Source organism: Varanus komodoensis, unplaced genomic scaffold (genome assembly GCF_004798865.1).
Source record: "Varanus komodoensis strain SLA01 unplaced genomic scaffold, ASM479886v1 scaffold36, whole genome shotgun sequence".
Classification (NCBI taxonomy): domain Eukaryota; kingdom Metazoa; phylum Chordata; class Lepidosauria; order Squamata; family Varanidae; genus Varanus; species Varanus komodoensis.
Genome location: NW_025335873.1, coordinates 7,376,192 through 7,516,332, shown reverse-complemented (window position 1 = coordinate 7,516,332; position 140,141 = coordinate 7,376,192). Strand labels below are relative to the sequence as shown.

Genomic DNA, 140,141 nt, shown 5'->3' with positions numbered 1-140,141 from the left:
GCGCTTGGCTTTGTGAATAGGTGGTAAATTGGCAAGGCCTTTCCTGGTTTATAAAACTCCGGCTGAATAAGCCTTTTTGTCAAAGCCTCGATGCGCAACTATGCCTCTCCCTGCCAGAGTGTGATTTAAACTGTCGCTGGTGAATTCATGTAGGCCGCGGAGATGAACCGCTGTGATTTCTCATCCGCATCATCTTTTTCAGGGCTTACTGCTTTAGAGCTGACTTGTTTCACTGACAGGAGAGAGAGATTTATGCTATATCCTTGGTTGTGCATGTTCCAGATCTTTCCTGAAAGACATCACAGTTCCCCTCTGCCGCTTCTCCACAACCTGGGGTGGCATGGCACACCGCAATGGCCCCCCAGCCTCTTTCAACGCCCTCCAATTTGAGTATCAGTCCACCGGTCTCTGCAGCAAAGAAACAGATTCAGGAGAGAGTTTTGTGGCTGAGCAGGGACTTGAACCCAGATCGCCTGAGTCCCAGATTGACGCTCTCAACCATGACACCACACTGGGCTCTGGGGAAACCCAGAGAGGATTACATATTCCACCTCCACAACAACAACCCTGTGAGGGAGGCCAGGCTGAGAGCGAGTGACTCCTCAGAGTTCCTCAGTGAACGTCCCGGCCGAATGGGGGCTCAAACCTGGACATCCCTGGTTCCCTGTTCCAACAGCTCCGGCACTACATCGCTCTGGCTCTCCGGTTAGCTTGTACCTTCTGCTGTTGAAGCAAAACAGACTCCCCTCTGATTGATGTATTTATTTATTTTTATAAGTTTCAAGAAGGCCAGGCCATAAAAGAAGCAGAGCTGTGTGTCTACAAACATTTGGATGCACCAGACTCCAGAAAAAGCAAACTGAAGATCTGTGTGTACTTCCAACAGCAGCGTTACGTCACCGATTCAGATGCTGAAACTCCGTAACAGAGCAGCTTTTCTCCTTTCCATGTTGCCGCATCAGTCTTGAGGCGGGGAAGATCCATTTAGGTTGACTGTGTGTTAACTTCCAGTAAGCAGGTTTAAAAGATCACGTGCACCAGGGAATATTAACCAGCATTCCGGGATCGTGTGTTCCAATAAACGATCTTAGAGCAACAGGATGGGAGTCGCTGGTTCTAGCCCTGGCAGCCCTTCGGTGAGACTCGCTCCCCGGCATCCCGCCCTGGGCACCTGCCCAGGTGTGCCTCTCCTTGATTCCAGTCCGGGAGGATCACGCGTTTTCCATCCACATCCAACAGGATGTTTGGCCTGGTGCCCGTATCCAAGCAGAAGGTGGATCCCAGACCGCCATGTGCTCGGGGCGTGTGCGGATTCATTTGTTTGTTTCATGCCTACGCTGCCTAATTGCCGAAGTACCCTGAGCAGGTTGCAGCCACGCATCAAAATACAGTATAAAATATGGAGAGCGTCAAAAAGCAGAAATAGAAAACCTGCTTTGAAAGCCGTGTTCAAACTTGGAAGAGCTCAAGACCTGCTCAAGCAACTCGCAGAACCTCAGTAAGTTAATTAGGTGCCCTGCAGTGCAGGACTCTCTCAACCTGGTACCAGGAGAATATTGAGGCTGGTGGCAGCTGGGTCTCGGCTGGGTCTATAACAAGGGGCCCCCACGGAGAAGGCCCCTCGGAGCAGCCCTCGCAAGTGCTGGTTGGAGGCAGGCCGCGGGGCTTGACTGCGCTGTCTGGGTACGTGGCGGTTCGGAGAGGGAATTCGTCACGTTTTGTGGTCCGAAGCCGTGTCTCAATCTTCGGCCGTGTGTTTGGCCAGATCTTTTCTGTCCAGCTGAGTCTCTCTCCCCAAATCGGCCGATGCCAAGAGGCCCTCCTGCACCGACGTACGCAGAGCAAGTCTACTGAGCACCAGCATGTGATGCACAAGGCGTTAGCTCAGACCTTGCTCCACTGGTTTGCAAAGGGTGGAGAGCTCACCCAGGAAGCACAGAGGGCACCTGTAGCCTGCCGTATACCACAGGCACAGCAAGAGTCGGCAAGACTCCCTGGCGAAGTCCATCGCACCAGGCAAAGATGAAGGCGGGTGGAGGAGAGGAAGGCCAAATAAGAGACGGCTCAGTTCCGTAAAGGAAGGCATACCCTGGGCTTGCAAGAGCTGAGCGGGGCCGTCGAGCGCAGAACTTGTGGAGGCCCCGCATCCCTCAGCAAGGAGACCTGACGGCACCTGGCAAAGACCACGTGTGCAGTGCCAAAAGAGCGGACGGCGATTTGCATTTAGACTATGCACATGCTGATAGACGGAGTGATAGACAGATGCAACTTTAGGCACAGTTACCTTAATTTATCTTGCAATCCATTTCTCCTCGCAGCCGCCTTCCTGTTTCCCCACTTCCGCCCCATCTTCCCCCATAGATGTGCTGTATTCACTTCAGTGCAGGTTAAATTCACTTAGTTTGCCTTTCCCCCCCGAGTGTTTTCTCCAAAGCGGCGTTTGGCCCAGTTAAGGGCAGGCTTCTAACGACACGGTTTCCCAAACAAGCGTTCGAACCTGAGTGAGGACAAGCCTCGCCTCGGAGTGGCCCATGGCTGTTTATCCCATGCTCAAGCACGCGGACCGAGTCCAATATTAATTTCAGGGTTCTGCACCCCAGCGCGTCTCTATTAGTTTGTGTTTGCTTGTTTGTTTTTATAAAAATAAGCTTGACCGAAACCAACCAAGCCGCATAATTTATCCAGGCTGCCAAAATCAGGCATCTCTTGGCACAGAGTGAGGCTGGCCAGCGCGGGAGAAAACTAGTGCCTCTCCACGCAGGATCCTGGCCACATGGGCAAGAGGGTATGGGAAACCTCTAGAGTCGCTCTGCAGAGCGTCCAGCGACGACCAGCGCCGTCCCCGGGCTCTGCCGCTTGCCTCCTGCAAGCTTTGCACGAACACTGGGGGCGGAAGGAGGTCTGGCCCGAAGCATTTTCTCCTCCCATCTGCCAAGCGCTCACTTGACTGCACTGAGCAGCCCTGGCATTTTCGGGGTAGCGGTGTTTGCTCAGGCAGTGACGCAGCAAAAAGCCGGCGAGGGAAGTGCAGCGAAGGGCGTGGAGCGCCGCCTGTCCTCAGGCAAACCTCTGATGCTGAAAGGGCAGTGCTGATCCGATTTGCTGTGGATGCCCAGGAAAATGCCATGCAGGATTCTCAGGGGTCGAGCGGGCGATCAAAGGCGCTCGTTTGGGTTAGCGCGGCTCGCCAGAATTAAAGCGACCCGACGGCTTTTTCCGCAGCTTGGCTTCGTATTTGTTTACTGTTTCAGAGTCACAGAAGTGTCTTTGAAAGGTGCAGACTATTCTGGATTAATTGCTGAGGGAACCGCACTACAGCAAAGGGGCGGAGAGGCTGGTGAAATGGGGAAGCTAAGAAACAACGCTCTGGTTTATGTGTGGCTCTCAAAGAGAGGAGAGGGGTAGAAAGGTGCCCCCCCCAGCCCAGCTTTTAGACAGACCGGGTTCAGACATCACAGCTGAGTACGGGTTCACTGTGAGTACTCATTGAAACATGTTGTCTGAACCCAGCTGTGCCAAAATGCCATGACCGCCATGGTTGATTGCCGGGTGGTGTGCAGTGCGTCAGCCACCATGGTTTGTTAACTTGGCCGGATCCAGACAACACAAAAGCCCGTATGTCTATAGAAGCCTCTTTCTTTTACCCTTGTCCTTCAAGCCACTTCCAGTCCAAGGGCTTCCACTTTTTCAGTCTGTTCCCGAGTCTGTACCCCCCTTTCAGCTTCCGTTTGCCTGGGACAGCTTCTCTGGCAACCTCACCCAAAACCTAGTTGCCCGGGGCCTTACGGGAGCGTTGATGCCATTTGCCCTTCTCGCCGAGAAACCGGCTCACACACATTCTGTGCGTTGCTCATCCCGCGCGTGGACTGTTTGTGAGCATTCCATGGGGCCGCACTGCCTCTGACTGCCTGTGTCAGACGCTGGTTTCCTTGGAGTCGCTCACCGTACAAAACAGATTTGTCATGTTTGCTTTCAACGGCTATTACTTCTCTGCACCAGCTTCAGATTTTCAGCGCTGAGCAGGGTAAAGGAGCACATGATGTCACATGAATTGTTCAATGCCTGTACCAGTTTTGGTGACTCATGTTCCTTGTCACTCGGCGGCAGAATGTTTTGCGTTGGAAAATCCTTCGGAGTAACACAATGAAAAGGCTTGTGAGGTTGAGTGTGAAGAGCTTCTCAAAAGTAGGATTTTATCAGTTGGAGAACAGAGGAAGCATTCTCTTGATTTCCTTTCTCTGTGCAGGAAAAGAGGATTTCAGAAGCAGTGCCTGTTGCTTGTTTTTATTTTTTTAAGGCACTAAATATAATCTAGGTTTAAAATGTTGCATTGGGGGATGTATAAATCATTCTGGGATTCGGAGCTTTGGGCACTGCAAAACCAAAGTTAGGAAGGGGTTCGTTGCTCAGGCAAAACAGGGAAGGTTATACGGGCCGTCTTGTCCAGAACACAACGAAGAAGCGCCTCTTGCTGCATCGGCTCTGCCTCGAGTGCTGAGGGTTGCCGGTTCTAGCCCAGGAACCTCCTGCAACCTGCCCATTGCTCTCCCCGCTGCTGTCCAGGCGAGGGCCAGCCCTCTGACTTCCCCCAGTCTTCACCGCGGACCAGCTGGGGATGGAAGTGGATCGCTGCAAGCTGAAATGGTCGCAGAGTCCTGCCCGACCCATCACACCCCATGGACAGCATTCCTCCAGGCCCTCCCGCCCGCCACCATCCCCCGGAGTCCCCCCAAGCCCACACCCTCTGCCCCAGTGACCCCATCCAGCCGCCTCGTCCCCTGCCGTCCCCTTCTCCTTTGGCCCTCGATTGTTCCCAGCATCAAGGCTAAATGGCGAACGAGGCGTGTTTCATTCCAGTTCCACCGGCATGGATTGGCTTCAGCTGCCAGACAAATTCATGCTGGGGCAAATGGCTGAGCGTCTGCCCCAGCATGCATCCGTCCTGGGTGGCTCAGGTGATCTGGAGAGTGCCAAGGTTGCCGTGCGGGCGGATTTCGGCTTGGCCCCAGGTCAGCCCGGAACATGTCAGATGCTTCCGGAGGGCGCCGGTCCAGGCCCGTGCCTCGGCAGGTTCGTTTCCTGCTGCAATCAGCACATGGCCAGTCTGGAAAATATATTCTCGTTGAGTCATAACTCTTCAGGCTGCAATAGTGATCTTTATATAATCTTTAAAAGAAGTTTCAATGCCTCTTTCAGTGCAAAGCCATCCTGAAGTGGGTTATATTGAAAGCATAATATCCAGCAATGGAAGGTTAAAATATTGCAAACAGCAATGGAAGGGAAAAAAGAACACATTGGAGCATATCTTAGAAAATACTGTGGCATTTAAAAAATTATCTTCGGGGGCTGTTGAAAAGAATAGGTTAAGGGAGAGAATTACCCAAGGATGAGGCCAATACCAAAAAGTCCGTTTCCTGTGCCCACGACTGACTCACGAGATTCCTTTACCCGATCCCCTAACCACCCAGACTGGCGCATGTCTCCTCGGGAGTTTAGTGCTCTGCATTTATTTCCTGGCAAGCAGAATACAGCTGTGACACAAAAGCCATCTCGTTGTTATTGATTCTGCATCTGCCTGTTTTATGGAGGGATTGCGTGTGTCGATAAACGGATGGATACATGCAAAGACAGAGTTGCATGGAAGCATACGAAAACTCAAGCACGGCTTTCCTCTCGAATTAAATCCCAAATTAAACCAGGCAGCTCTTTAAGCCATTTTGTGCAAATCTGCTGGCTTTGCAGATGTGCTGGCACTTTGAACGCTTTGTGCTGAACTCGCAGCTTGAGTTGAATGTTTAGATTATTTTATTTTTGGCTTTTTGGGAGGGAAGGAAGAGGAAGTAGGTTACCGATCTGGTAGCCTTTGCACAGCCTGCTCATGTGCAGAATCCCAGATTGGTGGCTGCCGCCTCACGGGTCTCTCCGTGTGTTGAATTTCCCAGAATTCTGGTCTGCACATGGCTGGCATTTTGGCAGCAGCCGCATTAAGGCCATGCCCGTGTTTCTAAGCATATTTCTTCTCCAGGGGTTGTGGAGCACTCCTTCTGCAGGCAGCAGGCTGGCTGGCCGAGTTCAGCATTGCCCAGAAAAGCTGGGGAAGATTCTGGACCGATGTTGCTGGGCACCAGATGGGACTGGATGGCTCTCTTGTTTGATTTGGTGAAAGGCGGCATCCTATGTCATTCAGCCCTGTATGAAGGCGAGAACAGTGAGGACTAGAATCTTACTTTGTTTTTAGGGGTGAGACCCTAGCCAGGCAAGACTCCTAGCGATGTATGGGTTTTGTTCAGCTCGTTTCTCCAGGCCTGTCTGGTGTCTTTTGTTCGGTTACTTGCTCCCTGACAGAATCGGGTTTGTAAGGAAGGTAGGAAAAATGGTTGGAAACATCTCAGCAAGAGGATGGCTGTGCACAATGGCAAGCCATAACTGGCTTGGGGTTGTTTGTTTGTTTGTTTGTTTGTTTGTTTGTTCATTGTTGGTCTGTTGTATCCTCTGCACCCTGCCGTGCTCTTTCAGAGTGGAGCATCTCGTCTTTGGAGACCACGAACAGAGACGACTGTCTTTTCCGCGGCGGCTTGGTGTGTCATCCGACCCCCGGCACGAGCTCCTTGTGGGGCGGGAGCCAGAGCCAGAGAGCTGCTGGGCAAGAGCAGCCCGTTGCCACGCTTGCCAAATGGCTGGTGCCACGGGCAGCCGCTGCTTGGCAGGGCTCTATCCTCAAGATTATCTTGGGGCAGCAGGAGGGCGGGATCAGCCGAGCATCGCTGCAGGAAGCAGCAGCACCGCTCCGCCGATTCTCCTGCTGCTCTCCGCACATGTGCTGAAGGGGAGCCGCTCACACATGCGCACCAAAGGGCCAGAATCGCCTGGCCCAACTGGGGCAGCACCTCTCGGCTGATTCCCCCCTCGCCCCCACTTAACAGAGGGGCACCCCCAGCCCCCTGCAGAACTGGGCACCGTCTCCATTTTCTGGCCCCCATCCCTAGGAAATTGCTCCCCCACATCGGCCAGTGTCTTATTAACCTGCGTGTTTGTCCGTGTGCCCTGCCACGGCGGTCCTTCTTTGGGGCTCTCCCGAAGTACATGGTAAGCCTGTGTGAATCTCGAGCAGATAAGAAACAGATGTGGGAAACGTCTGGTCCTTGACAGAAGAAAGGGCTCTTTCTCCAGCACGGGAGGGGTGCCTATGTTGAGGTATCGATGCATTAGATGTGTAGTAGGTGACCTGATTGGTTACCTAGGGTATAAAATGCACATACTGGGGTGCAACTTTGGAGGCACTGCTTTGGGCTGAATGTCCCCTTTTGTCTCCCTTTATTCTACAGTACACTAGAATAAAGCTGCTTTTGGCTCTGAGTCTCGTCTCAGGCTCTGTGTGGCTTCGGGTCTGGGGTCCTCCCGGGTTTGCCCCAGCTGCTGACTGGCTGAGTCCAGTAACAGTTTTCTCCAGGGCAGTCAGACTTCGGTGTGGTGGCATTTTTCCTCTTGTGCAGGAAAAGAGGTCATTGCAGGCGTGCCCGGGAGTAGGACGGCCCGGTGCGGCACAGAGCCGGGTGTTTCTCGCCACTTGGCTGCTGATAACAGCTTGCTGGACAGCGTGTTTACATATTTTCCAGTGTATCATGGATGAAAGGAACCAGCACCCCCCTGGCATTTAATCTGGTACAGGGTAGATGAAAGGAGCACCTTTCCCAAGATGTTAATGAGTGTGGAGATGCTGTGGGGAGGGGGGGGCGCTTAGGCCGGAGGACGGTGTGGCGGACGCATTCCTCTCCATGCACTTTTATCTGTGAAATGGGCTAGCTTGTGCAAGGAGCCTCTGGAGACCTGGGCCCGTAGCAGGCTCGGGTGCAAATCCCTCGGAGGCCTTGCAATCTTTTCTTGAGGTCGCTGAAGGATTCTGTCGCTGGATCAAACACTCCAGCCGGAATGAGCCTTTCCCACTGACAGCTCTCTGTTCCCTGAGTGACGCCTCTTCATCTTCCGTGTTTCACGGTGCACCGGACCCCGTATTAACCGCAGCCGCCTCTCCTTCTTGTCTTCCTCCTGCAGGCGTCTTCTGCAACTGCAGTTCCACCGGGAGCACGGGCCGCAGCGACTGCAACATCACGACAGGCCAGTGCGAGTGCCGCCCGGGCTTCGCGGGCCTGCGGTGCGAGCGGTGCGAGGAAGGCTTCTCCTTGGAGCCCCGCAGCGGGCGCTGCCTCGCTTGCGGCTGCCACGCCGAGAACGCCGTCTCCCCGTCCTGCGACGCGTAAGGAACGAGGCGCCCGGATCGTTGCCCGCCGTCCCCTTTGTCCTTTGTCCGTACTTGGTCATCCCAGAGAAAGCTTGTTTACTAGAAAATACAAGACACTTTTGTAAGACTCTCGTCTTTAGAAAAGAGAGAGAGAGAGAGAGAGGGAGAGAAAAGAAAAGAAAAGAAAAGAAACGAAACGAAACGAAACGAAACGACAGAAGGGAGGGGTATTCTGATAAGGAATATTCTGTATTCCTTTCTGTCAGATTTCAGTGTGAGATTGTGGGAAAGATGTGGCAAGTTGGTGGGTTAATTAACTCTAATGTAGAAAATGGATTTGCGTTTCTTGGCAAACGGGGATCGGTCCCCAGCAAAAGGGGATTCAGGATGCAGAGGAGGTGACTTAAACCTTTGGAGGCCCAGTGCACATAGGACTGTACCAGGGTCCAGAATCAGCAGGGAGCATGGTTGGGGTGTTGCTGGGGCTGTACCACCTCCCGCCAGGCTGGCTGCCTGCCCCTGCCGCCTCCCCGTGAGCAGCCTCGGTGCTGGCGCTCCAGCGGGTTGGCTAGGAGAGCCGCCATTTTGGCTTTGCCACAGTCTTCTGAGCAGCGCGGTGTTGGGGCGGGTGGGGAGCTGGCAAGGGTGGGGGCTCACTTTGCTGAGCTTCCTCTGGAACCCGGAGCCAAGATGTGTGTCTAGAGGGGTTCATCTCCAGCATGACCCAGAAGCCCTTCCAAGCCCTGTTCCTTCCGGCTTTCTGGCTGAAGGCTGGACCTGGGAACTCCACCTCGGTCCATCGCCAGCCGCCCCGACAGACTGAAGCTCTTCTTTTGTTCTTGCATATGGTGAATGACGGTCTTTCCGTAGCTCGGAGATGGAGCGATCCCACGAAGGGCAGCCAGAGCCACCTCAAGCTTCCAGGCAGAGCCAGAGCAGGGCTGCCAGGACCGGGCGCTCCAAGACTGCGCCTTCCCAGGGTGGGGACGCTTGACGGCTGCCCCGTAACGACTGTTTGCTAGGCGGCCTACTTTTCGAGTGTTCTTTCCAATATGGCTGTGACCCCGGGGGCACTGTGGGGTCTGCGGGGGGGTGGGCTCAGGCGCACCCCGCTCACCAATCCAGTCCGCCAGATCTTGTCCTTGGGCCTCTCGCTGCTTCTCGCCACATCTCTTCCTCCCAACGGTCCGCGACCCGCATTGGCCCGGTGGGCTAATGATCGCTGCAGTCGCCGTGGCCGGGGAAGCGTCCGATTGAGCGCCGAGATGCACATTGACCTGACAAGCGGCCGCGGCAAGCGTGTGAGATGGGCGCCCGCGTTTAACCGGCGGCCTTTTCCGCAGACGAATCGTTGCAGGAGCACGACGGGTGGGCGTGTGTGTCTCTCTCTGGGGAAGCGGCTTGTGTCCCGGACAGGTTTATCACCCCGACTGCTCTTGGTCGGTTTCTTCATTTCTTTTCTTTGCTCTTGGGCATCGTAGCTGCAGTTGGACGACTTAGAATGAGGCGTGTTCGTGTTGGCCCAGTCTTGTCTCTCTCTCGTTCTCCCTTACATGATTAAGGGAGCATCTTAAGTGATTTTAAAAATGTCTTTATTTTATTTCTATCCTGCCTTTTTCTCTTCAGGGCACCTTGGGCAGCTCACACAGTTCTTCTCTTCCTCCTCCTGTCCATTTTATCCCCACAGCAACCCTGCGAGGTAGGCTAGGGCTGAGAATCAGTGCTTGGTCCAGTTATCTGATGAACTTTAGGGCCCGTGAACACTTGAACCCAGCTCTGCCGAGTCTCAGTCTGGCTTGCCAGCCCCTGTGCCACACTGGCTTTCTTCCTCGTTAAATATGGGATTTCTTCCTAACCCCACTTCTCTTTATTCATTCGTGGTCAGACGTGGGCATTAAAGGGTTCTGCCGTTGAAATAATTGACTTCAGTGGAGTGTTCTGTTTTATAGTCCATGCATTTCCTGAGAAAGAGAAGGTTTCTGTTGGTCGCCATATAGCAATGTATTCATGTGGTGCCTTGTGTAGAATTTCTGTGAGGCATCATCCAAAACCTTTGATCATGCTGTATACACCAAGAAGCATCAATGAGGCCGGAGAGAAAAGCTGAACTCTGGTACCCTTTGCTCCCCGTTCCCAAGTATTAGGAGGTGTGGACCATGCCCTGGACTTTTGAACAGACCCCTTTCACACAACTAGATTCAAACTTTTAAAATTTATTTCCGTGTGCATTGTATAAACATAATCTAAGGACTAGAGCATGACAGTTTTGGAGGTAAGATTTAAAACGATCTATAGCACTGGTTCCATTAATATAGTCTATCCCTGCCTGTTAGGATGTAACAGGACATGTTATTGCAAAGAATTATATATCATGTTCCACAAAAGCATTCCAAATATCCACGTAACCCTCTGAGTTTCAGGGCTGTGGATCACTGGATTGCTTTAAGCACTTGCTCCCAGTTAGATGGACAGCATTGCTGCGGCTGTTATAAAATATAAGAGATCATCCAAAGTGTGGAGCGACGTCTTCGGAAGAGGCTTTCTCTCCTAGGCCGGAATGCCTCTTCTTGTCATCCCGAAAGCGGCTTCTCAAGAAGACTCGTTTGCTTTCTGCTCAGAGATGCTCTTTGGCCAACATGCGGGCAATGGTTGGTTGGTTGCTCTGCCGCTCTTCGGTGGAGCCGAGTCTACGTTTGTGGCATGTGGTGGTGGGTCTATGCGAGATGCATCTTCTCGCATCCATCACACCTGATGCTCAGGAAACGTGTGGCAGGGTCTTCTCTTCCAAAACTCCTCCCCAGAAAAGGTCACACCTGGCAATATGCACCCGCTGTTAAAGGATCGCCGACCCGCTGGCCTAACAGCCTGGGGTCCGGGTGTCCTCGGTCCAGAACTCGGAGGATCGTTTTGCGGAGGCGCTGCGATGTTGACCAGATGCAATTGGCATTTTGACATTTCGCAAGACGCCTCTTCAGAGCTCTTGAGCTTTTCGGCCCCTTCGGTCACTTTCAGGCAGACGGATTCCATCCACTGGCAGAAAGCGAGGAATGTGGCTTGTACAATGACCCAGTGTTTTCCCGGAATAAAGCTGCTCTTTTTCCTACCGGACAGAAGGGGCTTTGCCGGGATTGCATAACGTCGGCTGGCTGGCTGCAGTGATCCGTGAATGCCGGGCGGAGGGGCTTCCTCGGTGCCATTAAATTTGCTGACGTGCATTTCCGCCTTGGTTTTCCCATCTCCAGATTAATGGGTTAACTGATGGGTTGATTAATGGATTAATCACCGCAGGCAGCAGAGTTAATGGACCGGGGAAGGCCTGGGTGGAGAGGCAGGGCTTCAGTGGGTGCCCAAAACAGCCCCCATGCCATGGTGGAGAGGGTGCCAGGCTGGGGACCCCTAAAGAGACCCACACGTGAGTCCCCCCTCGGCCAGGAAACCCACTGGGTGCCTGGGCCAGTCACAGACTCTCCTCCTCCTCTACCTCACAGGCCGTGGCTTCCTGCACGGACCCGATCCATCTCCCAGCTGGTTGTCCCCTCCTTTTTCTGCCTTGGACTCTCCCCAGCATAATTGCCACATCTCCAGTGATGGGAGTCGGAGCCTCCCAAATACGGAGAAGGGGAGGAATTTGTGCACCCGGGCCTGGCACCTTACCCGGGACGGGGAACAGCATTTCAGGGCAGTTGTCAGCACATGGGTAGTCCTGAACCGTACAACCACACATAGTTGGAGCAAGAAGGGGCTGGAAAAGGAACCCATCCCTCGAATTTGCGTTCAGTGCTCCGTGTTAGAAGAGAGAAGCGCTGGCCTTCCTGCGTCGTTTTTCTTTTTCAAAGCAACCTGGTTCTCCGTTTAACATCACGTGTGAGTGCGGGTGGGGTTGGTTTTGTGCATTTTACTTGTTGACCTTTTCTTGGAAAAGCATTCAGGAAGTCTTCCTGTGCAGCGAGCTCTGAAAGAGGATGTTGTAATCAGCGTTATTCTATAGCTCTATTGATGAAAGGCAGAACTTCTTGCGTTCGCTGAAAGATTTAATTCTTGTGCCGCCCAGGCCATGGTGTCGAGCTGTTTGAATCCAGGGACGTCTTGCCAAAGAGGCATTAAAGCCACATTTCCAGCAGCCGATTTCCTTTTAAAATGTTTAATAACTTCCTTTCCTGCTCTACATCACTTGAGAAGCGTAAAATCAAGGCATTCGTAGAACTGGAGTTTGCCTACAAATGGGAAACAGATTCCCAAATCCCAATTTCTAAAGCTCAGTGGAAAGGTGCCAAATGAGAAGCATGTGAAACTGTGCCCACTTACATGGGAGTAACCCCATTAGATTCAGTGGGACTTCTTTCAGAGATGACATGCCTAGGTTTGGAGTGGCATCCTCATGATTTAGTGGGAATTTGCTGGAATTGAACATCTTTCTCAGAAGCCCATCTGTGGCATTTTGTGTAAAACGGAGATGCAAGACAATTCTGTTATTTCGCGCATTAAAGTTCTTCAAGTGAGGGGTGCCAGCTGGAGCCGGAGGTCAGACTAGATGGCCCGGGAGGCCACTTCTGGCTCGCTCTGTTTCTATGTTTCTAAGTATCCCTGTGACTGGAGAAAATGTGCTGCGATTTGAACATTAGAAGCAGGATCCCACGAAGTTGTCGGACTTTTTTCTGGCTGGCTGGGGAAAGCTGGGAGATGGGAGGGCATTTTTTGGCCCAGAAATACTTGGAAAAGACTAGGCTCTAACACGAGCCTTTTGCAACGTGCTCAACTACGCTCTCCAGCCCACATGGTCACACGGAGTAAAAAGTTCACTCCCAGCCCCCCTTTCCCTTCCTCACTCCCCACTTCACTTATTTTACTCTGATTCCTTCTTGACCCCTTTGGGGTCTGTTTCCAAACAGCTCCGGAAGGTGCGAGTGCAAAGCTGGAGCGACGGGGTTGAAATGCGGAGAGTGCCGGGAAGGGTACTCCAAGTTCAACGGAACCAGCTGCGAACTGTGCCAGTGCGGCAACCATTCTGCGAGATGCAACCGCTTGACGGGTAAGACTGCCGTGCCGCGGGCTCGCGTCTTGCGTAAGGCCGGTGGAACACAAGCGCAGGCGGCAGCGACGTACAGCTGGAACAACCCCGCAGCAAATGTCTCAGCCTCTCAGAGAGGAGGAAAAAGGCACTCCTGCAAACCTAGAATGCAGATGCATTTGTGTTTTACATCTGAGGCCTGAGAAACTGTATTTCCCAGAGGTGTTTTTCAGGTTTTTTGCTATAAGGGATGCAGGTGGCGCAGTGGTTGAAACTGCTGTGCTGCTGGGCTGGTTGATCAAAAGGTCGCCGGTTCGAATCTGCACAACGGGGTGAGTTCCCGTTGCTCCGTCCCAGCTCCTGCCAACTTTGCGGTTCGAAAGCCTGCAAATGCGAGTAGGTAAATAGGTGCCACTTAGGTGGGCAGGTAACAGCGTTCATGCCCCTTGGTGTTTAGTCATGCCAGCCACACGACCACGGAGACTGTCTGCGGACAAGCGCTGGCTCCCTCGGCCGGGAAACGGAGATGAGCAGCGCCCCCTAGAGTCAGGAATGACTGGACTTAATGTCAAGGGGAAACCTTGACCTTTACCTTTTACCATTTGCGGGGGCAGGAAGGGCTGCATTTTTTCAGTGTTCCAAAAGCCCCCTCTCCAGATCTTCTACATGGCAATTAAACAGCGTGGCAGGGAATGGGAGAGAACTTTAATTGGGGGTAGTTATGCATGTTCGTCGAAGGATTTAATTTCTCAGTGATAATTTGGATGGAAAATTAACAGGCTGGCTTTGCTTTTGTGGAAATGTAAGTCAGTCCTAATAACTGTTTCCAAATTTGCTTAATGGGTATCAAGACATGCAGATTTGTCACCTGCTTGGCCGATCTGTTTCCAGGATTTGTTTCATGGTCCCTCTTTGAAATCAGAGGGCAGTTCCTCAGCGAAGGGCCTTTTCAGTGGTAGCACCGCAACTCTGGAATTCATTCTCCCGGGAAGTTCACCTGGCGCTGTCCCTCTATTCCTTTCGGCGCCAGGAGAAGACGTTTTTATTTTCCCAGTATTTTAATAATTCATCTGGGTTCATTCTTGTTTTTATTACTGTTTTAGATGCAGTGTTTTTTGTCGTCGTGATGGGTCCAGTTTTTTTGGTTCACTTTCTGTAAGCCGCCCAGAGACTTTTGTAGTAATTGGGACGGCACACCAAAACCTTAAATAAATTGGAATTTTGCACGAAGATGTGGGGAGAAGAAGCACAGTATTCCACCACGGCTACCTCAGCCACATTTTGTACTCCAAGGGGGGGCAAAACGGCAGAGTGGTAGCGAGAGCACTGGAAGGGGGACCCAGGAGATCTGGGTTCCAGTCCCCATTCAGCTGTGAAGCTCCCTGGGTATATTTGAGTCAGTCACTCCCTCTTGGCGGAACCTTCCTCACAGGTTGTGGGGCTCTCACATGTGGAAAAATAAGTGTAATAATAAGAATAATAGGTTGTTAGGCGATAGATCCCTCCATCGCAGAGCATGGGCCTTCCTGGAAGGAAGCTGAGTTACTTGTGCTCCGTTCCAGATTCTCCCCAGCCACGTCCTGCCGAAAGGCCTTGTTACCATTCGCTGGCTTCCTTCATTGTTTAACGACGCAGAGTTGTCAGGAAGCTTACGTGGGCTAGAAGGCTGGTGTCTTGACCACAGTGGTTCAGTGCCAGTCCACACACAATCCATACACAATCCTGATGTGTGGGTTATTGTGTTGCTTTACTTAGAAGAACATCTCAGATGTGGTTGATGCGCTGGCCGGTTTGGGCTTTGAGCTGGGATCTCCCAGGGTTTCCCAGATACACCGGAACAAGGAAAACTTGCACAGGGCTTCCCAGACGTGGCCGGTCCTTTCAAGCTTTATCGAGGGCACCTGGGCTAGACATCCAGAAGTTTAAAACTGGGATCGTAAGAATGGCACAGAACGCACCACTGACGAGGGCTCACACCTGATCCTTGGGACGGGAAGGGGCGTTTTCGGCACAGGAGCTTTGCAGAAATGGGGGCTCCGTGGCACAGCCGGTTTCTTTTGTGGCCTCGGCTCCAGAGATGTGGGTTGAGTGCCCTCTGGTGGCCAACACCGAGACACAGACCGTGCTGAATGCCTTTCCTCCTCTCTGCACGCCGGCCTTGGGAATCTCTCTGATGGTTCAAATCGCCAGGCACCTCCTTGAAGCCAACACTCAGGCGGTTTGGACTACAACTCCCCTCATCCCTGGCCATTGTCTGTGCTGAATGAGGCTTCTGGGAATGGTAGTTGAGAATCTCTGGAGAACAGTATGTTGGGGCTGGCTGGTCGGTCCAAGGTTTGGAAAAGAACATGCGGATGGTCCCCATGGCCCCAGGGTCAGTTGAGCGGTGTATCTGCTCTGCGTTTCCCTCAGGGACTATCTATCCATAATGTTGGACCCATTCCCAAAACCAGTTCAGCACCACGGGCAGCTCCCATAGAGTTCAGACTGAAACCTGGAGTGGATACCCCACCCCATCAGCACTGGTGCCATTCGCTGCTGCCGGTCCCAGCTTTTGTCTCTGGGCTCACTTGCTTTATTGACCAAAGCGATTTCCTCCTCCTCTTCTTCTATTGTATTTCTGCCCATCTTCCTTCCTCTTGCAAAGACCTCAAGGCAGCTTGGAAGGTTCTGCTCCTCCCCTTTTATCCTCACCGCAACAACCCTGTGAGGTCGGTCAGGCTGAGAGTCCACAGCTGGCCCAGAGTCACCCAATGAGCTTCCCGGCTGAGTGGGGACTAGAACCCGGATCCCCCAGGTCCCCAGACCAACATTCCCACCGCTTTGGCTGTCACTGCATCCGAATCGATGCCCTTCACTACCGCCTCACATCTCCGCTCGCCCCTTCTGCTGAAACGGTCCCTGGAGGAACTTGCGTGGTGTTGGTAGAGATGGCAAGCTTGCCTGCCAACTCGCAGGCTACGGGAACCCCAAAGGAATGTGAGCTAGAGGGGGAAGCCCCCCAAGTTCAGTCCTCGGCACCGTTCCACTTTTGGAGAACCCCAGGCAACACACCTGGGACTCCCCAAGCTGTGCCTGGATGCAGGTGTGCTTAGCCTAACCAAGGAAGCCCCCCATCTGCCTTCGCGTCCGTAGTGGGGGCTCCTCTCCTGGTTCCAAAACTTTTGGGGGAAACGAGCTGGACCAGGGATCGCCTTCCACAGCAGTCGGCTTCACGCAGCCGGGTGCCTCACTGGGAAACACCGCCCCGACAAGGCAAGCCCCGTCCACGGAGCAGAGGCCCGTGGCGAGCCCACGACTTCCAGCACTGCCCGTTGCAAGGCCTGGCCTGGCCACAGCCGATGCTGCCGTCACGTGCCGCCGCAATTTTTGGGCACTTCTTTTCACAGGCGTGTGCCAGGACTGCCGGGGGAACACCGAGGGCCCCCGCTGTGAGAAGTGCAAGGAGCAGTTCTACTGGAACAGCTCTCTCGAGTGTCTGCTGTGCCCTTGCTCCACCGTGACATCTACCGGGACGTGCCACATCGGTAAGCGTCCGAGAGCCTTTGCAGCCGTGTGTGTCCCTGCAAGGGTTTTGACGAGCTTTCCTAACGGGAGAGGTGCTGTCGCAACCGAGTGCCGGGAAGCGCATGAGCGCAGCAAGAGGGCATGCTGTGCCCCGGACGGGCGCAGGCTTGTTTGGAGGGTTGGTGCATTGCTCCATTCCGCCCTCTGTTTGACCCTCCAGGAATTAGTCCCTGGCCTCGAAAACTGGTATCTGGAGGAGAAGAGATACAGGTTTACCTGTCTGCCTGGCATGCTGGTTTTCTACTTGCAGGGCATGTTGCTGGTTGGAGGAATGGGCTGTGGGGGGAGCGTCCCCTTCCCGACTCATTGCATGTTAGACTTCAGGACTGGCGCTTCTCTGGAAAATAATGTCTTGCTTGCCTGTGATGCCCCTTCCCTTTTTTCCAGCCGACCCACCAGCCGAAAGCAGATAAACTTGCTCTTTTCCCTCCTGTTCTTACACCCTTTCCCTTCTCCTCTTCCAGCCTGGACACCATGGTACCATTTGCTCCCCGGACGGGTGCTCAGCTCTGGATGCATATGCACACTCTCTTCCTCCCTCCCCCCTGCTTTTTCTGGTGCTCTTCCTGTCTCAGTGGTGGCCCCATGTGGCGCCTCTGGGACACGGCCCCCCAGAATATCAGAGAGCCCGCAGAGCTGTGTGGGTCGGCTCCCGGACACCCGGAGCAGCGTTTGGAGGGGTGTGGTGCGCAGGTGGCGCTCCTCCGGGCGTCTGGGGCTCGAGGGCCACGGCAGCGTTCTGGCCGTGGTCGTGACCGATGCCGTGCTTTCTCTCCCCTCCCCAGAGCCCGGCCAGCGCACGCCGACCTGCGACAAGTGCCGGCCCGGTTACACCGGAGCCCTGTGCAGCCAGTGCGCCAGCGGCTACTACCACCTGGACAGCATCTGCGTGCCGTGCCAGTGCGGCGGGAACGTCGACCCGGCGCGGTCCCCACAGGTCTGCGAGCCGGACACGGGGGAGTGCCTCGGGTGCCTCTACCACACGGCCGGGCGTCACTGCGAGGCGTGCCAGGAGGGGTACGGCAGGCCTTTGGAAGGAGGCAATTGCACCAGGAAAGGTAACCGTGCGTGTTTGAGACCGGAGCCTGGCTCGCCCTTTCTCGCCCGAGGCTCCAAGATGCAGCGCAGGTCTTTCCTGGCGCTTGGGCTGGTTTGCTGCTGCTGTTTCGTCGCAGAGTCGTGCCCGACCCATCAACACCCCGTGGACAGCACTCCTCCAGGCCCTCCTGTCCCCCACCTTCCCTCGGAGTCCCTCCAAGCCCACACCCTCCACCCCAGTGACCCCGTCCAGCCACCTCGTCCCCTTCTCCTTTGGCCCTCAGTCGTTCCCAGCATCAGGGGCTTCTCCAGGGAGTCCTTCCTCCTCATTAGGTGGCCGAAGTATTTGAGCTTCATCTTCAGCATCTGGCCTTCTAAAGAACGGTCAGGGTTGATCTCCTTTAAAATGGACTGCTTTGATCTCTTTCTGGCCATTAGCAGTCCTGAAAGCCCTCCAGCAAACTGAAAGGTGGCCTCTGCTCATGCACAGAGGGTATGAGCGTTGAACCCAAACAGGGAAGTACTCCTAGCCCTCTCCTCTCGTTCAGAATGTGTGCTCCGTGCTCGGGGGGCCTCCCGCTGGTGGAGGGCTGGCCGGTGAGAGCCACGTGAGCCCTCTGACTGGGCAGCTCCTCTCCCCTGATGTTTCTATGCTGTGGCACGGGGTCAAGGCCAGGCCAGGCGATGGCCCTCCCTCCTCCCTGGGGTCCTTCCCATCTCTTCCAAAATGTGTCTACTCTCGCAGTCAGCCTGGGAAACTGCAAGCAGTGACTTGGTGGGGCTCCACAGGCTGCCTCCCCCGCACCAATAGAAACAGAGCGAGTCAGAAGGGGTCTCCCGGGCCATCTAGTCTGACCCCCGGCTCCAGCTGGCTCTGCTCACGACATGCTCACCTTGTGCATGTCCAGCCTATCCTAGATGGGGCCTCAACTGCCTTCCGTGGAAGCCCATGCCATTCCCCAGGGGTCCCGACTGTCAGGAAGTGCTTCCTGGCATCGAAATTCCACTTTAGCTCCCTGAGCTTGGCTCCGTTGCAGCGTGTCCTGCCCTCCTCTGCAGGGAGAACTGGTCTCTGCCACATATCTCTCCCTTGGGGCCCCCCCACTTCAGGTTCCACCAACGCAGGCCCTGGAAAGTCAGTCAGGCCACCCCCTGCCTGCATTTGCTCTGCTGCACGCACAGCTTCCCTTTCCTGCATATCCCCGCCATCTCATCCTCACAACCATCTTGCAGTAGGTCAGGCTGAGATGGGACTCGAACCCAGACCTCCGGAACCCCCTCGGTTCCCAGCTGTGCAGCTCCAAATCAGCCCGACTCTGCCACACCAGGCCTTCTAGCTGCCCCGTAACGACTCCCCAATTCCTCGCGGGCTGCGATCGAATTAGGATTCTCCTGGGGACCAGAACTCGGGTCCTTCGTATCTTTATAGCGCTTCTCTCCAGTGGGCATTGGCTTAAATATTCTGCTGAAATGGAAGAGCTTCTGCTAATTAGCATCAGTGCTCACACAAGGCCACGTGAAAAGGTGGAGGGCTGGTCCTTCCCGTGCTGTGGTTGTTACCCAGACTGGAATCTGTGCTTGGGGGTTGGCCCGCGATTGAGCTTAGCAACCGAATTATTTGTTTACGCCTCTGTCTCCTTAGCCAAACATCAAATAATGTGCAGAAACACACCAATAGGTGCGCTTGAATAGGTGAGTCAAAGAATCAGAGAAACAGAGCGAGACAGAAGGGGCCAATAGTATTGTGTTACTGGCTTAACTGGTGAAAGTTTCTGGGATTAATGGCTGGAAATACACCATGGGTAACTTTTCATTGATGATCAGAACACAGACCTTTTATCCGTACACCCCGAAGACATATCCGATAGGCCGAACTTGGAGTGGCTGTATTTTGTGCTTTGTCGTAATCACCGAAGAGTTACCACTCTGCCGTCTCACATCCGCTTTTCTTTTTAAACCGAAACGAAACTTGCAGACCTCAGTCCCAGCCCAGCAAGCCGAGGGCTCATCCCTCCAACGCCGAACATCAGCACGCCCGCTCCTACGGCGGCCGCCAACGGCACGTCAGCGCAGACGACGGCGCAGACGCTTCTCCCGGCGGGGCCGTCGGACAACAGCACTTCCGCTTTAGCCGATGTCTCATGGACTCAGTTCAACATCATCATCCTCACGGTCATCATCATCCTGGTGGTCCTGCTGATGGGCTTTGTGGGCGCCGTCTACACGTACCGTGAGTATCAGAGCAGGAAACTGAATGCTCCCTTTTGGACCATCGAGCTCAAGGAAGACAACATCAGTTTCAGTAGTTACCACAACAGCATCCCCAACGCCGACATCTCGGGCCTGCTGGAGGACGATGGGACCGAGGTGGCGCCCAACGGCCAGCTGAGCTTGGCGACACCCATGCATAACTACAAAGCATAATGACCGGCGAGAAGGATGGACCGCAAGGTCTAGGAAGTCCCGCAAACGATTTAGGCTGCATGCTGAGAAGGTCCCCATCCATGGCACCCGTGTCCCACGCGAAGGAAAGGCCTTCTGGTACGTTGAGTGTGGCCAGCGACAAAAAATTGGACATTGGGTGTTGTGATAGAGCAGCTTTCGCTAAGGTGCAGACTGAATTCGATTCAGTGTTCCCCATCATCCCCTCTGGATAGGAATTTGTATTTAAAAAGAGAAGAAAATGGAGCAGCTTGGAAATATATTTTTGTACGAAATGATGGAGGCATACTAGGAAGTCATCTCATCTCTTAACTAAAAGTCACGTCGACACCAGAACCTACTTTTTAAGCTTCTGGTTTGAAAAGTATTCAGTGAACGTACAGGGAGTGGATCTTTATTTTGGAGAGAGGAAACGAAACCTGAGCGTTGTTTCATGCCCTGAAAGAGTTTTGCTATTTAAAAAAGACAATAATTTAAAGAAAATGTTAATGGAATGTCTAAAGATGTGGCGATACAAACTGATAGCAATCCAAGTTTTCTTTTCTCCTCTGACTCTGAGATTACAGGGAAAAAAATCTCATTCCATTTTGGGAGGAAGGGAGAAACGGGGACAGGCGCCACTCCGTCTTCTTTTTTTCAAAACCTTCCTCTCCTGGGTGATCATGCTATTGAAAATATAGGAAGCAGTACTATTTTCTTAGCTTTACTTGAATTCTCCCAAGGTACACTAGAGAGATGAAAGGGGCACCTTTCATAAGTCTCCTGCCTGAAGTGGAAAAGGTGTGGATGCAGAACATAACAAAAGATTTCTTGGCATTGTATTTGTAACTATTTGTACAAAAATATGTCTTATTTTATCCTTTAAATTTTATCTGTACAGCAGTTCATGGCACTGTAAAAACAAAAACCAAATCAACACTGAAAAAAAGCAAGTATTGTATTAAAGTGCTGTAAATTTAGATGGTGATATCGCTGGAGCTGGGTCTCCGACAGAGGTTTATTGCTAACTTTTTCCTCTTCTGATAAAACAAATGACTGGTGACTCAAACTGAACATTTATCTTCCTTATTTTATGGGCATCTCGCCCAACCCGATGCCCTTCAGGTGTTTGCAACTACACCACCCATCTCCCCATGCTGACTGGGACTGATGGGAGTTGTTGTCCAAACATCTGGGGGGCTCTAGGTTGGGGAACCATTTCTGGCAGCCTTTTCTTCCACTTTCTTGAATGAAATCAGTCTTTGAAGACGTTGCAATGTCTGGCAACTGGTTGTAAATTTAGAATGACGTTTGGTTAACACTCGTGTAAAATATAGGACTGCATCTGTGAATTTTGAAAAGCAAGGCTAGGAAGTATATTAGGGTCAGAATATAATATCCTCTCGTCGTCATTGTCAGTGGCTTTCTCAAGCTGAATTTCTTAAGCGCTTGGCTTGCTTCTGGTGCCCCATCTGCCAGACTTGGCAAACCCATGTTGGAAATTTGAGTTTTTTTCACAAGTAAGGGAGAATAACTCCAGCATGGAGAGTACTAGGTATTGTCACTTGGTTTGCACCTACTAGACACCATGTACAGGACCGAATTACCAAATGGTTGTTTTCCTGAGTTTTTCCTCGCGCCGTTTCTGTTTCTCTAGAGAGTTCACATAATCCCGTTTTTGTTTCGCAAGGATGAATCAGCAGTGCAGACTTTGCTGGGGAAAAGCCGCAGGGAGTTGATTGTCCACATTTTGAAAGGAGTCGCTTTTGAGATGCACCATGATGTTTGGACAAATGGACCATACCCCCTCACCTCTTTCGTTCAATGCACCTTTTCCAGTTGTTTTCTCAGTCGGTGCCATTGTAGAAGCATGTTTAATTGTTTAAAAAGATCTGTCCTTTTTCCTAATTTGCACTGTCGTTAACTAGAATGAACCGTTAAAGCACAATGTAAAGACTTGGCTTTCAGACCCCTTGGACGCGCTTCTCTGGTGCTTCTCTGGACGGAAGCATTGTCCCTTGCGTGGCTCCATCTCACAGACGGGTGTGGATGGAACGCCGCAAGTCTTAAGGACCCAAAAGGCGATAAAGGAATGGAAACTCCAAGTTGCATGGAGAAGCAGCTCCTGTGGAGAGCTAACAGTCTTCTGTTCAGAAGCACCCAAGAGCTGCCGCTAGTCCGGAAACCATCTGCAGAGTTGGAGATGTTAGATTCCAAGAATGAGCTTTCTGTGTCACATCATACCTATATTGGAGGCATACCAGTGCTTGTGTTTTGGAGACTTGCCTGACGGACTCAGTGGAGAACACCCTTCCCCCAGCTTGGATCTCTAGATGTGTTGGCCTCATTGATGAACGCCATTTGGACAACTTGGTTACGGTGGATGGAACACAGTGGGAGAGGACCAGCTTCTGGAAGGCTGATGGAGACGGTTCGATCGTCGCTTGCGCATGGGCATGCTGACCCCATCTGAGCTTGCACACCTGTGGGGTGGTCAGGCTTGTCACCTGCCTTGGGTGGTGGCTCACCCTGCTTCTCGGCTCTACTAAATGGACGTCGGTGTTTCCGCCTCACGTTCGGCACCAGCTCAAGGAAGGCTGGTCTGGATCGAGGCATTAAGAGGCGCATACTCTGTGGACAGGATTCGATCAAGGCCCTTCTGTCCCCAAACAACCCTGAAATGCATTCTGCCCATAGGACCACACGCTGTAGAGTCCCGTGCTTCTGGATGCAGGCAGGGGTGGGTGGGCGACTGGCTATATTCATGGTTTCATTTCTTTTAGTTCTGTCTTGGAAACGCAGTGATCCTAGTTCCAGATGCGGCTCCACATCACTGTCCCTCACTGGGTTCTCACACTGTGTGGAAGGTGCATGTACCCATCTGGTCCGTAGCAGGGAGCTGTGTTCTTCCTGGTCAGAATTTCAAGGATGGAAGTTCCTTCTACCAAAATGGAGCCTGCAGGGGTATATTGGGTCGTCTCTTGAAATTTGGCGGTGCTCAAGACCAGGAAGCTTGCGTTGCTCTGCTGCCGTCAGAGAAGGAACGTGCAGGTGTGGTTGTCAAAAACAAAATTCTGGCTAAGTCTGCCCGGCCCCATTTCTCAGCAGCTTGGCCATCCTCACAGGCATGGGGGAGCCACAGTCCCTCCCCCTGAAACCTCTTAAACACTAGCCTGCCCCCAGCCTAGTGCTGTTCCAATGTTTTGGACTGCAACTCCCATCAGCCCCACCAGTGCGGACAATGGTTTACAGTGTAGTCCAGTGTAGTCCACTGGGAAGGCTGCCAGTTGAGAAGGCCATTCAACTCTCTCGTTCTTCCTCCCCATTTGTGAGTGTTTCGTAGCTCCAGCTTTTTGGTTCCAAAGCAAATTCCTGAACTTGGTTCTAGGCACCCGGAATAGTTTCATTTTGCCCTGAAGTATTATCAGTTGGCAGTAATTATATGACAGATGGGCAAATGCCCAGACTGACTTCCTTTGACCAGAGCAGTTAGGTTGGGATGTGGAAATGCAGAACTAATCAATTTAAGAACACCCGTTAGGATGTGTCCAAAAGGATATGTCCAAGTGCAGAGCTTCGTGTAAGAATAGTCACACTTTTATCCAGTGATAAAAGTGTGCCAGATTAATCTGAACCCCAGTTTCTAGCATGTTCTCTCCCCCATTTTTTCTTCTTGGAGTCAGATAATATTTCTCACACCATACTAGTTTGCCATTTTTAAGGCGGCCTTGTCATTTCTCAAAGTGGAAAGTTGACTTAATCCAGAAAGTGAAGGACTTGGCCAACTGGATGGAGTCAGGCACTGGCAGGAAAATGACACTGGTAGGAAAACGGTTGTAAATAAAGTGTTTTCAAGCAAAGTGTCCCGGCAGAGCAATCCAAAGCGCAAAAGAGCAGAGCAGAGCAGACCAGGCTTGTAACAACAGGAAGCCCAACAGACTTGTCTTTTTAAACACAAGAAACTGAGACGGAAAGGAAGGTTGTTCTCGGGGTTGCTAGGCATTATTCCCTACCCATTGTGACCCATGTTCGCATTCATGCATTTTGAGCTGCTAAATCTTAGTGCCCTAAACGACTGGCAGATTCCAGAATGGCTTTTAAACCTCCAGGAACAAATTAAATCTTCAGCTGCAGCTGGACACTCCTTGCTGGTGCTTCCCACGCTCCTGGGATGATGTGACGGCTAAAGCCAAGATGGCTCTCCGCCAGCGTGTGGTGTTATTGCAAACATAAAGGAGCTTGACCGTCATGGCTTCCCTGCAAAGGATTCTGGGAAAAGGTAATAAGCTACAGCTACCTCCAGGCTTGGCTTGTGCGCTCTTTTTGGTGAAATGGTGCAGTACTCATTAGCGTGCGCGTTGGGAATCGTGTTTTTCTTCCTTCTGCTTGGAAATATTGTCTCCTGGGTTCTGCGAGGAGAGTTTCCTGCGAGAGAATTCAGGGGCTGCATTTTGGGCTAGGATGGCTGGCTGAGGTACCGGGTTCTGGAGGTCAGCCCTGCCAGGGTGCCTGGTCTTACCTTTAAAACAGGGGTGTCCAACCTTTTGGCTTCTGTGGGCCACATTGGAAGAAGACAAATTGTCTTGGGCCACACGTGAAAATACACAAACACTTAATGAAAACTGTTGAGCGGAAAAAAGGTCAGTGCATAATTTTCATGCTATCCATCACCACAGCTAAGCAAAACAGCCCTCACATCATAATCCCAAGAGAGCATACATACGTTTCTTTTGTGACATTGTGACACAGTGTTGTCGTCTACAAAGTTCATGCTTGAGAACCACACAATTGAGTTACCAAAAAAATCTCATAAGTTTATGATTTCGCATTGGGCCACATGCATACCATGCTGGGCCGCATGTGGTCCACAGGCCGCAGGTTGGGCACCTCTGCTTTAAACCTGGCTGGCTTATGCATCCAGCGCAGGTGTGATAGGGGCCATGGCGAGTTGTTCTGGATCGCATCTCCTGTAGCCCCTTCTGGCAGCAGACGGAGGGAAAGGCACAGCTTTTCCATTTCAAATGTCCAAAGAGAGAATAGGAGAGCTCTCTTCTTTCCACAGCAATGTCCTTTGCCACTGTGGCACCTGTCCCTCTCCCTAGTCCCTCTTTGTACCAGTAACCGGAGAAAGTCCTGCTTTGTCTGGGCTGGGCCCCCATATGTGTGGGGAGCTATCCCAGTGTGGTGTTTATCTTCGCTGGTTTTCCTGTCCCCTGAATGGGCTCAGCCTGGCCACTGGCCCCTTGTCACGGCAAGAGGTTCCCCAGCTGCTTTTGCAGGGTGGTCCCACGTGGCTTGCTTTGCAAAAGTTCGTTAGCCACTTCTCAGGGTTTTGGGGGATTGAGGGTAGGGGGAGGAAGCCCCCAGGGGGCTTAGCCTGTACTTCTGGGCCCAATCCACACTACTCAAGAGGAGGCGGGACAGCTCAGTGGTTTGCCAAAACGCAATCCTGCAATGGCTGCCGTGCTCAACAGTTTTATCCTGAAATATTGGAATTTAACTTTGGAATATCTGAATATTTTAACTGGAACATTAAATATTTGAATTTGGTCAGGCTGTGAACCCTTTCAGATTCCCCCCCCCCCACCACTTCCAATGGACCAAGAAAAGTATTCTCTTCTGACTTTTAGCAGAACATTCCTAAAGGACCTGACAGACATGTTTAATCTTTCTGGTTCTTTTAAGGAGTGTTCAAGTACATTTTACAGGCACCTTCCTCAACTGGACACTCTCCAGAGAGGACTGAATTACAGTCCCCATCATTCCCACCAAGGGGTTTAGGCCCGCAGGACAAAAGACTGCATCATAATTGACCTGTGCTCTAAAGTCTCTCTCTCTGTGTGTGTCTTGAAACATTTCTCTGACTTCGGAGCTGGGAAGCGGAGTGACCCAGTTGCTCGTCATACACAGCCCGGGGGGGTACAGGGTTCTTCTGCTGAACCCTTTTGCGATGGCCTCCCCAGGGATGCTACGAGGCAGAGGCGCAAGGCAGCAATAGGGTCGCTCTGTGTGCGTGGAGAAGGTGGGTGCGGGCGATGGATTAATGGGGTCTGGCGATGGCCGTCCATCCCATTTCATGGCAGGTGTCTTTTCAGCCTTGCCGTGGAGCGATCCACCTAATGGCCAGTTTTCCCTCCCCAGAAGTCATTTTCGAAGGGCGACGGTTTGTTTTAATGATCGTGAGAAATGGGCCAGCATATGGTGAAAAGGGCTATTGCACAGGCAAACGGGGAGATCGCTCAAGCCCGCCCATAAGCACAGAAGGGCAGCGATTTGAAAGGAGATAGATGTTGAATCGCTAGGAAGAGCCACATGAAATGTAACTGTGCAGAGACAACTTGGGTTCAATTGGGCAGAGCTGTAAAGTGTCTTTCTGGAGCAGGGATGGTCGTTTTACTCTCCTGGTAGCGTGGCTTGCCACTTCCTTTTTATCCCGTATCGCTAGCCTAACTTTTACACCTAGGATATACGATGCAACCCCCCTGAATCAGACAGACAGACAGACAGACAGACAGACAGACAGACAGACAGACAGACGGATTGAGGCCTGAAGTCAGTACCTGTTTAATGCAGCATTCTAAACTTCCGACAAACCTAAAATTGTGTCTCCGATTCTTATAAGCTAGATTAGGGCTTACGACTTGGAAGAAAAAAAGAAAAGTTGTAATTCTGCCCGGTACAACCTGGCAGCTCCTTTACACCCCTTGTCCTAAGCATACGTAGAATGAATAAAATGCATCTGTTTGGAAAATTGTGGGGTGAGGTGTGTGAATGAGCAGACTATATGTTGGGATTTATACTGAAGAATGTTATTTAAAATGAATTAAAATAAAATGTATATAATTTGTATCTACTTCAGCTTGCCCTTTGCATTTGTTAATGAAGGACGTGAATGGGGGCATCCAGCCACCATAAACATTAAAAGCTGGATCCAGTCCATTCGTGTTTCTACCATGTAATTTATTCCTTTAAATGATCTGGTGATGGTTTGTTTTCTAGGAAATTTTACCCTGCTGGAGAGAGAATTCTAGGAATTTGTGTCAAGGTCTTTACCTGCAAATCATCAACTGCAGACAAGTCCTCATTTTTAACCATCTTCCCAAACTTAAAGGGAAAAGGGAGTCCTTAGCAGACACAAGGCGAGGAGAAACTAAACTTCCAGGAAGAAAACAGAATTCGGAGGCTTCCAACGGACATGGAAATGTAAGAAGAGGCCTTCTGGGTTGACCAAAGGCTCTTGTTACCTTCGGTAGTCAGATGTTTGCCTTCAGGAGACTCAGAAGCAGTGCCCCCTTGGGTTCCCCAGCAGTGGTACTCAAGGAGCATACAGAAAAGGCAAAGCTAGAGGTTACATTTCACGTTCTCAGGTTTTGAGAACATGACACCTCTGAACCAGCTGTGTGTGCAAGCAGACAAGCAAGCGGGAGAGAGAGAGCGAGCGAGCGAGCGAGAGAGCAGCCTGAATATACACAGACAGAAAGAACTCTGTTTCTAGCAGAGGTTCTCTGACTCGCTTGCACGTTCAAGCTGGCAGAGCTGTTCCTGGGGGATTTTCTGCCAGCTGAAAAGTTGCCCCGTTGCTTCCACTCGTATCCCGTCGGTACATTTCCAGATAGTGCAGACGCCGCAAAGGCATGGATAGTCTTCTGAGCGGGATGGTGGAAGCGGGTGTCCTGCGACGGGTGTCCTTTTTGGCTCCTTCCCCTCCACTATTCTATGATTTTATAAGCCTGTGCCCCCCCCCCCCCCAAAAAAAGGACCTAGCGGCTTGGAGTGCTGTTTGCTTCTAAGTGGGAAGGGCGCAGCACTGATTCCACAGGCTGGACCCCCCAAAGGTGTTTGGCCACGACTTCAGTCGTGGTGAGAGGCATGACTTGGCTGCAGTAGAGAAGCAGGATCCCCGTGAGACTGGCCGTGCCCCTCCTCCCGAAACCTGGTTGCTCCGGAACATTTGAAGAGGCTGTGCCTACACCCGTTTGCATGCTCACACCTGGATGCACCAAGAGGCCAGTGCTAACTCTGTTTCTGAGATCGTGCCCTCGTAGCTCCTTGTTGGGGTGTAATGTTGTGGCCTCCAGGCATTGTCTGGCAAAAGGGGGCAGGGGCGTGCGTGCAGGGACTGGGCCCGCTTCTCCCAAAATAGAGCATTCCACCGAGTCTGAATGTGAACTAGAAAAAGAAACCAGGTCAGCCTTCCCAGCTGAAATACCAGGGCCAGCAAACTTTACGATAAGCCAAGTGGCTAATAAGAACCTCTGTTTCGGGGAGGGATGAATTAAATAAGTCCCATTCTTTGAGGCCAGGTCGAGAGAACTCTCAAATTCCCAGAGCAGTCCGCTTGCCACTGACTCTGTTTTCTTTTCGGCACCAGGCTAAAACCTTTTTATTCGCCCATTATTTTAAGGTTGAATAGGTTTTACCGTGGGGTTTGTTTTATTGGACTTACTGGACGCTGTGCTTCATTTTATTGTTTTTATCGTAGACCATCCCGAGACTGTAGTAGTCGGACGGTATATAAAAGCTTTAAATTAAAAATAAGTAAAGCTAATTGAATAACGCTTGGCATTCCAGCTATCTGGCCACAAGCAGCTGGAACCTCCCTTAGGGTGGAGCTAACTGTGTGGTGGGGAAGGGTGGAAGTGGTTCCCCTTTGGAATTAAGGTTTCAGCCTGAACAGTTCTCTCTCTCTCTGATTAGCTGGCTCATTAACTTGACGGATGGCTCAGGCCCAGAGGCATTGGTGTGAGAACCAGCTTTCCCCTGCTTCTGTGGGAAACCCCTGAACGAGAGGAGCTCAAAGGGGCAGGCGTCTCATGATCAGTCCAATCATACGGCATCAGATCAGATGGGCAGATGGACTGAGTTTCGCCAGAAGTTCCCACGAGCCACCCCGAAGGTGGACCAGCATCTTTAAGGCAGGCAGGTAGGCGAGGCATAGAAACTGGGAGCACCTTCTCAGCACGAAGCCACGTTTCCTTAATCACCAGTATTCTCACCTTGCTTGTGTCTTTGGTTATGGACCTGAGCAACACTCTTCTTCTGGATCACAAAGCCAGGCTAGCTGGCTAGCTTCGATATAAGGCTTTATTTAGAAAGCTTTTGTCCTGATCTGCTTGGAAGGAGAGGGACGAAGACCGGCCCGCGACTGTGGACACAGAGTCCGATCGGAGCTCTGGGTTTATTCCCTCCCTTTCCCCAGCACTAAATGTAGATGGCAGAATATAATCTTCTAGAGAAAATAGAGGCACAGGTTGTCCCAGGTGTACAAGTCTCCGTCTGCAGCGGGAGCAAAAGGGTTGTTCCTGCATTTTATCCCACCAAGCGATCCCGGGCTGGGCTTCTGGCTAGAACACCCTGCCCTGGTGTCCCCGAGCCCTTTTTGCAGACTTGGGAAACCGCCAACTAGTTCAAGGGTTTAAGAGTCGCTTAATCCCCTGAAAAGCAGGGCTAATGGCGAGAAGGCCAAACAAAGACTTGCTTAATCAGATCAGCATTAATAGTTTCAAAATGATACCGTCTGTCCCATCCCCTCACCTCTTTCCCAGTCTGGCGAAGCCGCCTGCAGCAGGAATGGAAACATAGGGTGTATCGCATAGGTTTGGAGCAGAATCTGCCTCAGCGACTAGGTGGGGCCACCCATCCTGAGCGCCCCTTTCGAGCTTTGCAAGCCTAGATTGCAGTGGCGCCCCTTCTGCAGAAACCATAAGGAAATAAGCTTGAAAAAGCCGCTGTTGCACATATGAATAAAAGTGACGGAAACATAGAAGAGCCTATAAGAGCTTCATAGCCTCTTTCCCTGTATCCATAATATGAGGGTCCCAAAGCACTCTGAACATGCCTAGAGACACGGTGTAAGTTACCAGAGGAAAATAAAAATCTTTAGGCTAAACCTGCCTCACAAGGGCAGTTCCCCAAACAGCCCAATTCAGACTGAGCATCGTGGGGGCGACGGCGGGCTGGAAAATGTCCAGCAATGGCCCATTCGTCCCAAGGCATGGCCAGTTTTTGGCTTTCCCCAAGGAAGGGGCCAGACAAACGCCAGACCCCCTGGTCTGGAAAAGCAGGGCTGGCTTCCAAATAGATGCCAGCACTGCAAGCGTTCTTGTGGCTTTGTTATTATGCCAGCCTTTATCTTCTGAGAAAATAGTACTTTATTGAGATGCTTTGGGCGTGTTTTCACTGGCTGGAGGGAGAACATTGGAGGTTGCTTTGGCAATGTGGATTATTTTAATTTCAGCCAAGGAGGGGTGAGGAAATGGTGCTGTGGTAAGCACAGCTGGGCACAGTCCTCAGTGGAGGGACTGAACTATATACCTATGCTGCATCAATTACGGGAAGAGTGCCTCTGAGCATGTTAGGAATGCTTTAGGATCCTCAAACTAGAAGTACAGAGGGAGAAGCTTCCAAGTTGAGAAGATGGAAAAACGGGGTGGGGGGGTAATGTGCTATTTGGGGGGAGTCAGTGCCATGGACTTGACGTTTTGTGTGTAGAATTTATTTATTTATTAAAAGCGTTTGCACTGTAAGTCCTTTCAAGACTGAGTAGGAAGTAGACCTCATTGAAACTTTACTTCTAAACAAACATGCCTAGGATTACACTGGGGGAATTTATCTCTAATTAATCCCAGCAGGGTGGAACATTTGGTAACACAGTATATCAATGAACACTGTAATTGGGCTACATTGTATATGAAGCAATCCATACATTGGTTGTTTACAGAAATTGTATACATTGGTGAATACAAAGGAACACAAGCGTCCTCCTTGCGTAGAATGGAAATAATAAACATTGCCAAACAAAATACCGGTGCAAGGCATTAGGACATAGCAAGAAATGTCTAAACGTTTTAAAATGCAATAACAAAGCACCATTTTCTCATAACATTCAGTAGAAATGCCAAATAAAAGCAAAATCAAGCTGTTGAGCAAGAGAGTTGCACATAAGGCGTGCTATACATTTAAAACGGGAAACAATTTTTGCAGAAGACGGCACAAAAATTCTTCTACCGGTTCTTCCACCCCAGTCTCTCCCCGCCCTTTGTATCCCGTTTCCGTGCCCCGAGTAAAAATGGCGCCTTCCAGCGCCGAGCCCCGCCGCACGCCTTCCCTCGCGCCAACTGCGCAGGCGCGCCCGGCCTAACTAGGGCGGCCTTGCCGGCCGAGCCTGCCACATCTTTCCCTCACGCAACATGGCGCCCGCCTCGGCTTCCGGGGGCGGTTCCCTGGCGGAAGATGGCGGCGCGGCCGTAAGAGCTGGGCGGGCGGCTGCTCCTGCCCTTCTCTGGGCGGTGTCGGTGGCTTCGCGCGGAGGGCGGCGGCCGCGGCCGTTTGAATTCCGAGCCAGCCGCCGAGCTCACACAACCGCAGGCCGGGCCGCCGCCGGAGGGGCCGCCGCGGACGACCTTCCTCCTCCTCCTCTTCCTCCCGCTCCATCCCGCGGACCCGCCATGGACTCGCTGCCGGGGGAGGACCTCACGCTGCCCTTGGGGTTCAGCGGCAGGTAGGCGCGGGGGGCGGGCGCCGCGGAAGCCGGGGGCGGGGGGCGCGGTGGGGGTTAACCCCTTCCCGCTCGGGACGCTAACAAAGAGCGGCGGAGGGGCTCCCCCTCGCTGGGTGGCGGTGCGAAGTGGGGGGCTCTCCGGGCAGCCTTGCAAGGGGGTGGCGACAGGCGAGCCCCTCTGAGCCTTGGGGAGCCCTGCTGGGTCGGGTGGAGACGCTCCGAGCGCAGGCTCCTGCCCCACTGGGGGACTCGCCCAGCGGGGCAGGGCTGTCCGGCCCATGTGCCCCAGCAGGTGGTGTTCATGGGCATGCTGCCCTTGAGAGCTTTTAGAACCATGAGGACTAGTAGCCCGGGGAAGCCTTTGCTTCTCCTTTGCGTTTGCCCGGCCCGCTTTGAAAGGCATCCGCGCGTGGCTGCTGGGAGCTGGATCCCAAAGCTGGATCGCTCGGTGGGGGAAGGAGTCGGTCTCCTCGTTTGTGCTCATCTCCCACCGCCCAAGGGAGGACCCCTCTCGGGTCTCGCCTTGCAAAGTGGGAGAAGGCGGGCTCTCCGCGTTGGATTTAGGTTTTGGGCTCAGACACTGTAAAGCAAGTCTCTAGCTTAGGGTGGTCGTCAAAACGAGTGTTTTGCAGAAGTCCTAATACTTGGCTTTTCGTTCTCTCTCCTCCTGCCTCGGTTTTCCTTGCACGGTTGCCTTGATGCGCCCCACATGCGACCTCGGCTTCGGCGGTTTTGCTTGCGGGGCGAATTCTGGCTTGATTGGCTCTGGGCCCCCACCTGTTGGCCCGGGGCATGCACAAAGCTCTCCTCCGGCGCCCTTCTGCACGTGCAACCGTTTTCTTCCGGCCGGCTTTCCCTCCCGAACAGAGCGACTTTGGGGTGAATGCTCCTGGCCTTGGTCTCCAGTGAAAAACGACCTTAAGACTTGCTTCCCCCCCCCCCCCTTCGCTACTGCTTTTCTAAGTTCCTCTAATTGCTTGGCTGCAGGCGAATGCTCTCTTCATAAGCCTTCCTGGCTCATTCTGCAGACAAAGAAACGGGTGGGCTACCTTCATTGTCCTAAAATGCCTCTTTGGGTCCAGCTGCCTGGACCTGACCCCTGTTGTCTGTTGGGTGAAGAGAAAAAAGGGGATTGGGGGGGGGGTGTCAGAGGAAGAAGGAAAGGGCAGAGGCCCTGTTTTGTTGGGGGGGGGGAGGTCTGGCATGCGGCCCAACTGGACATCCTTGGGGGATGTGACCCACCCCTCCGAAAACACTTCCCCTCGTATGAATTGTACTAGAAAGAGATGCTTCTTCTCAGGTGAGCATCATTAATTTTCATGGCGGATGCCTGGCTGCTTCTTAAAGTCACACTTTGCCCGCTTGAGCGGCTTGGGCACTGCTTTCCTTTGACAGGACTGTTGCTGCTTTTCGTATTCTTGCTACAAGTTTTGTTGTTGTTTTTGTCTGTATTTTGTTTATTATGTCTGCTGGTGGTTGTTTCAACTCTAGGGCAACTCTTTCCTTGGAGTTGCTGGAGATGGAAAGCCTGCCCTATGCTTGGATTTTTTTAAGAACTTGTGTTTGTGTGTGCGCGCGCGCATTCCCAGAAGGAATTCTTAGTATTCTGTTCCTGACTGTGGGCAGCCAGATAACTGGGGGAAGCCCACAAGCTCTTCCTTGCTGGTTGACCCTCCCCACCCAAATAGTGTCTGACCCCCCCCCCCCCCAAGTTTATTTCCGCTCTCATGGCTCATAGCTTTCCGTGGGCCTCCAAGAAAAAGCAACACGTTTGTGCTGGAATTGGGGTAATCTGAACATGTGTATTTGCATTCCTCGAGCAAGCAGGAGAGAGAGAGGGGCTTTAGGGGCTAGTTTTTCCTTCCTTCTTTTGGGGAAATCAAATTTGAAGAAGTGTCATAATGACTGCTTTCCCTTTAGGCCTTGTTTGGGGTATGGGGTGGCCAGAGGCAAAAGAAGCCAGACCAGCTGTAGTTTTAATTGGCGACACCTGCTGAAAGGGCGTCTCTGAGCCACCAATTAACTGATTAACTGGTCCTCCTCTGGAACTGGTCCGCCCTTTGCTTTGCATGCATAAAGGTCGTCCCCGCTCTCCCCATTTAGAAGTGGGTGGTATCACCATTATTCTTAAAAGTTTAAGATAGACAAAGCCCAGCATCCACAGCGTGGGTGATGGGAAAGACCTCTCTCTGAAACGGAGGAGAGCTACTGCCGACCAGTGTAGTCGAGAGAGGTGGGTGGACCAGTGCCCTGACTGGGGTGAAGGCCGATTCCCATGTTCCTCTTTCATGCATGATTTCCAAGCTGAGCAAAGGTCTTGGGGAACCATGTATATGCAGGAAGCGCAGGGAGCGTGTGCAGGGATTCGCGAGTTGGAAAAGCTGTCCGTGAACGAACGTTTGGTCTTGCTTCTTCCTAGTGTCAACATTTCGCAATTTCCTGATGTCTCGGGAGATGAAATTCGCATTCAACTCGGAGGTGGAGGAGGTAATGGCTCTTGGCTTGTCTTTTAAGTCATTGTCACGTTGGGTGTGGAACATGGGAGGGTATAAATTCAGATCCCAAGCTTTGGCTGCAAGGCACTCAAATCCCTACTCGGTCGCAAGCACTAATCCCCACTGGGAGGAGAGGGGAGCCCCTGGCGGCGCGTGCATTTGGGTTAATGCCATGCAGTATGTCACCGTAACACCGGATCACGCAGCGCTCTGTGCAAGAGTCGGGGCTTATTCAAAGAACCGTGGAAGAGCGGAGGTGGAAGGAGGATGGAAAGCCATCAGCTCCAGCCCTCTGTGATTGCGATATTCTCCGTACAGCCCACCACGAAACTTGGCGCGGGGAGAAGCTTCCTGTAGCCTGGTTTCATGCATCCGGCGTTGCTGGGGTGGGAAGGAGCACGGGACGGTGTCCAGGGGGTGGCCCTGCAGGGGCACGAGCACCGCCCACTTTCGACTTTGGCCCCGCCCTTGCTGAGCGCCCTCATCGCCCATTGCTGCACAGCAGGCGGTGGATGTTGTCCCCGTTCTCAAAGGGCGGGCTGCCTGATCATCACGGGATGAGAATTACTAATTTTAATACTAATGTTTAGCTGTGTTGTGGGGTGAGGGGGCTCAGGAACAGCTTGTGACCTGCCGCAAAGCTGCGTCATAAAGAGAAAGATCGATGCAATTTTAACTGGGAGGGCCTGTGCTTTTGGATGCACGTAAACTATTACCGTTGCTGCTATTTTGCACGTAGAGCCCACCTTCTCTCCTCTTGTGAGGAACTCAAAAGGCTTCCCTAGCTCTGCTTTATCCTCACAACAACAGCCCTGTGAGGTAGGTTGAACGCAGAGTGGGCGACTGGCCCAAAGCCACCAAGTGAGCTTCATGGCTGAGTGAGGGCTAGAACCTTGATCTCCTGGGTCCCCAGCCCAATGCTCCCACGACCAAACCACCCTGCCCCTCCGTAGAGGCATTTTTGAGATCCTGGCCAATGTGTGAAGAGAATCAAGCCCTTTCCCACAATGCATTTGGCCCTGCCTAGCTTCCCTCCTTGCATTCGTGGAAGAGGAGAGTTGGAAGGGGCCATGGGGCCCAGCGTCCTGCCCAGAGCAGGATTCCCCTCACCTGCATCTTGAGTGCCTCTAGTGTGGGAGAGCCCACAACCTAAGCCACCGGTTCCATTGTTGTGTTGCTTGAAGTTCTTCCGGATGAATTCTGGGTTCCTGTAACTTGAGTCTCTTTCCATATCCTGCATTCTGGGATCAGGACAAGATCCCAGCCCTTCTATGGGACAACCTTTCAGGTACGGAAAGAGTGCTGACAGATGTTCCCTCAGCCTTCTTTTCTCAACAAAACCTTGTCCCCGAGTCGTCTTGCCCTCCTCTGAACCCCGTTCAGCTTGTCTGCCTCTTTCTTCAACTGTGGTGCCCAGAACTGGATGCAGGGACTCCAGAGGAGGCCCAACCAGTGCTGACTGAATTCACTGAAGCGCAGCTTAAAACCACCATTAACTTGCTTAGCGGCTCACCTGCTTTTACTGTGGTCTTAAATTTGTAGTACTCCCCGATGTGGCTGAAGAAACCATTTCACCAAGCAGGGTGCGGACCATGAAGGATTTTGAAACTGTGAGTAAATGTGTGAGTCCAGCCGTTTGTGCATGGAGTAACCAGGCCAAGTTGCCTTGTGATGTGCTGGAGAAACAGCATCACAAACGTGTAGCTAAAAGAACAAAGTGAGGACCTGGGCTTGCGTTCTCCTACACACACACACACACACACAGACACACGCACACACAGACACACACAGAGTCCCCACTTGACCATGGAGCCAACTGGGTGACTCTGGGCCAGGCACAGACTCTCAGCCCAGCCTACCTCACAGGGTTGTTGTTGTGGGGATAAAATGGAGGAGGAGAATGAGGTAAGCTGCCTTGAGCCCTTTGTAGGAAAAAGGCAGGATACAAACAAACAGACAGGCACAGACAGACACAGACAGAGACACAGAGAGAGAGAGAGAGAGAGAGAGAGAGAGGTGGTGTTGGAGCATTCCCCCCGCGTTCAAAATAACCCACGAAATGCAGTCCTAGACATGTCCATTCAGGAGTAAGTCCCATTGAGTTCAGTGGCGCTGACTCCCAGGCGAATGGCCAGGGATTGCAGCCCTCAGTCTAGCGGGGTTGCTGGCGTTTTCCTACTTGCTTCCAACCCTTTCATTATGCAGAGGTTCGGGCATCAATATTTTATTAGCCACGTATTAGATTTCTCCATTTGGAAAGCATCTGGCAAGCTGAGGGGAGACGGGGCACTTGCTTTATTGGGATGAATGTTTCATACTAGTGCTCTTAAAAAATTTAACAGCCCTCTCTCTTCCCACTTACGCCGTTCTTTACTCTTTCACCTTCTTCGTGGGGGAAGGTTAAGTTGCGCACAGCAAAAGAGACCTGGGCTGGGAGTCATCCTGCTTTGAATTCATCCTGAGATTTCTGATGCGGCAATAGGGTGGGATGCCATTTCCAGGGGAAGAACTTAAGTTAGTGTGCATTGAAGAAGGGGCGCGTACTCTGAGAAATGATCCGATACGCTCATGTTTTCAGTGCATTTTTATGTAATTAGTGGTGAACACTTCATGCCTAGCTGAATAAAATGTAAAGTCTTTTTCCATGAACTGCATTGCTTACCATATGTCAGCTAAATTATACTATATATAATAAAAGTTGTCAGAGACTTTCAGTCAATACTGCGCTTTTAGTCTCCCCCCAGGCTTAATTTTCCTTCCTTCAAACTGTCCAGCTTCGGATGCAAAGGCGTCTTGCAAAAATTTAAGTAGATGCTTCTTTGGTGCATAAACTGAGCCCGTGGTCCGTTTCCCATATTGAAAATAAACCCACCGCAGGGGTCTGATAATGTGTGTGTTTAACTAGGAAGTTCAAAGTTTTCTCCTGTGCTGTTGATACTTCCTTGGCTTGAAATGGGTTCTCAGAACCAGGAAAGAAGGTGATTTTCTGCGACTTATCCTTAGCTGTCTAGGTCTTCCATAAAAACATTTTAATCCTCTTAAAACGAATTCTCATTTTAATGGGAGTCCCCAGACCCCGTACTTTAGAAGAAATCATTTTTCTGTCAAACTTGTTCTTCCTTTCCTTCATTTACAAAGTAAAATTCTGAACAAGCTGCAACTGCCTGTCTGTCTCATTAATATTGCTACTTTTAAAGTCATTGCGATGTTTGCTTTGTGTTTGGAAAAGGATAAGAAAAAGTTACATTTGTCTGGTCTCTAGCAGAGCAGTGAAAAAATGCTAGCTAAAGCGGCCATTATCCTCAAATGGCTGCCCCTTGCCAGATGTGTGACCCAAGAGGAGGGTCAAGTGAGACCAGAAATGCTAGGAGACTTAAGTGGGATTTTGCTGCAACCCCCCCCCACCCCATGCAAGTATTTAATGCATTTAAGTTAGCACTAAATAACTAACTTAAATACTCAAATACTCAGTATTTGAGACTTGCAAAATGTGTAGCAGACAGACATAAATTTGGCTTCACCCTCGATAGAATGTAGGCCATAGATAAGGATCAAAGATTTCCCCCGAGTTTAATTGTGTATCCCTCACCTGTAGCTTTCAGAACTTTTCAACAGAAAATCTTGCCTTGCTTTAGCTCTGGCGTGCAAAAGCTGCGCCGCGAGGCTTGCTTCCCACCGTGTGAGCGTGGCGTTAGGTCCACCTCCTAAGCAGGTCGTGTGCTCCTTTCTCTTCCGCCCCAGCAAATCACGGAGCTGCGCAAGGAGAACTTCAACCTGAAGCTGCGGATCTATTTCCTGGAGGAGCACATGCAGCAGAAATTCGACGGTCCCAACGAAGACATCTGTCGCGTTGTAGGTATTTTGAAAGAGCCGCAGACCTGCTGGCACAGTTTCGTGGGTGTTGGGCGTGTCGTGGGATGCCGTGCTTCCTGTAGCCTGGGCACCCCGTTCTTTTCGGAGCTTGATGTGCTAATGCCACGAGCATCGCTTGCCCCGGTCTGGATGTCACGGTGCCCCTAAAGGTGCGAGAGGAAACTGGGGTGCACAAGCGGAAGGGGAACAGGCAGGAAGAAGAAAAGGCTTCCTGGGTACCTCTTGAGGTTCCTCTTTCCAGTAGTAGCCAGCCAGGCGCCTTTTGGGGTGGTGGGGGCACCAGTCTGGCATGAATGTGGCCGCTTTCTCTACTGCTTGCCTCCTTCCCCTGAGCAATTTTGTCCAGCTACTCAGCCTCCAGGAGACGGGGCCGATCGCACTTGGAGGAAGTGCCAGATTTTCCTTCAGTCTGCCTACTCCTGTGCTGAAATCACACGGGTGCGAGTCTGTCGCTGCATCTTGTGGCTGTGAATTCTGCCTGCTAGGAATGGGCACAGCAAGTTTGTCCGGGGTCTGCTGACCCCAGGGCATTGCTGCCCACTCGGTATTTTCAAGTTGCTTTCTGGGGCCGGGTCCTGACAAAGCCACATGCAAAGACTTGCTGCACGGCACCATGTTAAATTGGTACAGATGCACCGGAAAGAGAACGGTTGTTCCCAGGCTGCAGGGGAAGGGAGTTTTAAGCACTTTTAAAGAGTTTTAAGTTTGAAGCAAGGCTGCACCGAAGGGCAGTCTAACCCCACTGGAGGTCCTTTTTCTGAGCTATGGAATTGTTCTACACTGCAAAATTTTATTCCTGTAGTCATTAAAAAACTCTCAGACGTTTCAGTCCAGCTTTTTCCAGCCTCATGGCCTCCAAGATGGGTTGGACTACACCTCCCTTCTGCTGCTCTGCTGGATGGGGATGATGGGAGCCGCAGAGTGGTCCAATAGAAAGAGCATCACTCTTCAGTCCAGTCCAGTCCATTCCATCGATCATCTTTTTTTGGAGATGAGCCGTGCACTTGAATTGAAGGGCCGCACCAGCCATCTTTTCTTCAATCCCTTTTCCAAATCTCAGTGTGGTTTTGGGTGTGCAGTTGTGGATGCTGACGGGGGCAGGAGGAGTGTTGAGCCCTTAGTGTCTCTGCAGGCGGTGTTGTATGTTTGCTCCTGGGATGGGACCACCATAGCTGTGATCCTCAAGATGCTTCTGTGGGGGTGAAGCCAGGGGGGACTTCCAGAATTTTATTTATTTATTTATTATTTAAAACATTTCTATGCCGCCCCATTTGCTGAAGCCTCAGGGCGGCTCACAACATAAATTAAAATATAATACATTAAAAATATAAAACAAATTAACAACATAAAATAAGTTAATTTATAGAATGGCACCCTGTGATCCTTTGCACACAATTTCTCCTCCTTCTGAGTCCTTGGAGGGCTTGAATGTAGTCTCTGAATGCTGGACACTTCAGTGATGGTGCGGACTGTACAGTAATGCGTAACTTGGTATGAGGGGTAGGATTACTCCTTAAATTCTACCATTTCAGGACTTAAAATAACACCATTGCACCAGAGAGAGGCCCAATCAAAGGCCTTCCTTCCGACTTAATCTCAGTGGCTTGTTCAGTTTGACTCTTATCAGAGAAACAAAGGCATTCAGAAATTACATTATAATCCTCTCACATCAAGCTAACTGTGTCAGGAAGACGATTCATGTTAATGTGAGCCGTGCTTGTCTTTTCTGTGTGCCGCTTTCGCTGTTTTGTTTTGTACCAGTGATACAGAGAAGATCAATTGAAACTTGGAGATAATATCTTTTTTTTTTTTAAGTCTACTTGTTGATTCCCCTGGGGAGAGTCCCATTTATGTGGCTGTTGATGCCTAGATTAAACCAACCGTATTTTCTGTTCTGGTGGAAACGTTAACTCACTGCAGGCATTGCACTGAGCCATGGTTTGTCCCACCCGTGATTTATTGATTATTTACATTTATTTATAGGCTGCCTATAATTGCCGAGGCCTTCCTAGGCCGCTTTAGCACCTATAACAGAGTGTGCCTTGCTAGCGACGCCGTGGGAAGACTTTGCTTTCAAGCACCTTGTCTGCTTTTGTTTTCCCTTGTTCTGAGACACCCCCTGCCCCCGCCATTCATAAATTTTCTTGCAAGCCGGTGCAGCAGCGTCTGATTAAGGAGTGCAAGCTGGGTTGCCCAAACTCGCTTCCTCAAACCATGGTTTTCCTATCCTGGCTTGCTGCCTAGTTGCAAACTGTGGCTTGTCAGTTTGGGCAGGATACTGAAGTGCAGTTACAAGTTTTTGAGCGTGGTTTTTTGTGTGGTCTGGACTGAACCTTTGAGACAAATGAATGTCCTTACTTCAGCTGAAAGGTTCGTACAAGGCTGACACAGATTTAATGGGAACCGTTGCCACTTGGAAGTACTCAAGATGCTCAACACTGTGAAGGTGTAACTGTTTTGTTTTTATTGTGATACACAAGTTGGGGAAACGCAAACTGGCACTTGGTTGGTTGGTTGGTTGCTCTGAGTCAATAGTCGGTAGAAGCAGTTTTGGCAGCCATTAAAGCTGCCGATCTTCTGGGGAAAGTCTGTCTGCTTTGCCCATCTGGATTCCTGCCCAACTTGCGTCAGTTCTATCAGGTTGGCTGGCAACTTGCAAGTCTTTGCATGGATGCTCAGTTGGTTTGTAGTCTGTGCTTGGGGCCGTTCTGTGACATTCTGGTTCTTGTTTGGAAGCCAGTCCAGTGTTACGCTGGTCGTGCTCTTCGGGCCCTTGTCCTGCCCAATCCTGGGTCCTTGCACACCGACACACATCTTCTCCCTGCCTTGGGCTCCATCCATCTTCCCCGAGTCCCAACCACTTTCCTAGTTGGGGTTGGTAAAAGTCTGATACCTTTCTTGGGTTTGGGAGCTGCCATGAGTCAGAAGTCCCTCTTACGGCTGGTTATGCAAATCTTCATGTGGTTTTGAGGATAAAACAAGGTTACCCACCTATAGTCTAGCAAAAATTTCAATGCTATTGCAGTTATGTAAGTAAAAAAAGCCTTAATATTTTAAAAACTGAAGATTAGGAGATAATAAGGATTGGTTTGTCACCTTGGCTGGAAACTCAGTTTGATTTTGGTGGATTCATGCGATTAAGACCACGGGTTGCTTCTAGTGAGCAAAGGATCCTAACGGTATTCCGACAGTTAAGGGCCGAGTGTGAGTTGTTGTTGAAACTTGGGTTGTTGTGAAACAGTGGTTACTGTGTTGTCTAAACCCAGCTGAGTTGGCAGACCATGGTGAACAAGCCATAGTTCAAAAGTTAGCAACAAACAGTGACTTTTTTTTATGGGTTGTGCATGGTGAACTAGCTGGGTTCAGGCAACACGCCAACCTGCATTTCCACAACAATCCCTGATTCAACAATAATCCACCCCCAACATTGTGTTGTCCGAACTCTGTCATTGTCTCAGTCAACAAGGGTATAAAACAGCATTGGAGCCTGGTCTTCCAGTGGCTCCATCCCCATCAGAGGATGGCAGTCGAGAATGGCTGCCAGTCAGAGCAGGCAGCACTGAAGTCAGTGGGCCAGCAATTCATTAGAAGGAAGCTGGCTCGTCTTCCAGCCACCTATCCCATTGCGTGGGGCTCGGGGCAGCACGGGAGCCTCGCCGAGCTCTGAGGCCTCTCCGTTTTGTCTTCCTTGGTGCCATCAGAACATCGAGCTCAAAGTTGAACTGGAAAGCCTGAAGCGAGAACTGCAGGAACGGGAGCGGCTGCTCGTCAAGGCTTCGTAAGTCTCGCCTCGTCGTGATGCATTTCCCCTTCAAGTTCTCTGGTTCATGGCTTCCCCTGCCTCCCGTTCCAGAGGATGCCTCTTAGTTCGGCTTCTGTCTCTGCGGTTCGCTAGAGCAATGCACTCTTTTTTTAGAAGAGGCCTCCTTTCCCCCTCTTCCAAGTGCAGCGGCACCGTGGAAGGGCAGCAGTGAGGCCTGGCATGGGGCTTGCCTTCTTCACAGCGGCTGGGCACTGGGCTGACCTTTGCAGTGTGTCATCCGTCAGCACCCCCGGATCCCGCTCTTGGCCGGTCCCCGCTAGCTCAGATCCCATCAGCCTGCACTCGAAGCGGAGACTTAACTGCCCCAACTTGCATCGCTCTACACTGGCTTAAACCGAACGGCATTTGCTAGTTTGCTGCCCGTTCGCCCAGCCTGGAGAGATCTTTTAAATGCCCTTCGCCGTCCCTTTTGGTTTTAAGCACCCCAAATAGCTTGGTGCCATCAGCACATTTAGCCAGTGCACTGTGCACTCCTTATTCCAGATCATTTATGAATAGGTTGCAAACTATTTCTCCTCGTTCTGATTCCTGTGGCTCCCCACGGGGAATCGGTTCGATTTGACTTGATTGTATTTATAGCTTTTATAGGCCGTCCCATTACTAGCGTCTCGGGACGGCTGAGAACAAATGCAGATAAAAACGGCACAGCATCCCGCGATTCGCAGTAAGATCACAATTAAAACCAATTAAACGGCAGACTCTTCTCCCTGCCCTGTTGCTTCCCTGGCCTGGTGCTGAGGTTCTGCCCGCTCAGCTCTGTGTTCTCCGAGCGGGGTAGGCAAGCTTTCGAGAGAGAGCACAGTCTCTGCGGCAGGTTGAAAGCGAGCCGTCGGCAGCTCGGTCGCTCACGTCCGCCGTGGAATCAACGCGGCGGATCCGCGCTCTTGTCCCTGCAGCAAAGCCGTGGAGAGCCTGGCGCAGGGGGGCGACGCCGAGGTGCAGGCGCTGAAGGAGGAGATGCAGAAGAAAGCCCAGCAGGTGGAGTGCCTGGCCAGCAGGATGAAGATTCTGGAGGAGGCGAGTTCAGCGCTGCTTTCTTCCTGCTTGCGCTGTGCCTCCCGCAGCGCTCATCGCCTTATGGGAGGCGTGTCCCCCGAAAACTGACATGTGCCGCTTCCTTGCCCTGGAGGCGGTCTGGCGGGCGGGTTCTGGGGCGCGGACGTGGTCCTGAGAGGCTGCGGCAGGCAGGATCGGGGTCCCGGGGCATGCTGGGGCCCAAGAAGCAGCTGAGGCTCCCCGGCCCGTTGCTGCCGGCCGCAGTGGCGACTGCGCAGCCCGAGCAGCTGTTTTCGTCCCCACTAAATATTTGTTGCCAACGGCTAATTAAAAACTGTCTGCATGATCCTCCCCACCTCCCTTGCCCTGTGTTTTGGGCAGTCCCTGTAGAACTTCTTGGCCGGCTGCGGGCCTCGCTCTTGAAGCCCTCTGTGAGCCAGTCACTTCCAGCCTTGTTGGGTGCCCTCTCCTTTCCGGGTCCCTGTTTTGAAGAAGGGGAAGGATCCTGCAAACTACATCTCCGCAGTGATGACCCTCTGCACAGTGTGGCGTCGTGGGCGAGGGTGCTTGACTGCCCGTGGGGAGGGGAGAGGCTGCTTGGGGAAGCGCCGTGTGTACTCCCGGCCGTGACAGCCTTTTCCTTCTGCTCCTGCCTCCGGAGAACAGGATCTCCGGGTGGCCCAGGAAGAAACAGGGAAGGCACTTGCAGTGACGGAGCAGGAGAGGGTTCTGAGACTAGCAGCTGAGCGGCAGCTGTCTCTGAGGGCCAGCGTGCCGCCGAAGGAAGCCGAAGTATTGACTGCACTGGAAGAGAAAGACAGGTGAGGCACTGGATTGTTTCTGAGTGGAGTTTCGTTTTCCTCTCTCCTGCTTATTTTTCAGTCTGTGCTCTGGTTCAGATGTAACGGGAGACCATGGCTTTCAGCATTAAGAGCAAGTCATGCCAAACCCTCGGCTTGTGTGTTCCTTCCTTCTCTTTTCTGTGCCAGAGTTGGTGATCAGAAGCCTCTGCTTCCAGTTGTAAACAAACTTCAGTGACTTCAAAACTTGGAATTGTGGTTTGTTTAACCTAGGAGAGAAAAAAACATGCCAGGGTCACAAGTGATGGTTTGATCCTGGCTTGTTTTCTCTGATTAGTTTAAACAAACCACAGTTTCCTGAGTTCAGAGGTCATGGGGAGCTGTGGTTAGGTTAAACTCTAAAGCTTCCAGTTGCCTCCTCCTGGAGTTTCCGATCCCATGGTTTGCTTTGGTTTGTTCACATCAGGAAATGTTGGTGTTCCATAACATTTAATATCTAACACCTTACCCAATACCTAACATTTAATCTCCTAATGCTGTTTTAAGTATTGGTTAAAGGAAGTTGTTTTGCATAGTAAAGCAGCTAGTTCTGACGGATGCTGCAGCGGCGTCTGCTATTTTGCAGATGTGACCAACAAAATGCTTTTCTCTCTGCTTTATAAAAATCTTCCGCTGGGGAAGAGGGGCTGCTGGTTAGGTCTGTATTTCAAGATAGTTCTAACATCAGTTGTTTTGTTCTGTATTACTACAGAGCTTTAGGGCTAATGGGGCAGGATACGCATCCCATACTGATATTAATATAATTAATAAATATTAATATGTCTCCTATATGCAGTGCCTGAGAGAAGGAGCTGGCTTTGCCACGTTCTTGTCCGGTTTCTCCTCTCGTTTTGTCTTCGTCCCCGCAGCCAGGCTTCCTGCGGGGTCGCAATAAGGCAAGAAGCACCATCAAATGGGTGTTTCAGGCTGCACCTCAGCCCGTTCTCTCCGCCAGTGTCACAACCTTTCCACGGTGTCATTTTAGACGCATCGAACAACTGAATCTGTCGCTGACGAGCAAGGAGGCTGTTATCCAGCGCTTGGAAGAGGCCGCATCCCAGAGAAGGTCTGTGGAGGAGACTCTGGTGGCAGAAAAAATCCAAGAGCACACAGCCGCTTTGATGCGCGAGAAAGAGAAGGAACTGGAGGTATGTGGAGGGGCTTCCGCGGAGCCCCCTGCTTGTCAGCTTTGCGCCTTTCCTTTTGGTGCGGGATATTCTAGTAGAAATCCAGGCACCTCAGGCTGGATTTGCCAAGTGGCTCTTCCTCTTAAAATCCCCTTTTAATGGGAGGCTGCTCAGGAATTGCCGCGAGCGGCAGGAAGAGAGATGCAGTGCGAAACAGGCTGGTTAGCACAAATCGGCCGTCTCTGTGGGCCTTGCATGCAGTTGGCTGCTGCCAGGGTTTGGCCCCATCACACAGGCAGTGCGGTGCAATGGTTAGAGCGTTGGGCTTGGACAACCAGGCCCCACACAGCCACGGACGTGCTAGATAAGGCGGGGCAGTCATCCTGTTTCACTCTGACCTACCTTACTGGGTTGTTGTGAGAACAAATGGGAGAGGGGCACCTTGCGTATCATTTTGAACTCCCGTGAGGAAGGGAGGCTAAAAATAGAAATCTCCAGAAGCTTGAAAGAAGTGTGTGTCCACAGTCCTTGATTAGGGGGGGCTTCTGGCATTGTGATCCGGCACTTCATTTATCGTATTCTTTTTCACCTACCCTCCTGTTGAGGGATGTGCAAAGCACATTCCAGAGACTCTAAAAGCGCCAAAGCAAATTAACACACAAGCATCTTAAGAAAAAAGCACGCCTCTCCCGTCTCCAAACCTTTCCAGCGATCCATGTCAGAGCGTGCCCAGAACACGAAGCGGCATTGCTTGAGTTGGACGCTGGTCCATCTAGCCTGGTAAAATTGGAGGGGGCTGGCATCACTCTCACAGTTTCGTTCGATGACGGTAGCACCCAAGAACTTCTGGATGGAAAGCCCGGGCCTCTTGCGCTGAGTCTCTCTCCTAGTCCACGTCCCCTTTCCCACGCCGTTTAGGTTCTCGAGAATCCCTGCATGTGGATAACCTGCTTTATCAATGTGGGAATCGCATGAGCAGGCACAGCTCCCCTTGCCTTTGATTCCTGAGACTGGCATTTTGAAAGTTCTAGTCCTCATGATGTCTCTTGCCGAGCGTTTCTTATGCTGTTGCCTGGGAATGCAGAAATCCCATGTGTGTCTGTCTGCAGTTCACGGTTTGTGTCCGAGTGGTAACGTGGGCTCTTGGGTTCTTGCAGGTGCTCAGAGCAGAATTTGGCAGTGAGAGGAACGACTTTGAAAAGAGAGTTCAGGTACGCTTTGAATCCTGCCTCCCCGTCTTTATTTGCTCTTCCTTGTCAGGGGGCTTCCGAAGCTCCTGCTTATAATTTTGGGACCACGTCGTAATGGAAGCACACTTTCCCTTTTGCTGTGTTGTGAGCAGAAGGCAGAGCTGAGTATTTATTAGATTTATATTCTGCTTTTTTCCCTAACAACTCAAAGTCCCTTTCCTCCTCCTCCTCTCAAACTTATCCCCACAACAACCACCCTGTGAGGTAGGCTGGGCTTGAGAGTCTGTGACCCAGCTGGCTCCGTGGTTGGATCATGGGCTGAGGGTATTGGCTGAATGTTGCTCACTACCAAATTCCCTGCACTTAGAAAGCTGGTAGGTAGGGGAGCAGCATTTCTCGGCTACCTTTCTCCCTCAAAGGCTAGCTTTCTATATTCAGGGATCCCCATGCCCCATGGGGGAAACATTACCTGTGAACCGGTTTCCCCCTCGCAGTGTGTGGCACATTCACCCACTCAGCATTCCCCTCTCCAATATTCAGTCACTCCAGGAGGAACTGCACCAACAGCAGCTGGAGTTTTCCGTCGAAAAGAGAAACGCACTGAAGCGCGACAAAACGATCCAAGGCTTGACGCTTGCCTTAAAAACCAAGGAGAAGGAGGTACCTGGATTCTGCAGGCAGGGGGTGCGACGAGGTCTTGGGAATCCGAGCTGCCGTGGGGGGCTGGAGTTGGAGGTTCGGGGCGCTCCTTTAATGATGCCCAAATACCCTACCAGGGTGGGAGCCGTAGCTTATACAGGCTGGCCTTTCTAGCTCTCCCTGGCGCACCCCAGCCGGGATGGTATTGGCCAATACATCTGGGGCTTACGAACACTGCGGGTTGTTGAGAAAGTGGATTGCTGGCCTCCGGATCCACCCAGGTGGCCGCTCAGAGCAGCCTTCTCAACATGGTGCACTCCAGAAGTTTTGGGGAGCTGCTCTCCGAGTCCCCGGGAGAGGGCAGCTTGCTCCGTGACACTCTCTTCCCGGTGGCGCTCCTTTTCGTGCCTCGCCACTGTCCCGTGTTGCTGGCATTCCTGTATCCGTGTTTTTTCTTTCTGTGTTCAGAACGAAGAGCTTAGTTCTGAAATCGAAGGCTTAAATGCATCCCTGATCAAGTGCAGAGAGGCCGTCCATACAGCACAGATGCAGAAATTCAGGGTAAGGCGCCTCCCGAACTATTCCCAGGCAGGAATTAAATCTGCTCCTGGCTGGCTTATGGGATGTATGATGCGAGTTGATAACTGCTGAATCCTGTCGCATGGCAGAGCCATGTTTGGAGGCAGTGTTATTCGCTCTGGAGGAGTGGTGAATTGCAAACCTTTTTGGAATCCTGCCATGTTTGGGGCTTGCCTCTTCCGCCGGTTTGCCTAGGGCAATTCTCGTGGCTTGACTCTTCCACGAGCCATAATTCGACCAAGTGGGGCTGACCTGCGCTCGCCCCACACAAGCTGCGTGTCATTGAAGAATTGGGAGAGGCAGAAAAAGCAAGCACACGGGAAATGTTTTTAATAAATAAGACGTGATTCGCACTCGTGCCATCCAAGCTCATTGCTTTTTCTTCCAGGGTGTTGAGGATTCCCAGGCCCTGCTGAGGGAAAAAGAGAGCATTCTGGCGGACTTGCATTCCGAAAACTTGAACAAAGATACGGAGAACCTTCGGCTCCAGAAGAAAATTAAGAGTGCTGAGCAAGAGCTCCATGATCTGCGTCTGGAGAGAGAGAAGTTGATGAAGGAGTTGGAGGAAGCCCAGTTGCAGAATAACAGGAGCGACAAAACTATTAATGTCAGTATTCCATTTTCTTCGATATTTAAGCGGCAGAGTTGCAAAGAGTGTGTGTGGTCTCGAACTTTCCAGAAATGAATATGAGTTTCCTCCTCCTCTACGTCTTATTTCCTACCAGATGCAGAGCCTGAGGGTGATCCGGGAGGAGGTGGGTAGCAGCCCCTTGATTGTGGTGTGGGGCCCAGAGCAGGGATGACAGGAAACGCGTTCCCACTGGATAGCCAAGCTCGGTTTTAGCTCCCTCTGGGGGACCAGGTGTGACGGGACCCCTGCATGTGTATCTCAGCGGGTGCCCGTGGCCTGCAAGGCAACACGGACGCCGCCTCCAAATCAAAGATGTGATTGGAGAAGGAGGGAAGTACGGATTTGAGGACTGCGGTGAGCGCCAGGGCTTTGGTCGCCTCCCTTGGCGGGGGGGAATGGAAAAGCAGGTTGCCGAACCGTTCCACTGACCCGCGGGACCCCCAAAGAGTATCTGCTGCTCCTCCCCTGTGTGAGGCTGTTCTCACTGTGTTCGGAACCTGTTCCGATACCGTCACGTTCTTGGGTTCCATCAGGCGTGAAACCGGCCCTCAGGTTTTGTGCGTCTTTTCCTGCTCCCCCATCTTAACACGGAAAGCCGCTCCTGAGCCAGATCCCGCATTTATTCTCTCCGGGCTTATGAAGTCCCCGCCTTCCATGCTGAGGGGAACAGGGGAACCGGGTGCAGAGCTGTGGCTGACTCCCTGACTGTTTCCAGGTTAGGACGCTAGAGGAAAATTGGGCTGGAATAGGAGGGATGCGGACCGTGTGGCCCTGCAGGTGCGTTTGAACTGTGTTTCCTATCAGCCCCAGCCAGCATAGCCCATGATGGGTGTTGCACTCCAGCGGCACCCGAAGGCCCACAGGTTTTCATCCCTGGATTTTGGCCATCGCGCAAAGCCCGTCGTGGTGATCGTTGAACTGGCCTCGCATGTAGCGATCCATGATGGGTTTGGGCCTTTCCTTCTCGCTGGGTTGCTTGCTCCTCTGGCAAACCTGGCAGACCGTGCTGGGATTCTTGTGCCTTCTCGCAAGAGCCATGCGGTCGTGTGTTGGGTGGAATCCATGCCAGCAGCCAAGCGGGGATGGGATTTCGGTTTCGAGGTGGCGGTGCGTGATGGGAACTGGACCCCCTCTCCCTTCCCTCTGCTCTGAGGGTCCTTTCCTTCCAGCCTCCCATAGCAAACGGCATCGTAGCTGTACAAGCGTTGGGCAGCAGACGATCGAGAAGTGTGGCTGGAGGGGGCTGGGCCCCCCGCTTTTCACAGTAAAATTAGCCACGTTGCCAGTCCTCTTTCCCAGGGCTGGAATGCGCTGTCGGCATCCCTCTGCTTGTTCCTCCTCCTCCTCCTCAAAGCGCCTTGCAATATTCCAGGGAGCCAGGAGGGGGACGTCTCCGTCTGCAGTTGAGCTGGTGGGAACCCTTGCCCTCCCCTGCGCATAATCCACTTAGGTCTGGCTGAATCAGATGCAGCGTCTTGTCCCTGCTGCTTGGCTGCATTTTTTCCCTGCGGGGCGAGCCTCGCAGGAACCGTGCAGACGGCCTCCGCTGTTAAGGCAGGTGTGGGTGACCGAGAAGAGCTTTTCATGGCCTGGAGCCTGTTTCCGTGTCTGTAATTACCGTAGTCCGCTTGTATGTTTTGTCTGCATAGCAGGCTGCGGACTACGGCTGGCTGGCTGGCTGGCTGGCTGGCTGGGTTGTGCAGAATCCATCTTTATTCTAACGCCGTTCCTCTTCAGCATGCAAAAGCTGTGGGCTCCCCCTTGGCTTGTGAACTAATGCGAGGAACTTTGAGCTGCCAGCTCTGCCTCGTCCTCTTTTTCTGAGGAACTTAGGCGCTGGTGACCTTCCCGCAGCAAACATGAGAGCTCCTGGAGCGTCTGGCCTGGAGTTGGCAAGCAAGGGCCGCCCGATCGTGCTTGCTCGGCTCTCCCTGCTCTCCTGCCCCTTCTCTGTCACTGGCACGCACGTGCTGGCATGTTGTGGGTGGAGCTGGGGGGGTCAGACTAGATGGCCCGGGAGGCCCCTTCTGACGTGCTCTGTTTCTCGAAGCTCAGCTCCAGGCTGGTTCATTAGCTAAACGGTCTGGTGCCCCTTAGTTTAGCCGCTCCTGCTCGCAGGGGGAACCAGGTTGCAACGATCGGACGAACGAGCGTTGCCTGTGCCTGGGTGAAAGCCAAGCTGCTGAGGAATTCTGGCCGAGCACGTCAAGGGCAGCCCATTTCTGCTAGGAGAGGCCCACGTCCTCGGCCCGTTGGTTTAGCTTTCCGGTTGCAGCCTCCTGAACAGAGATGCAGGGCTATGGAGAACAAGGAAGGGGATCTCGGAACTGTCGAGCTGTCGGGATGTCCCTGGGCATGCGGTGACGGCCGCTTTCCTCCGCACGCGTGCCTTCGGAGCCTTGGCCGATGGCAGTGGAGATGGAGGCCTCCTTCGGTGGATCCAAGATGCTCTTTGGTGCGTGGGTGGCGTCGCAGGCCAAACGGGGCTGCCTAGGTTGCAACAGCCGTTTGTGCTGTACTCCAGTCCTTGCTCATGGATGGCGGAAATAAGTAGCTTGAGTGGAGGAGTGAGCAGACAGACCCTCTGGGCGCAGGAGGCCAGAATTCCAGCTTTGCAGCGGCGGTCTTGGCAAATAAGGCAGTCTGTAAATGCTCAGAAAATAAATGGCAGGGCAGAGTAATGGCTCTTTCGTCCATGAATGGAACAGAGCATGCATAGGATTTTCGAGACGAAGCGGCCTCCCCTAGTCCGTCTCCCGCCAGGGATGCACATCACAGCGTCCTCCTCTGCTGGTGGCCGTCCATCCCCACCCGGGACGAACCAAGGAGCACGGGGCGGGTGAAGCCATCTCTCCTGCGCGGATCAGGCCACGGCACGTCGGGAAGGATCCCACCAGCTACTCAAAGGGCAGCTTTATTGAGCTGAGTTGATGAGGTCATCGCTAAGCTTGGACGCTCCCCTAAAATAGCAGCCCCCGATCAATTTTCGGCCGTCTTTTTACACGAGTGCCCTTTGTCGCAATTGGCATTTTGTGCGTTTCGGTGGCTTCACGTCTTGGTGCAGGGAAGAGGGTAGGAGGGGTGCCGGGAGCGAAGCTTAAAGAGCACTCCTGTTGGGGCTTGCGTCCTGCCTCTGCACTCTGGATGTCTAATTCAGTTCTATACTTTTCCGGGTGCCTATTTTTACAGCATTAAAGCAAGAGAGAGGCTCCAGTCCAATTTAAAAATAGCTTAAATGCTATAGCTGGGCATTCAGATTTAGCTCCCCTAAAGATTGCTTCATGGCATTAAGCATCTAAATCTACGGAAGGGTCTGACAACGCATCTTCAGGCATTTTCGCTAGAACCAGAGGCAGTGGCCAGTCTGGAGGGTCGTGGTGGGAAAGAAGAATTCCCGTACCCTATAGACTAGAGACACGGCCTCTTTGATGGTTGTGGGGGACGCTCCCTGTGCTGTGGTGCCCCATGGAAATGGCCTGCCCTTCTGAATATTTTGGAGAAAGGTCAGAGGAAAGGGCCATTGGTAACTCAGCCAGTGATGGGCTTTTCCTCCTGAGCGATGACAGGAGGACGGCTTGCGATGCCCTTGACACCAAGCGAGCACCAAAGCATGGTCTTCACGGTTGATCTGCATCCACATGTGACGGTGCATAATCTGGCTTGAAGCTGCAGTTCACGGATTTCACCTCTCCGGCATTTCAGTATTTTGTCGTGGCTCCGGATAGCCTTCACCAAGCTCCCAGGTATGAAATGCCCTAGGAGTCCAACCGCTGGCCGCACTGGCTGGGCCTGACAAGAGGTGAAGTCTAAATCAACTGGAGGACACCAGATTAGGAGTTGCCGACTTAGGTTGTCTGAGAAATAAATCTATCTTATTGTGATGGATGTGGGCTAGGGAGAAGGGAGAAGTCTCTCTTCCCTGCATTGTCTTAGTCATTGCAAGGATTTCCTGCAAGAGGTTGAGGCATTCTGGGGAGTATCCGAGTTCACAGGCAATGCCTCCCATAGTAAAAGATGGATGTTGGATTTTTAGCATGTGCAAGAAATAATCAGGGTTGATTTAGGTGGCAGGGTGATGGAGGTCTTTGCTTCTGGGGCTGGTGGGCAGGCCTATTTGCATACTTCCTGCGTGGAGCAATCAGGGTTGGACCTCTTCTGGTCCTGCAGGTGTTTTGGCCTACAGCAGAGCAAGTAGTGAAGACCAGAGAAGTTGTAGACGATTGCCTCCGATGGATCGTGTTTTAGAACAATGGCCTGAAGGCTGGCTGGCTTGTCCGTCAGTAGTCGCAGTCCAGAAGCATATCTGGAGGTCGCCAGGTTGGGGAGGCCTGGCCTCGCGAAGGACAGTGAGAGGGGCTTCATGGATTCCCACCCCTTAATCACTTGGGAAAGGGCCAAAGCTTAGATGGAGGAGTAGATGCATTGCATGAAGAAGGTCTCAGTTCTGCTCCTTGCGGCTTCAGTTGAGGGATCTCCAGCGGGAACACCAGGAAGGTCTCCTGCTTTCCGACATGCTTTCAGTCAAGAGTCCATGGCCCGATCCACGCGCACGTCTTTCCCGCTTCTCCCAAGGGTGACGGCACAAGAGAGCGGGGAGTTTCACAGGGTGGCCTTTGTCCCTTTGCCATTAGTTGGGCTCCTGGCTTCTCCCAGAGAGGTTTGCCCTCAAAGGGTGAGGGGCAGAATTCAGTCCAGAGCATCTCTTGCCAGTTGGAGTCACTCCTGGTCTTGCAGAGATGGGTCCACCGCCCCACGAGCCCTGGGTGGGGCATCGTTGCCCTTCGCACAGGCAGGGCGGGGGAAGCGCCTTGCAATGCTTTCTGCCTTGGGTACAGAGTGGGGCTGTGCTGTAGAATTGTCGTAAGCATGGTCAGCCGTCCCTCCACCCCAGGCACAGGGGTTTTCTTCACGGGAGCTGCGGGGCGGCCGCTCCACCAGGCTTCAGTCCATAAGTGGACACAATGAGCTGTCCATCCCGATTTTGCTTCTTTGCATCTGTTTCCAGAAATAGGGAGAGAGATAATCTGAGCTGCTGGCTGGGAAATTAAATGATCGTGAAAACAGAACTGGTGTCAGTGCGCAGCCGTTGCAGGAAGGTGGAGAGAGGACTGGCTTGAGGGGCTAGAACAGATGCAGAATCCTCCGGTTGCCTTTCCTGGGCAAACTGCTGAGAACAGGATGTCCCCTCCCCTCCCCTCCCCTCCATTCCCCCTTCTTATACCTTTGGTATGGCAGGTTCATAAGTGGCCAAGTTGAGCTCCGCAGATCCGAACCTGGGTTCCCCCTTTTCAAACCCAGAGGCATAATTAAAGCACCGCAGTGGCTTATTGGCTTTGCGGTATCTGCTTTCTTTCTTTCTCAGGGCAGGTTGGGAGACTGATCTGATGTCTCTCTGGGAAACTGAGCCAAAACAACCCTACACTGGATTCTAAAAACCAGCGGCTGGCATTCGGCCAGATGGAAATGCGTGTTTGGTGCCCAGGTCAGCCCGTTTGGTCGTGGCTACAGGGTTCCTCAGCTGCGTTCTGTGGACTCGACCTGGGGCTGAGCCTCCCCATTTCTCGGTCTGAACAGTGTATTTGAAGTTCTGTATATTTTTGATGGAGATTTAACAGCTGAGGGCTTTGGCTGGATTTATGAAATCCCGAGGGATTTTGGCCTCATGGATGCGACAGAGCTCACTGTCAAAAGGACCGAGTAAGAAACACGAGGGGGCCTTTTGTGTGGTTGGAGAGCTTTAGCTCCCCCGGTTCGAGAATTCTTCGAAGCTTCTTGAGTCTAACACCATTTCCAGCTATTTTACCTTGACCTAAATGCAGCCGATTTAATAAGGTGCATCTACCAGGAACCGTCATCTTTGATCAATTGTTGGGGAATAGAAGACAGTAAGTAATTGGGCTGGATCTATTTCGTGGGGGTTGTCCCACACCCCCACCCTGTCCCCAAATGGAAATGGAAATGGAAAGTAAGGGCTTGGAGCTTTATCTTTTAATTATTCATCCTTCCCTGCCCATTTCCATCTGGCCAGTGCGAAGGGCACCTGCTCTGACCTTCAGCTTGCATTTGTTTCCCATTCATTTTCTAAGTTCAATAGTTATTAATCACAGTGCAGTCCCTGGAGACCGTGGGGAGGGGCTCGGTGAGACGCTTCTCAGTTGCGTTGCGCAGGAGTGACAGAAGCTGGAGTGTGTTGTTTTCACCACTGTGTGGAGACCAATTGACTTTCTCACAAGTGCTCTTGTGATAGTTGTTGGTGCTCTGCAAGGAACTGGTCCGTGAAAAGCACGCCATGTTCAGCTAAAGTCTTGGTCAGAGGACAGACTCTGTAACCTCTCAGCTTGTGCAACCAAACACCGCCATTGATTAAGATTATTTCTCACATTCGTGTCTCACCTCTTTTCCATCATGGAGTTGCAGCGTGATGGGGAATCTTCAGACCCAGCACATCACAATTTCTCCATGGCTGGATGAACTTGCCTGTGGGTGAGGTAGGGGGAAGTCCAGATGAATTGAGTACAGCAGCCACAGCAAACTGAAGTCCCCTTGCGTAAAGGGCGGCTGCAACAGGACCATGGATATCTCCGAGTGAGCTTTGCTGGCTGGAGCGCCCTCCTGCTCAAAGCACAGGAGGACGTTTTCTCAGTACCAGACAGAAGCCCACTAAGCTTTAACGTCTGCATCCACTTCTGGGGGAGCTGGATACCTCAAAGGACCCCCACTTGCTTTTGTCACCCTGGCCCTTCCCAAGGCGGGGAAGCTGGAGGTTCTTCCCAGGGTACCTTTCCTGAGCCACAGGCTGAGTTTTACGGCTGATTTGAAGTGGGGCTGCTCATGGAACTGGCTGTCGTTTCCTTGGGAGAGCAGCTTGATGCCTGTCTTGCCCAGAATCTTCTCCTGTATCCAGAAAAGCCAGAAGATGACCGCTGGAGGCAGAGGTTCCTTCCCAGTTGTGAACCGGCTGGGCTTGGCTAGTGTAGAGACAAGACTTGTCGTACTTCTAGTAAGCCGACGATGTAGATGGGGGAGGGGGTACTGGCGATGAGGTTTTCCTTGCGTGGAAGCACCCAAAACTCAATTACTCCAAAACGTTGAGTTTGCTGAAGAAGAGTCCTCATATCATGTGCGAGACTGATTTTATTGGCCGCCCTGCTCCTTCCGGTGAAAGGAGAAGATGGTCCTCTGTGAACCAAAGAATGAACATTCAGCGAGAAGGCAAGGGGAAGCTGTTTGGGGTTCCCTTCCCGCCCCCTCTCAGTGGAACCCGGGGGCATCATGCCATGAATGGGCAATGCAAAGCAGAAGAAAGCAGGAAGGTCTTCCCACAGCACAGAGCCGGACGGTGGGATTCCTGCTTGCATTTTCCTCCCCGCAGTTGCTCCTCTTTTGACCCCGAGGCTCTTTTAGGGATCTGGCTTGCGGAAGCAAAGCAGTTGGAGCACGTTGGTTGTGAAGCTGCCTTCCAAACACGAGGTCCCTAAGATGCTCTTTTGGGGCACATTCCCCCTTCTGGTATCCTCCAGGTGTTTTGGATTTTAACTCCCATCAGCCCCAGCTAGCATGGCCAAAGGCCTGCTGGGTGGTATAGTTCAAAACATTCAGTGGACACCAAATTGGACAGAACGCTGCCCGACAGCTATAGGAATGTAAGCCTTAATCTTTACTTATGCCAGCAGCTGTTCGAAAAGAGATTCACCATTTTTCTTTGCATAGAATCATAGAGCAGCAGAGTTGGAAGGGGCCAGAGGGTCACCCGGTCCAGCGCCCTGCAGGGACGCTTAGTTAAACCGCCCCTCTCAGGTGGCCGCCCGTCGTCTTTTGCTTGGCTCACGTGCGTCACTCCCCGTTCTCATCCTCTTCTCTTCCCTTGGTTTAGGACCTTCGAAACCAGCTCGAGAAAACCCACGATGGGATGGCTGAGAAAGAGAAGGCGACGGAGCATCATTACGGCCTCCTCTTGAGCGAAAGCAATCAGAAATTGCAGAGCCAAGAATTAGTCATCACACGCCTAATGGACAATGTTGCTCAGAAGGATGAGTTGCTCCAGGTGGGCAGGCTTGAGCTGAAGTGAAGGGGAAAAATGCGGTGCGTGGGTGTCAACAGCATGTGTCCCCCCCCCCAACTCTGATTATGAGTCCAACACAGTGGAACTTTACTGGAGTTTTGGAAGGGGGGCGGTTGCCGGAAATATGAGAGGCATGAAGGCTCATTTCAAGTTCTGACTTCGGCAGGCTCCAAGAAGGTGACTCCTCGGAAGCCTGCTTGGAAGAACAGCTACATGTATTTATTTTTTTTGGTTTATAGCCTGCCTTTTTGCTATGAAGGGCTCAAGGCAGCTTACATCATTCTCCTCCTCTGTCTTATCCCCACAACAACAACCCTGTGAGGTGGGTTGCGCTGAGAGTCTGCGACTGGCCCAAAGTCACCCAGTTGGCTCCATGGCTGAGCGGGGACCAGAACCCGGATCGCCTGAGTCCCAGTTCTATGCTCTTCACCCCCACACCACACTGCCTCCCACTGTAAAAGGGCAGCTGTGGTGGGGGTGGGAACGGCGAGTTTTTGCCCCTCTCGGCCGTGGCTCTGGTTTGATCGCCCGGGTTCCTTCTTGGTGCTTTGCACGGCTCGGAAGTTCGGTTCTGTGCTTTGGGGAGACGGGGCACCCCAGAAGTGGGGAATGGGTGGACCGGTGCTGATCCGCAGATTTCCTGCCGGCCCGTGGGGGGCTGCAGGATTCCCAGTTGGCATTGCATTTGTGGGGAGGGGTGCAGGTGCCTTGGGGGGGGCAGGGAGGGGAGCCGGCTGGGAGACTCGCTGTGCCGATTCCGGTATTTTGTCTCTTGTTGGCACGTTTTGTTGCTCGGTTTCTGGTTGTTTTGGAGAATTTGCTTTGTGGTTGTGATATTGTTCTTGGAAACTAATGCACAGAAGACTGTACGGAGCTTTTTGTTTCTGCCGTGGCGGTGCCCGAGGTGGCTTTCCTGGTTTTGCTGGCCCCCAGCGGTGGCGAGGTTGAAACCCACTACTCTAGATGATGCTGGTCTGCAACTCCCATCGTCCCTCACCATTGGCTAGGCTGCCCAGGTCTCATGGGAATTGCAGTCCATCAATAGAAGTTACCCATCCCTGAAGCAGAGCATAAGATTTTCTTTATTTATTTAAAGTTTTTATATGCCTTCCAATACTAAAAGTCTCTGTGCAGCTTACAAAAAACAAAGCAACCATATACAACAAACCCACAGATTTGTGTACAGAAGATCCTTTGCTCAGTCCCCCCAGCATTTCCAGATTAGTTTTGACTTCCTGTAAGACAGCTTTTTATGTGTCATTGAGCTCTTTATTCCAGAACCATGAGGACTAGAATCTTACTTTTTTATTTTTTTTGTTTTGGTCAAGAGCGAGACTTCTGCAGATAGAGGGTCCCAGGAGGGCTGGGAAGGACCCCTGCCTGAAACTCTGGGAGAGCCAAATCGAAGAGGCTCCTTTTGGGTTATTGACTTTGAACTGGTTGCCACACCTGCACACAGTTCCAGGTGTTGGCCTCAACCTCGAAAGCCTTTCCTGGCTTGTGACTAGGATGCCTGAAGGACCACTGGCCTGCCCATGTGCTTGTCTGTCTGTCCCCGGAAAAAGCGGCAGCACTCCGAATTGCGATGGTCTCCTGAGACGTCACTTTGGCATCAGGGAAAGACAGTTCTCAATCCCCCAAGGTGTTCATTGTTTAACTAGGTCCACTTCCACCCCTCCTGAAGGCTGTACTCCCCCCCCCCCTTTTTAAAGTGCCATTTCTATTGTGTTGTTTCATGTAAGTATTTTTTAAAATGCTTGGACGATTTGGGAGCCTCTCCGGGGTCTTGCTTGACGGGCTGGGCGAAGTCTCTCTCTCTCTCTCTGATACGTGTTTTAGGTTTCCTTTTTTCCTTTCACTCAGAACCTTGATGGGGTGGTGAGAAGAAAGGATGTGGAGCTTCAGGAATGGTGTGCCAAATTCCACAGCCTTTTAAAAAATCAAGAGCTGCTTCAGCAGCAGAATGAAGATTTGCTCCAGGAGAAGCGAGTGGACCATTCACAGCAGCTGGTGGCCGAGACAGTCCAGGAATTACAGGTAGGTTTATTTATTTTTCCATTTATATCCTGCCTTTTCCTTATAAAAGGGCTCACGGCAGCTTACATCATTCTCCTCCTCCATCTTCTCCCCGCAACAACAACCCTGTGAGGTAGGCTGGGCTGAGAGTCTGTGACTGGCCCCAAGTCACCCAGTGGGCTCCATGGCTGAGCGGGGACCAGAACCCGGATCACCTGAGTCCCAGTCCCACGCTCTTCACCACCACACCCCACTGGCGCGCTCTCAAAAGGTTGGGTACTTTTTCTTAAATGCAGCAAATAAACACCCTAAAGTTGCATTTACCTTCTCTGCTGTAGGACGAGTCGAAGGCTAGCCTTCTCCAACCTGCAACCGCAAGACGTTTTGGGCCACAATTCCCACCTTCCTGACCATTGGCCATGCTGGCTGGGGCTGATGGGAACTGAAGCCCAAAACCTCTGTCCTGCACATGTTTGGCGAAGGCTGACTGGGGACTTGCAGGGGCTGTGCAGCTGTGTCCCCGTGTGCCAGCTGGCCCGGGAGTGCGGAAGCAGACTTTCCTCTTCTAAAAACGCTTTCTGCACGCTCCTTTTTGCACTAACGCACCGTGCAAAAGAGTGCAGGCAGCCGCCGCAGGGTTTCCGTCCCTTGGGAGGCGTGCGGACCCCGCGGGTGCGTTTGTGGACTTGCTTGGAGCCGTCGATGGACAACCCTGGAAGTGCATGCACAGAGGCAGGCAGGGTGCGAAATCGGCAAGGGCTGGTTTGCAAGGTTGCCCTTGGTGGGATCGAGGCAATGAGCGATGTGGAATGTCGGAGCCTGTTGGGCTGGATGCGGGAGTGGGAATCGGGGTGGCGAGGCTGGCGTCTCGGCCTCGGGGACATGATGCGGGGGGGGGGGGAACCCATCCGCAGCTTGCATTTCCCGTGCATCTTCAGCATTGCAGCTCTGAGGACCAAGGTTTCAACCTGTAGCCCGAGCCGGAGTGGCCACACTCCGCAACGCCGGGCGTCCTGGAGGCTGTGTGGGAGGGGGCGGCTGCTCTGCCTGGGCTGGATTTGCTGGCGTTTGATCTCGCGAGCGCCCGCCAGAGAAGCAGGTGCTGCGTTCTGGTCTTTGTGGTTGTGGTCCGGGATGCGCCTGGACCGAGGAGCAGCTGGCTCACCTCATGGGGGCAGCCGCACACAGGTCCGGCAGCCCCGGACAGGAATCTTTTGTAGGATTCCTTCAGATGTCCTTAAAACCTCTCCCTGAGTGGAGAAAGAGGCCAGAAGAATCTAGTGCAGTGGTTCTCGCTTTTTCGAAATTATACTGGCAATTCCGTCTTTTGCGAGGCAAGTTACCTGCATCTCCCTTTGACTCCCAAGAGTCTGAGAGTCATCGGAACTCCAGTGAGGGAGGGTTTGGGTCCTACAGTGCCCAGAAACCACTGTGCCACCGTCCACCCTCCCTGCTTGTGAGGGGCATTCTGAGGGCAAGGGCCTGGCCCTGGGAGCACCTCCGCCTTGCCGAATCTAGCGAGGAAAGGGGTCTCTACCCCGCAAATCAACCTTTCCCCAGATGAGCTCTCCCTGCCGGCTCCCCATTGCCCCCCCAGGGCTGAGGAGGTCATCCTGCATCTGTAGGCCTGCTGCGGTCTTCCAGCAGTTTTGCAAATGGGTGCCGCCGTTTGCATGGCACAGAAATCCTCTATTTGCCACTGGGGGAACGTGGCCGGGCCAAGCAAAAGCACGCACATGCATGCAGGATTTTGGGCTGGGAAGAGGGAAGACCATCTATTCCCATGCTGGTGTTGTGGGGGTTTCCCAGGGGTGACTCCGGGAGTGTCCCTTGGGTGATCCGAAGGGATGAGCATCCGTCCTGGGCCTGCCTAGCTGCAGTAGGAGCGTCGTCGTCAGTGCAGTGACGTTTATGGATGTGATGAGACCCTTGCTGCTGTGCCCCGCTCGCTCACAGATGTTCTGCCGCCGCCGCCGCTGCTGTGGTGGCGCTTCTGGCAAAGTTGCTGATCGGCCTCCCTGTGTGGGTGAAGCGCCGCCCCCCCACCTTCCAAGCACACCTTGCATTTTTTAAAATCGCCATCAGCACATATGCTGAAGATACGAATATCTGTAGAGGCATCTGTGGAGATGGGCTGTCCTTCCCGTATCTTGGCTGTGGGAGTGGAAGGGCTTTACGGGTTAGGACCAGCACTTTGAAGCTGGTATGGCTAACGAGGTGATCAAGTCCAAATGACAGTAGCCAAAGAGGAACTTAGGAGAACCAGCCCAGGGATCGACGGAGCAAAGAAGAGTGAGCAGCGAATAAAGAGTGCCATAAGCCCGGAGCCTTGGAAAGCATCGGCAGCTTGCCATTTCCAATGCTGCGAGTGGTTAAGGAATGAATCAAGTCACCTGTGATGGGGATGGACCCGTAGCTGCAAATCCAGCTGGCTTCCCAGTGGGAGCCCTTTGGCTGTGTGTGCAGCACCGCGGAAACGATCCCCACCACAGGGCCTGTTTGGAAAGATGCGACATTTGCTATTAATAACCCCAAAGCTGGCAAAGAGACCGCGGCATCATTTTTCCTCCTCCTGGACACGAGGATGAGCGATGGGGACGTCTCACGTCGCGTTATCTCAGAAGTAAATGATGGGGGGTGGCCTCCAGGAGTTCTCGATTTAATGGAGACATCCAACCTGTGCTTTACTGCCATTGGCAGCTCTCTCTGTGTGTGTCGTCTTGGGGTCTCATGTAAGAACGGATTCTCAGAAGCCTTGAGGGAGAACATAATTGTGTGTTTGTTTATTATCTTGTGCATTTAAAGCACTTGTGTCACACTTTGGCAGTCTCCAGGCCCCACCAGTTGGCTTAACAAGAGGAAAACCAAACCGTGAAGAACCTAGCGCAATAGATCTAAGAAGCAGGAGTCCAGGAATTGTGTCAGACCCAAGAAGATTTGTCATCTCAAGCGCCTTCTGATAGAGGGAGGCTATAACTTGCTGTCTGAGGAACCCAACTTCTGACCATTTCTTCAGCCTGAGAACATAGGAAGGGACTTTGCTGGATCGAAGCTCAGGGGCCTCCCTTGTCTCGCAGGCGGTTTCCCACAGTGAGACTAGGAAGCCCACAAAACAGTGTAAGGGAGAAGCCGCCTCCTGCGGCTCTTCTCCAGTAATTGTCCACCTTCCACCAAACTTACAGTAGATGCCGTAGATAGTTGCCACCACCAAGGCAGGTTTGGGAAGACAATGCCAGCCTGGCTTGGTTAGCGGATCTTCTGCTTTTCAGTTCGGGTCCCCAGCCTGGCGTAGAATATTTAAGCTTGAACAGTCACAATAAGAACCGCATCTTCAAATACCAAAGCCACGCCACGCAACCAGCCACGCTGCAGCAGAGCTTGGCTGCTGCTGTCAAGCGGCACATGGGAAGGACCATCACTCGGCCCCGTGGAGGCCCCGGGGAGCTCAGCTGGAGCCAGTTCGGGGGTTTCACTGCCGTTCTGCCTGCCCCGCCTCCTTTGCGTCAAAGAGCTGTCTTATTTGGGCAAAGCTGGGGGTCTCCGTTTGGGCTCAGGTCTGCCCTGTCGGATTCTCAGTCCTGCATTGCCACTCGGACGAGGAGATGGACTTGCCGTAGCCTTCACGTGACGGCAGGACCGTGGTTGAGGGCTCTGGAGTTGGGGGGTTTACAGCAAGTGGGCAGAGCGCTTTATGGCCGCTGAGCGTGCCGCTTGACGGCAGGGGGTGGGGGGGCAGGAGTGAGCATGGATTACCCTATTTTTGTGGGAAGGAGTTTTCCAGCCAGTCTTCTCCCGTTTCCCCCAGACATTCTTTCATTTTTTCTTAGAGAAAAAGATGGGCAAAGTCACCTTATAAGTGGCTGTCTTTTTTGCAAATGAGCCATTTTTCTAGGTATGCTTCTCAGAGATAATCAGTACGCTTATTTTTTTTTTCTTTTCAAGAAAAAAAGGGAATCTGAATACAGAGATCTGATTGAAGCCCTGAAACAACAGCACAACATGTTTTCAGCCCTAATCAAGTCCCTGAAAGACGCCGATGGGTGAGTGTCAAATTTTTGACTTTGAATGCAGAGGGAAGATGTCTTGGGGCGGGTGGCATCATGAATCTTCTGCTGACCTGAAATGGTGAGCCAGGACCGTAAAATACCTCGGGGCCAAACAGCCGTTGTGGCATTTGGTAGGCATTGGACCCGAAGTATATTAATCTTTAACAAAGGTGGGGAAGCGTCGAACAAGAACTGGAAAGGCTAACTTAGCGAGCTGGCTCAACCGTAATGCTAGCCCTTGATGGAATTGGGCTCATCCGTCCCCTCCTCTAGCAAAGAAGATTTCAAACGCTTTGGCTTCCATTTGAGACGAAGTACAGCTTTGCCCGGTTTGAACCTTACCACGGGGGATCCAGCTTAATCCTGATCCGTTGAAAGAAGCCGACTTCAACGCCTGTTTTAACAGGTTGGCTTCTTTCAACTGAGCGTATTTAAGGCGAACCTCTCTTCAGGGTTCCGGCATAATGCATGATCCGGAACAGAAGCTGGAGTGTTGCGACCTCTCCTTGTGGCCGTGTTGGTGGAGGAGCGCATGCCCCGGCGTGCGTGGCCCTCTTTGAATCCTGGCACCATGGCTGGGCATCCCACCCGACGCACTTCCTCAGTCAGAAATAAATCCCAGGTAGCAGATGCGCAGGGTGTGCTTTCAGTTTGCTCGGCTTGATCGGATGTTGGGGTTGGGTTTTAACCCAGGAGCTGGCACTGATCCCAGGAAGCAGGGGCCGCTTCCTCTTCTCGAAGGTGAAGAGGGGGGTCCCGTGGAGAAAGGTTCCTTTTATTAATCAATGCAGCAGCATCGCATTTCAAAAGAATTGCAAAGCATCGTTAGGGAAGGCTCTCCGCAGCTCTGCCAAATGGGCGCTGGACCCAGCGGATCCCGTATTTGTCATCTTCTCCCTGTTTGACTGCGGTTTACTTAGCTTTTCGGACTACCCGTTTCGTAGCCCTGTTTGCACGGAACGACAACCCCTGGATTGTTCAAACCATGGGCTCTCGGGGCTGAGCGTGTGCTGACACACGAGCGTCTGCAGTTGTGTGAACAAGACCATTTTGAGTGAGTCTTTTCTCATTTGCAGTTTGATTATCCTTTTCCTGGGTGGAGAGGATGCTCTTAAAATGTAGCCGCCAAGGGCAGCTGCTTGCTTTTTGTTTTGCCTGATTAAAGCTGGGCAGACCTCCGTGTCCCCAGGCCAACAACCCTTCCCCTTCCCCCTGCGCACTGCCCTGTTAGTCCTGCAAGTGCCAATAGCCACGGTGGCCATCGCAGTTTTATGTAGCGGCGCCATCTTGGAAGGCTTTGCAAATGGCGCCCTGAATTTCATTTGTAGTCAGGTGCCCGCCCACCTCGTTCCTCTGTAAGCAAGGAGATGGATTGTTAGCAGTGCAGAAGTTGTACTTTGGATAATTTACTCTTAGAGTAATGGATTTCTGCCCCAGTGTCACTGAAAACCCCCTGAGGTTGTATTTTAAGCAGCTCAAAACAACATTGGATATTCTTGTAACCGATTTGCATCCATCTGCTTTCTGTGTGTGTGAGAGGAATCTGAAGGTAGCCTGTTAAATATGTGGTGAAGGTTCCATGAGATGCTAGAATGAGGGCATACGAGTTTTCTTTTCTTCCTTTTTTTCCCGACTTCTGTAAAGATTTGTTTATGCTATGCGTCGAAGATGAGAGAACTGTATGATTTAAAGAGAGTTTAGTGCTTTCTGCCTTGCAGTGAATTCTTTTATAGAAGCCTTGATGTATAAAAGATGCCAGAGGTCCACAGCAAAATGTTTTCAAGTGTTTGATGAGCCCTGAGCTATGTCTTCTTACGAACCTCATCTATTTCTTTACCCCAAAAAATTAGCAAACACAGCTTGCAAGAAGAATTGAACCACATTTTCCTGTTGCGTAAGCAACTTGAAGATGACATCTTGGCCAACTGGAATTTGCGGAAAGTGCTGGAAGATCAGATCAAGGCTAACAGAAGGGAAGGTAAGGGAAACGGAGACCGGCAGGAGTGCGGTCTGCTGCGGCAGCAAAGGGGGACTTGAGCACTGGGTTCCGACACCGGCAATTTTAGGCTAGGCTGGGCGATGCGTAGGGCTGGGGCCGCAGCCCGTCGTTCAGGCCTGGCAGCACCGTCAAATTTAGTGACAGCAATTAGGGGAAAAATGGGGGAAGCAACATAGCGCTAGAAGGGTGAAACTGAGCTTGCTTGCAAACCGGGGTGGGGCCCGTTATCTCTGGATTTTGTTAGCCAATTGCAGTTATTTAAATCTGAACACAGATGTAAAGAACCGCAGGTGTAGTAACCCTTTGGGTGCCCAGCACATCGCCCTGTCCCTGCAGAAGTGAGAGTGAGTGAGTCCCGTGGGGGTGGTACCGGTCTCCCAGAGTAGCCCCCTCTTGGAGAGGCCCCTTATCAAGCGTTTTGGTCTCAGCCTCTGCCGTACTACAAATGGAACTCGGGTTCCGACAGCCCTGGGGATGAGATGCCAGAAATCGGGCATTTCCTGTTGGGCAAAGCCTTTCACGAGGTGGTGTTCTCCAGATGTTTGGGATGGCAACTCCTCAGGCTCCTGACTATAGGCCATGCTGGTTGGGGCTGATGGGAGTGGGTGTTCCAAGCATCTGGAGCATGCCGGGCTAGCTGGACAGTCCCTGCGTACTGGGGAGGCAATCAGGTGTGCGCTGCAGGAATCTACCGACGCGTGCAAGTCGGGTTGCTGGTTTCTCCCGCCCTTGGCTGGTGCTTGTATTAGCCTTGTGCTCCTTTAACCTGGGGCAGTTGTCTCCAAGTGGAACATCCTGCCAGATACAGGAAGTCCGGGGGATTCGGTAACTCCTGGGAGTTGGGCTAGGTAACTTGTCCCTCCACTCAGATGCCCATCATGCTGCTGAGTTTGGGAGCAGTGATGGCGATGACTTTTTGGTTTCCCTCAGAACCTACACACACACACACACACACACACACACACACACACACACACACACACACTTTGCCTCCAGAATGTGATAAGTTATACAATTAAACCACATAAGCAGCTCTGTTCTATTCCATTGCACCAACAGCTCAGATAAAAATTCTGCACTGCTATCTAGCCCCGCATTTCCTCCCCTGGGCACCCTGGACTCGTTTGCACAAACTCTCTGCAGTTCCTCTCTCTCCCCCTCACCTTCCTTTGCACCTGCCTGAAATTCTTTCAAAATTCAGTGCTGAATATGCAAATTATAATTCCGCATGAGATTCACAAAGCGTGCTGGTAGCTCGTGAAAAATCTAATATGTCTGTCGAAAAGGTACAAAAGAGTCTGAGGGTAGAAGTCCTTTTAATTAAAGAGAATGCTTTGTGTGGGATGGAAATAGCGTGGCAATTTCTTCCAGGTTTCACTGTCTGGTACATCGTTATAAATGTATCTCACATGTCGATGATGATCATCAGTATTAATGATCCGAACGCCATGCTAAGCATTCCGCCAAAGATCAAAGCAACATCCCCGCGGCCCCGGAGGGACCGTGCAGTGGCCAGAGTCAGGCAAAGGTTCCTTTCACCCGCCCGGTGCCTTCCTGATGCTCCGGGCTCTTGCCCGAGCCCGTCCAAGGCAGCCCTCTTTGCCAGGTTGGCCACTCCCAGCGGGCCACTTAACCCAAACCATGGGAAGACCCCAGTGGGTCCAGCAAGACTCGACACAAGCACAGGCTGCCGGCTGGGCTTCGGCTCCTCAAGGAGGCTCAGCGGCTGCACGGAAGACAACTTGAGAAAGAGCCTGAAACCGTTTTGCTTGTGAGTGGAATCCGAGTCGGCAGTGTGATGCGGCTGCAGAAAAAGCCCAGTGCTATTTTGGGCTGCGTCCACTGAAGGATCGTTTCCAAATCAAGTGACATTTGAGTTCCCCTCTACTCAGTGCTGGTCAGGCCTCATCTTGAGGCCGGTGTCCAGCTGGGGGGCAGCACAGTTGAAGAAAGATGCAGGCAAACTGGAGAAGGTCCAGAGGAGGGCAACACGGATGCTCTGGGGACTGAAAGAATGGGCAGGTTTAGCCTGGAGAAGGGAAAACTGAGGGGACATATGTCTAGTACTTGAAAGGCTGTCACAAAGAAGGCGGCCGGGATCTCTTCCTCATCATTCCAGAGTACAGGGCACACAACGACAGGCTCAAGATACAGGAAGCCAGATTCTGGCTGGATAGCAGGAAGAGCTTCCTAATTCTTCGCTCAGTGCCACAATGGTACCAAAGCCCTTGGGAGGTGGGGGGCTCTCCCATAATGGAGGCATTCACGATGCAGCTGGACTGCCATCTGTCAGGGGAGCTTGAGCTTGGGGTCCTGCACGGAGCCCTTCCAGCTCCACTCTTCTGTGATTCTGTAAACTCAGAGCAGCACGTGAGGGATGCTTTGCCCGTGATTGGCTGCCACCCAGCATGGGCTTGAGTGTCCTGCCCCTGGAGTGGTTGCCTCTAGCTCCACCCACTTAAGATGGCTCCCCGTGAAGAACATGGCTGGGCCACAGGCTTCAACTCTTTGACTTCCCAGCAGTCCGGGAAGCTGCCTGCGTGCGGGCCCTGGCTGTTGCTTGCTTGCTTGCATGGGACGACCTCCTGATCCACGGAGGCTTTCAAGGAAGAGGGGCCCTTCGCGATGAAGTAACCGGCCATGGCTGCGTCCACAGGTGGAGCAGGACCACCTGCTGCAGTTCCTCTGCGATGGAAGCCTCCACTAAGGCGGGCCTGCCTGGCTGCCCTCCTGTTCTCCAGCTCCCATGTTGCTCTCCAGCAGCAGTTTCAAAGAGAAGCTGGACCGCCCTCTGAGTGGGAGGGTGCAACGGGGTGTCCTGCAACCGCAGGGGGGTGGACCTGATGGCCTTCATGGGCCCTCCCAACTCGACTCTGCTGTGATTCTGTAACACAGCTCCAGCTTCCCCTTCACAGTGGGGGCCAGAGTCTTTGCGGCCGGGGCCTGTCTCCTCTCGCCTCCTCCACGCAGGATTTCTTCTTCCTGCTCGCACCCATAGCCGTTGCTACCCTTTGGCCAAGCCCAAAGCTCAGTCTTGCCCTTCCTAATCGCTCGGAGACGAGAGATCCTCTTTGGCACCAGCTCCTTTCTGGTATTTCATCAAGCGTTGCCAGTTCGGCGTTAAGCCTGCTCTTCATAAATATAACTCCTCAGCCATTTCCCTGATTGGGATAAAGATGCTGAATCCCCTCAATGCCAAGTTCTGTGCTTTTTTTGCTCATGAACAGAGTTAGAGTACGTGGATCTGGGGTCATGCGGATCCTCAAATGGTCCATGGAAAGAGTGTTAGTGGAAAATTGATTCTCTCTCTGGCTTTGGGGGGACGGAGGGATGTTTGGTGCAAGCAGGTTGGTTCTGAGAGAAAGTGACTACTTTCCTTTTATCGGTAGAAGAAAGTGTGTCGTCTTGGAGTGATCAGACGTCCTACATGAGCATCTGTTTAAGAGAGCAGAATTGTGTGGACGTGCAGATTGACCATCTGAGCCACGAGGAGCTGAAGAAAAAGGTATCGCTGCCTCGTTTCCTTTAGAGCGATCCAGGCGGCAGTTCCTGGGGAGTGGTTCCCCCCGAAGCCGATGGCTGTTGCTTATGCGGAAGCGTGCCTCAGGTTGCTCTCCTGCATGCCTCGGCCTTGGTAAGGAAAGGGAGCAAAGCAGCGGATCCACGCGAGATCCAAGGCCGAAGCCCTCAGAATTGAGCGTGAGCAGAATTCCAGGATGCAGAGGGCCAATCCGGGTAGTCCGTGTTTGCTTGTTTTAATGGGGACGGCCCCTGAGGCCTCCGCTTCAGCCTTTCCCCAGCTGCGTTCAATGACACCTTTTTGGGATGCCCAGAATCCAACCTGGACCTTCCTCCCTCAGCGTGGCTGATCTACCACTGATTTGTAACTTGCACGTCCATGTGTGTCCCCAAAGGTTTTCAGAGCCTTCACGTTGGCCCATAACCCCGCTTCATAAGCGAGCTGCTTCTGGAGGCCGGGCAGTGCAGACTCGCAATAAGTTGGCTGTTGAAACAGTCCGGAGGGAGCGAAGTGGCCAGAAGAGTATGCGTGTGTCCGGAGTCTCTGAGGCTTTCGTCTTGCTTTTTCAGGTGGTGGAACTCTGCACAGTGGTGAAGGAGCTGCATGTGGCAAACCAAGAACTGAGCAAGAAGCTGTTTGAATTCAGTGCGTTGGATCCCTTGGCCAAGGAGAGGTGGAAGGCATTGGAAAGCAGTGAGGTAAGGCTTGGCTCCCTCTGCGTTCGAAAGCTCGTGCGGCATAGGACTGTGATTTTTCTCATGTGATTCATTGATGGGCAGAAGCAGGGCAGGTGCCCATGTTTGAACTTGGGGTGTGTGAAGAATCTGAGTGCATGTGAGTGTGTGTGTGTGTGTGTGTGTGTGTGTAAGAGAGAATTTGGTGAATTGTTTTTGTGTGTGTGTGTTAAGAATAAAACTGAACAAAAGAAGAACTAAAAAATCATCAGTCATCAAAAACATCAGACCTACTGGGTCAGCCCCCCACACTTTTTCTTTTTATGTTAAACTATAAACATATTTAGATCTATGCCTAGTCCCATCTCTCTAGCCAATAATAAAAAGAGTCCCAGGTTAGATAGAAGTCTGCATCTTCTTTCTCCTTTAGAGACAAAGTCAGTCTGTCCATTTCGGCACAGTCCAAGATCATTTTTAGAATCAGTTCGTCGGTAGGTGGCTCTTCACTCTTCCAATGTTGGGCAAAATCTGGGGGATAGTCACGGTTTGGCCCAGCCGGATCGGTTAGCTCCGTGCTGGTGCAGGCATCCTCTTGTACAGGCCGTGTGAGCTTGTGGGCCTCCATCACTTAAAACAGGCCGCAGTGTGTGCGTTTTTTTAAGCATGCAAGTAATCTGCACAAATTGCACTGCACGCACAACCAGGAAGCCAAGGCCAGTGCATTTCTAGTGTGATTGGCACAATAGCGTGCGCTCAATAAAACGGCAGAAATTTTCTGAGGCTCTGCTCGGTGCATCGTTTTTAAAATGTAGTCTTGGAACCAGGCGTTTCCAGGCATGGCACTTCCAGCAAAGCATCCATCAAGGCCCTCGGGCTCAAAGGAGGGAGACTGCCAGTGCTAGCACTTCGCTGGCCTGAACCGATCCGGTGTGGAAGGGAGTCTGGTATGCAGGGTGGCTCGGGAGGGCAACACGTGAGATTCTAGCTTTCATTGACGGGTTGGAAGGAAACAGATCGTTGGGTCGGATGGTGTTCTGGCATTCTCGAATTAAACAACTCAGATGTGAAATTGCTTATTTTTGAATGGCGTGTCCCCAAAATTGGCCTCTGTACCAGAGGACAGGAAATTGGCTGCTGGTGCAGTGCCATGAAATGCAAAAACGAAAATAGGGGGGGCCAGGAAATTGCAGACTGGTTAGCTTAGCATCTGGTCTGGATGATTTGGTGGAAAGGATGAATAAATACGGTAACATGGTCAAGTGTATAAGCAGGAGGCGTCTCTCTGGAGAAGGCTATTGTCTTGTCTCAGTCGTTTGGGATTTTCCAGATTTTTTGGCATGCCCCTCCTAGAATAACAGGCCATTTGCCACGCTGCCTCAGCTCGCGATTTCCAGAGGGCACCGAGGGCAACCCAGGCTGACCGGCAGTGGGTCTCCAGGGCTTCATGCGGGTGTTCTCAGCCCCTCTGGGGGAGGCCATGGATTGAATCTGGGGCATCTCCAGGTGGGCTCTTCTCACTGAGCAAGGGTTTCTCCCCTCTGGCAGTTGGATCTGCCATGCTGCTTCCTGTCCTGTTTCTCTCCCCACCCTCATATCTTGCATTTAATCAGTGCTCTCATTCATCAGTTCAGTGGCAAACCTTGATCCCGCGGATTGCTGTTGTCTTAAGCGCGCTCTCGGGGTCTGGTCTTGTCGTCTTTGAATTCCCTTCTATGGTGCATGTGCAGCCGGAACTGGAGCGAAAGTCAAGCAGAGCCTGCTGCTGACTGACAGTTTCTATCTTGAGTCCTTAAATTGGTCTTCTGCCTCAAAGAACTGGAAAATGGAATGTTTGGAGAACCCGGTTTTTGTGTGTTTTCTAGCAGATTTAAGGCTGCCGGTACAGAGCGGCCACGATGCTTACACAGGTCCGACTGGGGCTCGTGCGTGGCGAATGCATGGCCGTGCCGAATGCCCGTGTGCCGGCTAAAGTGGGCTGTGAACTCGTGGTGGAGGCCCCTGCCCCATGCCGTGAGGGTCTTTGACCCTTTCCTTTGCAGAGATTAAGGCAGCTTGAGTCTGAGCTGCCACTTTAGAGTCATGGAAGGTCAAACCAGGGCAGCCCCCGATCACGGCGACGCCTTGGAGAAGTTCGTCCCACTCAGTTTTCCGAAAGTGGTTGGATCCGGCTGCACAGTCCCTTCCCTGTGATAGGCTAGGCGTGAACAGGGTGGGCACGGCTGTCAGGATTTGGAGGAGTGCGAGGCAAGCTGGGATGAGTTTTGGGGCCGCACGGGTGTTGAGCGCAGAAGCTCTTTCTGTGGTGGGCGTGAGTCCGTGCATGGTGTTTGCTAAACTTAGTACAGTGCTGACTTGCACCGAGACCCCCCATCAGCTCTGAAATTTTCTCCACACGACTGTAAAATTAGTGCTAGCAAAGATCTCCTTCTGGGACTGCTTTGTAATATCTTTAGTCTACAGCTGCAAGATGTAGGTGTTTCAGGGGTGTTAAGTGGTTCTCGTGCCGCAGCTCTGATTTCCGGAAAACAGGTGTGGGGTGAGGGGGCGGGCGGCTGCAGTTTGCGATGGTTTCTCTAGAGGGCAGTGTTCTCTTACAAACGCTGGCTGATCCATGATCAATAAGAATAGTAAGGCCCATAAGTAATACCAGCGATAACAAGTCCATGGCATTTATCTCACCCTATTGGGATTTCAATGGACTCGGTGCATGTTTTGTCGTGTTTTTCGAAAGACAGTGGCAACGACCAAAACATGCCTTAGAATGTGTGGGACTGTCATTTCCATCAGCCCCAGCCAGCTTGGGCAATGGGACTTGTAATCCAAGACTTCTAGAGGTTGGTTGAGGTGTTGGGTAAATTCACGTGAAGTCAACCTGTGCTGGCATTTGCATCTTTTATGGGATGCCTTGGGACTTTCCCTGAAGCCGAAAAGCTTGCGCCAGGGAGGAAAAAGCTTCCAGGCTGAACTGGGATGTTATTTCAGGAATGCTGCGTTTCGAACGGGGAGGCCACAACAGACATGCCGCTACTTCATGCTCGATTGTGCATCTCATTTTGCAACCCGCCCTCCCTTCTGTGGTGCTGCAGATTGCATCTGTTGGGCTTGCCCATCCTGCTTGCACAACGGCCCTGCGAGGTGGGAGAGGGGCCCCCAAGGATGCTTTGTGGCTGCGCTTGATTCGGGACCTAATGCTGCTGTCCGTTTTCACCGCTTCCATGCGTTCGAACGGAACCAGTGGCCGAAGTTCAACGCCACCGGCAACTTGTCTAGCCCACGCTAGGCAGCACATTTTCCCATTCAGCTATTCCCCTGCCCCGCTGAAGCGGCTGTTACTGCCGGGAACCGCCTGGATCAGCGTTTGGTAGGCAGAGGGCAAGCGACTCCAGTCGCGGATCTCGCCCACTCCGCCACGGTGACGTAGCTTGCCCCCCGTGCCGTGGGGGCACGCAGGGGGTTTACTCTGGTGTATTGCAGCCTGATGGACTGGGGGCTGCCCTGGAATTTGACAGTTCTCCCTTGATGAGTGCACGATCGCCTGCCCCGGACTTTCTCCCCACCGCTTTAAAATGCACCGCGTATCTTCCTTCTGCGATAAGGGCCGGCCTGGCTACCGGCTCAGCCTTTCCGTGGCGCCTCCCAGAGTCACGCCTCCCTTGGGCCCCAGCCTCTCGGAGCTGGCTGGGGTGGCTTCGGGCACCGAAGGAGAGATAAAGCCGGTCGTTTTTGTGCCGTCCTGAACATCTGCGTTCAGGCCGAGAAACTGTTGTGCCGAGTCCTGCCTGTGGGGCTCAGGGGATCTTTGCAAACCGAGCATATCAGCGATTCATTTCGGAGAAGCACATTCTCAAGGTTTTTGGTCGCCATGGGGAGATCTGAACGAGTCAGCTTTTATCCTCCGCAGACCTTCTCCTGGCCTTGAGCCACGTCGTTTGCATGTGATGTCTTTTTAAAGCCAGATTTAAAAGTCTGCTCCTCAGAGGAGCGCACGGTCTTTCCATCAGCCCGATGCTAATACCCAGTGTCTTATATGAGGCTATGTGGGTTTCTTTTGCTTCTTTGATCCGTGGAAATCAGCAGCATTTCAATTCACTCTGGACCTGCCTGGAAGAAAGATGTGAGGCATTATTAAGTGCCTAAGAAGCTGCCTTTTAGCAGGTTGGGCAGCTTGTCCATCTGAGCCGATATTGTTGACACCGACTGTCAGCAAAGGTTTGCCAGGGCTGTGGCCAAGATTTTACCCCCCCGGTCCTACGTGGGAATGTCCCAGAATGAAAACAAGCCCCTTCTGCGTGCAAAACAGGGGCCCTGACATGGTGTGACGGTTCTTTCTCAGCGGCGGAAGGTGTAGGATCCAGTTCAAGAAAAGCTTATTATCATGGTTGGGACTCATGCTTTTCGGTTGTTTCGTAAATAAACTAGAATTCCGGGAACCCTCCGTGAAAGATGTTAGGAGGCAAAGTACCCGGAGGAGGGCCTTCTCTGTGGTGGCGCCCCGCCTATGGAATGCGCTCCCCAGAGAGGTCCATCTGGCGCCATCGTTATATGTTTTTCAGCGCCAGGTTAAGACCTTTTTATTTCAGCAATATTTTAAAAAGTTTTAATTTCATGACTTGCATGTTTTTATTGCAGCTAGTGTGGGTCGATAATTTTATCTATGTTATATTTTATTGTATTTTATCTATGTGAGCCGCCCTGAGGGTTTTGCGACAGGATGGCATATAAATACTTTAAATAAATAAATAAGGAGTGAGGCGGTGAAGTTGGCTGGAGATAGCAAACTATTTAGAGTGCTCAAAACCAAAGGATTGCAAAGACTTCGAAAGAATCGTTCCAAATGGTGAGAATGAGCATCAGAATGGTAAATATATAACATGATGTACGTGAGGGCAAAACATCCATGGAACCAGATGGGATTTGAGCCAGTGGTGACTGAGCAAGAAAAAGATGCTTCGGTTTGGTGGGCGATGCGATGTCAGCCCAGCAGGAGGCTGCTGTTTTGTGAGCAGAGCTGGCCGGAGCCAGGGGTCAGACTAGATGGCCCCTAGGTGGGAATTTGGGGCATTTAAGCTGTGGTCCTTACGGAGTGCAAGTTCCCTCTCAGTTGCCTTGGATGCAAACCGCGGGCTGGTTTTGCCTTTCCATCCTGCTTTTGCAAGAGATGTGGGCCTCCAAGAGGCAACCAAGAGGAGCTCCGTCATTTCCCGTAACACCTTCTGTACGCCGCCCCGTTCTGCCCCTCCAGCAGCCCCGAGCTCACCATCTCTGTTACCGCAGCTGCTGGGGAAGCGAGGAAATGTTAGTTTTTCTTCCCTGTTACTTTCCACCTATCAAAACAAAGTGGGGAACATTTGGTGCCATCCTCGCCCTTGCTCCACGGCCCGATCCGAGAAGATGGAAGAAAGCAAGCTCCGGGGCAAGGACAGAAGCATCCCCTTGTGCCGTAGCTATACGGAACTGCCAGCAGGAGCATGAAATCTGTGAAGCACCGTCAGTGTAGGGTGGCCAGAAATTGCATGGAGCAGAAGCAGAAATGGCATTGTTCTAAACAGACTGAATTGTCACATCAGCTGTGAAACAGTCGAAGAATTGGTGACAGGGATGGCTTCTAAAAAAAACTATTTTATCGGCAAGTGAACCGAGGTCAACTCTGAACGGCGAGCATTCTCCAGGCTTCCTTCGCTGCAGGGGTTGCTTTTTATGGCGGTCGCTGGTGTGTGAGATTCTGTGCGGGTAAAATACATCAATCTCAGGGTTGTCTGTCAGCCTGCTGGGATGAAGACGGGCTCTGATATGTCCGTGGTCTCGCACCGTCCCTCTTTTGCAGAGGATGAGAGACGTGCTTTTGCGCCAGTGGCCACAATGCAGAGCCCTCCCTTAAGAAACCGAGAAGACCTGCCCACTCTGTCGACCCTTTTCGGATGCGATTCCGAGCCTTTTGGCACTCTTCAGTTGCTCTGGTCATCACTATTTTATTTTTTTCTGGCACTGAAGGAGGAGGCGGAGAGATGTGGCCCCAGGATAAACGATTCTTGGGGTCAAAATGATCGACTCTCCCAAGGTTTTCTGTCCCTGCAGTGCAGGACATAGCTGGGCCTGGGCGGTCAGAGTTCGACCTTCAAAGCCCTATACAGCTTGCCCGAACGCTGCCTATACCTGTGCCCATGTTTTAAGGCAGTGGTGGTGAACCTATGGCACACAGAGCCCTCTCTGTGGGTATGTGAGCCAAGTCGCCCCAGCAGCCGAGCATCGCATAACAGCGCGCATAGGGGCCATGCGCATGCTCAGAAAGGAGTAGCGGCGCCAGGCGATGATGCCACAAGCTGCGACTCATTAGCAATGACTCCTCCGAGCTTTCGCATGGCCGGTCAGTGTGCTGCCAAGGATATATATTTGCTTGGACTGGCTGCGAGTTGTTTTTTCTAAACGAAAACCTCAGTTTTCAGGGTTTTTTTGCAGTGTTGGCACTTTGCGATAAATCAGTGGGTTTTGGGTTGCGGTTTGGGCGCTCGGTCTCTGAAAGGTTCGCTATCACTGACCTGTACAGCTAGTTAGGTTGGCTGGGTGCTGCCTATACCTGCGCCCGTGCTTTCTGGCCCCTACCAAGAACAATGAGGTTGGCCGCCACTAGAGGTAAGGCCTTCTCAGGCCCGGACCCCGTCAAATCCCTTCCCAAGTTGAGGCCCCATTTATGACGGCTCTTAAAAGGGTCTTCAAAGCATCTGGCTTCTCCCTGGTTTCCCACCGAGAGCTTGAATGCCGCTTGACGCATTTTAAAATCCGACTTTATTGGAACTGATTCTGCCTAAAAGACTTCATATGTTACTTTATGGTCATGTTTATTGACAAGATTTGAGAGCTTGCTCATGAAAGGGAGGCTGAGACAGAGACGAAGGGAATTAAATTGGAAAAGGATGGGCAGCCCCATCCGTTATTCCTTCCCGGGGCTCTTGCTCGAGCCCTGTGGGGAATCCTCGAGAGAGCCGGACAGGCCTGAGAAGCCGCTGGTGGGTGGTGTCTGTCTTCATTATAGAGCCGAAGCCGAACGTCTGCAGAAAGAAAACTTCTAGAGAAGGACTTGCTCTCCTATTATTAAGGAAATGGGGAAACGGCTCTCTGGAGAATCGACTTGGCTTAAGCAGCACTTGGCCGAGATCGTCTTAATCCATAAACATTACAAGCTACAAGCCAGAAAGGGCACCCAGATAGTCTGCTGGAGCAAGTGCCAAAAGGACACCTCTGAGACCGGCAGATTTATCGTGGCCTCGGAAGCATGAAAATGGGCTGCCGTCTGTGCGGGGATGCCTTGCTCTATGGGGTGATCGGAGTGTCGGCGTCGGGCTCGCCCGGTCTGGTGCTGCCCGGAAGCGCTGGACTGCAGTTCAGCCCACGGGGAAGGGCAGCTGCAGCCGTTTTGCTCACGTGCTTAAAGCGGCTCGCCAAATGCCCGCCTTAAATCCCGGAGGAGCCCGTGGAGGCGGCGCTTGCACCCGTACGGCCCTTGCACATGACCTGCGGTGCGCTCGCAAGCATGCCCAGGTGGGCTTCAGTCCTCAAAGCACCCCTGGTGCACGTGTGGCCTGTTCTGAGCATCCAGCCTCTCGGACTGATGGTGCTTGCCGGAGCTTGCGGTTGCCGAAGACGTGGCTGGGACTCTTGGCAACCCTCGCTTTCCACCCTGGTGCGAATTCCCTCCCCTTCCCTCACCTGTTGGCAGCTGCTCAAACAGGGATGGCGCATGCAGGGAAGGCCTCCTCCTCCCCTTCCTCCCGTTCCTCCCCCCACTCCTGGACATGCTGCTGCGCAGTCCTGGAGGCGCAAATAGTCCAGGGGAATTCAGTGTTCCCAGGGCTCCTGCCGTTCACGGGCCTTGGGGAAAAGAGCGTTCCCAGGGCTCCTTCTGCCCAGCACGCTCGATGCAGGATGACACCGAGACCTGCCTGGCCTCCCTTCTCCACGCTTTCCACCGGTGGAGCAGCTACTGTGTCCACGTTTGGAGAGGGGGAAGGAGACAATGCGGGGGAACTGGGTGGGTGAGTTAGGATGAGATGCGTGATAGTTTCAGAATGGACCCGGATTGGCGCGGAATATTCAGAATGGATTTATTTATTTATTCCAACATTTTTATGCCGCCCCATTCGCCGAAGCCTCGCGGCGGCTTACAACGTTAAGTTAAAAAATAATTATAACATTAAATTAAAAAACACAAACATTAAGTTAAAATGCAAAAATAACAATATAAAATAAGTCGCCCTGGCCAGTTTTCCACTCTTCCATTGTGTGGGGCAGGAATCCTCTTGAAGCCCATGGGGCTTACATCCTTCCAGAACCGTGTGTGTTGTGTGTGGCTGGAAAGCAAGCGTCGCTTCCCCTCCTGCTCGTATCTTTCCGGATCCCTTCAAAGCCATTTAACCTCATGTTTGTTGCTCTGTTGCAGGCATTTTCCCGTTTCCTCCTTTCTTTTCAGACATGAGTTATTTGTACGTTTCATATCACCTGATTTTCATTGGCGAGCAGTACATTTTTCACACCATTCCATACTTTCATGTAGCTTCTGGAAAGAGCAGAAGAAAACCGCACATTGACGGATGCTTTCGAGGAAGAGATGAGCGTTCCAAGCCGCCCGTGCCCTGAAACCGTCACCGAGGTAGGGCTTGGTCGAGGTGCTTAGTTGGGCCGCTGGAGCCCCGAACCTCTAGCAGCCCTGGCACCTGCTGAATTAAGGTCCGGGGGCTCCAGTGTTCGTTGCTTTGACCCCCTGGATCAGCCGTCTCTTGGCTTGCCTGTGCTTAACCCTCTCTGGTCTCCCTTTTCCTGCAGTCTCTTCTTAGAAATACAGGTGCCCTTAGGAGACGGACGGATGGATGGGGTCCTTTCGAGACACACACACACAGATTTAAGAACAGCTGTGAATCTGCTTGTTTTTCGTTTTGTTCTCATGGGCCTGAGCCCCAGCCCCCTAGATCTGTAATCCTCACTTCATTGGCAAGACCCCAAAATACCCCAAGCAGTCCCGGGACCGACCCCAGAATAAACACGTAGCTACAGCCATCAGTTTGCACACTACAGATGGCTTATTGTCTCCTCCAAATTTATGCAGATTTTATCAATTAAACAGATTGGTCAGGGCAAGTTTGCTTTCACTGTGTGGCTGCCATGCTAGGAAGTCCCCGTTTGCTCAGGAGAAGCTTCTTCCGTGGATGTCGTAAAGGAAACCTCGTTGCTGCTTCCTCTGCACCCTCCTTTCTTCTTCTTCTGCAATGAGATAACCGTATCAAATGTTACCTTCTGTACTAATGAACAGTATGTGGAATATGGTTACCGAGGCTGTCTTTATAATGCAGATTAAGCAGTTTCAAGATGATAGTTACTTATTATGCAAAAGATCACAGTCCCCACAGCAGCAGAATACTGGCGTGTCTGTCTCGGGTTTTTTTTTTTGTCATCCCTTAAAAGATTCTTTGTGAAGTAACAATTTTCCCCCAGCAGGTAATTCCTTCAGACTATTTGGATAGACAATGTAAGAATCTAAATAAGTCTGTGTTTGAACATGAGGCGGCTGTCGAGAAATGCTGCGGCGGGAACACGGTGGGCGAAAATGGTGAAGCACAAGAGGAAGGTTCAGTCGTATCCCTTTTAAACAGAAATGGAGCAGCGGCGCCTGGATCTAGGTAAGCGGCCAGTGTGGACTCAGTGCTTTTGACAGCCGTTCAGCTGGAAAAAGGAACAAAGATATTGCATTTAAAGTAAATTTAGATAATGGAGCTCTCTAGTTTACCTGGGAGATTGGCAAGCCTGCTTTGGAACCGTTTCAGCCCATCATGCGATTAAGTAATTAGGAGAGGCAAAGACATCGGTGATTAGATGAGTTTCCTTTATGGCCGTGTGGCGACATATAGGGAGCGCGTCTATTGAAGGAGAGCTGTACCAGACGATACGGCAAGGCTGGCAAGAGGCTGCCTGGGCCGGGAAAGAGGGTGCATCGTAAAAGCCATGGGCTGGGGAGGCGGAGCGCGGCCGTGGTTTTCCCAGGAAAGCCAGATAGTAAAGGCGTAAGGCTTTACTGTCTGGTCAGTCGAGTTCGCTTCCCAACCTGGGCAAGTGGCTTCCCTCGTTTCTGCCTTTCGATCCACTCCAGTCGTGGCAGCTCCTCCTGCAGCTCTTCAACCCCGTTGGCATTGCTTTGTGTTGGGATGGCCCCCCCAGTCGGCCTGTATGTGTCTTTGCATATTCACCTGGGGGAGGGTGGTCTGGGACCCTCCGGAATGGAATTAGGGCAGGGGGATCTGAGAACGTTCCCCCCTTGATGCCTTGCAGGTCCCTCTTCTCTTCTTTGATCCGGCGTCTCCCACACCCAGCTGCAGCCTTGGTGTGGGGGACCTCCGAAGCGGTTCTCTGCAGCTCAGGGAGGGATCCAACCCAGCGCTCCCCCCAAGACCATTCCTGAAGTGTTCAAGGATAGGGTAGACATGCACACGGTGGGCGTGTCATGAGCAGAGCCGGGGGTCAGACTAGATGACCCCGGAGGTCCCTTCCGACTCGCTCTGTTTGTATGTTTCTATCTTGACAGGCTAACTCTTCCTGTAGGCAGATGTACCTGATGGCGGCCCTCCCCCATCAATATTCCAGCCCGCCAGGCCACATAATTGAATGTTAGTCACCACAGTATAATGTGGAGTGGCAGACAAGGAGAGAAGCTTAAAACCATGAATCTGGCCTTTGTTTCTCAATCTTACTTAAAAGTTTGCTAATGAGCCTCTCCCCTCCCCGTGCCTTTTAGCATGGCAACGAATAGTCCTTCCTCTCACGTCTTGCTGTAAATCCTCGCAGTTTGATTGGTGCCTAGGCAGTAGTGCTGGGTAACTTAATTCTCAGGAACGGCATTAGATGCCAGTGCGAAGGCATTAAAAACACACTTAGCGCTTCCTCTTTCAAATGCCAGCTTCCCAGGGTTGTATTTCAGATGGCACGAAGCATCTCTTTATTGATGTGCATGAAAATTAAGGAGAGGATTTGTTTTGGAGTGTAACATCCTTTATTTAGTTTCTTTTGGATTGTCAAATTGCTTTCCAAACTGTGGTCCGTGAGCCGTTAGCGGGATGCCGAGCCTTGGTCGGCAATTTGCAGGTTTGGCCGTCACCAGACAACCGGCTTCCGGGAGGTTTTCTGTCTGTCTTCTCTTCAAAGGCAGCTGAACCCGGCATTTCCCCATCGGATGCCCTCCAGAGGGTTTGGATTGCAACTCCCATCAGCCCAGAGCCGCATGGGTAGGACTCGGGGGTGATGGGAGTTGCACTCGACACCGTTTGGAGAAATCTGGCTGCAGGTGTTCAGGGGAGACTTGGCTGTGCTCCAGATGTAACTCAGGAGAGTTTGTGCTTCCATATTTGTCCTCTGGGAATGGCTGGCAGCTGTTCTTTGGGGCAGGCTTCCTCCTGCTGCGCTCCTGGTGCTTTGGATCATGTCCTCCTTCAGCCCTAGCCATCCTGGACACTTGTCTTTCTCAGGAGGTGGTGGTGGTGTTAGTTGCGAAGTCGTGCCTGACCCATCGCGACCCCATGGACAACATTCCTGCAGGCCCCCCTGTCCTCCACCTTCCCCCGGAGTCCACTCAAGCTCACGCCGACTGCTTCAGGGACTCCATCCAGCGACCTCATCCTCTGCCGTCCCCTTCTTCTTTTGCCATCAATCGTTCCCAGCATCAGGCTCTACTCCAGTGAGTCCTTCCTTCTCATTAGGTGGCCAAAGTATTTGAGTTTCATCCTCAGTATCTGGCCTTCTAAAGAGCAGTCAGGGTTGATCTCCTCGCGGACTGACCAGTTTGATCTCCTTGCGGTCCAAGGGACTTGCAGGAGTCTCCTCCAGCACCACAGTTCGAAGGCCTCAATTCTTCGTCACTCAGCCTTCCTTATGGTCCAGCTTTCACAGCCATACATTGCAACTGGGAAAACCATCGCCTTGACTATACGCACTTTTGTCGGCAGGGTGATGTCTCTGCTTTTTAGTATGAGGTGTCAGGGAGGGAACAAACAAGGTGTTTTACGGTGGACGTGGCCCTGAGATGCTCGCTTTATCTCCCTTTCCGAAATCATGAGAACATTTCCAACCTCAGAGAGAATTGTACTGTAGTCGCAAAGATGGAGCTTGCCTTAACGCTTCTCCGCAAATGGTGGGAAAAGGATTCCAGGAAAGAAGGGTGGCAAGAGCATGAAAGTCCCTTATGCTGCAGCCCCTCTCTGAAATTCAGTGGGTGGTCTCTCCCCCGCTCCTCCCCCTGCCCTGCAGCAAAAAAGTAATGATGCTGATCCGCCCTTTATGATTGGTGCAAACATGATGGTGAAATCGAGGTGTGTCGGACATTCTGAATACCCAGGAGTGACTCTGGACCCAGACTTTATCCCAAGAGCTCAGCGGGTTCGGGCCAAGCACCCACAGTTTCCGGGATGTTCTTTTGTGATACCTCCTGGAAGCCCCCCAAGGGGGCACCTGTGTTGGACGAAGGGCTTCTTTCCCTTTGAAAATCCCTGCCTTGGTTTTGCCCGCCAGCTCTGCGTTCCCCGTGACACTCTGCTTTGCTTCGGCGTGATTTCCGTGTGTGTGGGTGTGCGATTGTGCGCACACAATGCCCCCTTGTTGGGATTTCGGCTTGCAAAATAAGGAGAAGGTGGCTTGTGATGACGTAACCGACTTTGCTGCCTGGTAGGAGCTTCCTTTGAAATATCAACAGCAGCTCTTGAGAGGCTATTTTTGTCATTTGGGAGGAATGTACGACTTCTGTATCATGACCCTCATGGTCTTGAGGAAGGCAGTTCCAACTTTCTTGCAACTGCTAGTTGGATAACAAAAGAGAGATGGGGCAGAAAGAGAGAGAGACACACACTCCTTTGGCCCTTAAAACTGTAAATTCAAGGATGTTTTGTAACAGCTCCATTCCCATCCTCAACCCTCTTTCTCCTCCTCAAGTCTTAATCAGCAGCATTTTGAGACGGGCATTCTTTTGCAATTTGCTTTAGATCGCCGTGGCTCCTGGCTTCCTTTTTCTTGCCATTCCAGATAGTATTAAAGTAAAAATCCAGCACTAGTTTACGATGGCCGTAGGAATAATCTTGCAGAAGGTAATCTTGTTTTCTTATGGGTGCTGTTCTTTCTTCCCGTCTGTCTGTCTGTGTTCTTCTTTTCACCCGCTGTGTAAAAACAGACAGGAACAAATGAAAATCGCAAATCGGCTGTTAGATCATCTGAATGCTATTGGAGGAGACAGTTCTGGCGATGATCTTGAGAATAAAGATGAGAAGGCTCTCAAGCAACTGATTCTTCAGCTGAGGGCTGACCTAGGTAAAGCCCTCCAGCACCCAGTCACATCGAAATCCACTCTGGTGGAGAAGGAAGGGCCTGATTCTGAACCGGCAGTGCAGATTAAGGCCGAGACGGAAGCATCAAAGGGAAGTGTGAAAGATACAGCCACGCAGACCGTGGCGGGCAATGCCACGAGGCTGAAACCTGAAGGCCCGAGCGTGGCCACGGAAGACCAAGCGAAGTCCGCGAGGCTAAGTGGCAGGCGCCATCCGAAGAGGGCCTGCGTGAAGGGCCAAGAGCAGGAGAGCCTTCGGCATACGAGCAAAACGTACAAAGTGAGTGGATTTAAGGTTCTCAAGCGCGGACTGGGAAGATGGCGGACGAGTCCATGGCTAATAGGGCCACGCTGGTTTGGAACATCTGGAAGAGCTGGATGCCAAAGCTGTGCAAATTACTTCCACATCTGTTTTCAAGCTGCAGCATTCCACCGGCCGGTTTTCTGGGCTGGGCTGGGCTACAGGCGGAGAAATGCTGGAGAGACCCTTTCCCCTCTGTCCCAGCACCTCCTGTCCTTACTGGGCTCCTGCCTATTCCTCCAGCTCCTCTTCAGCTGCCATTGTGGGGGTCCTCCCAGGCAGTTGTAGCTGAAGCTGTTAAGTTTTGTCCTTCCCTTCCCATGCAAAGCTGTAGAGGCGGTCCAGCCAGCTGGCCAGCTTTGCTGACCTCAAGGGCAGTCTCTGGCCGTGTCCAAGCTCTAGCTCCGGAGGGCTGTGGGAGGCACCCTTGCCGTGCTGTTGATGCTTTCGGGCCACCAGCCTCGCCCACGCTCCCTGAGGAATGCTCCCGTGGGAGACCAGCTGTCTCCGGGACCGGCCTTTCCTCGGAAGGAGATCTGTGGTGGCGTCCACTGCAGAAAATGCCTCCTTCCCTCCCTCCCATTCCGCCTCATACGCACCCTTTCCTGTTTCCCTGCCTGAGTTATTCCAGGGGCCGGAGGATGCCCAGTCCAGCGCTTGAGAGATGGTAGCCTGCTGCAGCGAGGAGATCATTGTTGGCCATCAGGATGATTTGTCCTCTGGAGATAGAGCTGGCTTTCTTTGCCATTAATGACGACTCAACCACTGATAGTTTCCATGACGCCAAAATTGGTGTTCAGGGGCAATCACAGGAATTCATAAGCTGACAGTGCTCCTTTTCCTTGTTAACTGAGTGTGAACTGGCCAGAGTTTCTGGAAGGACAAACCTAGAATAAGGATTTCCTTTTTAAAACCTATAGAAATCCAGCTTGTTAAGTCTACTGTTCAAAGTCCTGCTAGGAAAACGGGGTGATTCTCCTAACATTCAGTTTAGCTTTGCCTTCACTGAACATGCTTAGAAGTGTGGTCCTTCCTCTTGCCTCAGGTTATTCCCTGTTTCACTGATAAATAGGGAAGGGCTAAATTTCGTTGGGTGCTTTTTACATGTCCACTGAGTAGCAGAGGCCAATGTGTTCTCCCAATTTTGGCTTCGTTTCCCTGTCTTACTCGATTTCATAGCCCCGGTTAGTGTTTTCTCGCTAGGTGGATTTAGCAAGCTGGCTTGGGGGCACCGCTGGAGTTGGCTCTGTGGCATCGCAAAGCCAAAACTTCCCGCAGGGGAAAATCTTTTTGTCCTGTTCCCCAACTTGCCCGGGAACAGTTGCTGCAGCTGAATTGGTGGTCAGGAGACTCTTAGGTGATTGCATATTTTCCACAAAACCCCCCCTTTTCGTTCCAGCTCCCTTAGCAAAATTCGCGTGGCTGGACAGATCACCCATTTTAGCTTCCTGGCCTCTTTGCTTACGCCTCTTTCGTTGTGTCTCGCCCAGAGCGATCCTTGTTACCAGTTCAGGAAATCTCGCCTGCCCATTCCGCTGAAATCGTCAAGGTCAGCCGGAAGCACCTCCTTCGGGGGCGCCTTGCAAAAGACGGACCAGCACCTTCAGCACCGTGTGTTCACCCTGGATGAAGGTCTGAAAGGAAGGCGCCTGCAGCCCGAGCCCCTTAGCGATGAGTTGCTGCCCAGCAAACCTGAGACTGGGAGACCCGATCGGGAAGGAGGTAAGGTAACATGGCTGAAAACGCCAGCAGAAGGCATCTGTCGCTTGCTGTCGGCTCCCTTTTGATATGCCTATCCTTGCTTCTGAGTCGGCAGAACCGTCGGCCAGATTTATAAGATAAACCATCTGCACCCATATATACCTACCCTTCTCTTAGATCAGCTCTGGGGGCCCTTCTGCAAGAACCACCCTCGGGGAGATGTGAGGGGTGGCAACCGGGCGACGGGCCTTTTCCGCTGCCGCTTTCCATCTTTGGAACTCCCTCCCTGGGGAAATTCGCCTGGCGCCATCTCTCCTTTCCTTCCGGCACCTGGCAAAGACATATCTCTTTCGGAAACATCTTAAAGTTTAGCCTGCATGCTGTGGCCCTTTTTAATTGCTTTGACAGATGTTTAATTCATCATGTTTTCATTGGTCGTAATGTGTTTTTACTCTGTCCTCGTGCTTTAGGCATTGTGTGAAGGCCTTGGCAATTATAGGCCAATTATATTTATACAATTACATGTATAAATGCATGTAAATAAATAAATAGGCTGCGCCAGAGCCCAAAGGACTCTCTGGGCAGCTTACAGTAAAAGCAACAACGGCGATAGAGACAATAAGGTGAAACAGTGTTGGCCAGTGTCTGAGCAAACAGGGCTGGCCGAAGCAGCGCTTCCGCACCCTTTGCTGCTGACGCCACCAAGCCATGCCGCCTGGACCAGCTGGACATTTCCCACCCTGGGACGTCCAACTGTAGCTCAGCAGCTTCCTGATCGGGGGTACAGGGAGGGCTGGCAGATTCCCACGGGGACGGGAATCAGCTGGCGAGGTCTTGGACCACAGGCCTTGTGGCGCTGCCTGCTAGCACACTGCTGCCCGTTCGTTGGCCGCGATGTTTTGAGGCGCCCACTGTCCAGCTCCTCTGCTGAGCCAGACACGATGGAGGCTGGGCCCACAAAACGAAGGCATCCACAGCTGCTGCCCACGCCAGCTCGGACCCGTTACCTAGCCCAGTCTCAGCCGGTCCGACGTGCATCTCTCCAGGGTCTCAGACAGAGGCCTTTCCATTGCCCGATGCTTTTTTTGTTTTACGTGAGATTCCGGAGCATCTGGCCCCTTCTCCACACCACAGATGGGCACAAATCTTCTTGCTGGTGCCAGAGTGCAGGACACAGAGTAATCAACGCAAGTTGCGACAACCCAGATTCAGGCTGGGCATCAGGAGAAGCTTCCTCGCTGTCAGAGCAAAACAACAGTGGGACCAGCTGCCTGGAGAGGTGGGGGGCTCTCCCACACTGGAGGCATTCAAGGAGAAACTGATCAGCCATCGGAGTGGGATGGTGTGAATGGGTGTCCTGCAACAGCAGGGGGTGGACTCTAGGACCTTCATGGCCCCTTCCAACTCTACTGTTCCATGATTCTACGAAATGTGTGACTTTCCTAGTAGCTCCTCCAGATTCTGGAAGGGGTGGCTGTTGGTTGCTTGTTTTTGCTTTCTCCTGGATCTGGACACCCAGAGTGCCAGAATAGCAGGGAGAATTCCAGTCAAGTTCTCCCGCATCGCCTGTGTTGCACCTTTGCAGGACAATTCCCTGACTAAGCACTTAGACTGAGCGTCACAAGAAAGAGAAATCGGTCCAAGGCAGAAATGGGCTTGTGCAGAACATATATCTATACCTGGAAGGGCCGCCAGCAAAGGTTGCTTGGGCTGTAAATTCGCCTAATGGCCCGCAGAGGAACTCAGCGAAGCTGACAAGCCCACAGCAGTGCGGCGGATCCCTACAGCCAGCCAAGAGTTAAAAAAATGGCATCTGAACCACCTGTAGCGCAATCCCAAATGCTTCCTTGTGCACACCAGCTGCATTTCCTCAAACAAAGTGAGACATTCAGTGCTGCCCCCTACCTCGGCCCCCACCATGTTAAAATAATCTACGCTCCCTGTCTCCAAACGAGCAAGGGTCTCCGTAAAGATTTTTAGTGCTCTCCACCCTCTTCCTCATTCTGCTTATTCTCTCATATGCCACTTGCTCCGCACGGAGCCACATCAGGAAACCTGAGATAATGTGCCTCGTAAATACAGTGCAGGCATTAGCGTTCCGTGCTGCTGTTTGAGAGCAGAGGCGTAGGAACGGAGAGCTGTCCGTGGCGCCCAGCGGGGGAAGAGGGTAGCCCAGGGGGCTCGGCAGAAAGACCTGGTGGTGCTGTCGGCCCCTTCTGTGTGCATGAGAACAGCCTGGTTGGATCGGGAAAGACGCCCGTGCAGGCTGGCACCTTGGTGCTCGCACCGCCCAGGCAGAGGCTCTTGGGACTCCCAGGCTCAGGTTAGGAGCACAGCGGTCCGCTCTCGCTGGTGTCTCCCGCAAGGGCGGAGGCCACCGTTCATATTCTGCGCATGGCCTGATAGCCACGTCCGAGCGTCTCCTAGGAGCAGCGTGGGTGGCCAGCACGGTGCTGTTCTGACTCGGCTCTTCTGTAAGCGTGGGAAGCGGCAGCGGGGCGTTTGTCCCACTGCCCCACGAGCCAGTCCCCTCTCCAGGGCCATCTGCCACGGTGCATCATGCTCAGAGCACCATGGGTGGCTTTTGGATGCATGTGCCCATTGGGTAGGACATCTGTGCGCGCATAACTAGGGACCAAGGCAGGGACACGCCGTGGTCAGGAAGAGCCACCCCCCCCCCCCTCATAAGGGGTTTAAAAAAAAAAGATAACCCCCCACCCCCCCAGTCCTGTCCCCATGGCCTTTGCCTCCCCCCACCAGCACTGGAAGGGGAGCCTCTGGACCTCAATTCAGCCTCTGGGCCGGAAGACATCCCCCAGTCCAGCTTGCCTTTGAAAGGAGCAATTGCTGCCAGCTGGTGATTCAGGCAAGCAATAACCCTTCTCTTCCCAAGAGATGAGTTTCCTTCATTCCGATTCCCTATTTTATTCCTGGCATCCCTGAAATGCAGCCAGCCTGCCTTCTCTCCCCCTTTTCTCTAGCCGATTCCTTCATCCAGCTGGACAGCTCCGAAATGGACTCGAGTTTGCTCACCGTGGAGAGCAAAGGAGAAACGGAGCAGGACCGGAGCACCAGCCAAGGTATGGAGGAGAGGTGCAGCAATGCCTGCAGGGGGGGAGGAAACCTTGCTATAAAAGCATCTAACCTTTATGCAATTAATTGCCTGTTTTCCCCGCATCCCTAGCTTTTAAACACGGCTTATTTAATTAGTCCAGAAGCCTAGCTCTAGGAGGTTACGCTCCAGTTTACTCTGGATTACACTTTTGGGCTGTTCATGGGATTTATTGGAGGGCGGTTTCGAATACAGAGGGGCCGAGGGAGGCTAGAAATGGCCAACGGTGCTTTTCCCTTTCAATTGGTGTTTGCTTTCCTGGCCTCTTAAATGCGTATTAGCTCTCCTCCCCTGCTCTGCCCTCAGGCACCTCTCCTCTAGCCGAGTCGATGAAACTGGATGGCTCCGAAGTCGAAATCAGCTTGATCGGTGTTGAAAGCGAAGGCGAAACGGGCAAGGGACAGAACACCAGCCAAGGTATCTAAGAGACGCGCCGCAGTGTGGGGAGGAGATGGGGCCAGTCAGACTGGCTGGCCAGTTTGTTACTTGAGTGTATAATTGCAAGTGTGGCTAGTTCATTCGCATGGATTTGCCCCCCCCTTTTCCCTTCCATTTGTCGCTTTTAAATATTGTCCTAATTCCCCCAGAGTTGCAGCCCTTGCGAATCATCTCTTCAGGGGCAGAATTGGAAGGGCCTCTCAGATTTATGGGGGTGCTTTCTGATCAAAATGGGGAGATGTGGGCTCAGCTCCCCGTCAGCTCTGCGTTTCCCTGTCCTGACCTGTAAAGTAAAAGCATCGAAGACATTTCGGAAGCTGCTGCCAGTCAGTGTAGGCCAGCATGGGCAGAGAGCAGTCTTGAGACGTTTTAGAGTTCAGTTTCCAGAAGCCTCTGCCAGCCATGGCTGGAGGTCAGGAGTGCTGGGCCTTGAAGTCCAAAACACATGGATGCCTAGTTTTGGGCCCCTCCTGATGCAGACCACACTGAACTAAATGCACCGTGGTGTGGCTCTGTCCAGGACTACATCTTATGTTACTAATTCAGCCCTTCCCTCAGAACAATAAGGACTAGAACCTTACTTCTGGTTTTAGGTGGTAGAGCACATCATTTGCAGGCGGAAAGTCCCCACAGCATCTACAGGCAGAGATGCCGGCCTGGGTACACAAGTCCTGAGCTGGACATACCCACATAACTTTGTATAATGCAGCTTCCTGGGACAAGGAATCTCCTCGGCCAAATAACTGTGCGCCGATTTGTTTTCAGAAACGGACACTCACACCCTGGAGGCAGGAAGAAATCAAGGATCTGATTTCCCGGAGAAGCAGGGTGCCGATGCGGCGTCCCTCTACTCGGCTTCCAAGAGCTTGCTGTCTCTCCGGCTGAGTGGGACCAGCACCCACGCCTTGGACAGCGAAGCCGTCCTCAGTGCGGACGATCTGAGGGCACACATCAAGGCCCTGAAGTCCAAACTGGAAGAGTATGAGACGCTCCTGAGCCAGTTCGAGCCGGCCAAGGAGGGCCCTGCCGCCGAAGTGGCTCTGGGCGAAGCCGAAACCAAGGAGCCGACTCTTGGCGGCCGCCTTCTCTCGCCGGCCGCCTCCGTCCTGCAGCGGCCAGCGGAGTCTCAGATCCACGCCCAGGATCCCGTCTCCCCCGCGCCGGAGCTCGGGCGGGAAGAAACGGTGCACAGGCTCAAGGAGCTTCTGTCGGAAAACGAGGCCGAGCTGGAGAGAGAGCAGATAGCCAACATGCAGCTGCTGGACAAGGTCTGCCGTCTGCAGAGCAAGCTGAGGAGCGTCCCCCCGGAGTGGTGAGTCGGTGCACAGAGCGTCTCCGGGGAAGGAGATGGCCTGGCTGGGGAACGCTGAGAACGTTTCAGGAACGGCCGGGCGGCCTTGTGGGCCGGCTCCTTCCAGGCGTCATAACCAGACGGCTTGTGGGAGATTCCCTCTCCCCCTCCAAGCACGCGAAATGCCTTGTTCTGCCGTAAAGCCGCTTCTACGAATCCTCTTCGTTCTTCGGCAGTATTTTGCCTTTTGCATCTTTCGGTTTGGGAGCATCTGATTTTGATCAGAACATGTCAGGTTCACGGCATGCATGAAGCGCAGAGCAAAACAGAACGCATCCCCCGTAAATGATAGCCGAAATTTGCAAATGGGAACGGCGATGAAAAATATCTCATGGAAACGCAACGTGAATGAAACCTTGCTCTGTTTATTTCTTCGTTTAAAGCAGGGAGAGCAGTAAAAACAGACAAATTGGGTTCATTTCAGGACAGCTGCTCTGGGAAGCGAAATTGGTTCTGAATCTCTTGCCAGTTCTGGCTCCTGAGTCCCCTCCATCTCTGAATAACCAAAACAGCTAAGGAAAATATTGAAGGCGAACATTAGCATTATTAATTGAAGGGAATTTTAGTGCTGCAAAGTTGTTTGTCTTTTGTTTAAATCATCCGCCCCGCAATTTGTCACCACAATTAATCTATATTCTGTGTTCACCAGAACTGACACACATTTCATACTTGGTGTGTTGAATCCAAGTATTCCTTTCCAAAGACCGACTTTCAAAGGATTTTAAATAAATACATAGCATCATTTATTTCTTTAAAACATCCTTTGCGCAAGCCTCAGGAAGGCTTCCAAAGATTAAAAAATCATATAAAATACAATTAAAAACATTTGAGAATAACAACTCTCAAAACTAACAATAATAATTCAAAACTAAAAGAGAGGAAGAAAATGTGACTGTGAAAAATGTTATTAATTTTTTTAACATTATTAATTTAATTATTAAAATGATGGGCAAATAGAAAGGTCTTTACCTGGCGCCGGAAAGAGTAGAGTCGATGCCAGGCGGACCTCCCTGGGGAGCATATTCCATAGTCTGGGTGCCACCGCAGAGAAGGCCTTCCTCCGAGTAGATACCCTCCGAACCTCCTCCAAAGAGGATTCCCGGAGGAAGGCCTCCCCTGCCGATCTTAAGGGGCGTGAGGGCATGCAGGGAAAGCAGCAACCTCTGGCTTCGATCGAGCGATGGTCGCTGGAGTAGAAGGTGTAGGGGTTACGGCCATTTCTCCTTTGTTGGTCCCTTGGGCTCTCTGTAACTGGGATGCCAAGACTGGGGGAGCCAGAGATAAGCCAGCTGGTAGCTGAGGGTCACGCGCTCCAGAAGGCCAAGTCAACCTGCTCATGTGGAGTAGGGAAGGTCGGCCGTGGCCCGTCCGCGGGCCCGGTGGCAGCCAGAGAGGGCAGGCCAGCCGAGAAGTGCCAGGCGCTCCGGACAACTGGCCCTGAGCCAAGAGCACCTGTGCTGATCGCGTGTGCGGGCAATTTGAGCTTGGAAGGGAGAAAGGGGATCCGTTTGGAGTCTGCGTCTTGGCAACAGGTCAGACTTCCTGAATAACTCGCGCTCTGGGTCAGTGTGTTTCTTTTGTTGCTGACTTCTGCAATATGCTTCATTCGAGTCTGGTGGACTTGCACCAATGAGTAGAGCATTGCGAAACTCTGCCGCAGACCTGGAGGGCAGGGCCCTGTCGAAAGGAGGGAGAATCGATGCTGCTCGTTCCCGCGGGAGCAGAATCGGCTTCCTTGCAAGAGGCTCACTGTATCAGAGACCCTTGGTTCCTGCCGGAAAGTTGGGCCTTGTGCAAAACTCTAGCCCCAGAGCGGCATGATTGGCCCCTTTCTCAAGAGCTGGGTGCGCCTCGTCACCAACGGGGACGTTGCTTTTGCAGGCTTGACTCCCCAGTCCACTCGACGATGCGCGAGGATTCCTTCCTGCGCCAGCAGATCCAGGAGGGCCACAGCATCTGTGCCACCTACCGGCAGCACCTGACCAACCTCATCCGAGCCTTTGAGGAGCTGCTGCAGGCCAGCGAGGTGGAGTATTACGCTGCCGAGAGCTTCCGGGAGCTGCTCAATCGAAGCGCCCAGCTCTTCGAGAGGCTGGAGCAGCAGTGTCTGTACGGTGGGTGCTTTGGCTTCTTCTCCCGTCTGCGGATCCGCACGGCCGAGGCGCACGACCTGGTCTGGCCTCCCCTCGTGTTGCCTCGGCCCCCACAAGGCAGAGCAAAGTTGTTCTCGCCTTCCGATTCACCCCCACCCCATAATTTGCAGATCACATGAAGTCGGGGCCTCTGTGAGCCCTTTGGACAGGAGCGGGCCGAATTTGGGGTGCTGGATCTCAGCTCCGCAGGACAGCTCTGTCCACGAGGGGCCCCACTTTGCCGCTCTTCGGGTGCCCACCCTCTGCCTCCCTTGACCCTGTCCCGGACTGCTAATTGTGGGGTGCTTTGCTAGCTGTGGCCCCATTTCCCCCATGGAAGACTCTGCCACTAAGAACCTGGAGCTAAGGATGTTGGGATCCTGAGAACCTCTTGGAAATGGGCTTCATCCTAGGGGCTGAAAGAATTCGGAGGCCTGGCCCTAGACTTTGGGGCTTTTCCCCTCTGTGCCCCGCTTCACTCTCCGAAGCATCGCCTCGCGGGCCCATGTTTCACAGGCTGATGTCATTCTGGCTGTGGATGCTGGGAGATTTTAATGTAAGCAGCGCTCTCATGTCTTGTGTGTCCTCAACAGGCTTGAGTGCGTTCTATTATCATATATCAAATTCTTTGCATTGGAAATAAGTTTCTCCACGAATAAACATTAAAATGCCTTTCCGTTCAAATCAGCAGATGGTATCATATATACTAATGAAGTTGCTGACAACGGAGACAATTCAATATATCTTTGCACAACAGGGTTGCATTGAATCACCAGTTAAAAATAAAAATGAGGGGTGGAACGGAATGCACAAGTGTGCGGAGGATCCGATGGTACGGGAGGAGGCGCCGCCGTTCCGGGCACAGATCTGGCCGGGCATCCCTCTCCCCGCCGCCGAAGGAGCCTGCCTTTAAGCACGCATCGTCTTTCTCAACAAGGAGATAATTCTTAATTTCGTTCTGCCCTTTCCCGCAAGGAGTCCAAGTCTCTTGGGATGGCTTAATAAGCCCATCCCTCTTGATAGCCTATGGAGAGAAGTTGTTGAGGTGTGGGGCACTCTTCCGCATCTCGCTGGTCTTTTATTCATTCATTTATTTATTTATTTAAACAACTTATATGCCGCCCCATCGCATGAGCCTCAGGGCGGCTTACAATCATTAAAATTCCATATAAAATACAAAAAAATCATCAAATCAATAAAATACAAAAAATAAAAAAAAATAGTGGATCCAGCGCTGCTCTTCCCATTGCGTGCCCCCGTCTCCCATCCTCGGAGCTCCGTACCGAAGCCCCCCCAGCTCAGGAAAAGCGCCCGCGTGCCCTGCCGGGAGCACTGGGCATCGGTCCTCAGCGATGCCTCATTTCTGCACACCACCTCCTATCGGCAGGTGTCCATATTACAGAGCGGACCTTGGAGTCCGTCCCCGGAGGATGATCTCAGCAAGCGTTTGGTCTTCCCCATCAGACTTCCTCGATCTGGGCTGTCTCGCAAATCGTTCTTTTCTAGCCCCTTCGCGAAAGTTTCCTGAACAAAGTGACCAAGAAATGCGATCTTGTCAGCTTTGTTTTAAAGAGCCTCTTCCTTTCCTTCCTCGGCAGGAGAGTCCATAGATGAGGATATGACTAAACTTCACGGCCTGACACACAAGTAAGTTTACCCTTTTGTTGTCCCATTTTCTTGAAGTCCGAGGTGGGGTTGTAGCGGTTTCCCATTTTTAAAGCATCCAGCTGGGCACCCAGAGTCCAACGTGCCGTAGGTCAAGGCAGCTGGTTGCTCTCCAGATGTGGTGGCCTAGCCAGTGGTGGTTGCACCATCAAGAATATGAGTTCCTTGATTCAGAGATGACTCGGTGAACTCCGAAGCAACCTTGGGACACATTTGCTACTTCTCCCACGTCAAGAAACCCATCCAGACGTTGAGTACTGATGTGACTACATTGGCTTTTACAAACATGTTACTCCTTTGAGCGGGATTCATGGAGTGGCTGTCCCCAGAACCCCCTTCCTTCGAAGGTACCCATAAAGAGAATGGCCATGTCTCCGGTCCCGATTCAGCTTCTTCTGCCCGATGCCTTCCAGGTGTGCTGGGCTGCAGCTCCTGTCCCCCTGACTGCTGGCCACAGTGGCCAGAGCTGAAGGGGGTTGCGGTCCAGCACAGCTGTCCCATCTGGAGGATAGCAGACCGGGGAGGGCCTTCCGAAGGGAAGCCGCTCGCCGAGAAGGTCACCCTCCTTGACATTGTCTAGTGTTGATGGAAATCGCATCACCCGCCCCTGCTTCTTTCCACAGCCTGTCCAACTTCGAGCTGTCACAGAAATCCTCCTCCGTGGAGTTACCTGGGCACAAAACGGAACAATTGGAGGGTGAGCCGGAGAGACTGGAAGACGTTCCAGCCAAGTTTCCCGAAGGTAAGGAGCCACGGATCGGGCCTCGTTTCAGTGGGGATGCTGCTAATGCAGAAGGCACTCCAAAAACGAAGGGTATTTCTAATATCCGTAGAGGGCGCATGCTTTATTCATACACTGCGTAACAACACGTAGGAAATGCATCCTTTTCCCAGTCTGTTGCGGTGTGTGGATCTACAGGTTTTCCTCTTCTTCCCTGCAGGCTGTGGGATTGCATTGCCATGAGAGATTCTGCCCGAGGGGCTTTTTCCCCTTTTCCACTGCAGGGACCTTTTGGGGGGTCCCGGCCAGTGCGCCACCCTCCTCCCCGGCTCTTTCCTTCGGACGGCTTTGGTTTTCCCTTTTGGCTTTTCTTTCCCCCTCCTCTTCGTTGCTGTTGAAAGGCGATGGCCTGCATCACGTGTTTTCTGGTCTCATGAAAACCAGGGTCGTGTTTCCTCGGGATTCAGGGCGGCTGAATAATTGATCGGGGGCGGAGGGATGACCTGGAAATGCACACCAGGCTGCCAGGTTGCTTCTCTGGAGGCGTTGCTGAGGGCAGGTTGCAGTCGCTGTCTTTACGGTGCAGCAGCAAAGTGGAGGTTGTGTGTGTGTGTGTGTGTGTGTGTGTGTGTGTGAGAGAGAGAGAGAGAGAGAGAATGTTTCACTAGCTGGACTGTTGAATGGAATGGGTGAAGCATCGATGAATTCATGACAGATGCGGAAATGTTCAGCAGGTGGAGGCGGAGCTGTAGATCCATGCGGCAAACCATCAAAGGTACTGACTGTAGGTAGAAAAGGTGGATCCTTCATCTCTCGCCACGCGGTGGGTGAACGGAGCCTCTCGTCTCGTCTCCACGTGCTCTGCTTTGGCGTGTCCCCTGAGCTCTCGTTGCTTCCTGAAGCAGCACGTGTGAACCGGGCGGGTCCTTCCCCCTGCGCGTTTCCACCGAGGCTTCTCCGGGGACGTAGGGCACGGATGTCAGAGCTTCGTTCGCTTGCGGGGTCTGCTCGGTGGTGGGGCTGCTTGGCAGAATTAAGGGCGATGTCCCCCACCCAGGAGACCACCGCGATCCTTGCTTTAGTGCACCGGGTTGGCTGAGGGACAGGCGTATGGGTGATGCGGAAGGCAAGGCGGGATGCCCGTCCCTCCGCCGTGCGAGGAAAAAGCGCACTCGATTTGTACGGATCTGCGGTGCTTCCCGTGCCTTCCTGGCCCTGGGCCAATGTTGCGCTTCTCCCAACGGTTCCCAGAGCTGCTGATGGAGCATCTCCAGGAGATCGGGCGGCTGAGGCACCAGCTGGAGGAGTCCATCCGGACCAACGACCGCTTGAGGAAGCAGCTGGAGCAGCAGGGGCCGGGCGCTCCCCTGGACCGAGGTAAAAGCGGCCGGAGCCGAGGCCCGCACCGTCTCCCGGCCCGCATGCAGCCGGTGACTCGCACGGGATGGGGGGCCCTGTTTGCCCAGGCGAGCAGCCCTGCTCCCCGCTTTGCAGGCAAAAGGGAGGAACGCACCGATCCTTGTGCAATCCCCGCTACCCATTTCCCGACCCGGCAAGCCAAAATATTACCTGGCGGCAGGCAGACATGCTCCTGGAGGAAGCAACGCCTGGCATGCTCGTTCTTTAATCGAGTACGTTTTTCTCCCTCGAGACTACAATCCCTAGTTTCCCCAGCAGCAAACCCAGGCTCTGTGCATCTTTTTGCCTGAATATTCTGGGACTTGCAGTCGTGGGGGAGGAGATGCAGCTTTGGCGACGGGCTGTGCCTTCCCGGCTTTCCTTGCTCTCCCTGCTTGCCCCAAGCCTTTTCCAGGCTTGTGGATGGAGCACCCCAAAAGCTCTGGTCCCTTTTTGGGGCCAGCCGGACGGGCGACTGCACTGGGCACGGAAATCACTGGGGCATATGCTGGGCATCTTGCAGAGATGTCGGCACGCTGTGGGAGCAAAGGAGCTGAGCTGAATTTCCAGAAGCTCCCTGACCCGGCTCAGCCCCGGGTCCCTTTTAGATGCCTCCTGGAGTTTTGTGGGGGAAGGTTGAAACCTCACTGCTTGCCCACGTGCAAAGTCTCCCTTTCTGTGATACTCAAGCTGCGCGGACTAGCGACCGTGTCTGGTCTTGGAAACTGGTCGTTCTTTCTCCTAGCCAGTGGTCATCTGTAAAAGTCTCCCTGAACATACGCAGAGCGTGTCTTCCTTTCCCCGGGGCCACTGCAACCCTGCGCTTTCCCCTCCCATACAGAACTCAGGAGAGTTGCTGGTGGGACGGATGGCCGTGCGCGCGTCTCTGTTTTGGAGATGAAAAACTGTTCCCAGGGCTCTGGTGGTTACTGCACATTTAGCAAGCGAATATAGACTCCCTTGCCCAGAATTCCAGTCCAGGATTTCTTCCGCGCCCATGCATCCCCGCTTCACCATTAAATACTTCCCTGTTCTCCATCAGTCGCTGCAGGCGGGCGCTGGATTCTCTGCACTGGCTCCAGCACAGCCCAGAGGACCTGCGAGCCAAGGCTCCTGTTCAGCCCCTCGCCAAGCGGCTCTTGGCATTTCCCTCTGCAGGATCCGCCGCCACCTCTGCCTGCAGCTGCTGCAAAGGAAGCCCTTGCCCACCCACTCCGTGGCTCCTCCTGCCACTGGGTTAACACCTGAGTCTGGCAAGCTTGGGAGGTTTGGGTTCTGATGCAAAGCGATGCCTTTTCATGACACCTGTCCGTCCGTCCGTCCCTCCCTCTCTCCGAGACCACTTCACACAGGGCAGGGTACAAACCACAGCTGCTTCGAGCGCCTTGCAAGCTTAGAACTGCCTTCCTTGGCTGTTCCTCCAACGCCAAGGAAGGATCGGTTTTCAAACCTGCCTGTACAAGAAGACCTAAAACAATGAGCATGGAAACACACCTCGCTGTTCTGTTCCTTTTAGCCCTCTTCCTCCTCCTCTTTCTTTGGGCCCTAGCTAGAGAGCTAACTCCTCGTCGGTATCCTCTGGTCCTCCATTTTTCCGTTCCAAATGGAAAGTGTTCTCTGCGAATGGCAGCTTCTCCCGGGAGTAATTTACGCTGATGGAAAAGCATACGTAACTGCCCCCCGATTTTCTTGCTGAAGTATTTACATGCAGCGGGAGAGGAAGGCCATTCTTGCGTAATGGCCACACCTGAAATCGTTCCAGGTCTTTTATGGCTTCATAAAGATTCAGTGGGGGGGGAAGGACATCTGTTAATGTAGGAGGTATATATTATCTTAACACCTTCCCATCCGTTGCTTGAGCAAATGCATCCCTGGACAATGGTGGGGGAGGGAATAGAGGAGAAGGAAGGGAGCTGGGCGTATCAGGCTCCCCCCATCGGCTGCCTTCTAGATGTGTTGGACTACAGCCCCCATTGTCCCCAGCTGGCAGGAATCTCTCCTCCCCTGTCCCACTGCGGGTCTGATCCAGGGATGTCGGAGCTGCTTTTAGGGTCATAAACCTGTGGATCACTCTGGAGACAAAGACCCGCTCGATTCGTAGGTTAGAGTCGCAGGGCCTTTCCTCGTGTGAGCGGAAGTTGCTGCGGGACGTTCCCACACGCTGCGCTCCAGCACTAGCTTTCCCCCCCTGCTGCTATTTAATTAAAAGCAAAGCAAGCCCTTTAAATGTATGGCTGCTTCTGTTGTTAATATAATTATTAAGATTTCAAGCCCGTGTTCCAGGGTGCTGTGCCGTCACGAGGGGCTGCAGAAGACGAGCACGGTTACGAGGCCGTCGTGCCTTCAGCAGATGCTCTCGTCCCAGGGAGAAGCAGAGGCCCAGGTGCTCTGAATTCCACCTCAGCCGCACCCCTGGCCCGTATTGCAAGCATGCAAATCCAAGCGCGATAGGTGGAGAGATTAACGGAGGGTTAATGATCCCATTCCAGGGCCATTCCAGGGCCATCTTGATCTCGGGCACTTTGCGTTAAACGAACTGGCAAAAACCTGCAAGGCACAAGTCACCCTCTCTTCCGCCTTACCATTTATCATTGCGATCTTCATCCTCGCCCTCGTCCGTTTCATTTCTAGACTGCTGCATAGCCAAAGCGCTCTGGGTGGATTACAGCAATTTGCTTATTCAGTTTGCATCAAGGACCAGCTTCCAGTCCCTCTGAAGTGCAACCCTCTGCTCTAGTGCTGTGTGATCTTCTCGAAACCGTGACACCGGAAGTAAACTGGCCCAGAGAGCCTTGGCTATGGGGTAGTGTAGAAATGAGATGAATAAAAAATAATAATTAGGTGACTTCCAGATTCTTTGGAAGTGCAGCAGATTAATTATTATTATTATTATAACATTTCTATGCTGCCCCTTGCCGAAGCCTCGGGGCGGCTTACAACACAATAAGATACATTGAAATACAATAGACCATAATAAATTACCAATAAATACAAAAATACAAAAAATACACTGAGTTACAATAATATAACATTAAATTAAAATTAAAAAATCCGCTGGTCCTTATTTCCCCTGCTCTTCCTTATTTATTTAACACTTTTGGACACTACTGCAATAGCTTCATGGCTCTCTGGATGGTTTACATAATACAAACATAACAAAATGTAAAAGCGACATAAATAAAACAATTAAAACATCAATACTAGTAAACCATCAAACATAAAACAACCCCAACACAGCAGGGGCACCAAGTAATAGCATATATTAACATAACAGATTGAATAAATCTGAAAAGATTGCTATTAAAATACCAAATTTACTAGTTAAAATGACAGTCAGATTGCTTCTTGTATCTGGACTTTGCACGGCCTCCAAACTTCCTGCATTCCCTTCTCTCCTCTCCATCGCCCTTGGTGTTCCAGGTGTGGATGCCACTGCCTTCATCCCAGTGCCGGCAGATTCCCAGCACAGAGGAACTAACCTTCCAGACAGTGAGATCTGAAGCGGTCGTCTTTGCCACGGTTCCTGGCCTGAACCTCTCTTGCTTCCCCGCACGGCTTTGCCAAGCAACCCGTGTATGATGCGAGTCTTAGTTCATTGGCATCCTAGCAGGGGCCTCCATGAAAGAAGCCGCCTGCGTTTCGATTTTTTGATTCCCCGTGCCGGTTGACCACCCCAAATTCAGTTTCTTTTCGTACCTGTTAGTGAGCATTTAGAATAGAATAGTTGTGGACTTGGAAGGAGCCTACAGGTCCCTTGAGTCTGCCCAGCTGCTCATCTTCCACGTGTGGTCACCCATCCCGTGGCAGGCTCACACCTGTCCAGCGAGCAAAGGTGGGTTGGCTTGCCAGCTCGATGCGGGCAGGACTGGTGGAGAATGTGGGCTCCAGCTGAGCGCGGGGCCCAAGAGGAGAGGTCTCGGCCACCGAGGGCCAGATCTGGCACAAGCGAAAGACCCGAGGGAAGGCGGCAGCGTGGAGGCTAGGAAAGGAAATAGGCCGTTTCTGTTGGATGGGTTTGCGCTGGGTTTCAGTAGGATCTGAGAACTGGGCGGACGATTTCATGGGGAAAGGACCCAGAGCGCCTGCTTCCCATATAACTGGGAAACAGTTTAATAAAGCACAGTATGGGGGCCGAGCCCGACACGTGAAGCAGCGCAACACTCGCCCTTCGCTTAAGAAAAGACCGTTCATCATGCAGGGATGCTTCAGTCTGAACCGATCTGCTCTCAGTTCAGACCCCGTATCATTTTGCAGAAAAGGAAGCCTCCAGGAGAGCCAGTTTGGTAGGAATGTGGGACCGGGACTCGGTAGGTCTGAGCCCCACATAGCTAGGAAGCCTCCCCGGTGACTTAGGACCAGGCACAAACTCTCAGCCTCAGCTACCTTACAGGGTTGTTGTTAGGATAAGATTGTGAGTGTGAAGAAGAGGATGATGAAGTCACCTTGGGTTCCTAGAAAGGAACAAAGGTGGGATTTGCATATAACGATCCAAACACAGCCTGTCGTTGAAGCCTTTACGTTTTCCTGATTTTGGGCCACGGAGAGAAACACGCATTTAAAAAATTCGTATGTTTGAAAATTGGGCATAAACACTCTTGAATCAATAGGAGCGAAATGTGTCCCATTAGAACTGTGCCCAGCGGATGCACCGGTGTATAAAATGCACATGCAAACCGGCACACGGTTTTGCATGAAAAGGAAGAAAGTGAAACTTCCGCTCTGCAGCACTGGAGCCGCGTATGGAGCAGGAAGTAAAAGGGGGAGGCATTCCAGGCCGCACTCTGCCTGGTGCTGCCCCACCTGGGGCTCAGTGAGAAGCCCCTGGCCTCCAAGTCCTTGAGAAACTGGAACGAGGCTCTTAGGTTCAAGGGCTTTGTCTGGCAGCCAAAGCCCCGCTTCGCAAGTGGTCTTTGCCCATGTTGGAACCCGGGCCCAGGGACCCCTGGCGTGCAAAATCAGCCTTCCCTGCAGAGGCGGTCTCGGTCGGGCCGAGAGCAAATCCAGCACTCACCGAGCACAAATTTAAGCCGCCTTCTTTTAAAATGTGGCAATTTACCAGGCCGTTGGAAATGACTGCAAATTTGTCTTCTCACAATCTCTGGCTGGAGGCCCAAGATAAGCCTGGCAGTGTTTGTACCCACTGCCATTATCTGCCAGGGATAATTTGCAATTTTTGCTGATATTCACCCAGCATCAGAAGTGTTGCTGAGATGAGTTGCTCGGAGTCCACCTGAATTACCTTTGGCTCTGTAGCGGTGATAACCTTCAGAATATGTAGGGCATAAATAGCTTTCGTAGTGGGTCTATTTCCCCCCTCCCTGCATTGTTTAAATTGTTCTTGTCTGGAAAAGTTTAATCTTTACTGACCTAGAGATGGCTCATAAATCATTTTTATGTATATATTTATAGGTTCTGCAAGCGTCTGTGTCTGTGCCTCAGAGCAACATAATTCCCTGACTTCTGAAATTCATTTCCTGAGGAAGCAAAATCAGGCACTGAATGTAATGCTGGCAAAAGGATCCCGAGGTGAGATAAGGAACTGGGTGTAAAAGTGCGGGATGAAAGAAGGGAAGGGGGCATTGTTTCTTTTGCCATTGGAGAGCAGAAAATGGGTAGGACAATATTTCCATTTGTGTTTTGGCACCGTACCTGCCCGGGAACATTTTAAATGCCAGGTTATAGTTGGCCTGCTAAAGATCGCTGAAAATGCTGCTTTAAAACACAAACGCAGGTTACTAATTCTCATTGTTTTATCTAATGTCTTTATTCAGGTATGTGTATATGCGTTAGACCTTCCCAAGGGCGCCTCACTGTCTGAATGAAATAATCAGCAATTAAACCACAAATAAAACCTGTTATTTATTTGGGAGGGAAGCAGCTTTTGAACCTGGAGGTTCTGTTTAGTTCTCATGGCTTGCCGGCTTGTAATATTTATTTATTTGTTACCTTTATATGCAACCCTGTAGCCCGCAGGCTCCCCAGGCAGTATGCAAATTTTTAAATCATAAACTAACAATTTAACCCCTGTCCCCTGACTTGGCAACAAATAATAAACAATATTTAAAACTGCCTCAGCAGATAATAAAACACGAGAAGAAGCTTGGTCCTGATGTCAGACGACTAATAACACACATCTCCAAATTGTGCAGTACAGTTCTTGGCCCCAGAAATGCATATTTTGTTTTTTTGGGAGATAATGTACACAAAATGTGTAGTTTAGAGAAAACCACAAGTGTGTGTGTGTAAAACCCACATAAACAGGCTAGATTAATGAGTAAGCCCACGCAAAACTGCCATGGATTGGAAACAGATTGTTCTATCCATCTCTCTGCACCTGGAAATAGAAAAAAAGAAGATTTCTTTTTTCTCTTTTGCTCTCTCCTTACCGTATAACCTCTTCTACATCTGAAGGAGTGTAAGGGTTGCGTGTTTGTTTTTCTTTTAAATAATTGTTCCCTTCCAGTGCCGCAGAAGAAAATTGAGGTGCTAAAACGGTAAACACCAGATGAGCATCTCATCTTGGTTATTACTTCTGCGGCGCGTGTGCACGTGTTTTACGTTAAAAAAAAAAATTAATCTTGACTTCCCCGTGCTGTTTGGCTGGAAGGGAGCGGTGGGTATTACAAGGCCTTGAGCTTTGTCTCCCTGCAGACAAGCAAAAAGAAAACGAAAAGTTGCGAGAATCCCTTTCCAGAAAGGATCTCGCCCTCCAGAGCCTCCAGAAGGATTTGGAATGTCTTGGGAAGGAGAACGAGAAGCTGCAGAAGCAGGTGAAGAAGCGAGAGGATGAGAACGGGCACCTGAGCCAGGAAGTTCACAACGCCAGGAATGAATTGAACAGGTAGTAAGCCTGGCCTTGGCTCAGAGTAACCCTGTCATCGTAAAGCCAAGGGGCTGTGCGGGGGTGTGTGTGCCAGTGCGGTTGTCCTCCTTCTCCTTGGCAGCAGAACGAAGAGCGGGATTCCACGCTTCAAGCCATGAGTCCAGCGGGTCTTGTGGTCGCAGTTTGGCAGGGCTCAGAGTTGTCGGTTGCGGGTGGGAGCTGGTTGCAGACTCTGATGGGGTCCTTCCCAGAGTTCGGGACAAGCCGGATTTCCCAGGCCGGAGGGCAGCGGAGAGCTCGAAGAGCTTCTGGAAGCCACAGACGCTGGTCTAGGTGCCGGTGCGAGCAGGAGCAGGCCTGGCTTGCACCTCACTGAGGTCTTGGGCCTCCCAGGCATCGTGCGGAGCTCCACATGGAGCCCAGCGCCGAGGACCACGGAGCGTGGTGGCAGCTTCGGCACCAGCATCCTTGTAGCCTTTTGATGACCAGTTTAACTCCTGTGGAAGCTGGGGCGCTGGTCCCACAGGATCCTGGGGCTGAGGGCCCCGGAAGTGAGAGGGGCACTCCTGCTCCCCCATCGTCGCCTTCTGTGTCGGGCTGCTCCTCTTGAGCAGGGGGGGATTGGGGCCCCGAGTCACGATGGGGGCTTGGCCCCGCGTTCCAAGAACGGGAGCACATCGAGGGCACATGCCTGCCGTTGATGTACAGTCCGTCCCAAGCAGAGGCAATTAGTGTTTGTGTGCGCTTGACACTGTTTCCCCCATCATTCTGATTGAAGGCCCCTGACTTGGCTTTCTCTGGTGGCTGGAGAGCGCTCCAGCGCCCATCTGCCCTGCAAAGACCCAGAGCTGCAGGGTGGGGATTCGAGAAGAAAGCACATTACAATTGGGGAGCTGTATTATTCACCGCAAAGCTCAAAGAGAAGTGATTAAGGCGATCTCTTGGAGTGGCCGGAAACGCAGCAACCCACACCTGGGAATTATCATGGCTTTGTGTGTCTATCCCAGTCTTCTTCCTCTTGCCCAAAGCAGCTCGCTTGGCTCCACTTTCTTCTCACAACAACAACCCTGGGAGGTTGGGCAGAGACTCGGTGGCTGGCCCCAGGTCACCCTGCGAGCTGCACAGCCCAGTGGGGGCCAAGCCCCCCTCTCCGGGGTCCCCCGCCCAGCCACACTGGCAGCAAACACGGCGTGGCCGCAGCCGGGCGGTGCCGGCACGTGAGCCCCTGCTGACCGGTTCGATCGGCCCGTTGCAGGCTGCAGGCCGAGGTGGACGCCAAGCAACACCAGCTGTCTGAGAACGACCGCCTGCTGCGCTCGCTGCGGCTGGAGCTCACAGTCTTCGAGAAGCTGGACGAGACCCTCCGAAGCCAAAAAGGTACAAGATGACGCCTCCCTGCCCCTCGTCTTCCTTGGCAGCCGTCCCGTCGGACCGTGGGCTGTGAGCTGCTCCCGAACGTTGCTGCAGAAGTTTGGGACTGCTACCCCGTTTATCGACTCAGCCAGTCGGACTTAGTCTATGCAGGGGATTAACTGGGAGCTGGCTTCCCCCAAGGGGAAACCAGGTGTACCCCTTCCCACATTCTGACATTCACTGTGCCCACTTCCTCCTCCTGCATCATCAGCAAGACTTCAGTATTTCCAGCCCTGACCCGAAGCTCAGTCTCAAGCCCAACCCCAATTAAGGGCTCTATTCCTCATACCAGAGTGTATATTTTCAAAATATCAGCTTTGTGGGGGGTTTTCTGCACAGCTCCGTCTCTTTCCATGCTAAGCACTTTCCAGCCCTCCTCCGCTTCAGTGGCACCCTAGTTTTTTCTAACCCTAACCCCAGTCTGAAGCTTTTTCCTAACCAAGGGTTCCTTCCCAGTATTTGAAAATCCCCCCGTGGTTCCTTCATAGTCTGTGGAAAGACTCCCATTTCAGCTGTGTTTTGCCTCCAGCAGATTTCACAAGGAAACCTGGAGGCTTGGGAGAAGCTTGGAGCGCCCGTTTTAGAGCCGTAAAAATGGGTCTGTGCGTAGGTGGTGCCAAGGGGGAGGGGTTCGTCCAGCCAGAAGCCCACCTAACTGAGCACGGATGGGGTCGAGGTTCTGCATCCAAGCCCAGGGATGCAGGCTCTGTTGTCCAGACTGATTCATTCAGGCCTGAGGGACAGAATATCATGGCGTATTCAGTTTTCCCTTCTAGCACGATGAATGCGAGACGGGAAAAGTGTCCCTAGAAAACTGTGATCCATGCCGGGACCACAAATATAACTCAATCTGCTCCGGAGGCCAAAATGCACCATCTTTCTGCTGAGTTAAGAACATTTGGGGTTCTCGCATGATCCCCGGTTTTCTAGCGAAGCAGCAGCCCTCATTCGCAGGATCCATGTGCTGCCAGCCCCTTAACATCCCGATGCTCATGTTGTAATTGTGAACATCCATTCTGCTATCCCGAAAATTCCTTCCTTATCCATGCCTTTCTTTTCTTTTTCCAGCCACACTTCCAAACGCCCTTCAGAATTTATAAATCTTTTTCATTCCAGTCTCTTAATATACATAATTTTGCCTTGGGTATGCAACATTAGCTTTTATGGACAAAATGAAAAATATTTTTGGCTGTTATTAAATCTTTGGAGGGTAGAAGCAATTAAAACTAGAGGATTGTGTGTGTGTGTGTGTGTGTGTGTGTGTGTGAGAGAGAGAGAGATTTTTCTCCTGCTAAATCATTATCTACCTACTGTTTGTACTTAGCTCTTAATATCTGTCTCAGATGCACTAATTCAGCATTTTAATAATGGCTATTTTAATTGTTTGCAATGGTAATTAACCCCTCCTCCCATATTCACAGATCACAGATCAGACGAACGCTGGAAAGATCAAACTCACCCACTTGGCCTGCATGGGCTGCTGACTGAAATGCAGAACTTGAGAACGCAGCTTGAGCGAAGCATCAAGGCGAACAAGATTTTGCACGAGAAATTAGAAGAGCAGCTTTCGAGAGGAAAGAGAGAGAGGGCTGCCTTGGGGTCGACCCGGAATATCCAGTACCTTCTCGACCCTGAGTGGGAGCACTTTCGGGGGGGAAACGGTATGCAATGCCATGCATGTCTCGGTTTGAGGAGCCCTGCTCAGGCGCAACGTGGCAGATGCGCATGGCGGAGTGAGCGTGTCCGTCGGTCGTGTTTGGGGTGGGGGTCCCCACTCATCCTTTACTGCGGGCAGCTGGAGGGAGGAGCTCCCCCGGCTGCCATTTTGAATTAGATCCAACCCCTTTTGAGCGGACCCTGGCTTGTCATTGGGATGACACCTGGATCTTTCGGTCTTTTGTTCATTCGTTACCCGAGGCCTCAGGACAGTTTAGCAATAAAGCAGTGTGAAATAAAACACAGCATCCTAAAAAATTCCAACCAACAATAAAACCCCAATTAAAACAATCGGATCTTAAAACATTGGGAAAATTTCCCCTTTGCCCAGAAAGGTTCGCTTGGCACCGACGTTCTGTTCTTTTCGGTGTCAGGCAAAACCTCTTTTATTTTCCCACTCTTTTAATGTTTAATTGATTTTAACTGGGGTTTTAGTATATTAATGGTCAGATGCTGTGGGTTTTTTTTAAATTTTACTTATTTAATGAAGACTTGAAGACTTGGCAATGAGAGTTTTGGGAACTTGGGGAGAGGGGGAACCCTCGAAGGACCCTCAGGGTGGCTGCCCACAAGTTCCCAGGTTGACCAGGTGTGCTTTGGAAGCGATGGAGGCATCCAAGATGGGGAGAGGGGAGCATCTTTGCCTTGCCGGGTCCCTGACCCCGTGACGAGGCACTGGGAGAGAGAGCTGCCCATTAAAGGCCTTGCAGAGGTCTCGTCAGCTAGCCCTTCCCCAGCGGGAGCCCAGAGTTACTTGTGGAGGTTCCTAGTTCGCGTTCTGCTCTCTTCACATGAGCAGGGGCTAAGCTTCCAGGGCTTTTAGAGCTACTTTGCCTTGTCTAAGGGCAAGAAGGGAAGGTTCAAGCTCCAGGATCCTGGAATGTTTCCCGTTAAGGGGCAGCCTTCTAGAGGTTCTCTTTTGCAGTTGTGCGACCCCCTCCACCCATTAAAATCCTCTCCTTCCGCCTGTTCCCTTCCCCAAGCAAGTGCCCTCGGCTCAAGGAGGCAGCAGATATGACTGGAAGGTGCCTGCATTCAACATTCCCCAAAAACGCCCTTCACCTGTCCCGGGCAGGTCAGCATTCCAAGCCCCGCTTGGCGGCTTTCCGACTTGGCAACCTGCAGCCATTAGCTCTGTTTGCTTAAGCAAGGCGGAGAAGGCCGTTTTCCGTCCGCGACGGTTGCGTTTGGTTTCCGAGCTCCTTTGCGCGCCCGAATGGCCTGTTTTAAGGCACGAGGCTTTTCCGCAGGCAGTCGGCAGTGCTGGGGAATGATCAATATGTGCTTTGGGTGGTCTGGGAATAAATCACAGGAATAAATTCTTGCTCTCTGGAGGAATATTTTCCCCCTCTGCATTTGTGTCGCTGTTAAATAAAGGGCTCTATCAATTTAGAGCTTAAGGGGAGACGGAAGTATCACACGCCGCGCAAATCCAAACGGCGTGGGCAGTGCATTGCTGTTGAACTTAGCGAATGCCGGAAGGCTGTGGAGCAGATATTGCCGTTCTCTTGGCTGGTTCAATGTGATGCTTGTGACCTTGTTGAACCGAGCTCGATAAAGCAAAGGTAGGCGAATCGTGCTGTAGGAATGTATACGTAAGCGGGTTTGTGCGTTCCAAGTTTGGTGTCTGCCGCAAACTTAATTTTGCGGCACAGCTTCAGTTTCGTTTGCAAGGAGGGCCTCGAAATGGCTTCGAGGACCTCGGGACTCCGTTTCCCTCGTGTGCTCACGTGTGTGGGCACCCTGGTTTGAAGGGCACCTTTTCCGTTTGAAGTGCTTGTGTCTTTCAGCACGGCGTGGTTCCTTGCCGTTTATCTTCCATACTGTTTGGTTTGTCTTTTGAAACTTCTCCATTTTTTTCTGGGGTGCTGTTAGCCATTTTGGGGCTCCTTTTGGAGGAAAAGGCAGGCTATGAATCTGACGGGATTAAACTAATAGGGAAAATCTCTTTCTTTATTCCACAAAGGAGCTGATCGCCCTTTTGGAAGTCCTGTTGATCAATACCTTGCCTTGCTGCTTTACTGATCAGTTAATTATCCAATTCTCTGCAACACAGCAGTTTCAATAAACTTGCCTGATCTTGAACAATTGGGAATTCTCAATTGCATGGCACATAATCCAACCATAGTTAAGCCCTTTATAGAATCGGAGACTTCTGCAGCAGGACTTTCGGTGTATCACTGGTCTCATCCATCGCAACGGAGTTTAAATTGGCTAGCTATCATTGGCACGGGCGTTTTCTGCCTCTGTTCCTTCTTGGTACAGGGAATTTTAGCCGAGAGGTCTGTGGGGTAGCTGCTTGGAGTCCTTTCCCCATCCCTTTCAGGAGAAGGGCTAAGTTTGGCAAGTCTTTGGGCAGGTACATCAGAAGTCCCGTTGATTCTGGAGGAACCTGTCTTGCAGCTTCTTGTGACAGCCTTGGATTACCGTGCTTGTCTGCTATTTCACCCGCCTTTTTCAACCTTTTCTTCTGAGCCCATGAAAGCTAGTCAGCTTCTTTAAAATAACGATGTTTTTAAAAAATGGAAAGCAGAGAGACTCAGGAAAGGCCAGTTCGGTGGCAGATAATTAATTTTGTTGTGTTTTCAACCCTATCAGGGAAGAATGGGAGACATGTAGTGACACAGCCACCTTGCTGACCCTCTGCTCCTCTTTCAATAACTAGAGCTGAAGTTCTGTTCCACTGACGGCGGTGTCCTTGAACTGCAGCCGAAGCAAGAATGCGACACAGAAGCACTGAAAGCAGGTACTGTAATGAACAGTGAGTCGGGAGCATGTTTGCGTTTGTGTGCTGGGATGCTGAGGATCTGAGATTTAATGATTCTGTGCACCATTTAAAAAAACATACGTACATATTGCCGCTGAACCTGAGGTCTCATGGAACCATCACGATGCCTGGTAAACACGGAGGGTCTTACCCTCATAAATGCGTCTACGGTGTTTGGGGACTTTGCCTGAGAGTTGGGCGATGCAGGCTCTTCCATGCTGGGGCCATCCTAGGTATGGATGGGTTGTCTTCTGTTAGGGAAGGCGAACGAGGCAGATAGAAATCTAATGACTAATAAACAAGCACACAAATGAATGCTTGGACTTGGAGGTGCTGTTTGGGGCAGGGGGCTGGCCCTGATGACCTCCTGGGCCCCTCCCAGCTCTGTGATTCCACCGCCCAATAACTGAAGCTCTCCAGGCCGTTCTCAGCCATTTGATCCTAAGTGTAATTGTCCCCATGGACAGAACTGTTCAAGGAGACTCGGTCATTCCACTCCCGCAGATGCAGAGCTGGCCCTGGACAACGCGGACGGCTGTTCCCGAGGCAGCTCTTCGGCTAGCAAGTCCGACGAGTCGTTCCCCGTTGCCAGCCATTTCGTGTGGGCGGACAAGAACGGGCGGCACATCCTTGGCTTGATTGAAGACTATAACTCTTTACAGAAGCAAATCTCCGAGGGGCAGAAATGGTTGTCTGAACTGCAGCTGCTTCTGAAGGACGCAGAAACTCAGGGGCCTGGAGTGATGGTAAGAAGCGTGGCTTGGCGGGGCTTCAGTCCTTAATTTGGGGAGGGAAGGAGCCCGAATTTAAGAAAGGCGGAGGACTGAGCCGGTTGGCAGAGACAGAGCCACTGCTAACTAGAGATCGAGGGCTAGCGATCTGTGTGCGGGACCCATTTCTCCTGTAGGTGCTGGGTACAGAGAGAGATACCGCATTAGGACTGTCACCCAATTAAAGAATCCTTAGCTGATTAATCCTGTGATTTTTAATTGGTGAATCAATTAAATCTGCATGCATTTGTCTGTGAGGTGCCACAATCATTCTTTTTGGAAAAGTACTATATTTTTAGATGAAAACACCTGTTCTTGAATGTTCTTTAAAGGTCTTGGAACCAGGGGCCTGGGAAAAGTCGCAAGCTTCAAACTTGGGCGGGCCTTTCGCTGCCTTTGCGGCCGGCAAATGCCTTGAGCGGTTAAACTCTTGCTGTTAATAACAGTGTGGATGATGCGGAGGCTAAACGGCTTCTGCGAACCTGCCCCCAGAAATGCATCTTTGCAGATCTGCCTCCCCCCTGGAGCTGCTTTTTCCTTTCCAGTGGGGCCAGGCCCCGAAACGGCCTTGTTGTCCCTCCTCTTTCCACGGAGCATGTGCAGAGGAATCCCACTGTTCATGGTTCGATTCAAGTTGTCCCCCATCCCAAATCGCATCTTTCTGACGGGTCTCCAGGGTGTGAAGACTTCCAGATGGTTTCCTGGCATAAGTGGGAGAAAGAGCCACCATGTCCACACGGGGAAAGGGTGTCATGGGGGACTTGGGAAGGCACGGGAGCAGAAGGGGATGCTGGGAGCTGCTTTGAAGTGTGGTTGGCAGGGGCTGGTGGGCAGAGGAAGGATCTGGTGCCAGAGTGTAAGACACTCAAGCTGTGACAACGTAAGTGCAGGCTGGACCCCAGGAGAAGCTTCCTCACGGTCAGAGCAATGGGACTGTGGAACCGGCTGCCTGGAGAGGCGGTGGGCTCTCCCACACTGGAGACATTCAGGAGGAAACTGGGCAGCCACCTGAGAGGGATGGTGTGACTTGGTCTCCTGCAAGAGCGGCGGGTTGGACCTCATGGCCTTCATGGCCCCTTCCAGCTCTACCATTCTGTGATTCTATGAGCCCTCTCCTCCTCCTCCCACCCGAAGCAGTTGGGGTCACCCAGCAAAGTCTGGGAATGAATCCTTTTATTTTCTCCCATAGAAGTGCATGGCCACCGCTGGAGGGGACCCTCTGGCAGAAGGCCTGAGGAACGGCCCTTCTCTGGAGCGACACCGAAGGACTAACTGGTGGTTGGATCTGAGCAGACTGTGGTGGTGGTGGTGGTGGGGGGCAAGTAGGCCTCCCGTGTGGCTCCCCTCCCCGGCTGGCGGGGTGGACGGGTCCCCGCTGCTGCCATACACTTCCCAGAAGGCACGGGGCGCAGAAGGCCCCATCATCCTCCTGCAGCGTCTCCTGCCAAAACCATCTCGGAAGCACAGCTTGCCTTTTTTCCGGGGCAGCGGAGGCAGAATCGGCCCTGGGAGTTGCCGTTCTTCAGTGGCATCTCTCCATTTGTCGTCAAGTGTCTCGTTTTCGGCAGGGCGCACCTCCCTCTCTCTCAGCCCCCCTCCTGTCTCCCATCTCCCCTCGCTCGGCTCCGTGTTGCTTCTGCCGCATCCCTCCAATTCGTCATCCTGGCAGCTCTTTCCATTTGTTTCCCCGCTGCCTGCACAAGAAAATATTTTGCATTGCCCCCCAATAGTTGGGTTCCCATTAAATGGAGCGGTTTAAAAGGGTTTGCTAAGGGAGAAACATCTATATTGCCTAAATTAATGTCGGGAGTCATTTGACTTTCAAATAGGATGCCATGAAATGCAGAGAGGGAAAGGTAAAGTATTTTCCAAGAGCCGTGGCAAGTGTAGTAAATGTGACCCATTATTAATTACTCTTATCGATTGGGCTCCATCCCCGTTCCCTCCGCAACCCCTTCTTGAATAATGCATATTGCAGCTACCTTTTTAACCTAATAAATTAGTTTGCCTGGCACACAATACACTTGCTCATCAACCCGCAACTGGAATTCGTAGCAAATTGGATTTATGCTGTTCATTAAAGCTTTCGTTTTCCTAATCTTTTAAGAATAAAATAGAAAACTCCTCCTCCTCCTCCTAGGAGCTGCACCGGGTTCCTTGGAGCGGCCTTCCGAAAACTCTCCAGGCCACCCAGCTCAACCTTGAGGAAGCCGCACGCCTGTTGAAGCGTCTCTGGAGGGTCTCCGTGCCCATGAAAGTGGTCCACAGCGCCGCTTACTCGCTCCAGGTAAGGGGTGGTCGTACGGGATTTGTCCTGGTTTAGAAAAGCTGGATGTGCCCAGAACTGCTTTTGGCCGCCGAGGGGGAGGGGGGTTTACTTCATTAGCTCTGATGCTGGAATCACAGCAGAGAGCGTCGTAGCCGCTCAGGTGAATGGGGAGAGCGGGGCAGAGAGAGGAGGCAGTGAACAGGTCTTGTGTGACCAGGTTGCTGGATGTGGAAGACTTTGTTCCAGTCCACCAGGGCTATTATTTATTTATTGAGCAAATTTGCATGCCGCCCCATTCGCCAAAGCCTCGGGGCGGCTTGCAAACAAGAATACATCACCAATACAATTAATGTCCTCAGGTTCAGTAGCCCGAGTTATCCCGGCTGCCAAAGAGTTCTGTTATTCCGCTCGATATCCAAAGCAAAAGCGGCTCCAGTGAAACTGGAATTCTGTGCCTGTGCGGCCATGTGCAAGCAGCACTCTTGCCTTGCTTTTATTTTTATTTATTTAAAACTTTTCTAAAGCGTCCCATTACCGAAGTCTCGGGACGGTTTAACAGTACAAAATGTAAAAAAAAAATAATTAAACACCGCTTCCTAATAATTCAGCTGATAATAAAACCCCAGCTAAAACTGTCAGGTCTTAAAACATTGGGAAAATGGAAAGGTCTGGTCTGGTGCTGAAAAGAATAGAGCGACAGCACCAGGCGAGCCTTCCTGGGGAGCGAATTGCACAAGCAGGGTGCCACCGCAGAGAAGGCCCTTCTCTGGGTAGCCACCCTCCTAATCTCCTTCAGGGAGGGCAGTCGGAGAAGGGCGTCTGCCCCAGATCTTATGGGGCAGGCAGGCACACAGGGAGGGAGATGCTCCTTCAGGTCACCAGACCCTAAGCTGTTGAGGGCTTTATAAGCTATCACCAGCAGCTTAAATTGGGGCTGGCCTTCAACTGGAAGCCAGTGTGGGTGGAAAAGGCCTGGCGTTATGTGTTCGTCCCTCCCGGTCCCTGCTAACAACTCGATGCAGAAGAGAAGTGCAGGAGCCTTTTCTGGCATTCGCCTCCTGCAGGAGGAAGGCTTGAAGGCGGAGCTGCGCCGGCTGCGTCGGAAGCTGGCCGAGCAAGAAAAGAAGCTGCACGGCACGGTGAGGTGCTTGCATGCCGCCAACCAGACGAAGGAGAACATGGAGAAAGTCATCATCGATCAGCGTGAGTGAGCTTGCTGCCTTTCCCTGCCCACGGGTTCGTCTCCTGTAGCGGGCGCCCCTTCGGCCGCCCCTCCTTGCGTCCGATCACTCGGCAAGTCAGATTGCTTGGCTCCTTCATGCAGGTGTGGAGGCCATTGGGCTCCTGCCTGGATGCGCACACACACACACACACACACGGCTCTGGCAGCGCTCACTTACCCAGACGGCAGGGCGGAAAACTTGGCAGCCGTTTCTAAAACACACGCAGACATGGGTTCGTGGAGGTAGGAATGTGTCCCTTCGGAAAATATGGGGAAACTGTAGGGCTTTCTTCCTATTTAACCCGAAATGAAGAAACAGACAGAACTGGCATGAAATGGGTGTAGAATTTGGGCGCAGCGCCTCCTGGGCAGACGTGCCGTTACTTGTCCCCTGGTTCCAGCTGGGTCACTGCGGTACGTGCCCTCCGGGGTCCCCTTGGTGGCTCTCGCAGAACTTGTGCAGCGGGCCCTGGTGCAACACGTGGCCTTCGAGCCGTTTGCCCATCAGGGAGAGATGATGGGGGTTGTCGGCCTGAACATCTAGTTGCCCGCCCCTGCTTGACAAATCAAGGGGTTGTGTTGTGTGCCGTGCGTGCGTGCACACGCGCATTTCCTGCTCCTCCATTTCGCAGATGGACCCCTGGTCCAGAGACCGCCTTAGCCCGCCTGGCGGCCTGCAGACTTGCCCTGTTGGACTCCCCCTTGCCTGGCCCCCAGAGGCACCGGGTTCCAGCTTTTGCCGGCTCGTGTGACCCCGGGGCCTGGGATGATAGGAGCTGCAGTCAGGTAGAGCTGGAAGGCGCCGGGGTGGGGGAGGCTGGTCAGTGCCAGGGGACGGGGTGGGGGCAAGCTGCCGCTCCCCACTTGCCACAACCTGGCCCCCTCCAGCCGCTGTGGACCACCGCCATCAGCCTTCCGGACCTTGCCCCCTGCGAGCCGGGGCCTGTCTGACGCAGCCGGAGGCACCGAACTGGGAAGGCTGGTCGGTGCCGTCCACGAAGCTGCAAACCTTATTGTGTTGTAAGCCGCCCCGAGGCTTTGGCAAGGGGCGGCATAGAAATGTAATAATAATAATAATAATAATAATAATAATAATAATAATAATAATAATAAAACCCTCCATTGCGCCACCCTTGCGCTGTGGGGAGAACAGCCCCTTGGGATCGGGCCATCGCTCCACTGAGCCCAGCTTCCTGTTGCTGACAGTGGCCAGCGGGCCTCCCCCAGCAGGATATCGAGGCATCCGGCCGTATTGCGGGAGCAGACTTTGAACGGATCGTCCGGCCCCCCTTGGCCCGTTCGCTGCCAGGATCAAGTTACGGACTCTTGTCTGTATCGACAGGGTGTGGGCCCTCAGCTGCCCTTCAGCATAGGCGCCTGCTTCCGTGCTTTGGGAGTGGGGCATTGTTCTCCTCCCGCAGCATCGGGATGGAGGCACCAGCTGACTCCCTGAACTGGTCCAGCCGCCGTTCCTTACATAATGGCATAATTAATCGGGCACTGAAAATGCCAGATTAGCTCTCTTTCCGCCCCCTTCATGGAAAGGTGCGAGAAATAGACCTGCATAAATGTCACAAATTCCTCAAACTACCGGAATAAATGCCTTTGCTTCTGATTTCAATTATTAGATTCAAACTCCTCACAAATATACTTTTTTTTTTTAAAGGTTAACACACATCCCTTTTCCACTGGCTCCTCATTTATCGCTTATTTTTTTAAAAAAGAATTTATCTATTAATGAACAGCGCAGGAAATGTGTCACTGGCTCGATCTCCTGCAGCCCCTTGTCGTTTCGGGAAAGGCGCTGGCCGGATGGTTTCATTTGTGCAAGTCCTGCGTTTCCTGAAAGGAGCAGGGCTTCGGTCTTGCTTCAGCGTGCAATTTTGGGCATGTCTCCTTGGAAGTAAGACCCATTGCATTCTGTGGGACTTACTCCCAGGGAAGTGTGTACGGAATCGGAGGCTGCGCCCTGGCAAGAGGCCGGAGCAGGAATTCAGGGTCATCCCTGTTTAGATTGCAAGGAATTCCTCCCAGGAACTTGTTCTGCTATAAATCTGTAGAGATGGCCACCCAGCATAACGAGGGTTTCAAACCCTTTCCGTGGAAAACGGATCTTTCCATGCCTCACATTCTTGGCAAGTCTCCACCCAGAGGTCCAGGGTCAACTCCACCTTGCCACCACGGCGCTGTCCCAGGAACTGGAGTGCTGAGTGGATTTCGGGGCGTGAGCTGGAGATGGGGCCGAGACCCCGGCTCTGCAAGTCCCGGGCAGGTGCAAGTTCCTGCTTGGCACCCTTCGCTGGCGATGGATGGGAGGAGTGGTCAGCAGGAAGCGGTCCTCATTTCGGTTGCCTTCCAGCTAATCCAACAAATAGCCTCGGGGGCACTAAGCTTATGCGCAGGGCATCTTCGGTGCATGCCCTCTGTGTGCCCCCGTGCCTGTTTCCCAGAGCTCCTCCTGAGACCTCCAGCACCCTTTTCTCTCTCCCTCCCAGGAAAACACCCTCCTCAGACTGTCACCTCAGCTCAGCCTCAGTCTAAAGGCTTGCTTCTCCCTCATCCCTGAGAAAACTGAACGGCCGAGGGGCCGCGAGCACCGTCTGTCTGTCTGTCTGTCTCTGTCTGTCTGTCTGATTCTTGGGAGAAGCAGCTTTCCTTATGTTGAGCGAGATCTGCCCCTCCCCTCTGTGTGTGTGTGTGTGTGTGTGTAGCACTTTGCTTCTGGCCAATGGGCAATATTTCATTCAATCGCTTCGTTTCTTATAATAATCCATTTCAAGCCACTTCTATTAATATCCCGCTTTTTTCCTGCAAGGAACCCCCAGCAGCTTCCACCCCGCTCTCCGTTTTATCCCGACAGGCCTCAAGCTGCCCAGCATCTTCCTGGCCAAGTGGGGAGTCGAACCCAGATCCCCCGGGTCCCAGCCCATCCCTTGCCACACTGAGCTCTCATCCTTATAACTATTAACCATACAAAGGGAAATTCATCGGGAATGCGATGCACTTGGTTTCTTGCTCCAAACCACAGTAAACGGCCAATGTTCACATACCCCGTTTATGCCATTTCAATACTATTTTTTTTAAGTGCAGGCCCACAGCCAGCATGCCCAGGGCTGTCCCCTGGCAGATCTTAAAACGTGAAGCATTTCAGCCACAAATGCGGGTTGCAAGAGTGAGACCGCCCAAGGGCTCCAAGATTCGGGGGACCCAGAATGGCTTCCCCACCGCCAGCGGGTCCCCACCGCCGTTCCCCACCTTCGTCACCCCTGGGAGCCGTTCTTGCTCTGTTCGTATGCAGCTTTTCCTGCTGGCTTCGCTCACAACTGAACCAGCCTGGCCAATGGCAAATAAGTCTTCTCTGTGCTCACTTTAGTAACTTTGACAGGGAGGGGGATTAACAGAGAGAACAAATTTATCGGCGCTGTCATTTATTAGCAGAGAGCACGCACCTACACAGAGAGCCCCAGACGCAATTGAGCTGGCGTCTCATCCGATTATGAGAATTGCAGATGTCTCTCCCTTTTAGAACTGCGTTTCTCCCGCCAACTCCACCCCCAGAAGCGCCAGTGGCATCTTGCTCGGCACAGCAGAAGAGCACCCCTTGTGGGGAGATGTTGTGCCTTGTGTGTCTCTAGTTCGGGGGTGCGGTTTTCTCTGGCCGAAAGGGTCTTTTGCTTCTTCGGTCTTTTGCTCACTGCCATTCACTTCCAGCAGCCAGGTTCTTCCGTTCGGGCTTGACTGTTTCAGCCCTGTTGCGGCAGGTGAAGTAGAGGGGCCAGCAACTCAGAGCAGCCTCCAGCTGGCTTTACTGCAGCTCCCATCATCCCTGACCATTGGCCATGTTGGCTGGTGCCAGTGGGAATTCTAATTCAGGTTGCTTCCTGCAGAACCCCTAAGGACACTGATTTGTAGATAATAAATAACTGTGGTTGTGAAGGAAGCAAATTGGGCAGGCCTGGAGTGTGGCTGCTGGAACCTGGAATGGGGCCGAAGGTCTCGGCAGGCCTCCCCTTCTCTCCCCTCATCTGACGCTCTTCCTGGATTTTGGAATTCCAAATTACCTGGCCTTCTCTTCAAAGTGGAGGATTTGGAACTCTCCGTTTCTGGCTTTTGCATAGAACAGCCACCTGCACACCGCTTGCTGTGGGCCTTGACCTGTTTGTGTCTTTTGCTTGCCCTCACAGTCGCGATGCTCCTGCGAGTCCGGCTTAGCAAAGCTCTCTCGGGATGAGCGTTCTGGGAGTCCGCATTCAGCCCGGGTCCGCGCGTCCGACTGTTTGCTCATAGAAAGCAAGAAGCAAATATGCACATGGTGGGCAGGCATGTTGTGAGTGGAGCCGGCTGGAGCCGGGGGTCAGACTAGATGGCCCGGGAGACCCCTTTCGACTCGCTCTGTTTCTCCGTTTCTAAATATCCTCAGCCTGCAGAAATCTAGCATGTCCAGAGAAAGATGCGAGCTTAGAAATCACACAGACCAAGGGGAGGGCTGAACGTGCCTCTTTCTCTTCGTCGTGCTACCGGAACAGTGGAGACATCTCCTGTTCGACTCGAGGAGCTGTGGAACATGGGACGCGATGAGCCCAAGGGACAGTGAAGGGATGGGCAGAGGGAGAGTTGCCCTCTCGCCCCGAAGCAGTGGAGGTGTTGTCTGGCTGGACGCGGGCCTGGGGGAGCTCCGGGCAGGGATGAGGTCGCTGGGGGAGCCAGTCCAAATCTTCCCAGCGGCTTCCCTTGGAGGAGGCTCTCAGCACCCAGGACCCTGGCAGGCCAAGCTTGCAGGCACCTACTCACATGACTCCTTTCTCCTCGCAGTGGCGCTGACACACGATGTTTTGAAGAAGGCACGAGGAAACCTGGAAGTAAGCACGACCCCTCCCGAGGACACTCCTGCCTGTCCCCCCCCGCCCCCGCTCCCCATTTGTGCATTTCCATCTGCCGCATACACTTCCTTGTTTGCACGCCTGCTTGTGCTTGCCCCCGGCACGACGGGCAAGGGCGACGGGGTCATTTCTCCATGCTGGACACGGGGTAAACCTGCGCCTGTGTTTATTATCTGAACTGCCCCTTCCAGCTGCCCATGAGGGCAAACGGGCCTTCGATTCCTAGCGCCCCCACCTCCCTCGCTGGAGTCTGACTCTGTGCCCTTTCTCCCCAGCCCAGCAGGAGGTCAGCCAAATTTTGGGGGCATCTGGTGCGGACTTCCACGGCCACGACTGGTTTCTACTAATCGCCAATCTCGGCTTCTTTCCCAGGTTCACCCAGCTGAGAACAAAGCATCCGCCTGCAGCCTCAGCAGAAGGAGGGTTTTGTGAAGGCCACGCGCCCCTGAATAAAGACGTCTCTCTTTTTTTTCCTGCCACGATTCTTCTTTGAACTCTTCCTCCACCCTGAAGGCCTTAACATTTCTTGTTCTTTCTAAGAGGTCGCTTTGGAACGGCTTTCGCCAACTGTTGTCCTGCAGATGTGCTGGACTACAATTCCTGTCACCCACGGCCAGCGTTCGTAGGCGTTGGGAGTTGTAGTCCAGCATCGCTGAAGGGGCGCCAAGTTCTGTGTGGTGTCTTGTGTCTGGCTAGGAAACGGAGAACCTCGGAAAGGTTCTTTGCGTGCAGCAAATTGGGATTTGGATGTTGATCGTGACCACTGTGTGGGAGTGGTGTGACGGCACGAGGACTCCCCCCCGCACCCCTGATGTGCTGTTTTAAAAAGCACACACTTCTACTTTTCTAAACAATGGTACTCTGTTTGTGTGGTACTAAGCTGGAACTCGCCAATCCAACGGGCAAAAGTTTCCATGCTGTGAAGAGGCAGCTGAGTTTGGCTACCAGAAACTTAATTTAGGTACGTTGTGCCCCGTGGTTTTTTTTGGCATTTGGCGAAACCCTCAGTGATAATATGTTTAAATGTTGTACTTACTGGCTCGGAAGGTGGTTGGATTGAATGGCCTGACATGGCACGGATGTTTCCCATCACAGCAATCGGATGGCCCTCGCTCCAGATCAAGATGTTTCTTTCCCAAGGTGCACCTTCCCTCTAAAAGGTTACCTTTCCTGCGATTTGTACTCTTCAGGAATTGGCTGGGCTCGCTGACCTTTGAGCAGACCCAGGAAGTCTCCCGTGGTGTTGACCTCCCCTCCCCTCCCCTCCCCTCCACCCCAAAAAGCGCTCGCTTTCCTGCCAGTGTTCGTTTTGCTTCTGTGCTCTCCATGCTAAGTCTGCATGTTCATGTCTGTCCATGGTACTAAGCCGGGCAGGCAACATACTGGCCGAAACATGGGGAGGGCTGCAATTCCCATGATGTTGGGCTACGTTGGCTAGGGCGGCTGGATTTTCAGAGCAGGCATCTGGAGAATTGTGCTCTTCCTATTCCTTCCTCGCTTAAGGGAATAAGGACTCCCCCACCATCCCTTGTTGCTGGAGAAGCTTCATATTGGAAGCAAACTGGAAGTACCCCCTCTGCACAGATCAGCCCGAGACCTTTCCTCCCCCCATGGGCCTTCCTGTCCTTCAACATTTGGAAGAGTTGTGCATTTCCTGGCAGCAACACCAGCAGTGCCCCATGTCAAGGGCCCTTTGCTCGGAAGGCCTCTTCTCCTGCAGGCTCCTGATGCGACGGGCACCTCTCTTCTCGGGCCTTCTTTTCGTATCAAGGCACTTTAGAAATGCCAGTGGCGGTGCTGGCTTTAGGGAGCGCTTTCCCAGGACCTGCAGAAATGCATGGGCCACGTATATGACGTTTGGGGGATGCTTTGCCGCTCTCCGTCTCTGTCTCTCTTCACCCAGAGCCAGTGGAAATGTGCGTGAAGCGCTTAGAGGGTTTCAACCACCGGTCGGGGCGCACGCTGCTGTGCCAGAGTGCAGGGGGCTCCTGCCAGTCCATGGGGGGCTGCGTCCTGCTTGCTGCGGACCGCGTGGGGGCTGGCTGTGTGCTCACTGCCTGTTCCTCGGATGGCGTCACGAGCACGGAGAGAGGACTCGGCGGGGGTCGATTTGTCTTTCGTTCTTTCATTGGCATTTTTGTTGCTCAGTTTCTGGTGGTTTGGAGAGTTTTCTTTCTTTTTTCTTTTTCTGGCATTGCGTTTGGAAACTAATACGCAGGATACTGTGCTGTGTGTATGGTGCTTTTTGTTTCTGCCTCGACGGCCCCCGAGGCAGCTTTCCTGCTTTTGCCGGTCCCCAGCTGTGGAAAGGTTGAAACCCACTGGCTTAGACCTCCAAACATGGTTCAGCGATTGTCCAGTTAAAGGAAGTCCAACTAAAACCAAAAGAATTTAAGCATTCAGACAAGGCCAAGGTGTTTTTAATGGCAGTGACAAAAACTAGCTTCTCGTTCTGGGAACATTGCTTTGGATGGTCAGCCAGGGAGTGGGGTGAGGAAGCCACGGCCACCCAAATGCTGGACTGCAGCACCCATCATCCCTGGCCATTGGCCATGCTGACTGGGGCTGATGGGACAGAGGCTCCTCAGCTGTTCTAGATTAACCCTAGACCTGCACCAGGGAGGCAATGTACAACTTCGGTATTTTGTGGGCAGGGGGAGTCTCCCCCTCTGTTCAGAACAGAATTGCTTGATGGATCGTCTCTTAAGAGACAAAGAGGCTACAAAATAAGCATCCAGGTTAAAAGGCATTGATTGCTGTGATTGTGAGTGTCCCTAAGTGTTTTGGATAAATGGAGATGCAGAAATAAGTGTTCAGCAGAATCAGCTGCGCTAGGTGCTCGGCAGGCATCCAGGAATTGCTGTCTCTTTCTCTGCGAGAACTTAATTTTTGGTGCTCTGCGTCTGGACGTGGGCTCATTCTTTAAATTTCTGCACTGTCCAATAGCCACAGCTCTCTGGATTAAAATCTTAAAAGCACATTATAAAACTCCCAGGGGTACTCATAATACAAACATACAGCAGACAGAGACCCACAGATGAAACAACGGTTGTTTGCAAGAAAAATTCAAGACATTGTTAATTACAGGGTACGCAAAATCCTGCACAGGCAGAAAACGGTGGTGATGGCAGAAAAGTGTGTGTTGTTTGTTACTGTATATGACAACGTGTGATAGCGGTGATAGGAAGCTGTCCGAACTGAGTTGAGCGATGAGATGTTTCTAATCCGAATTACCGGTTCATTAAACGGATCCTTTTGTTTTAAAGACATCGTCTATGTTCTTTCAACAGATTGTGCACAGAAATGGGCACTCCCAGATTTTGCAGTGTCCCTGCAGCCGCCGGTCATGCTGGGTCATCAGTGACTTGCTGTTCTCTAGCCGGGCCTGGATAACGCTACAAATTATGCCTATATGCAGATTTTGGGGTCTAGGAGGGGTGCAGCCCCTCTAGAAGCCACATCTGTCCATCATGGCCACCCCCTTGCCCACAAGCACCAGTTGTTCTCAGGAGTGCCACTACTCTCACCCATGTTCCCCAGCAACTGGTGTTCATAGACCTCTGATCCTGGAAGGTGGTGTGTGGCTTCTGGGGCCGGAAGCCATTGGTTGTGGTGTTACTCAGTTCACACCCTTTTCGAGCCGTCCAAAATGGCGGCCATCATGCGGAAGTAAGCTTTGCTGTTGCTAGTCGCGAAGTCGCGTCTGGCCCATCGCAGCCCCATGGACAGCATTCCTCCAGGCCTTTGTGTTCTCCACCGTCCCCCGGAGTCCACTTAAGCTCACAGAAAGTAAGCTAGGGATGCATTAATCTGTCAGGATTGGTTTCTGATGCTTTCTCTTGGTTGTGTCCGTAAGCTGTCTTATCGAATTCCTGTTTCGCTGTGCATAGTTTTCTTCTGTGCAAAAACTGTGTGTGCATTTTCTTCCTAAGATGCAGGACTGCCTAATATGTGGATTTCTGGCCAGCACTTTTCACAATGGAAAGCAATTCACTATGTTTTTACATTCCTGTATATTAGTTTTGCAAAATATTTATCTTACCTTCCCCCAGTGCAGAATTCTTTGTGCAAACACATCAAAGGATAATGCTGTGATCCAGTTAGCATATCGCTTTGGAAAGGGTAAAAGGTAGGGCCATATTTAAATGCAAACCTGACAAATTTTTGTCCTGCACCTTTTTGCAAAGCAAGCTGGCGGGTGTTTTTTTTTTTTTTTAATAGCCAAATTGAAGTTTGATTTTAGAGGTAAGCTAATCAAAGGGAGAAAGCAGTCAATGTCATGTTCCATATTCCGTACACATTGTCTTTCCACCTCATAAGAAACATCAAGTTAATTTTTACTAAGTACCTAAATTATAGACACTCAGAGGTAATCAGGAATGATGTAAATTCCAACTTTCAGAATTAATCACACGGTGCTTGTTGTTTTTAAAAAAAGGATTTTGCAGCACCTGAAAGCTGTATCCCTATATATAGAGCGCCACATCTCTGGTGGCCTTGGTGCACTCTTTATTCCTAGCATCTGCATTTCACGTAACTGTCTTGATTTTTCAGAAGTTGAACAATATTTTCAGTTAACACACTTTTCTGCCAGGTTTCCGATACCCTTGGCTTCAGGTCCAGGGCGGGAGTGAGGCAGAATTGGTTTAATGGCTGCAATTAGGTCAGGAGGAGAGAGAGTCATTCTCGTTCGATTCCTGCCTTTTGAAAGAGAACAAAGTAAAGCTCCGAAGAGGAAACTTTCAACGAACTGAACCTTTTTAAATGAATGGCCAATAAGAAAAGGAACTTGCAGATGGAATCGCTGGTGTAAGAGGAGTACTTTCCACTCCCCAGCAAAACTTGGAGCTAATTAGTTTAAATAGTGCTTTAAAAAGGCACATAATTAGAGCTCTATGCAAAAACGAAAGAATAGCAGGATCTGAGAAGAACATAACGTTTAATGAGCACTAACCTCGAATCAGTGGATGTTCAGAGAATCCGGGGATGGAGTCAGTGGGTCACACGTGGAACTGGAATGAAAACTCGTTTCGTCACCCGGAGTCTCCTGCTTGGTTATGTGGCAAGCTCGCCACTGCTCTGCCACCAGCTAATGCTTCCCGGGTAGGTAAGACACCAAGGTCTAGAAATCAAATGATTAAGAAGAAATGATGAATGAGTATTAACAACAGCAGGAAACTAGCGATCCTTATCATTGGAATGAAGCGGCACCAGCAAATGTCAGGCGTTCCGCGCTGGAACGGGAGGTGTGCGGAAGGTGCAAAACGCAGCTTCTGGGTTGTTGAGTTCTGAGGCATGCAGGGTTTTACTCAGTGCTTTTTTTGTAAGAAAAAAGGTGCCGGGATTCATGAAATTATTAATCTTTCGCATGTAGTCAATCACTGTACACACACCCACACACGTCCGTTGTGTAGCGAAACATAACGGTCACTGTCCGCAGTAAGCACTCGGCACGCGACCACACGACCCGTCACGAGCCGAGCAGCACCATCGCAGCCAGTGTGGATGAAGTGCGCACGCATCGGACTCGACGCGCAAGCAGCCCGCGTGCACCGTTTCAATGATTTTGCCGCCAACCTGCTACGCTCGACAGGGCGATTCAAATCCACGTGGCCCAGACATCAAGTTTTCAAAAGTTACTTTTAGAACTTGAAAAATCTGTCCAAAAAAGGTGCCGGAACTCCGTTCAGGTGCGTTCTATGACCAAAAAAAAAAAAAAAAAAAAGCACTGGTTTTACTTACAGGCATTTTGAGCGGTGCCTGGGAAGGCGCTGGTAGCTGCTGAATGACGTTGAGGTGTATCCCCTCGTATCCTGTGCCAGCTGGGCTATTCAGTGCAACTTCTGGGGAGTTTGCAAAGTTTTCCCGCAGAAGGAATGGCGGTAGCGGCCTGTTTGCAGAGCGTCCCGTGTGGTTTCTGCAGAGAGAGCTCTTGGTACCCACCAGCTTCCCTTGCCATCAAGAATTTCTATTTTATTCCTTATAATTGACCCCCCTCCAATTATTTTTACTTTAAGAAGGCCAGCATTCCTTCAGGTGAAGACTTGCCCTCCAGCAACGTTCAAAGGGACAGTTTTGTGTAATGTTGTCCAAGCTTCACCTTCTGGGAAATGAGCCTTCCAGGACTAACCGTGCTCCCGGAGGCTACCAGTTTCCAAACGGGCAAGCCACCCGGTTTTTGTGAGGGCTTGCATGGCTCCACCTCACGATGCAGCTGTGCTGCTCCTTCCAAGTGCTCCTGCCAAATCCAGCCTGTATTTCTGTCGAGGGACGGACTGTGGAAAAGTGCCCACTTTGGGCTTCTCGAACCTGGCGATTGGCAGCAAAAACCAAAGGATCAAGCTGCACTGCCATTCTGTTGGCTTGCTTGATGCATGGGCGGAAGGCTCCAGCGTTGGCTGGTTGCAAAGCCATCTTTTTGCAAAATCTCCTTTCTGTGCTCGTAGCTTGAGCACAGCTTGAGCTTCCCCTACAGCTTTTCTGCTCCTTTTTCGGCACAGCAAGCTGGCAATTTCGCCTGCAAATGCCTGCGAACCAGATAAACTCCCTCCTCTTTCAGGCAACCCTTGTCTGAGCCTCTTGGCTGGCTGCTGGCCTGATCCTTTCCTTACGCCCTTCGTCCCCCTGCTGCATTCTCTGTAAATTCCTTTCCCTTTGGAGCTGACGTTAAGGGGGAAACTCTCTCCCCGGCTTCTGCTATGGAGCGAGCCAGGGAAAAGCCACTTGGCAGTCGCCAAGCGCTCTGCTTTTTGAGAAGTGCCCAATGGTTGGCACAACCGGGCCGAAGAGCTTGGGAAGGGGGCTGCTCGGCCCCCAGCCCGCGTTTTGTCCTTCAGCCACTAGATGGCACTGAAAGGCTGTCCTTTGTGGATGCGAGCGCGTCGCATCCGTGGGGTGGGCTTGGTCCATGCGCGCCGCGACTGCCACTGTACAATGTTGGCTCCCCACCCCACCCCACCCTGTTCCCACCTTGGTGCCTTCCAGACGTTCTGGACTTTAACCCCTCCACCCCGGACAGGAATGCCGGTGGTGGCAGCCCCGGTTGGGGAAGAACCGAGAGCTGTTCCAGCGAAGAGACAGGCTAGAAATCCTAAATAAACACACTATGCTCTTGCTCATGGGTTGCACTGGTTTTCTCAAATTCAACCCTCGGATAGGCTGGAGAGGCTGGGCCCGGATTCTTCTCCCTGCTTCGCTGACCCCTTTCAACCATTTGCTTCCCTTCTCACAAGCAGTGCCTAATTTTTCCAAAATGGAAACATTCAGCTTTTGCCAGGGACGCCACCTTCTTGGCACCCGGACAGGCTGTTCGTTCATCTAGGCCAGCATTTATTCCTTCGTTGCCTTTTTGAAATCCCATTTATTCAGTCCTTTACTAGGTTTTCTACCACCCGATATCCAACGTGCTCTGGGTGATTTACAAAGATCAGTGATGAAAGTACAGCAGACAAGGTGTAGAATCCATTCCCACACAAACGTATAAATAGACAGCTCAGATATCAAGAACAAGCTTAAATAACGAACCGTAAATCCCGGACCTGATTAAAACCCCACGACATTCTGCTAAATGCTGGAGAGAGCGTGGAGCTTGAAGGCATATTAATGCTGGTGCCAGGTGGACCTCCATGGGGAGACCATGCCGTATTTCGACCCACTGTTGAGAAGGACGTCTCCTTTGATGGACCCACCTGAATTTCTCCTTTGCTGAACGGTAGGAATAGTGTTGGTGTCAAGGGAGGTGCCGTGTCAGATTCTGTGGTCCAATTTATGTCGCCACCACCTTAGTTCTGGCCTGGAAACCTAAAGACAGCCAGCAAAAGTGGGCTGGAATTGGTGCTGCGTGTCCAGAACTTTCTGCCCTGGTGGTCACTCTGGCCACATGAGATGCTGAACGTAAGAACCATCTCCAAAAGCAGGCCCAGTGCAGAAATCTAGCTAGACGGTGGACCACCACGTAGACAGCAGAAGCCGGACCATTCCTGGCCAGAGAGGGCGAAGCCGGGCCACCAGGTGAAGGCGGGAGAGGATGCTCTGAGCCTCAAGCATCAGCGAAGCCCTCGGGAGAACCTCAAGCTTGGGAGCTGCTCCTTCCAGGGGAGTGCGGCACTGTCTGGAACCGCCTCGTGCTCTCCCGTTTAGCCCTGGTCTCCCAGAGCGGCTCTCATCGGTAAGGAGCAAGAGGAAGTCAGTGGCTTGTCCACCGACAAGGAAAAAGCAGCATGGGATGAGGACCATCTCCTGGAACAAGGTGGTTGAGCGCTAAGCAGCGTTGGAAGCGCCTTCGGACCGCGCTTGGGTGGCAGCTGGCAGCTCCTGGTGCTTCGGTCAAGGGGTGGGTGGAGTAGTTCCCCCACCCTGTATTCTGGCAGCTGCCCCCTGGAGCCCAGCTGTACTGCCAGGACTCATTTCTGGCTCACCGCTGGGCCAGGTTGTGCTGAAAATGCCCCACTGCCCAAAACATTGACTTTCTTCTCTCCGCTCCCTTACAATCTGGACTGCAACACCCATTATCCCTGGTGGTAGGCCCGGCTGGCTCAGCTGGATAGGGCTTGTGGTCCAAAGCACCTGGGGACACGTGGTTGTGGTGAAAACAGCTGCTTCCTCTGCCCCTGGTTTGCACGGTCCCCACCCACCACCTCCTCAGTGTTCCCATAGCTGGTTTCATTTGTAAGCCCTTTGGGGCAGAGACCTCTCATGACAGTCCTTGGCAAGGAACCACATGCGGAGATGGCTATATATAAAGAACCGAGTAATATAGACATTTATCTTGCTGAGCCACGGCTGGGAGTGACTCCGACCGCATGGCTATCCGTGCCATCGCTGCTTAAAAATTCAAATTACTCCCTGCAGAGACGAGGTGTGAAAATACCTAACAATTTTATGCAACTAGTTAAAATTGAATCGGAATACCTGTTATTAATCAAACGACAGCAGCTGGGGAGGGATGGAAAGGACTCCTGCTTAGCCTACAGGGGAAAATTAATACCCCAAAAGGACCACCCTATGCCCATTGAGTGCAGATTCCGAGAAGCTGAGCTGTACGTTACATCAAAGGCATTGCTTGCCGTGATGTATGGTTCTTGTCTTTTAATCAAACGCATGTTTGGGGCAAGCAAGCATCCTGCAAAATGGTTGGCTTGGGTGCTGGTGGGTCGTCCCCCCCCCCCGGTCACTCTCTGCAGGGATGGCTTTGTTGAAATTGGGGGGGGGGGTCCATCACACTTAGTACTATTTTAAAAAAGAACCTGATGGTGCGTGTGGGAACGGGGCTTGTGGTTTCCTGGGTGTAAATTTTCTAGACATAGTAACTCGCTGTTTGCCGGCTCCTAACTTCTTGTTGGCTTTAATTCTAACAACTTCTTGATGGTGGAATTGCTTTGACGATGGAGCTGATGGGCCGAAGCTTGGAGGGGTCTCCGTCAGGAGAGGGCTTTGAGCCATGGCTGGGTAGGGAGCTGCTGGGGGGTCTCTAGCTTTGGGTGACCCCCACAGGTGGCAGGCCCCGCCGGCCCCCCAGGCCCCCTCCACCCCTATGGCACTGTGACGTGCATGTGCGTCCTGCCATCCTCCCATCGTGGGACTCGAGAGGGCGGGGAGGCATTCCTGGTGGTCTCCCATCCAGTCTCTAACCAGACCAGAACCTGCTTAGCTTCAGCAAGGGGGCCGAGACATCTGTCTTCTGGGCTGTCCCGCCTTGCAGCTCTCAGACCACCGCGCTCACACTCGCCCTCCTCATGCTCCCACTGCCTTTCATCCGACCCCGTCAATTTCCGTCGTAGCTGATGCCTCGGGGTGGGTTACCCCTCCTGTCCCTTTCCCAACCATCCGCCTGTTGCGCCACCTGTGTTGTCTTACCTGTGCTTTGCTCCCCCTCCAGTCTCTGTGTGCCAGATCAAGGGAGGGGATCCAGGAGACAACGCCATTCCTGCAGTATGGACACCCCAGATTTCTACAGCATCCCCGAGAGCAGGAAGTTGCTGGGAAACGGAGGTTTGCAACGGCCCCTGTGCTTTGCTTCCGCTGGGCTCCGTAGTGGCAGAAGCAGGCAGGTCTGGGGGGTACCTACATCCTAGTGCTTTGGGCAAGCTACTGACCTGAGGATTGTGGATGCGACCTTATTCAACACACGTCTGAGAGAAAGACGCATTGAATTCAGTGGGACTAGGATTGGCATCTTTGCACCCTTTTTAAATGTTTTGCACTCCAGTGGTGGGGTATCTTTTGGGATGGGGGCACATTTGGGAAATTACCCCCAGCCCCACCACCAACTTGGTGCCCCAAGTGGGCGCGGCCAGTGGCAAAGGGCAAGTAACCTGCCCCAGGCATTCATGGGAAAGCAAGATGGTGGCCGCTGGAAGTTGCACTTGGCTTTCAAGCTCTCCCAGCTGCCAGGAGGAAAATGCAAAGCTGTCACTACGTTAGGAGGCGTATCGTGTCTCTGTGGGCAACAGGGAAGGTGTCTTCTCAGCTGGAAGGACTCGCGAAAGAACATGTTTCTAGTCCACATGGGATTCCCAGTTCTGCAGCATCTCTCTCCCTCTGCATCCATGAGACAGAGCTTCTGCAGCTCGGTGTGTTTTTCCTCCCTGCAACAGACACGATCTGACTGTGACAAAGAGATTTCGGGCAGATGTCTTGCGAAACGTCTACAAAGTCCTGCCTCGTGCATCAGAGAGACAGGCGCTCTGTCAGAGGGCACACGCAAAATCCATCTAGGCGCACAGATGATCAGATGTGCAAATCCGACCAGACAAACAGGAACTTCAGAGAAAACCCAAAGCCAGAAAGCGGAGAGCTCTTTTAATATGGGGACCGAGTTCGGTTTCCATCTGGAGGAATTCTAAACACAAAACATAATAATGTTGGAATCATAGAACAGCAATCTTTAAATTACATTCCAAAAAGATGCTCAGAGCATATATCATTGAATTATAAAGAGATTTGGCAGCTTTATTGATGATGTTGAATCTGGCAGACAGATGCATTTACACCAGATAAGCATTTGAGATGGTGGCGTAATTGCTTATTAGTCTGGTCGTGAGGCAAAACAGCAGATTGAAATGAATAGGAGCGCTTCTGAACACAGAATTTTGCTGCCTTTGGTGGGTTCCTTTCTCTTTTCCTCCCTAAACTTACCATCTGCTAAGCAGCTGGGATTCCCGAAAAATCAAACTTCGCATCGTGTACAGGTGGGAATCACGGATGGCGCACGTGTCCGGAAAGGAAAGATCTAATGGCAATCAGCGTCGGCTTTGGCGGGATCGAGGGGGCGATCTGGTGGGCCTGGGAAGGCTGTCTTTGGATGGGCTGGAATGCCAGCTCCGACCTTGGGAATGCAGTTCAAGGTCGAGGTTGGAAGCAGGTCTTCCTCCTCTCTTGCAGCCGCTCCGGCGACGGCTCTGAACTCATCTGGACGTGGCACCGGTTGCGTTTGCACAATTCCAGGCGTGCTCAGCCCTTTCTCCATGCAAACAGAAGCCAAAGAGGTCGGTGCCTTTTGCAGAGTGGGGCAAACGGGGGGCGCCCTTGCCCACCCTCCACGGGGGGGTATTTGCTCGCCAGGTTGCCTTGGGAGGTTTTGAATCTTTTGCTGGGCTTTGATGCACCACTGAGAGAAGCGTCCTGTCTCGCAGTCACATGGACACACACACCACACACGAAGCAACGGAAAGTTTACTCGGCGCAAAGCACGAGCAGACGCAAGCTTTCCCCTGAGGTTGTCCAGGCAGCGAATGTCTTTGTGGCTTCTAGGCTGACTGCTTAAAGAGCAATACAGAGAGAGGGGCTCCGACAGGCGAAGGCATGAAGGGTGCAGGAATCCACAGGCTGGGCTGCCAGGCCTGGGTTCGGATTTTGCCCTGCTTCTGTTTTCCACGTCCCGGACTCTCTGCCGGTGTCTATTACATGTCGTTGCGGGAACGAGGAGTTTCCCAGAGCCGGCGTGGTGCGGTGGGTAAAAGCGTTGGGGCTGGAGCTGCGTTCTAGCCCCTGCTTGGCCATGGAGCCAGCTGGGTGACTTCGGGCCAGTCCCAGGCTCTCAGTGCAGCCTACCTCACTGGGTTGTTGTTGGGATAATATGGAGAGGAGGAGGAAGAGAATTGTGCAGGCTGCTTTGAGTTCCTTGTGGGGGAAAAGGGATATAAATAGAATGAATGAATGACTGGATGGGCACCTGATCTCTTCTTGCTCACCTGTTTCTATAGGTACAAAAGTGAAGTTTTTACCTGAGTTCGCTGGCTGCCTTTGAGGGGGTCGCTTTGCTTGGCCCCAGTGCCTGACCTTTTCTCCAGAAGAATTCTGGCATTCACAAATGACGTTTGTTCTTATCCGCACTGGCTAGCCCAGGCTAGTAGGTTTAGAAGCCTAGAAACCTGTTTTGGCTTGGGAGCTTGTCTTTAGGGTCCTGCTAGCGATACATTAAGCTCCTCCCAGCCTCCTTTGGAGGCCTGAAATCCTCCAGTTTTGGAGGGCTACGGGAAATAGCATCAGAAGATGCGCTTGCATGGGTTGGCTGTAGCTTCCATTTAGCCTCAAGTGCCTGACCCTGCCTTATCTTGGAAGCTAAGCAGAGTTGGGCCTGGTCAAAATCTGGATGGGCAACTTGAGCCCTGTATATCATTTTAAGCATGTAATGCAAAGCATTTTCGAAGGCATATCAATGCGACTGGCATCTGGAAATGTTCATTAATAATGCCTTATTATTAATTGGCATGCTCCTTTGCTGCAATCTGATCCCCCACTTACGTACCTAGGCGTAAAGTCTGTGTCTGGGACCCGAGAACGGGGAGTTGGAAGCTGCTGCCAGGCTCAGCCACCGGATGGGCACGCAAGCCGTCCTGGGCAGCCTCCGCTGGGTCATGAGGCAGCCGCTTCTGTCCAGAGGGTAGCGGCTGCCGTTTAAAGGTTCCCCAAAAGCAAGTGAGTTGAATCGTTCCTAGAAATCTTTGCCCAGGTTTTCAACACTCTATCCTAGGTGGTAAAAGCCCAAACCGAGTGCTGTTTTAACGAGGAGGTGTGTGCAACATAGAACAATGAATATTTTCCAGGAGAATATTTTATATAACTGGTCTTCCTTGATCGCATTTACGCCCTGCCTCTTTCTGCTCTTGTGAGGAACCCAAATCACATCCATTGAAGTCACGCTGCCAGTAAGCGTTCCGTTTACTGCGGGTGTCGTGATTATCTTGCTGAAGGTCAAGATTGGACGATCGGTTAATAAAAAGCCAGACGAGGCTGATTCTGAGCCTTTGGGGACCTGAGAGGCACAAGGAATGTCGGGCTTTTGTTTTTCTTTTCCCCAAACATGCTTTGGGTTTGGCCGGGGCTGTTTGCTTTGCGCTGCTTCTTGAAGCTCCCGGACGGTTGTCGTAGTTCCATTTAAAACCAAACAAGCATACAAATCCAAACGGCACGTCTCTCTATGCATCAGTGAAATTTGTATCCTGAGCATCCATGAAATGGCACCGGGCCCAGTAATTATAGTGCAGCCCCCATGCCGAGTGGGCTTGCGGTGCATCCTTGGCCATCGCTCCGTTTGTGCGCCGTCTCGCTTAACGTAACCGAACCCCCTGGGGCAGGTGCATCTCAGTCTCCCTCCGAGCCCAGAGGCCTGCGTGCACCTGGGCTGGATGGAAGAGGCCCGCAAAGGGGTATTATCCAAGAGGCCCGTTTTCAGCCGTCTAGGTTTAGTGCTTGGGAAGGGAGGAATGGCAGCTGGCGTGCCGATTAGAGCTGTGTGGGTCGCCAATTCCACGCACTGCTGTGGCGTGTGCTCGCTTCTTTCCATCCAAGGCCCAGTTGCAGAGTCCCAGAATATTGGGGAGGGGGTAAGATTGCCCTCAATGGTAGTATGGAGTAGTGGTGAGAGAAGAGGCACTCGGGAGAATTGGTTTCTGCTTCCCACTCAGCCAAGAAACTCACTTGAGTGTCCTTTCACGGAGTTGGGTGCCTTGTACAAGGCAAAATGGCAGGATCTAAACGGAAGAATCTAGCCATGGTTCTGCGTGGCACATGGCTAAACGTGGCAGGAAGAAATGGGGACAACACACAGGTAGATGCAGATCAATGCCCTTGATCTGCAATGAGAAGATGGCCTTCTAGGCATTAGAAGCGACACAAAGTGAATTTTGGGTGATGCTAGATGCAGTCGTTCCAGAGTTGTCTTGCATGGTCTGAAGCAAGACGAAAGGGATGGATTAATGGGTCCATGTGCTTCAGGGGGTCCTTGAGATCACCCAGGTGGGGAGAATAGGGAGAAATTTCACCTCTGAAGGCAACTGGTATTGCTTTGTGTTTGTGTACTGTAAGATTTCCTAGATGATCGGAGGGTGGAGAAATTCATCTTTTTGCAAATTCTTATACAAACTGACCTTATCCGTTTCCCTGGATGAGTGTGCTGAGATTAGAACAACAGATCGCCTTTGCATCTTGCACTCTGTAAAAAGTTGGGAGAAAAGCTGCGAGAAAATATATAAAAGGAGCGTAGTGGTTAAGAGCGCGGGACTGGGACTCAGATGATCCGGGTTCTGGTCCCCGCTCAGCCATGGAGCCAACTGGGTGACTTTGGGCCGGTCCAGACTCTCAGCCCAACCTACCTCACAGGGTTGTTGTGAGGATGTGATGGAGAAGAGGAGGAGAATTGTGTAAGAAGCCTGGAGTTTCTTGAAAGGCGAAAAGGTGGCCTTTACCTATTATATAAATATAATAGGTAAAATAAAATAACCCCCACATTTATGTAATATTATTACTTATCAACAGCACACATTTAAATATATATTTTGTGCAGCTGATTTATGTAGGAATTGGACAGCAGGAAAGATGCGAGAATTGCATTTCCCAGAGCTAAGGCCAGCTCTGGGAAATGCAAACACATCTTTCCAAGATGAGCTCCTACTTGTTTTCCCTTTTTGCGGAATATTATTCCCTCTGATTTGTTGTGCAATGACAAGCAAATTCCTTCCTTCTTCGCAGCATCAAATTGGGCTGAGATGGCCGATGCAAATGCCTCGTCTTTACGTTGTTTTTATAGACCCAATGAAGGTGTAGCTACGGCACCCAGCATTGGCTGCATTTCGACAACATGCTTTGGTGGCACTCAAGTTTGTGGTGAGTGTGAGTTTTTGCTGAAACCCTAGAGTGGGGACCATTGTTCTGTTTGAACCCGGTCCTGGATGCTCTATCCCAGCATCCCCATGGGCTGTCCGGGGCAACCTGAAGTCATTCTGGCACCTGGTAAAGCAGGCCGGAAAAGTCTGTTGTCTCTTCCAATGCCCCAAAGGCCGACTCTGTGCCTTTCTCTTCCCCACTTTTTGCTTCGAGTATCACATAACTGAACTATTTCCAACATGGGGCTCCCTAGATTGGACTTCAACACCCATCCATCCTCACCAGCATGGCCAGTGTTCTGGGAACTGTAGTCCAAAACTTCTGGAGAGTCCAGGTTTGGAGGAGGCTGATAAAATGTTCCGAAGATCATTTTGTGAAGTTTAGAGTTGGCCTCAGAAAGCCATCGCCATGTTATGGATTTTGGATTTTTTCCTTATGGCCCAAGCTATTAGCTTTTGAAAAGCAAGCGATTGGCAGTTCTCAAAAAAGAAAATAAGAATATAAAAGTATATAGCACCAAAATCTCTGTAGCTATTTTTCTAACATTTGGCAGGTGTAATCCCCTCGTAAAGGGAGGCCATGCCTGTATAAAACTTCCAGTCTGAGGAGGAGGGACAGAAAGCAAAGCAAAACTATAGCCATCTCCCCCCATGATAATCAAAGCGAGGGCAAAGTCTCAAGTTTCTGAGTCTCAGTGAGGATTCTGTATCCAAGCTGAAGTGCATTAGTCTGAGCAGGATCAGTCTATTCTTTTATTGTATTTACACCCCACACTTTTCCTACAAAGAACCCAGGGCATGTGTGATTCTCTTCATCTTCTCCATTTCATCGCCACAATGACCCTGTGAAGGAGGTTAGGCAGAAAGCCCCCGACTGGTCCAAAGTCGCCCAGTGAACTTCATGGCTGAGTGGATCTCCCAGTATCCGGTTTGACCCACTAATTCTGCACAGGTTTCAAAATGCCAAATGGGGGTCTAAGTCAAATCTGGGTGTTGGCGCACATCTCCAACATTTAACCATTCAGGAACAGGAGTTAGGGTGGGAACGTCAGTGCTTCCCATCTTCTGGAAAGCCAAATTGCTCCTCAAAAATGGTTCTTGACCCCGTGAAAGCAAAGGAAACATGACCTAGAGATCTTGCAATGCCTTCCCAGCTTCTCCATTCAGGCTGAAATCCTCAGTACACGCAGTACTCCATGCTACTCAATGGGGATTATCTCTGAGCAGTGGGAAAGCTGCGTTGAAGAACATGGACAAACCAGATGTAGTGGCTTTCTTCTCGAGGAGCAGGTCCGGTAAAGTTCATGGGCTTTGCTTGCCCACAAAGTTGCCCCCAGATCCCTTGCCATGTGGCAGGGCCAGCTTGCTATCCGATCTGAGGGTTGGTCATGGACTGAATGTGGGTTGCTGTGGAAATGCTAGTCCACTGTGTGGAAAATCTTCCCAGCCGTGCAGTGCCGCTCTTTTAGGGCTTTTAAAATAGAAGGCATCGATGGAATCGCACTGATACCTCATGATGTTACACCTCCGTTTCAGAGCAGGAAAACGTAGCGTTACCTGAAAGTGGAGGAACGAACCGAAATGGTAAGTGTGCACATGTTTGTAATTGTGCCAAATCAGCGTGTCATCTGATTGTTGTGAGAAGGAACATCCTGAAAAGCAAAGAAAGGAGTTCACACCCCTGGAAAATAATTGCTGAACTGAATCCCAGAAAGAAACTAGAAACAGGACGCTTGGAAAAACTAAGAGCTTCGCTTAGGACAGCCCTTGGCTCGGAGAATAGACATCTCGGGGTTGCAGGTCTGGCGTATGTTGGCATATGTCACAACGTTGTGTGTGTGTTTGGTGGTTCTAGGGCACATTGGAAAAATGTGCAGATGTGTGGAAGGGCAAAATGTTTCTCGTCCATCCCTTCAGCTCCCATGCAATATGGCTTTTCCCAAGGACAGTCCTGCAATGAGGGGCTTTGCCTTTCCATCCTATTCCAATGGGGCTGGACTCGAACGAATCCCCAGTTCCTAGTCCGCATGAAATGATGAGCTTAGCAGCAAACAAGCCAATCTGAAGATCTCTTTGCAAGGGGAAATGCCCTATCATTTCCGTATCAGTGAATACTTACCCGTTGTGTGGTTGTACGCGCTATGAATTACCCAGCTCTTTCATCTGTGGGTTTTCATTCCCAGAGTTGTCGTCAACAGCGAGGGCTCGCAAGAGGGCAGGGTAATTGCTACTAGAAAAGTTCAGTAATGCCTCCTGTTTGAAGATGGTTTGATTAGGGAACTGTACAAATTCAATTTCTACCATCCAGATTCAATTCTAATCTAATCTAAAGAGAGAAAACTCCAGTGTAATAATGGCAAAAAGAAAAGGGATGACGGAGCAGCCGATTATTTAATTGTGGCCGTAGAGGGTGTCTTTTCTCCCTTTCCTTGCCGAAGAAGCGCAAAGAGGACGTGCTGTTTGGATTAGAGATAAGGGCGATTTCAGTCTCACAGGTTGTGTTGGCTGCATGCATTTAGTATACATGTTTGGTTAAAGCAAGTCTCGGGAGTTTACAGGGAAGAATGGAAGCCCAAATCCAGCCAGAAATCCACCTCCCAGGCAGGTGCTTGGCTGGTTTCCAGCTAGCATGGGAAAATATCAGTTTCAGTGTCTCCTTTTCACAACTGAAGGTTTGTTTTGGCCTCTTTCCACGGTGGTTGAGCAAATGGAGCTTCCAAAATACGTCCTCGTGAAACCTGATACTCTCCCACCCTGGAGACATTCAAGGAGACACTGGACAGCCCTCTGGGTGGGATGGTGTGACTTGGTGTCCTGCAACAGCAGGGGGTTGGACTAGATGGCCTTCATGGCCCCTTCCAACTCTACCATTCCATGATTCTATGATTCACGTGGACTTCTCTTGCTGGATGCATTTTCTGGCTTGCACAGTGCGTGCAAGGTTTTTAGCACTAAGCTTGAAGGACCGTTGTGTGCTCTTAATATATGCATTTTCGTGCATTTTTCTCAGATGTGCACTTTATCGTGAACTTTTCGGTTGCCAACTGCCATGCAAACATTCAGAAATGTGCAGAATTTGGCACACAAGTGCACTCTAATTCAAGTACAGATTTGAGAAGTATGAAGCAGGTACATTTGGGAAAGTCTTGGCTCATTTCTGAGCCCATCTTCGGGAGCAATCTTCTCTTGAACAGGAAATGTTTGTGAGAATGATCAGACGGAGGATTCTCTTGTGGCTGGATGGAAGGGCATTAAGGTAGGAACCTTCTGGCTTAGATTCGAAGAAAAGGCACAGAGGAAATTCAGAGCTCCTGAGGTTTACCGCTTCTTTCAAGGGAGCATCTTGAATTCTGGAGACGAGTTTCCAGGGGCCTGGCATTTCTACACCCAAGACAAGTTCCGGGGAGAAGCTGCTGCTGTGATTTATGCTGGCAAATCCATCTATCAGAGTATGCACTTTGCTGCAGAACCTTTCCTGTGCGCTTTTCTTGTCCTTATGCTAATGAAGGACAAATTGGCCAATGCTACAAATGCATTCTGTAAAAGAGAAAAGAGAGAGACAGAGAGATTATTTAATTCTCTGGGCATGTGAAAAAATCTCTCTCCCTGCCATAGGCCAATTTTAAATGAATAAATATTAACCTGACCTAATGGCAGCACTGAAGTCGTTGGAAGCTGAGAATGAGATGTAGCGCTCATCATGGCCCTTGCAATCAAATGGCCGACAGATGAAGTGAAGTGACGGCGTTTGGAAATACAGCCAGGGTTTTCCGTGGTCGCTACACTGGATCGATAGGGTGGCCATGGGCCTTGTTTTATGGAGGAGTCCTCCGATTGGAGGGATGCCCAATGCAAGTAGAGCCCTAGGAGAGGAGAACAGCAGGGGATTTTGGGGCATCCCGTGGAGAGTCGGCTGGAGTCTGGGGAGCATGCAGGGGACTTCCTTGGCCACATGCTTCTCCATGGTGGGAAGAGCCACAGTATTTCACTTTTTTCATGGGTGATGCATATCCTAGGGCCTCCCAGAGTTGTCTGAGGGGCCATAGGATCTTTTGGATCCCCAGGTCCGAGGTTCTGGGATCTTGGAGCTGGGGCTCCGAAGGCTGAGTCCCTGACCTGCTCCCCTTTCCACTGATGTGGAAACAGGCGTGCTGGCTTCCTCCATGAGGTTGGAGATGCGTCTTGGAGGGAAGAGCGGGGAGGGAGGGGGCCTTGGGCCTCGGCTTATGCCTCGCTTCTCTCCCTCCTCCTGAGCGCTTCATCCAGGGGGTCAAAAAGAGCAGTTGAGATAAAAATCTGGGCACAAGGCTGGTGCAGCTTCTTGGGGACCTTGGGCCACTCACAGCCCAGCTGACTTAACAGGGCTGTTGCGGGATAAGACTGAGGGCATGAGGAGGGGAATGATGTGAGACACCCCCAGTTCTTTAGAGAAGGAAAAAGTGGGATATAAATGTAATAAATAAGTAAATAAACAAGGACTCTCAAATCTGGAGCCAGTCATGGTTAGAAGGAGGCCCGTTAGCAACATGACTTGTATGTACAATTGGAAGAAATGGTTTACGCCACCCTCATTTGCATATTGATTTCTCCTTTTAGTAATTATCTATAAAAAGTCAAATATTTGCTTTATCTTATAATTCAATTTTGGAGATGCCTCTAGGATTCAAATTAACTTTCTTGTAATATCTTCATTGAGAAAGAAGATTAATTATGCTTACAAGGAAGCTAATTTCACTTATCAGACCTTTAATGTTTCAGGGTTCAGTAATGCATTTAAAATTTAGGATTAGAAAGCTGATCTGGTTCCTTTTGCATGGCTTCTTTAATATTTGCCATTATTTTTATGCGTGTGGGGATTTCTCTCTCTCCTCCTCCGTCTCCCATGTGCAAGGAAAATTAAAATATCAATTACGATGGAAATAAACATTATATATTGACTTTAGTAATTATACTTCTGGTGTTTTAGGAGTGCATAAAATGGCAATGGTGAATTATGTCCAAATTTAGAATTATCAATGCTGAGAGTGCATGAACCAACCTTTCCTAGAAGCAGCGACTTGCTGAATCATCCCCTTCATTTGCTTTAGCTCCCCTCCCCTCCCCTCACTGTTCCTGGGAATCCACGCAGGATCCCTGCTGCAGAGCCCAGACAATGAAGAAATCCTGCAGAGTTTACCAGGGGTTTCCCAAGGATCCTTTCTAGCGTGATCTCTCAATGCCCTGTAGAGTCTCGGGCTCTCATCCAGCTTGGAGGACTCGTGAGTTGAGAGCAAAACAAGGCATTTTCCTTCAAGGAGCAAAGTTGGGGGAATAAGGGAGTCCCACCGGCTTCTTGCCTGGTGTCCTTTCGCAGTAGCTCATTACTGCTGCTCCGGCTGCCAGCACCCTGGCGTTGCTACAGGAATCGATTCATTCCGGGGGAAATGCATCCTTGCAACCCCTTCTTGCTCCAAGCCTGCGAACTAATTTGTGGTCTCCAAGCTGAGCATTCCTAATTGGAGATCAGGTACAGATGCGCTGGACTCCCACCCACCCCCTGTATTCCATGGCTGCAAAATCTGCAAGGAGTTTTTGGTAAGACGCTTTGCTGAAAGGCTTTTGCAAGACCCGTGAACAGTGCCCCCGTATGAGCATTCCCAGGAGCTGTCACCTCTGTATTTATGTTTGTTTATTGTGAAACTCCCAAGGAACCCTAAAATGTCAGAGATAGACGCAAGCCACCTATCTGGGAAAAGCTATGGTCCTAAGAAGCACCTTGACTGAGCAAAAAATTGCTTTCACTAAGGAGGTGTTGATAATTTCAAACAAATTTGCTACTGAATTTTCCCCTCGCTCAGCCTACTGGGAGATCCCCCCATCAGCTCCTCTTGAAATGAACTTGATTAGTCAATTCATGGAAGAGTAGAGGTGGAAGGGGCCAAGAAGGCCATCGGGCCCAACCCCCTGCTGTTGCAGGACACCGATTTGCATCATTCCACTGAGACAGTTGCTGCATTGCACTAATTAATGCATCTCAGTCAGATAATTATTCCAATGGTTGCATTGTTATGTGAAACAGCACTTCGGATCTTCTCTCTTGAAAGGATTCCGCAGGAACTGTGTGCAAGAGACGTTGAGATATTGCATGGAAACGGGGGCTGGGCGGTGTGACCTTTGCGGTTGAGATGTAACCGTGTGGGCTCTTAATGAGCGATGAGTCTTTTGAGACTGTGCCCGCAGCCTCGCACTTCGAACGCGTCCTGTGGACAGACCACGCCGTTATTTTTTCGGGTCCGTGCGGCAAGGTTTGCTGACTCAGGAGCTAAGCAGATGACTTTCCATCTGCATTTCTCGCAGTAGCTCCTCGCCTCTCTTTGTTCTGTAGCCTAAAAATGTCACCCTGGTTGAAACTGGAGAACTTCACCGGCTTTGGCACGTGAAGTCTGACTGAAGCGACGAGTCGGAAAGAGCAGATGGAAATCGAGGAGTCTTAAGAACATGCTCCCCTCTTCAAAAGTGCTCATTAGCAAGACAACTTTCTCTGCCAGGGATGCTGAGACCTACAAAGTATCGATGGAATTATGCTGAATTAGTTGTGGAAAGGCCAACTCCTGCAGCTCCTTCCTTCAAAGATGTCCAGCAATTAAAGCCACTTCAGCCGATCAATCATCTGCCGCGTTTTCACTGGGGAATTAATTGATTGGATTTGAATCAGTCTAATTATTAATGAGAACTCAAAATAGGTGCCCTTTTCAAGAACCATAAATGCGTTTTTATCCCATCCGCCCTTCTAGGAGGGCGGGAGAACTGAGATTATGGAGAACAGGTTCTTGGTTTGTGGGATCGAGTGCGCTTGCTTTATCAGTGTCCCATGAGCCTCCAAAAGACGTATAGAAGACATACAGTGAGCGTTACACTTCTAGGAGCCCAGGAAGGCATTGGGAGTACCCGAACTGAATGGATTCACATCCATCCACACCACAATTCCTCTCCTAGACACCCCTTGGCATGTTTTGTTATTTAGCAAACTGGGAGTCAGAAATCTTTGCTGATCTCTTGAGGATTGCCCAGAATCTCCAGGTCGTTCTAGATGTCAACATCTAATGCAGTAGATCTAATCTGGCAAGAGAGAAAACAGCCTGCAGAGCCAAACCAGAGGTCCTTCGAATCCACAAACTGGCTGACCTTCTGCCCACAGAAAACATGTGGTAGAACCCCCCCCCCTCTCCCCAGCAACTGGTCTACATGCCGCTGTCACTGGAGGTGACACAGAGCCAAGAGGACTTGTAGTTCTCACACAGAGGTGGGTAGAGACCTGTTCTCCCCTGCAGAGGAAGGCAGGACCTGCTCCAACGGAGCAAAGCTCAGGGAACCCAGGTTCCATTAGATGCCAGGAAGCACTTCCTGATGGTTAGGCCCCAAGGGTATGGAATGGGCTTCCACAAGAGGTCATTGAGGCCCCATCGGTGTGGGTGTTCAAAGATAGGCTGGACATGCACATGGTGGGCATGTCGTGAGTGGAGCTGGCTGGAGCCGGGGGTCAGACTAGATGGCCCAGGAGGCCCCTTCTGACTCGCTCTGTTTGTATGTTTCTATGTTCTCGATGCCCTTCCCTCCATGAATTTTTCCAATACCCTTTTAATGCTGGTTTTTCCTCCCATGGAAGGGAATTCTCTCGATAGCAGCGGGTGAAGGAGGCCTTCCTTTGATCCGACCCGGATCTCCAACCAGTCAGCTTCACGTGATGTTCCCACTAGGTTCTAGTATTAGGACTAAAGGAAGACAATGTCTCCTTCCCCACTTTTTCGCACCAGGCCTGTCTCCCCTCACTCATCTTTTTTCTAAGCTAAAAAATCTGTGTTGCTACCTCTCAGTTGCTCCAGTCTCTTGATCGTTTTAATTCCACTTCTCCCAACTCTACCATATCTCTGCGTAGATGCAGCAACCAGAACTGTGCACAGTATCCCAAAATGCAGTTGCTCTGCAGATTTTGCATAAGGGCAGCATGAACTTGGCAGCTTCATTTCCAGTTCCTTTCCTAATTATGCCTACCACAGAGTTTGCCTTGTTTTGCAGCTGTTGAGAGACCCAAAGCACCCACAGACCTGTGTTATCCATGGGCAGGTGCGTGGAATAAGAAAAGAGGACTGAAATGGAGAAATTGCTCTTGTAAATATCCTCTTCACACCGGAAACAAAGATGTGGTTTTATGCAACGGCCTCTTGAGTAAGATACTCCATGTCAATGTGACCTCTCTTATCATCCTAAAGAAGAGCAGAGGTGATAATAGCTATGCTTTTGAATATGATTCTCACTGTGTGTACCTGATGTTATGCATGGGTCAGATTTATGTCCAGCCTTTCCTTTAAGGCAGCTTACATAACCCCCTCCTCTCCGTTCGTCCTCACAAGGACCCTGTGAGGTAGGTAAGGCTGAGAGTCACTGAAAGTGGGGAAGTGGGGAGTAGAACCTGGACCTTCCTGGCTTCAGCCTGATACTGCACTGCCTGTCAATCTAATCTTGAGCTGTGAATGTTGCTAATTAATGGGCTCGCACATCTCCATGCAATCCTAATTACTATATTTATATGCTACCGGTTCCCCATATCATCACGTCGTTTCGTTTGGTGGCTTCCTGAACATTTCTTCCAGCTTAAAAGTTGACATGGCTTTCTTGAGGCTTTGAGTACTGGCAGTAGGAGCTTTAAGTTGTGGGGGGTTGTTGTGCTGGGGAGTTGTGTTTGGGCACA

At 51.8% G+C, this 140,141-nt stretch overlaps 2 protein-coding genes across 5 annotated transcripts in view; both read left to right on the top strand.

The window, feature by feature from the left end:
• Positions 1-27,126, top strand: part of MEGF9 (multiple EGF like domains 9) — a 40,323-nt gene extending 13,197 nt beyond the window's left edge. Inside the window, exons 3-7 of the mRNA XM_044439721.1 lie at positions 8,053-8,254; positions 13,129-13,268; positions 16,637-16,774; positions 17,600-17,872; positions 19,828-27,126. Coding sequence (XP_044295656.1) covers positions 8,053-8,254; positions 13,129-13,268; positions 16,637-16,774; positions 17,600-17,872; positions 19,828-20,276 — 1,202 coding nt within the window. The 3' untranslated portion in view covers positions 20,277-27,126. The remainder of the gene's footprint in view (positions 1-8,052; positions 8,255-13,128; positions 13,269-16,636; positions 16,775-17,599; positions 17,873-19,827) is intronic.
• A 4,488-nt stretch (positions 27,127-31,614) lies between these two features.
• Positions 31,615-119,576, top strand: CDK5RAP2 (CDK5 regulatory subunit associated protein 2). 4 transcript variants are annotated; one of them, XM_044439875.1, is made up of 39 exons: positions 31,616-31,773; positions 34,193-34,260; positions 35,811-35,878; positions 38,010-38,120; positions 41,843-41,919; positions 42,861-42,981; positions 43,627-43,781; positions 44,785-44,947; positions 46,084-46,137; positions 46,657-46,776; positions 47,224-47,316; positions 47,723-47,941; positions 55,839-56,009; positions 57,891-58,064; positions 61,986-62,083; positions 63,940-64,067; positions 67,478-67,593; positions 68,178-68,306; positions 76,831-76,926; positions 77,769-77,950; positions 81,478-81,910; positions 83,422-83,653; positions 86,614-86,712; positions 87,051-87,161; positions 87,948-88,494; positions 90,415-90,647; positions 92,264-92,312; positions 92,954-93,072; positions 94,303-94,428; positions 99,859-99,975; positions 101,101-101,290; positions 102,528-102,649; positions 104,107-104,346; positions 107,067-107,147; positions 107,673-107,914; positions 110,079-110,225; positions 111,272-111,410; positions 116,242-116,288; positions 116,682-119,576. In XM_044439875.1, exons 1-39 carry the CDS (start codon positions 31,721-31,723, stop codon positions 116,739-116,741), a joined length of 5,730 nt encoding a protein of 1,909 aa, XP_044295810.1. In that variant the 5' UTR covers positions 31,616-31,720; the 3' UTR covers positions 116,742-119,576. The 4 variants fall into 4 exon arrangements, with proteins under 4 accessions (XP_044295808.1, XP_044295807.1, XP_044295810.1 ...); XM_044439874.1 differs by having other exon boundaries at positions 77,766-77,950; XM_044439873.1 differs by lacking the exons at positions 110,079-110,225; positions 111,272-111,410; positions 116,242-116,288; positions 116,682-119,576 and adding an exon at positions 109,128-110,051 and having other exon boundaries at positions 31,615-31,773.
• Positions 119,577-140,141: the final 20,565 nt, after the last annotated feature.

Coding starts and splice junctions, on each gene's coding strand:
- CDK5RAP2 (XM_044439872.1), top strand. CDS start 31,721: ATGGACTCGCTGCCGGGGGAGGACCTCACGCTGCCCTTGGGGTTCAGC. Junction 58,065..61,985: donor AGACAGTCCAGGAATTACAG/GTAGGTTTATTT, acceptor TTTCTTTTCAAG/AAAAAAAGGGAATCTGAATA. Junction 90,648..92,263: donor GGAGCAGCAGTGTCTGTACG/GTGGGTGCTTTG, acceptor CTTCCTCGGCAG/GAGAGTCCATAGATGAGGAT.